This window comes from Paramacrobiotus metropolitanus, unplaced genomic scaffold (assembly GCF_019649055.1).
Source record: "Paramacrobiotus metropolitanus isolate TYO unplaced genomic scaffold, Prichtersi_v1.0 Parri_scaffold0000220, whole genome shotgun sequence".
NCBI lineage: Eukaryota > Metazoa > Tardigrada > Eutardigrada > Parachela > Macrobiotidae > Paramacrobiotus > Paramacrobiotus metropolitanus.
Genome location: NW_026570440.1, coordinates 1 through 126,943, shown reverse-complemented (window position 1 = coordinate 126,943; position 126,943 = coordinate 1). Strand labels below are relative to the sequence as shown.

At 46.4% G+C, this 126,943-nt stretch overlaps 13 protein-coding genes across 23 annotated transcripts; 4 read left to right on the top strand and 9 right to left on the bottom strand.

Annotated features, from left to right (window-relative positions):
* Positions 1-11,019: 11,019 nt before the first annotated feature.
* Positions 11,020-12,130, bottom strand: LOC129601228 (uncharacterized; the record flags this gene model as incomplete). The annotated part of the gene is made up of 2 exons (XM_055499982.1): positions 11,457-12,130; positions 11,020-11,309 (listed from the first exon to the last, which is right to left on the bottom strand). Coding segments are annotated over exons 1-2 (783 nt in total), but the record flags the coding sequence as incomplete, so codon positions are not given.
* Positions 12,131-14,854: 2,724 nt separating this feature from the next.
* Positions 14,855-18,288, bottom strand: LOC129601215 (uncharacterized). Its single transcript, XM_055499957.1, has 4 exons — positions 17,669-18,288; positions 16,575-17,583; positions 16,307-16,500; positions 14,855-15,592 (listed from the first exon to the last, which is right to left on the bottom strand). The coding sequence occupies exons 1-4, from the start codon at positions 18,036-18,038 to the stop codon at positions 15,240-15,242; spliced, it is 1,926 nt and encodes a 641-aa protein (XP_055355932.1). The 5' UTR covers positions 18,039-18,288; the 3' UTR covers positions 14,855-15,239.
* Positions 18,289-23,465: 5,177 nt separating this feature from the next.
* On the bottom strand, positions 23,466-26,015 carry LOC129601219 (uncharacterized). 2 transcript variants are annotated; one of them, XM_055499968.1, is made up of 3 exons: positions 25,510-26,015; positions 24,455-25,435; positions 23,466-24,384 (listed from the first exon to the last, which is right to left on the bottom strand). In XM_055499968.1, the coding sequence occupies exons 2-3, from the start codon at positions 25,162-25,164 to the stop codon at positions 23,844-23,846; spliced, it is 1,251 nt and encodes a 416-aa protein (XP_055355943.1). In that variant the 5' UTR covers positions 25,165-25,435; positions 25,510-26,015; the 3' UTR covers positions 23,466-23,843. The 2 variants fall into 2 exon arrangements, with proteins under 2 accessions (XP_055355943.1, XP_055355944.1); XM_055499969.1 differs by having other exon boundaries at positions 24,455-26,015.
* Positions 26,016-31,364: 5,349 nt separating this feature from the next.
* Positions 31,365-33,967, bottom strand: LOC129601220 (uncharacterized). 3 transcript variants are annotated; one of them, XM_055499971.1, is made up of 4 exons: positions 33,833-33,967; positions 33,388-33,738; positions 32,316-33,318; positions 31,365-32,244 (listed from the first exon to the last, which is right to left on the bottom strand). In XM_055499971.1, exons 2-4 carry the CDS (start codon positions 33,734-33,736, stop codon positions 31,701-31,703), a joined length of 1,896 nt encoding a protein of 631 aa, XP_055355946.1. In that variant the 5' UTR covers positions 33,737-33,738; positions 33,833-33,967; the 3' UTR covers positions 31,365-31,700. The 3 variants fall into 3 exon arrangements, with proteins under 3 accessions (XP_055355946.1, XP_055355947.1, XP_055355948.1); XM_055499972.1 differs by having other exon boundaries at positions 33,388-33,744; positions 33,833-33,925; XM_055499973.1 differs by having other exon boundaries at positions 32,028-32,227; positions 33,388-33,954.
* A 10,240-nt stretch (positions 33,968-44,207) lies between these two features.
* On the bottom strand, positions 44,208-46,334 carry LOC129601227 (uncharacterized). Its single transcript, XM_055499981.1, has one exon. The coding sequence runs from the start codon at positions 46,332-46,334 to the stop codon at positions 44,208-44,210; it is 2,127 nt and encodes a 708-aa protein (XP_055355956.1).
* A 10,315-nt stretch (positions 46,335-56,649) lies between these two features.
* LOC129601218 (uncharacterized) lies at positions 56,650-59,382 on the bottom strand. Of its 5 annotated transcripts, none has more exons than XM_055499966.1 (4): positions 59,251-59,382; positions 58,394-58,883; positions 57,307-58,297; positions 56,650-57,239 (listed from the first exon to the last, which is right to left on the bottom strand). In XM_055499966.1, exons 2-4 carry the CDS (start codon positions 58,740-58,742, stop codon positions 56,699-56,701), a joined length of 1,881 nt encoding a protein of 626 aa, XP_055355941.1. In that variant the 5' UTR covers positions 58,743-58,883; positions 59,251-59,382; the 3' UTR covers positions 56,650-56,698. The 5 variants fall into 5 exon arrangements, with proteins under 5 accessions (XP_055355941.1, XP_055355942.1, XP_055355938.1 ...); XM_055499967.1 differs by having other exon boundaries at positions 59,242-59,371; XM_055499963.1 differs by having other exon boundaries at positions 58,394-58,968; positions 59,251-59,346.
* A 2,596-nt stretch (positions 59,383-61,978) lies between these two features.
* Positions 61,979-64,828, bottom strand: LOC129601221 (mitogen-activated protein kinase 3-like). 3 transcript variants are annotated; one of them, XM_055499976.1, is made up of 4 exons: positions 64,244-64,828; positions 63,172-64,174; positions 62,846-63,100; positions 61,979-62,784 (listed from the first exon to the last, which is right to left on the bottom strand). In XM_055499976.1, exons 1-4 carry the CDS (start codon positions 64,590-64,592, stop codon positions 62,727-62,729), a joined length of 1,665 nt encoding a protein of 554 aa, XP_055355951.1. In that variant the 5' UTR covers positions 64,593-64,828; the 3' UTR covers positions 61,979-62,726. The 3 variants fall into 3 exon arrangements, with proteins under 3 accessions (XP_055355951.1, XP_055355950.1, XP_055355949.1); XM_055499975.1 differs by having other exon boundaries at positions 61,979-63,100; positions 64,244-64,594; positions 64,687-64,828; XM_055499974.1 differs by having other exon boundaries at positions 61,979-63,100.
* A 1,218-nt stretch (positions 64,829-66,046) lies between these two features.
* LOC129601222 (uncharacterized) lies at positions 66,047-66,987 on the bottom strand. Its single transcript, XM_055499977.1, has 2 exons — positions 66,415-66,987; positions 66,047-66,328 (listed from the first exon to the last, which is right to left on the bottom strand). Exons 1-2 carry the CDS (start codon positions 66,936-66,938, stop codon positions 66,193-66,195), a joined length of 660 nt encoding a protein of 219 aa, XP_055355952.1. The 5' UTR covers positions 66,939-66,987; the 3' UTR covers positions 66,047-66,192.
* An 8,614-nt stretch (positions 66,988-75,601) lies between these two features.
* LOC129601216 (RNA-binding protein 25-like) lies at positions 75,602-91,939 on the top strand. Its single transcript, XM_055499958.1, has 2 exons — positions 75,602-75,614; positions 90,581-91,939. Exon 2 carries the CDS (start codon positions 90,595-90,597, stop codon positions 91,702-91,704), a length of 1,110 nt encoding a protein of 369 aa, XP_055355933.1. The 5' UTR covers positions 75,602-75,614; positions 90,581-90,594; the 3' UTR covers positions 91,705-91,939.
* Positions 91,940-106,866: 14,927 nt separating this feature from the next.
* LOC129601226 (uncharacterized protein K02A2.6-like) lies at positions 106,867-108,858 on the top strand. The gene has a single exon (XM_055499980.1). It carries the CDS (start codon positions 106,867-106,869, stop codon positions 108,856-108,858), a length of 1,992 nt encoding a protein of 663 aa, XP_055355955.1.
* Positions 108,859-108,948: 90 nt separating this feature from the next.
* On the top strand, positions 108,949-110,898 carry LOC129601224 (uncharacterized protein K02A2.6-like). Its single transcript, XM_055499979.1, has one exon. The coding sequence runs from the start codon at positions 108,949-108,951 to the stop codon at positions 110,896-110,898; it is 1,950 nt and encodes a 649-aa protein (XP_055355954.1).
* Positions 110,899-117,640: 6,742 nt separating this feature from the next.
* LOC129601223 (uncharacterized protein K02A2.6-like) lies at positions 117,641-120,987 on the top strand. Its single transcript, XM_055499978.1, has 4 exons — positions 117,641-118,157; positions 118,520-119,058; positions 119,125-120,306; positions 120,370-120,987. The coding sequence occupies exons 1-4, from the start codon at positions 117,641-117,643 to the stop codon at positions 120,985-120,987; spliced, it is 2,856 nt and encodes a 951-aa protein (XP_055355953.1).
* A 1,102-nt stretch (positions 120,988-122,089) lies between these two features.
* LOC129601217 (uncharacterized) lies at positions 122,090-125,788 on the bottom strand. Of its 2 annotated transcripts, none has more exons than XM_055499959.1 (5): positions 125,192-125,788; positions 124,086-125,085; positions 123,911-124,001; positions 122,967-123,747; positions 122,090-122,769 (listed from the first exon to the last, which is right to left on the bottom strand). In XM_055499959.1, the coding sequence occupies exons 2-4, from the start codon at positions 124,963-124,965 to the stop codon at positions 123,210-123,212; spliced, it is 1,509 nt and encodes a 502-aa protein (XP_055355934.1). In that variant the 5' UTR covers positions 124,966-125,085; positions 125,192-125,788; the 3' UTR covers positions 122,090-122,769; positions 122,967-123,209. The 2 variants fall into 2 exon arrangements, with proteins under 2 accessions (XP_055355934.1, XP_055355937.1); XM_055499962.1 differs by having other exon boundaries at positions 124,086-124,983.
* Between the last annotated feature and the right edge of the window lie 1,155 nt (positions 125,789-126,943).

Genomic DNA, 126,943 nt, shown 5'->3' with positions numbered 1-126,943 from the left:
GACCTCATGGAAAAGGTTTTGTGCTATTAATGCACGTAAAAGATCCCTTCAGACAGATTGTTGACAATTTACTGAAGAAAATATCATAAAAATGCAGCACTTTCCACACTGAGGGGACAGTTTTTGTGCGACTCATGCACAGCAGATTCGCTTTTAGACATATTAATGATATTATTGACAAGACATCGATATAAAACTTCAGACATTAGCATGAGCAGAGTATAGTTTTATGGCGAATTATACAAAGAAGGATCACTTATGCACATGCTCTTGACAATTTATTGAAAATACAGTATGAAAATTTAGCAATTTGCGGACTCCAGAGTATCACTTTTGCGCATTTCGTGCATAAAAGAAGCTTACTTTTCGACGGATCTTTTGCACAGTTCTGAAGATTTACTTCAAACTTTGACACTTAGCACACTCTGAGTATGGCTTTTGCACGATTTTTGGCAGTTTATTTGTTTTATCAGAGTGAAATTCTGGCAATTTTAGTAATCTTATCTTATTCAATAAGAAAACTCCGGAAACACACTTACGAAAAAGAACCAGCTTTTTCCTAAAAACTATGCTAAGTCTATGGTAAACAGAAAACGAAAAACTCCAAAATTTGAATTCAGAAAACTGCCAAAGTTTTGTTACAAAAGCGCACAATTCAGAGATTTCGAGAAAACCGTACTCGTAAAATTGGTAGAAAAATGTGTTTTTGCTTCACTACGTGTGTAAATGCCGACCTTGCGCAATATCTTGTGAATGTTTTAAGCATTTGCGACTCATATAACGATTTTGTGCGCGAATTGTTTCATTTTCCTCTGGTTATTTTTAAATCAAACCCCAATCTCGCGCAATTTTCTAAAGTTTTGGGCACTTTCGCATCAGATGACAAATGTGTGCGGCAATTCTGAAATAACTGCAAATTTTACAGACAGTTCTTGATTACTCAAAATTTGCTAAACTTCTGTAGGCAGTTTTACCTCAGATAACGATCCTAAGCAAAATTTGTCAGTTTTTTGTGGTCACTTACGAATCAAATGCCGATTGCGTGAAAATTTTCTTTATTGATTGTTATTACTTACTGATTAAACGAATATCGGTCTTATGTAAGAGTTGCTTAATTTGTGTTGTTACCTATGATTCAATTCTGATTGCGTGAAAGTTTTCTGAATTTACTGCTGTTACTCATAAGACGAATACCGATCTTATGCAAAATTTGCTAACTTTTTCTGGTCACTTACGAATAAATGCTGATCGCGTGAAATTATAAAAATGTTAGGTAGGTATCTCTGCAATAAATGCCAAACTTGGTAAATTTTTGTGTTCCCTTGCTACTCGAATATTAATCTTATCCGAAATCTGCAAAATTTTTGTGGTCACCTGCAGCTCAAACAACGATCTTTTAGAAAATGTTTGAATGATGTGTGCTCGTGTCTGAGTCAATGTCGATCTTGTGCACAAGTCTCCTAAGTTTTGTAGGAACTTTTGACTAAAAGATTATCAAGCGCAAGATTCGCCAAATTTTGTGTTCACTTACAAATCAAATGCCGATCATGTGCGAAATTGCATAAATTTTTGTAGGCACTGATGAATTACACGCCGATTTTGTGATCGCTAATGAATCGAACACCGATCTCGTGTAAAATTTGTTTACGTTTTGGTCGCCGCTTATTAATATACCGATTTTATGCAACAATTGTTGAATTTTGTAGGTACTTGTGAATTAAAGGCATATCTTTGTTGAAATTTGTTGATCGTTGATCGGTAGGCATCGTGAACTAGATGAGCATGTTGTGTGAAATTCTATGATCCCATGTAATTTAAATTCTGATGGTGTGCGAAATTTTCTATATTTCTTTTGGTCACCTATAAGTTATGAGTTTGAATTGAATGTGGCATTTGTGAACTGGAAGCTAATTTTTTGTTTGCTTTGCTTATATAAAATTTTTAAAGAAACAATAACAGTAACATTTTGAGATGAACGTCTCGGTTGAAAAGCGCTGATGCCTTTGAATTATTCGAAATTTCATCCATAAGATCATCCAGAATTAATAATGTTGGTAGGTTGGGGTTAAAGAAGTGCTCATCGAATATCTTGCTTAGATCTGAAACTAACTCAATGGAAGGATGAAATCTTTTAAACGATTCTTGCCATACACCATAGACATAAGCAATTCGCGATGGTGCTGGACAGAAAAACTTTTGTTTTGCAAAAAGTTCATGCTCAGAGTTGACTTTCCAGACATGGTTGGTCCAGAAATATAGACACTGCATGGTGTTTTAAAACGAAAATCAAAAGAAATGCGGTCCATTTTTGGCAATTGGTTGTTAAATTTGGTGTTTGCAGCTATACCCTAAATAGATTATGCGAAACAAATCCTCTTTTTTGGCAATTTATTGGTTTCTCCACTGTGAAAATTCGGCACATTTCATGATGCAAGTTAACTCGATAAAAAACTCCAAAATCATGAACAAATGACAGGCCTATTTTTAACCCAAACACTATGCTAAGTCTATGGAAAACACAAAACGAAAAACTCCCAAATTTGAAATCAGAAAACTCCCGTTTTTACATTACAAAAGCACAGAATTAAGAGTTTCTTAGAAAACACAACTTGTAAAACTGGTAGAAAAGCGTATTTTGGTCTACGATTGCACAGCTTTGTCCAAATCGGCAAACCAAGCGTTCCACTCCTCAGTGTCTAGTTCGTCATCTATTGCGTCTTCCATCCCCGATGACAATAATTCTTTCAGGCGATTCAGACTTTCATTTAGAATGCGCTCGATTTTGCTCCAAGAATAACGCACTTTCCGGTGTGGAAAACATTTATTGTAACCTGAGATCGGCATGACGGATCCACAGCAGTTCTGGCTCGTAAAATAGGTTGTATGCTTTGGCAAATTGTGTAGATTGATGACTCGTCCATGCAAGTACGTTGCCATAATATTCACAATTTTCGTTCGGTGATGTGGACGTTTATTCCAAGTCGACGAAGCCTCGCCTGGTATTTTCTTAAAATAAGAAAATACAACGCGAGGCTTCGTCGACTTGGAATAAACGTCCACATCACCGAACGGAAAATTGTGAATATTATGGCAACGTACTTGCATGGACAAGTCATCAATCTACACAAATTTGCCAAAGCATACAACCTATTTTACGAGCCAGAACTTTTTCCTGCTGTCCGGATCCGTCATGCCGATCTCAAGGTTGCAATAAATGTTTTCCACACCGGAAAGTGCGTTATTCTTGGAGCAAAATCGGAGCGCGTTCTAAATGAAAGTCTGAATCGCCTGAAAGAATTATTGTCATCGGGGATGGAAGACGCAATAGATGACGAACTAGACACTGAGGAGTGGAACGCTTGGTTTGCCGATTTGGACAAAGCTGTGCAATCGTAGACCAAAATACGCTTTTCTACCAGTTTTACAAGTTGTGTTTTCTAAGAAACTCTCAATTCTGTGCTTTTGTAATGTAAAAACGGGAGTTTTCTGATTTCAAATTTGGGAGTTTTTCGTTTTGTGTTTTCCATAGACTTAGCATAGTGTTTGGGTTAAAAATAGGCCTGTCATTTGTTCATGATTTTGGAGTTTTTTATCGAGCTAACTTGCATCATGAAACGTGCCAAATTTTCACTGTGAAGAAACCAATAAATTGCCAAAAAAGAAGATTTGTTTCGCATAATCTATTTAGGTTATAGCTGCAAACACCAAATTTAACAAACAGTTGCCAAAAATGGACCGCATTTCTTTTGATTTTCGGTTTAAAACACCGTGCAGTGTCTATATTTCTGGACCAACCATGTCCGGAAAGTCAACACTGACTATGCAGTTTCTGCAAAATCCACAAAAGTTTTTCTACCCAGCACCATTACGAATTGTTTATGTCTATGGTGTATGGCAGACATCGCTTACAAAACTGCATCCTTCTGTAGAGTTAGTTTCGGATCTGAACAAAATATTCGATGAGCACTTTTTTAATCCAAATGTACCAACATTATTAATTTTGGACGATCTTATGGATGCAATTTCGAATAATTCAAAAGCATCAGCGCTTTTTACCCGAGACGTTCATCACAAAAATGTCACTGTTATTTTTCTTTCACAAAATTTATATAAGCAAGGCAAAAGTATGCGCGATATTGCACTAAATGCTCAATATTTAATCATTTTCAAAGCCGTTCGAGATGTTCAAGAGATAAAAGTTCTATCAAGGCAGCTGGGAATGAAATTTCTGGAGCAAGCTTACAGAAAAGCTATTAAGGAGCCTTTTGGATACCTGTTACTTAACTTGCGCCCTGAAACACCAGACCAATTGCGTGTACAATCTCACATTTTATCACACCGTCGAATATATACAGAATGAGTCCTAAAGAAATTTTCGAAGTTGTACGTTCTCTACAGCAAATGAAACCTATCCAACGACGTCATTTTTTCACTCATGCTTCTAAAAAACAGATTCGAGGAATCGAAGAGGCTTGTCTGAACTTACTTAAAAATCCTGTTGGAGTATCTAAAGTTGATTTAGCCCGCGTGAAGCAGTATTCAAAACCTATTAAGCGTCTAGCCAATCGCCAAACACAACAGAAAGATAAAACAACGAATTCTCACACAAAGAGGAGGAATTCTCGGAGTTTTACTACCAGTTCTCGCTACACTTTTAACTTCTTTTATTAAATAATGAAAACATTTGTGATAGTTCCCGAAACCGAGTATGCACGCCTTACTAAGCCATGTCCAAGTGTGTGGACAAAAGCTGCGAATGTCGAGGGTGCTATTGGTAAAAATTTGCAGCAAAACGCAATGCCTGACCCCGTCACGGAAGCTCAACTGGCCAATCGTAATGTACCGCCTGCTATATCACACCCCCCTCTGATACCCCCTCCAATGATAAAAGACACAACGAACACTTATGCATACGTCACGGTTGTTAGAAACATAGAATAAAGCGGGACAATCCCACAAATTAGTCAAAGCTTGTGTGTTGATGCCTATATATTTTGACACTAGTTCTATTTTGGACAGTCATTCTTATGACTCGCTAATTTCTGCACTGTAAATACACGTACAAAAACTAAAAAATTTTGCCAATTGGGCCTAAGATCCACGTTTGATTCACAATTGTCCTCAAAGATTTAAAAAAGTTTGCACTGAATCAGCACTCGAATTTTAGGTGATCGCAAAACAATTTAGCAAAAAACGCTTACGATCGTCATATAAGTCGCACGCGCTTCCAAAAAGTCACAAAATCTTGCGCAAAGTCGGTATTTACTGGTGTAGTGAGGTAAAACTACATTTTTCTACCAATTGTACGAGTGCTATTTTACCAAAATCTCCGATTTCTGCACTTCCATAACGAACATTTGGCAGTTTTCTGAATTCAAATGTCAGAGTTTTTCGTTTTCTGTTTCCCATTGACAAAGCATAGTTTTCAAGAAAAAACTGGCACTTTTTGAAAGTGTAATCTAGGAGTTTTTTGTAAATTAAGCTTGGTCTCAGAAAACTGCCGAAATTTCGCATCTAAAAAACCAATAAAGTGCCAAAAATCTGACCTGTGTTGTGATTTTCTCTAAAATTTGGTTAGTAAAGCACGCAAAAAATTTTAAACAGACTGCACGAGGTCGGATTCTATTTTGCAAGTGTAAAGCTTTAGCACATTTTGATAATACGGTTTCAGTAAAGTGTCAGAAATGTGAGCTCTGTTGTGTATTTCCTGCGTTTGATATGGAGCATTAGCGATTTAGGGTTGGTGAACTTGCGCATTTCAGAATTCTTAATTGTGACTGGAGCTGTTGTGCAAGAAAAATTGGTGAAAATAAAGCCGATACTAGTGACAGTGATGCTATTAGATACATATGCACAAATGTATGGAAGTAATGAAATGTTTTGTATTAGAAAATTGCGGTGGAACTTCCTACGGATTGCCTTGAGAATTACAATGATAAATAAAAATGATGATCTGCAAGCAGTTTTATGTAATATTATGGTGTGGGTATATGTCATATTTCGAGCGGTTACTGTACTGTCCAGTTTTCAAAATAAGCTGGTCTATGGAAATAGGTACTTTTCCGATTGTATGTGTGTACTTGTACGTATGAACTATCAGTACAAGTATACATAAGTTTACAAAACTTAATGTATACACAGTCATAAGCATGCAGAGTATTAAAAATATTTCATGTTTAAACAGCATTGTGTGTGTCGGACGTTACAGTATGAGTACGTACAAAATCACACATTACTTTATATATTTTGGTAACCTGTATGAGACTGCACACATACAACACAGCCGCACTTACTTTTATTTCAACGGTTTTGCAGTCTAGCTGTGGGATTCTAATGGCTCTGTGCATGCAGAGGTATGAATTTGCATATCAATGATCCATCAGGAGTATGTCTGAAAGTGAATCTTCTGTGCAAGAAACGCACAGAAGCTATACCCTGAATGTGCAAATTGCTGAATTTTATAGTATCATTTTTCAGTGAAGTGTCAGAAAGCTGCCTGAAAGCGAACCTTAGGTGCACGAACCGCACAAAAGCTATTGCACATTTTGGTAGCACCGTTTCAGTAAAGTGCCAAAAATCTGACTTGTGCTGCTTTTTTCGTAAATTGATTGGTAATGCACGCGAAAAAAAATTTAAAACAGATTGCACGAGATCAAGTTTTATTTTGCAAATGCTTACAAAATACCAAACACTTCAGAAAAACAGCGGCTATTAATTCATTAACATGATCAATAATTCAGGATAGTTTGCACAAATTTGTATTTAGTTTACGATTGTCATCAGTAATCCAGAATTACCTGTAGTCTGTACAATATTTCGAAGTTGGCGCACAAGTTTGTCGCACGCACGCACGAGTCGCAAGTGCTTCCGAAAATTCAAGGAATCTTGCACAAGATCGGCATTTAGAGGTATAGTAAAATAAAAATAAATTTTTCTACCAATTGTACGAGTACTATTTTAACAAAATCTCACATTTTTGCACTTTTGTAACGAACATCTGGTCGTTTTCTAAACTCAAACTTTGGAGTTTTTCGTTTTTGGTTTCCCATAGACTTAGCATAGTTTTTTAAAAAAAACTGACACTTTTTGTAAGTGTAATCTGGGAGATTTTTATCGGTTAAGCTTAGATTAAGAAAACTGCCAAAATTTCACTCTTTAAAAAATTATAAAGTGCCCATAATCTGACCTTTGGCGAGCGTTTTCTGAAATTTGATTAGTAGTGCATTCAAAAAATTCAGGACAGACTACACGAGATCGGGTTTTATTTTGCAAATGCCCACAAAATTCTAAACTCTCACTAAGAGACTTCGGCTTTTGGTTCAATAGTACCGAAGATATTTCAGGTTAGTTTGCACAAAATTTGTCTTTAATTTACGATTGTCATCGATAATTCAGAATAGTCTGTACGACATGCATTTATTTCGCGGTTGGCGCAGACGTTTATCATTTGATTCAAAAGTGCGCTAAAAAATTTAAAGATGGCGCTCAAAACCGGCGTTTGATTTATAAGTGACCACAAAAAAATGGAGCAAAGCGCGTATAAGATTGTTGGTATATGAATCATAGCGCTTATAAAAATTTACAAAATCTCGCGCGTGATCGGCATCTACAGACGTTGTAGAGTAAATGTAAATTTTTCTACCAGTTTTACAAGTACTGTTTTAACAAAATTCCCGAATTCTGATCTTTTGTAACGGCCATTTAGCAGTTTTTTGAATTCAAATTATCGTGTCTTCTCTTCTGTTTCCTATAAACAGCATAGCTTTAGGAAAACAACTGGCACTTTTCAAGTGTGATTTTGGAGTTACTTATCGAGTTAACTCTTTACACGGAAAATGGCGATTTTTGATAGTATAAAACCGAATAAAGCATAAAAAACTTTACCAAAAAGTGAAATTTTTTTACTGTGTATCAGCTCCGCTTATAGTTATCACAAAATTTTTGAATCACAATAACCGAAACTGTTCTTTAACCCGGTTTCACGAGTTGTGTTTTACGAAAATTAGTTTTTAATTTTTTTTAATGTCAAAACTTTGTTCTCAAGTAAATTTTGTTGCACGTTATTCGTGCAAGGACCATACCCCGAGTGCGGTTTTGAAAAGGTTTTGTACTGTCAGGTTTTGAAAACAGTACATTTTCAATAAGTTGATAAAAACCCGTACGAGGTGAATTTTTGTTTTGTGCACGGATTGCAAAAGCAATACTCTGAGAGTGCAAAATGTCGAATTTTGATAGTTTGATAAAGAATGAAAAATCTGACTAAAGTCAAGTCCTTCCTGTGCATGAATATCACAAAAACTATACTCTGAGTGTCAAGACGCAAAATTCTGATAGCCTTGTCTCAATAAAGTGTCAAAAGATTGTCTAAAAATGAGTCTTTGCTGCATGAACCGCACAAAAGCTATAACACATTTTGATAGTACGTTTTTATTAGAGTGTCAGAAATGTAAATTCCGTTGTAAATTTCCTGCTTTGACTATGGAGCAATAGCGAACAGTTGACTTTGTACATTCAAAATTCACAATAATTGCCCAGTACGGGGTTTCGCTTTACAACTACTATAAAAATCTGAAAATAGTTTAACGAGATCCCTTTTGTTTCACAAAATCAAGTAAATTCTGAATAAATGGCAGTTGTTCAGCTTTTTCTTTGAGCGTTTCGCAAAACCTAAAACTCTACTCTGTTAATGTTTGGAAGTATGCTTGTTCAATTAACTCTGAGCATAAAAAATGTCAAAAAAAAAATTTGAAAGCTGATAATCTGATAGTGTCCAAACCTTCGATTAACAATAAGTTTTGTGGAAATGGTCAGTTCACGTATTGTTTGCCCTAATCGCAACTGACCGATCAAATCATAAAATTTAAATTTGCTCAACGTGTCTATTTCTCTAAACTTTATGTGAGGTCCTGTAGTGTAGTAAGAATAAGAAGTTATCAACAACTGCTTCATGGTCGCACAGATCCAAACTGGATGCATTTTGCGCCTTTTACGCCTTCAGCCTGCATTATTTTTTCCGAATGTGGCTTTGCTAGTTATCAAAAACTTCGGTTAAAGAAAAACTCAGCTTTAAACTGGTGCATAGAAACCTTATACTAAAAAATTTTCTGAAAATTATCTTTATCTAAGTACGGAAAAATCCAGTTGTAACCAAGGTAGTTGGAGTTATAAATGCCAATGATCAATGCTCAAAACTTTCAAGGCGGTTCTGTGAAATGCGCATATCAATTTCATCGTCATCGGAGGCGGATCAAATCAGACTTGTCGAAAGTGACAATACCATTATCTATTTCCAATTTTAAAGATGTAATGCAAGAAGTGGGTTGATTCTGTTGTGAAATAGAATACCTGTAATGATTTAACTCTTTGCAATTAGCCAATGACCGCGAACAGAAAGTTTCGTGCCGTACGTTTATATACAGTACAATAATAACTAGATTTTCAAGCGAATGAATAGATAGATCGAATAAACGTGTCCGAAATTGTGCGCGGCTTTAATCTGTAAGTGGTCAATCGCGCAGGTGAATTGCCTGATGGACACAGGCACTATACTGTATGTGTATTTGGTGACACTAATACATAAAATGCCAATAGTATTTTTCAAGCAGATGCACAGGTGAATCAAATGAGCTTGTACGATATTGTTTGCGTGTATCTTGTATGAGTGTAAATTATCGCCCAGTGTTAGAAACATGTTGCTCGATAGATATAAGCAATTTACCAGTTTATATATTATGTGTACTTGGTAGCTCATACGTACAATAACATATAAGAGCCGTACTGATAACGCCTGACTGTGCAAGGTTTAAAAGCGGAAAACCAATTGAAAGAAGGAACTATACTGGAAATATTCTCGGACGATGGAGTTATCACCATTAAAAGCCCAAGATATACTACGCTTGTAAAGATGTATTATGATGACTTTACAACATTAATGTATCGCGTTATGTCTACCAGATGGGGGCAGAGCCTCCCTTTGAATGCAGACCCCGATCATTGGGATTACATTGTCTAGCTATTTATCTTGTAATTTTCAGTTCATTTATGTTGTTCAGCATATTGCATAATGATACTTCTGTGTGTGTTTATGTGTGTGCTTTGTCTAATAAAAACAAAAATCAAACCAAAACTCTCCCGCTGATTATTTTATTCATACTTAATAACATATGCGCTCAAACGTGCAATAATAATACACATCAAACGAAATAGTCAACAAGTGAAACAGTAACATATTCTTTGTAAGCATGCCGTAGATAATATAAGTAAAACAAATAACGGACGATGAACAAAATACCCTTCACCTATAAGACCCATATACTACTTGCATAAAACATGAACGCTTAAAAATGATTACATCCCACGCCGCGCAGAACAAGTTTACGCACACCATGCATCTTGGTTTGGTCCTCAACGACCCCCCAGATCTTCTGCTGAATTTGATGGCATGCGCTTATTGCCGCCTCCATAGGGTCCCTGCCTGTGCCAACCTGAAACATAAATTATTTTCCATCACAATTTTGTTTATGAATATTGAGAATACCTTCTAATGATTGAATTATATTATATATATAATTTAATGTAACAGTATATAATATTTGTTATAAAATATCATTTTTTAATTTGATATAATATAATATAATTTATTCTAATATAATATTATGTTATATAATGTATGATACATAATGCAATAATACAGGATAACATAACATAGATTATAACAGATTATGAATGCGTAATATAATAATTCATAATTTACAATTTCAATTTATAATCTTATATTATAATAAATCTAATTTACAATATAATATTATATAATATAATAAACACATAATATAATATATAATATATAATATAATAATATATAATATGTAATATAATAATTTATAATATAATAATACATAATATAATAATAAAATAATATTTAATATAACAATATAATAATATGATAATATTTAATATAATAATATATAATGTAATAATATAATAATATATAATATAATATCATAATGAGATTATATTTACCATTTTATGGAATTCATGAATGTACCATCGTGTAAAGACAGAACACGATCCTTTCAGCATGTTGTGCCCCATTTGCAGATTCAGGCTGTGGAGGGAGCATAGAATGGCTCGATCGAGGGCCCATCCGGCTCTCCACTTCTCGTACAATTGCAGGTCCACAACGCTGGTCGTGTATCGGCGCACTCGCTCAATAAGGTTGAGAATGGCCGTATAGCACACGTTGGTCCAATCGGGATTAATCGACAGGCGTGTGCCGTTACTGCAGAAGTGGCAGAAGTACGTAGCATCCCCTGAAATTATCTAACTTTTATATAAAATATATAATTCGTGCAACGTATATAATTCTTTTTGTAAAGAAAAAAACTGATAATAATATAATACTGTATTAATATGTAAAATAATAATAGTAACAGTGATAATAATGATTTTATGCATACCGCGATTGATGACGATCAATACGGATAGGTGTCCGTATTCTTTATGCGTCTGCGGTTGAGTAGTCTTCAGCGGGATAACACATACAGGCGAGTCCAGAAGCAGCGAGACTACTTCCTTGTCGGTTGACAATCCAAAGCTGTGTGCCAGAGATGGCAAATCCCAGTCGTTAACCCAGAAGTTGTCACGGGCAATATTGTACTTATGACAATACAACACTTTTGCCGTAGGAATGTTGTTCAATCCGGCAATAGCATCGGTAACGGTATCTTGGAGGTTTGTCACAACGGCTCCCGGATACGTAAGTTGGCGCAGTAAACTGAGGCCCTCGACAAAATGCTCCTTCGTGTTCTTGTCCACGCGGGCTTTCTTACACGCAACTCGAAACAGTTCACATTTCGATTCGAAGTGTGTGAACATACTTCCTCTAACACGTCTTTTACATTGAGTACACTGTGAAAATACACGCTTGGTGCTAATGCACTTACGCCCCATTGTATACGCTTTTTTTGAAAATAACGGCTTAAAGTGAAACGATTGTAAGAATAATAATAATAATGAGCGTATCGCACAATGGAATTACTGTAATGAGTGTATCGGAATTTTGTGAAGTGATGCCGCGTGTGTTAATTCAGGTCACTTGGGCACGAGCCAATGTCCAGCCGAACTATAGAAATCGGCGGGCAATAAAACCCACCGCGCTAAACAGCTCAGGCAACCAGCCGTTAGCTTGTTTAAATTTTAAACATGTGCAATTATTACACGCACAAGCAGCGTGTGTGTAAGTGTGTGTGTGCTAGCGCGGCAGGCGATTGACCAGTTTATTGTTTACACTGGTCACTTGTCAGTGTTTAGACTGGCCAGCGCCTGTGCAGTTTTTGCTGGCTATAAGTGACCAGCGGTGTTGCCGGCTAATGCCAGTGTTGCCGGCCAGCGTGGTTGTGCACAGAGGCAGTGTGGTGACTCAGCCGGTCAGCCGTTGTATTGTGCAAACTGGTTGCTTCCACATGAGCCGGTGTGTATATGTGCGTGTATGAGTCACTCGGTATGGCAGATGGTGTGTACTGATAAGATTAATATTAGTTAATATTAATAATTAGGTTTCGCAGCCGAAAGGATGCCGCTCAACCAGGTTCGCAGTCAACAGGATGTTATTCTTCTCCTCATACATCGACCGCATGTCCGTGAACGTCGGCGCAGCAGCCGAACTCGCGGAAAGGGGAAAGTTAGCGAAACATGCCAGGCTGCAACCCAGATACGATTTCGTTGCTGCAGCCTTCGAAATTTTTTTACCTCATGGAGTCGGAACTAAAAAGCTAGTGGAAATGGTTGGAAACGGTATAGTGACTTTAACTTGGCACAAACGGGCGAAAGAGTTTTTTAAGCAGCGAGTATCTATGCAAATACAACGGGAAACGAGATTTGTGTAATGGTACGATCCCCGATCAAGACAGCATAGAGGAAGTATTTCTGTTATAAATCCTGTTATGTTTTGGTGCATAGTTTGTACTCGTATCATGATACTTATTAAAGTAACCTCTGCATTACCCGTGCGTGTTCTTGAGTTCGATGAACCACATGCATCCTTTTGCGTCGGTGCAAGCCTGTTTCATGCGCATCGCCTTGGCGGACTCCTACGGCGCGCCGTGCATGCGGATGGATCTGACTGGCTGCTGGAAGAAGCGCTGCTTAGACGTCAACTAGGGCGCCGAGGATAACGCCGGCTGTATTAACACACCGGGATCGTATCACTACGAATGCAGCGACGGCTACCCTTGTTCTGTTTTCTCTCAACGGCACCATTGCATATTCAGGTTACCTACATGAAAAGAAAACAGTGTTGGAAAAAATAAAAGAATGTTCAAGATAAATTGGTCGAAACGCATTATTATAGTGTTAACGAATCCATGTCCGCCGGTTCTGCGAGTACGAACGGGCTAGCAATTCTAATGCTTTCCTCAAGCAGCATTTTATTTTAGCTGTCGTCAAAGGAAATGCTACGGCTGTTTTGAGTGCATGGCCTTTTAACCCGAGATAGGATACGGATCTTGGCGGTTTTTTTTCATATTTAATTATTAACTAGAAGTAGTGAACCAGCGCTTGCAGTTTATGTTATTTGGTGGCTAGTGCCAATAAAGTCTTTCTTAATTGAGGTCGTAGTCCAGCGACTGGGTGGAGCTCTGAAAAGCACGTCAAGCCTTCTAACACCACTAACTGAGCGCTGATTTTCTTGCGGTATGGATTTTAGTTTTTCATGTACAAGCCGTTTACTTTTTTACAACTAAAGATAACCCGATTACGGAGGTTTCATGCGAGTCGGTGCGCCAGGCAACAAGAATAAACAAATAAACAATAATCAAAAGACGATGAGGGCGAAAGGGTGATACGAAGTATTTAAACGGCGTTTCCGGCGTTTTGTTCACGCAGAGATCCTCCTTGCGGTTGTCCACCATCGCGCTGCAGTCGGCGCCCGTCCAGCCCGGCTGGCACACGCAGACGCTATGATTTGATAGAAACGTCCAGTAATTCCCGAATTAAAAATAAAATAATCCAATATATAAATTCATTAGTGTGCTTCCAAGAGGTCAATGATACCCCTGGCACTTTAATAAATCTGGTACTTAATTACAGTTATCATTTGCCGGTGAGTACAGCCTGTAATAATTATAAACTACTCTTATAATTACTGTATTGGTACTTTACTATTTAATAATAACAATTTATTATTATTATATTATTATATTATTATTATATTATGTTATCATATTATTTCTATTAATATATGATATTATTATTATTTCTATTTCTATTATTAGTATTACTATAAGGATGCATAATTTCTGGGATAGCTGAAGAAGCTCTAGGACAGGAATTTCAGTCCCAAACCTGAATAGCAGAATAAATTCATTTAAATTAAACTGAATCAAGTTGCCAGCGCGCAGCCGATTAGTAGAAATTGGAGAGGAAATAACATAAAAAAATATTAGTCGAGATCTCAGTTATTATGATTACAAATATACGTAGTTCCAAGTTGTTGCCGCGAAGCATGTTAATCGTACAATTTTGTGGCTAATAACTGAAAACGAAAATATCGCGTGTAGAGGACATGTGCGACATTTACTGCTTCATCACCGGCAGATGCAGTAAAGACCGCGGCGGTTAGCCGGTGTGCAGTTGCAGGACGGTCCTAGCCAAGCCACCGGCCGCAATGTAGACCACCTCCGACTAGGACTTATGTCCGTGACTTGCGAGTTATGGCTGTTAGCGTTGTGGACATGGTTGATAACTTTCGTAGCTCAAATGTTTTGGACGACAACTGTTTTTCGAATGCTGAAACGTTTTCGGTCTGGAAGATGGTTAGCACTGCTAAAATGAATAGAAAGGTCGTCGTTACTTGGTCACTAGAACAGGGAAGAGCGCACTGATAACGGACGGGCACCTGGCGAGCATCGTGCAGTCGAAGAGCACGTAGAGGGCTTTTACGTACTTCCAGTGCGAAAACGACGAGGCGCTGGCGATCAAAAGCGAGGGAGCGCATGCTTCTGCATACCGTTTCCGTTTGGTCAGCATCAGTAATCAAACAACCAGCAGTGCGATTAAACCGATTAAAAGGCTGGACAAAGTTTACTTCAGGTTAAATTGGTTGCAATTTGCGTCTTTTTTGTAATTTGCGGTACTCCAACTAGAGTAATCAAATCAATTTAATTTTTTATCAATTAGTACTTTGTTTCGTAAGCTTTAATTATGCAAGTCGATGCACAAGGACGCATGATGCTAAACGCCGTTTAAGCGGTTATATCTGGAAAGATGTCAATATACTGACTGACGGAAACCGTGGTTGCAGGTGTATACCACAAATTACTGTATCCAGCCAGCCAGGCTGCAAACTGTTCGTTATCCTTCGGCGGCAAATTGACAGTCGACCATCCTGCGCCGCCTCTGGTATCGTAAACCTCTATCGTAACGTCTTTCTTGTACCTTGACTGCATGCCGCCGCAGATGTATATTCGATCCTTGATGACGTAAGCAGTATGCCGCCATCTGGGCTGATGAAGTGGTTCAATCTTTTCCCACGTTGTACTACCCAGTCTCAAACGAATACAGTCAGCTGTTGCAGTAAAGTCAACCCTTGCGTCGTCTAAAAGGGGTCGGCCTACTTTACCTTTGCCCGCCCTTTACCTTTGCCTTTTAAGTTTGCCCTTTTCTACTTTACCTTTACCTTTGCCATTGCCGCCGTGATTGCCTTCACCGTCGAAAAATTATCCTTAAAAACAATTTAAAATTGTATCGATCGTTAACTAACCTTTTAAAAATAATTATCGTCGCCATCAGCCGTTTCAAAAATGAGACTTTTTGTGATAATTGATGCATTAAACTTAAGCATGTATTTTTGTGCCGCCCGTCTGGATAATGTTTATCCAGATGGGCGGCAGAAAATCACAAGTTTTCTAGAAAAGTAAACCACTCACAGATCATACTGTCCCAGCCGCCAGCGGAAATATACGGCCTTGTTTCGCTAACCATTTCCACTAATTTTAATTATCGCATTTGTTTGTATAGAAAATTATTGCAGGAATGGACAAAAAATTTGCGCTTATGGTTTACATGTTGTGAACCCTACAAAAAAAGGTAAGTTCTACTGGTGTCACATTTTTGCAGCAGTATGTTACTCCAAGAAATGCAATCGAAGTACAGAGTACTTAATACTTACGCGCGACGTCAAAATCGGAAAACTGACAGGGGGATGGCAATCATGGCGGCAAAGGCAAAGGTAAAGGCAAAGTAAAGGGCGGGCAAAGTGGAAAAAGGCAAAGTGGACAGGCAAAGGCGGGCAAAGGTAAAGTAGGCCGACCCTCTGAAAGCTCTCCGCCCATAATGTATATGTGTCCGCTGACCACGGCCATTGCAAAACCAAAGCGGCTTTCCAGCCGATCTGGTAAGTACTTCCATTCCTTGATCACCGTGTCATACTGGAAGAGGCGGCTCTCAGTAGCATAAAATATCTGCTCACGGCATTTGGCCACCGCTCGTACAAACGTATCAGGGCTATAAAACATAAAAAGCTAGAATCGTTTGATACAAAGACTGCAATGTATGCTGCCCCAACAAAAAGGTCATACCATTGATTTGGTTGAGTTGAAGGTGCAATTTCGCCTGTAGAAATGTTCATTTCTGTGAAGATTCCGGTATCGTCAACGAAATAAGACTTGTCCTCTACCGCAGCCACCATTGTGTACGCATTTTCTCGTTTATCCAAAGAAGGAAATGGGTCGTGTTGATCCCATGTTCCCTCGTCGACATTCCACAAATGGAATTTCACCTTTTTGATGTCATTATGACGTACCAGCTCCCTAATTACAATTTTGTTGCCTGCTACCGCTAACCTGCCATACGGATACCCCTCAAATTTTGGTGCGCCCCGCACCTCTTGAACATTGACAGAGTTAGTCAACGGATCGAATATCATGACGCAGAGATCTTTAGAATCCCTGAGCCCAATAAATACTATGACGTCTTTCTTCGGTAGCTTCTGCAGTAATTCTCTGGCGGATAATCGGTTTGCGCTCCTTGTATCCAAACACTGTCGAATAATGCACGCTAAATCGTCTTCAATGTCGTCGCTCACAGAAGGAATGTAACCGTCGATTATCAGGCGTGCAAACTGGTAATTTTCAAGAGCGCTTCCCGCATCGACGATATTCCCATCCTTTACGAGCTGTTTCTTGGGTACACGTGCATAGATTTCGGCCATCTCCAGAATGATGCATCCCAGGCTCCACATATCTGTTTTTCGTCCTGGTCGCTCCGCTTCTTGTTGGGAGAATTTCCTCAGCATTTCCGGTGACATATAGCGCATTGTGCCACGTAACTGGGCTATATCTGCAGAACAGGTGGCACTCTCTTTCATCTGCACAAGATCGTCTAAATCGCCAATCACCAGTTTCTCGCTCCCACTTGGCCCAATGCTTAAGAGTACATTTTCAGGCTTCAAATCACCATGAATGATGCCCTTTTGATGAAGGAATTCGAGTCCCTTGCCCATGTCCCTTGCGAATTGAAACACTTGCTCCCAGTTATTCAAAACGGTCGCGTTTTTCTTAGCTTCCTTTAAAACCTGAGCAAGATCACCTACAATAATACAACATAAATAAAGTATATAATATACAAAAAACAGAAAACAATTTTTGTAAAAGCAGTTAATAATCCATTTCACTTTTATAATAATCCATTGCCAGCTCCACTGTCACTCCGCCGGAAGAGTTGGTGATGGAGACCTTGTGATAGACAACGAGATGTTTGTGCTTCAGTTCCGTGAGTTGTCGCAATCTTTTCACAGCTGTCTTCCAGTTTTCCTGATCGGCAGCAATTTCAAAATTATTTGCGAGATGCATCACTTTGACGGCTACAAAATCTGGCTCGGAAGGAGTGCGAAATCGAAAGAGCGCTTTTCTGACTTTGGCTTTGTAAACTATTCCAAACGCCCCCCTTCCAATAAAGTCCTTTGTGGTGTAGCGGTACTGAATACGGCTGCCGGTTTCTTCGACTACCCGAGAATCGCTGATACCGTTATCCGCCATTTCCATCAGAATACACAATCGATTTCCGTTTAAGCCAAGGTAAACTTTCCTTAGAAAAATTCTGCTGAACCGCGCTTGCAGCACTCGCACGATTCAGGATTTGAAAGCAGAGAAGATCATCCGCTTAACGTATTGTCTATAGAGTAAAAACTTCAAGTGTCTGTACGGCCTTCTAAAGCCCACTAACTGCTGTAACGAAAATGCAGATCATCATTCGAAGGACGAACTAAACAACTGTAACATTAAACAAAACATCCTTTAGTTCAGCAATTTTGCTGGGTAAGCACATGGCAGAGAAAGTTTACGACTATTGAATTGTCATGATACTATTGATACGCGATGCTGTTTGATAACGCGGCTGATAAGATATCAATGTGATGAGTTTTGCTGCATGTGCTAAGTGACACTGTTTCTTCCACTGATACGAAGATAAGATAATTGCGGAACTTGACAAGTTGTATTAAGTTTTGGGCGTTCGATGGAAAGCTGCCCAAGCCCCTAAACATTTGATCGGTAGTGCCGGAGTTCTGTGTGCAATTGTACATCCAGTGCGGAGAAGTTCTGTTTCATGTCACGGCGTGAGCGTTGTGTGTAACCGTCCAAAACGTCCGGACATCTGAGACTTCCAGCGGACGTTCTGGTGCTTATACGGTTCAAAAACACCACACCCAGATTTTTTAGTTTTTTACCCTTCGCAAAAGGGGTGAGTGTAAATGCTTATCCGCTCGTTTGGGCCTGGCCTTCCATTTGTATCCGGAAGTTTCTGTCAGAGTGTATCAGTACTTCGATGTTTCTTACATTTTGTTCATTTTGCGTATTATGTTTTCACATTTTACTTTTCGGTCTCCGGTATCATCCCTCATGTGCAATGTGCATGGCGCACGTACATTTAGCAAGCGGCGAATCTTCGTTCCCTGGCAGGGATGCGCCAACCTGAACGTACATGCTTATGCACCGCCGTTATTTTATCCCATGTCCGCGTCGTAACCGTCATATTGTGCATTGCCAGTGTCAGCTGCCGATTTACGACAGCGTTCTCAGTTCGTTATTATTCTGTAACTAGCGTTTTCCGAGCTATTTTTGGCTAGTATTTGACACAAACCATTGAAATTCGAAAAAATAAATTTCTATCAGAGTTCGGCGATAACATAAAAAACGAAAACAAAAGCATGATAAAAAATTTTATTGGCAATAGCCGCCCAAATGGCAATAAACGCGAGCGCTGGTACACTACTTAATAGTTAAAAATTAAACATTAAAAAAACAACCAAAATCCTTATCCTCTCTCGGATTAAAAGGCAATGTACTCAAAACAGCCGTAGCATTTCCTTTAACAACAGCTAAACTAAAACGCTGCTTGAGGAAAGCAGTAGAACGCGCTTCGCCCGTTATGTCCCGAATCTTCCGGCCCATGAAATGCAGCATTTCACTGAAAGCAGGGCCAAAAACTCCCAGTGTCTCAATAACCAGCGGATAAAAGAGGTAACCGTATTCCAAAAAGGAATACGTCCGGCGCTTGGAATTTTCTGCCATTTGGGACACACTTCCGGATTTCTTCGCGCTTGCAGCGACGTGGGAATCTGCTACAGTACACCAGCTTGTTACATCCCAAACAAGCGGCCTGCCTTGGCGAACAGGTATCAGCGTCATTCCGTCGGGTCTTTTCCCGTCTGTGCTGGATAGTCCAGTCGGTTCCAGTTGACAAGGGTAACCAGCGCTTTCGCAACAATTTTTTGCGATGCTGTTCATTTCTTTATGCCGCGCCCATCGTCCTTTGGTTGATTTATTGCATGATAGCCCGTGATGACCATTGGTTTCGACTTGTGTACCGCACGCGATGCAATGGTGTGCCACTATAATTATGTGATATAATAAAAGTAAAAAGCAGACTAAACTCTACTGAAAAATAAAATAATTGGATTGTAAGAGACTGGGATTAATATTTCCCGTTACCTCAACATGGTCATTTCTTTCCTCCAGGTTACGACAGCCTATAATTGGCCCCTGCCAAAAGGTCACCGGCCCCGCTCCCTCTTGGCCAGTTAACCTAAACCTTAAATTCCCCGCCACCCTCCGCCTTGTCCCTCGCCCTCGCGAGGCACTCCCTCTTCTTCGTAGATTACGCGCCCGCTTCCGCTCTAACCAGTCACCTAGTTTACGAAAATGGTCTTTGTTTTCAGTGGTTGGGTACAAAGTACAATCTTTCTGGCGACGTACACGAGCCGCAATCCTTGCGGCTCGGCGTCGCGCCCTTCGGAGGGTACGTAGAAGGCGGGCATATATTGCTGGTCGGTGCCTAATGTATAAGACAGGCACCAATCAAGTAAACCCGTCGATCCAATTTCGATTTCGGCTTCAGGCTTTCATCGATGAATCTTTCGTCGTCTTCGACATCCCTTATCGTTGGTCCTCTTGAGTGGTGCTACAGCAGCCTGCCATAGCCAAGAACAACGCTACTGTGCTGCAGCTGCACGGCGCCGATACCGATGTGCATTTTGCCGACACCTACCGCTTGATCGGGATAGGAGAGAAAAATTATCTTGTGTCTGACAGCCATTTTCACTAAACCCTGTGTTTTTGACACTAATTTTTTCCGCTTTCAAAAATTGCCGGGAAATCGCAAACCCCGGGACGTATCAATCTGAAATCGATATTTCGCTGGATTCGTAGTCAATACTAAGTGCACAATTTGCCACTTTGCCTCTGCATGGCGCATTGTAGGTTTTTTCCAGGCTAATCTGAGCGGAACACCTCGTTTTAACGAGTGAATCGTAGTGCTGTAGCATTTTACAAACGGTTTCTCTGTGCGTTGATGCTTTCTAAATGCAAAATCAAATATCATTCGTCTGAATTACAGACGAAACTGACTACTGAGCGAGCGAATAAGTGCATTTTTTCCTATAACATACTCTAAATTTTAGCGAAATACAATGCACAACGGTAATGCGACCGAGATGCAAGCATTATGAAAATCAAAAAGTTATTCCACTCTCTTCGATACACTTCCTCGGTGATTCAAACAGAGGGGTTTTATCAAGATTCTGTGAGATTACAGCGAAACTAAAAAACAACTTTAGCGAAATAAATTAACAAAAGTGAAAACACTACTTAACAAAGTACCTGACGCATGAAAATAATATGATTTGGATTTTGTGCAGATTCGAATTACCTATGCCATAATATAGTGTCATCATCTTCCACCATTGCGAAATGTCTTTGTTGGCCCCTACAAGTACCCAAAAGTGGACCGCCCCGCGCCCTTCTCGCTAGCACCCAGCCGCCCGCTGCTCTCTATCTTGTGTTCAGAGCACACAAAGAAATTGTGTGCTTTAATTGAAATCATCGTCAAGAAGTTGTTGCAGTTGCAGCTGGAGTGTTTCGCAATATAGTTCTCTCGTTATGTACCACCTGTGCAGGTCGCCGATGACCTTTGCGAGCCTACTTATGCGTACATGTAACGACTACGTAGGTAACGCACCCGTATTACAGTGACTTTTATTCAGCAAACACACCCACATTAACAATGTTAATAGGTAATTTAATCCAGGTGCAGGCTGGGAGTCATATGGTAGACTGCGGGACTGCCACTGCCCGACTACTGACTGGTACAGAATGGAGCGGGTCGTTATACATGGGACTAGTCAGGATGGTCAAAGCTGACATGGATGGGGTTGGTGTAGCGAAAAACCACTGCCAGAATGTTTGACGACATTATGATGTAATAGGCCGTCAGCGCGATGTCATATGACCGGGCTGGTATTTGCGTGATTGCACGCCGGTTTCCGGTGAGGTGAGGTGACCAATGCTGCCGTCACAACAGGCCGTTGCGTGTAGTGGCAGATCAAGTCCTGGACTGAGCGCAACCATCACGTTTGCGGAAAGCGATAACGGTCAAGGAGGCAGACTGGTGGGAACGGCGAGGTTAAGGTGGCTATGACCTTTCCGGTATCAACCAACCGGTAAGCAGTGAAGGAAGCGATACCCGTGCGGAGGGTGCTGGAGCGGATGTTGTACACCACCAACAGGCCGGCGATCCCCTTTAATTTGACAATCACTGATCAACAACGGGACGATTCTGCATCGACTACTTGGATTTTACGATGTGTTTTAGTGTAATAAAGCCGACGTCCTGACGATCCGTATCAGGAAAACTGCCATTGCCCGCCAGGGGCGGTAAAGTGCCGGTGTAGTGCGCAGTATATCGGCACCACAGCGCAGTGTGTGGGAACGCAGCTTTCTGTTAAGGGGCGCGACATGCTGGGACTCGGTAGCCGCCTCTGACGTGCACGTTATGTCGTTGAAAACCGGGAGTGTGGCGCAGCTTTGCCGAAAACAGTAACCGACGGAAGTACACTTTTGTCGAGGAACCTTCCCTATCCACTGGCAGTCGAGTTGCTAGGAACATTTAGTACGGTCTCGAGATGATTCATTCTATCGGCTGGAAAACTCACAGAGCTACTGGAGAACCTCTCTACAGTGTATGGCGCTTTTGCCACAGCGGTGAACAGCGGCTGAATTAGCAATTTGTAACTTACGAATACAGTATTTTCCTTCCGTTTTTTTGCAGATTAGTACTGCCCAAAAAGTTTCCGCATGCCGTCTAACTTTGCAGTGCAGATCATACACAGTATCTATAATATTATGCCCTACGGGAAGCAGTTTAAAACAATAATTTTCTATATTATGGATTTTTCTGACGTAAGCACGGGAGGAGAGGGGTGCTGATTGCAGCGATTCTTCACTTTGAAGCAAAGCGATATTAATCGGCACGGAGAGAGAATTGTCACATTGCCGAACTTGTGTTTGACGCTCAGTTTCGATAAATTAATGTGTACAAGTGCTACTCGTACCTGTCTGATAAGGATACTGCCGTAACATTGATTTGTCGCGGATTTTCGTTCTAAAGTAGTTCGTTCCAAAGTCAGTTTTGCAGGGTTGATTGCGGCTCATACAATTACACTTATATGCCTTGCCTTTAAAGTATCCTGCTGGTCTGTATATATACTGTATTCTCTGGACCTCTGTACAGATTCCACTTCACTCCACCATAGAAATTAAAATGTGTAAAGCTGGAATCACGAAATTATTTTTATAATGACTTGAAGGTGCAGTTGAATATATCTCCAGAATACTACTGGCGGCGTTTTACCTAGTCTTCGTAAGCCCGGTTGCGGCTGAAAGTGCAGATATATTCCGGCTAGCGGTTTTAATAGTGAAAAGTATGACTATTGTTTCTATCGGTGCTGCACGTCTTTCTGTCCATGACTACAACCGAACGAGATCAGTTGGTCCGCGCTTCCTGTTTGGTAATCATTAATACCACCATGGTCCACCAAGTCGATTACACCGAATAAAAGGCTTCGAATTTACTTCTTGTGATTGATTTATTCGGGCAATAGCCTATTAACAGAACAGCAAGCCTGCGCTGGTAGATACTAATTAAAGATTCCGAATTTACACATTGAAGAAACAACCAAAATCATTGCTGTCATTTCCAACTTTCGATCGTGCATTTAATGTACCCAAGACAGCGAGACTGAAACGTTGTCTTAGGAAGGCAGTGGATCGAGATTCGCCGGTTAAATCGCGGATTTTCCAACTGACGAAGCGCATCATCTCAGCAAAGGCAGGCCCAAAAGTTCCATACGTTTCTATTGTTGAACTGATTGTGCAATTTGCACACGTAATCTTTTTGGTAATGTTGTAAGTACTTACCATTAGGAAATATACCTTACTTGTCATTTGACACTTAGCTTCATAAGCTTTAATTGTACAAGTTGATGCACAAGAACGCATGGTGGTGAACGCCGTTCAACCACTTATATCAGGAAAGATAGCAATATCCGGATTGACGGAAACCGTGGTTACTGCATACCACGAATTTTGGTATGCAGCCATCCAGGCGGAAAACTGTCCGTAGTATTTTGATGGCAAATTGACAGAAGACCATCCTGCACCGCTTTTGGTATCGTAAAACTCTATCGTTACGGCGTTTTCATCTTCAGAATGGCTACCTCCGCAGATGTATATTCGATCTTTGATAACACAAGCAATATGATTAAGTCTAGGCTGATGAAGCGGTTTAATCTTTTCCCACGTTGTGCTACCCAGTTTCAAACGAATACAGTCAGCTGTTGCAGTATAGTTCAGCGCAGCGTCGTTCCAAAGCTTTCCACCCATAATGTATACGTGTCCGCTGACCACAGTCATTGCAAAATCGAAGCGCTCTTGTAGCCGGCGTTTTAAATATTTCCACTCCTTGATCAACGTATTATACTGGAACAGTCTGTCTTCAGTAGCGTAAAATATTTGCTCACGGAATTTAGTCACGGCATCTCCATCGAGGTAAGGGCTATAAAGTGTCAAAGCTTGAACTGCTTGGTGTTATGACTGCAATTTATGCCCAAAAAAAATGGTCGTACCTTTTATTGGCTGTGATGTTGCCAGTAAAGATGTTTATTTCCAATAGCATATCGTCTAGTCCCCATAAATAAAGCGTGTCTTCTACCGCGATCATCGTTGCACCCGGATTTATATAATAAGGGGAAATAAACTCCTGTTGAACCCATATTCCTTCGTCGACAGACCAGCAATGTACTTTCACCTTTTGGACGCCAATATGACGTATCCGTTCTCTGAATATGATTTTGTTGCTTGTTACCGCCAACTGCCACTTTGTTGCCAAATCCATTTCTGGTGCACCCTGCACCTTTTGGACAATGACAGAGTTAGTTAACGGATCGAATATCATGACGCAGAGGTATTTAGAATCCTTGAACCCTAAAAATACGATGATGTCCTTTTTCTGTAGTTTCTGCAGTAATTCCCTGGCCGATAATCGATTTGCGCTAGTTGTATCCAAACACTGTCGAACAATGCATGCTAAATTATCTTCAATATCGCCGCTTACAAATGGAACGAAACCGTCGATTATCAAGCGTGCATACTGGTAATTTTCAAGAGCGCTTCCGGCATCGACAATATTCCCATCCTTTATTAGTTGTTTGTTGGGAGCACCTGCACAGCTTTCGGCCATTTCCAGAATAATGCATCCCAGACTCCACATATCTGTTTTTCGTCCTGGTCGCTCTGCCTGTTCTAGGGAAAATTTTCTCAACATTTCCGGTGACATATAACGGGTTGTGCCTCGTAAATGAGATAGCAAGTAGCACTCTCATTCATTTGCACCAGATCATCCAAATCGCCAATCACCAGTTTCTCGCTGCCCCTTAAAACAAAGCTCACAAGTATATTTTCAGGCTTTAAATCGCCGTGAATGATGCCTTTTTGATGGAGGAACTGAAGTCCCTGCGCCATGTCCTTTGCAAACTGGAACACTTTTTCCCATTTATTCAAAAGAGCCCCGTTTTTCTTAGCTTGTCTCAAAAACAAAGCAAGATCCCCTGCAAAATCGTTTGCGTAATAACGAAAGCAGTACAACTTGGCAAAAGAACTTGGCAAAAGCTCTTTAGATCACCTTTACGATAATCCATTGCCAGCTCCACTGTCGCTCCGCCTGACGATTTGGTGATGGAGACTTTGTGATAGACTAAGAGATGTTTGTGCTTCAGTTCAGTAAGTCGTCTCAATCTTTTCGCAGCTGTCATCCAGTTCTCCTGGTCGGCATCGCTTTCGGAATTAATTGCAACGTGTATCACTTTGACGGCTATAAAATCTGGCTCCCAGGTGCGTGCCTTCATGATTTTGGCTTTGTAAACTACTCCAAACGTTCCCCTCGCAATAAAGTCCGTGCTATTGTAGCGGTATTGTATACTGCTGCCAATTTCCTCGACTGCACCGAAATCGCGGATGCCTACACCTTCCATTTCCGCAATTACGGGATTATATCAACTGTTACCAAAATAAAAAGCAGGTATGCACGTTGTTCAAAGGACGAATTACAGATGACTATGAACACACTGTTTTAACGTAGTTCAGCAAGAATGCTAAACCCAGTAGACTGTACGAAGCAGTTCTGTACGAAGCAAACTGCTTCGAACTGCTTCGTATAGTTTGGCATTCTTGCTGAACTACGCTTTACGATTTGCTGTACGGCAAAGAAGCTTGCTATTGATGAGTTGTACACCGCGCCGGGCAAGATACGCGACAGTGATAGCGCGAACTGATAAGATACCGTCAACGTGATAAGTTTTACTGCTTGTGCTAAGTAATATTATTGTTGCTTCTGTAGCGAAAGTAGGATAAGATTACAGTAATGTAACCCACACTTGACAGGCGTGAAGTTCTGACTTGTGTTCCGTTTTCTCCATTCGATCGATGCTTCCCAGTCCTATACCCAAGCAAATGGTCAGAACCAGAAATTTGTGAAATTTACGTGAGCCTATTTGATGTTGCATAAAGGGGGGTACGGGCAATACGTTGCGTGTAGAAGCCGAGCAACAAATTAAGCATAAGCTATTACAGCGAGAATAACAAATTTGCGCCCAACATCGACTGGTTACAACGGCGCTCCACGCTGCACTATTTAAACACGTTTCATGCATTTGGCGTGGGGGTGTGCTGCAAATACGAGAAATATGCAAGACACCAGATATTTAAGGGAGTGGCCCGGTACACGGCACCAATATTCGTGTTCATGCACGAAAACTTGTGCTTTCGCGCACTCCCAAACAAATTCTTGTTTCGGTTTATGACATTCTGTAGCCAGAAGATTTGTATACACTGACGTGAAAACCGTTTGTGGCGCAACATTCGGTTCGGGAGTTATGGCTGTTAGAAAATACCAAAAAGTTTAAATGCGTTCCGGTGTACCAAAAGTCTCATTATGGACCGATCTCCCTCAAATTTTGCCCATAAATGCACATAACCACGAAGAACGTTTTTACACCGATCCACTGTTCTAGCATGTTTTTCAAATTTTAAAATGAATTTCAAAAATTTTAAAATTTATTTTAAAATCTAACTGCGGAGCGCAACTTGTTGTTGCGATAAATGTAATGCCGGTGCAATCATTTAGAGCTTGTACTCGCTTGTACTCTGCACCGGCGTGCATTGTACCGGCGTAAATACCACCAATCCGATTACACCTAATAAAAGGCTTGAAGCAGTTTACTTCGTGTTGAACTGACTTTGTGATTTGTGTTGTAGGGAATCTTTTGGTAATGCTGTAATTAGAGCAAACGTTGTAACTAGAGTAAATGTACCTAGAGCAACTAGGTAACTAGAGTAGAGTTAAAGTTATAATGTTTTAAATTTGTAATAAGACTAAATTCTGCTTGCTGTTAGACGCATAATTCACAAGCTCTGACTCTACAAGCTGATGTAAAACAACGCATGATGCTAAACGCCACTTTGCCTTTGTCGCCGTAATTGAAAGACCTTGCACAGTGTGGAAGCGACAACCACATAACGACCACGACACAATCTGTAAGAGCACTCTTTACCTCAAAACCTGTTATGGAGGAACAGTGGATGGAAAGACTAGATGGCCTAACTACGAAAAAGTCTGGAACCTGGAATCCATGCTGCAAATACGAGAAATATGCAAGAAGATACGTTTATGCGTTACCTGTCTTCACGCTGATGGTAGCAACGCGACAGAGAGATCCATCAAGGTGGTACTGCGCATGAAGATCGAAGAAATGACGAAAGGTCATGGAAACTACTGAGAGTTAAAGTTCACCCCGTCTCAAAGCCAGACTATACAAAAGATAATAGTGGAAGCCCTTGAAGTAAGGGAGAACCGGAGACTTAGGTAAAAAGGTCACCAAGAGGTCTTATAGCAAATCCTCATTCAAAAAAGGATACCAGAGCAAACCGTGAAGTCAGGCGCTCCGTAGTCAGGCGCCTGGACACACGCACTTCCATCGTTCCCAATCGGAAACCTTTTGGATGATGAGGCTTTTCGCTTTGCCGTCGCAATTCGGCTGGGCGCACCCGCTTCATCTGATCACCAGTGTAAATGCGGAAGCGACGTTGCTGCCGACGGTCACCATGGCTTGAGCTGCAAATTTTCAGCCGGAAGACGCCCTAGACACGACTGCATTAACGACATCTTGCGACGGGCTCCTGGAGCAGCAGGCATACCCGCAAGGACTGAGCCCAGAGGCATGCAACATGAGTACGAAACACGTCCCGATGGCATCACCACTTCCCATGGACAAGGGGACTATGTTTGGCATGGGTTGTCACCTGTGTTGACACTGTCGCCCGTCTGAGTTTTAAAGATATGGATTCTGTCGTTTCTGAACAACGGTACGCTAATAAAGAGAATCACTATAGGCAATTCTCTACACCCTCGTCAATATAGGCACCCATTTCCGCACCCAGTATTTTACAGACACCTTTTTCTACTCGTATTTATTAACCCGGCAGCGTCTTCTAGGTGCAAAAAGCACCACTAAAGTTCCTCAATTTTTACCAAACCAGAATAGTCGATATTATTGCAACGATGTATGCATTCGATAGAGCAAAGATTGCTCTTTTCACACAGTATTTTTGTTTTTTGTTGAAACGCACTAGAAAACAGCCACAGTGCTTAAAAAACACTGCAAAATTTAAGAAAAGTTCTACGAAGTGTATATAAATCAGCGATTATGCCAGAAGACTGATATTAAATCAGTATCAACTTCATAATAATATCTCGAAGCTCCAGTTATCCAAAAAAGTTTACAGCTCCGATGTAAAAAACAATGCATTTTCAAAAACGGCTGGTGCAAATTGCACCACTTGGCCATTGCCGGGTAGCAGTAACATGCTGCCTGAACAGGCAGAGTGATCAGAGCCGCATACTCATATGATGCAGCCGTTGCTCACTTATGAATAGTCGAGCATAACTCTGGCAGTTAGCTGATCGATTAACAAAGCAAATGAGGACACCTGATTGATTCTATAATTCAAAGAGCAGTAGAAAATCGTTTTCCTGATTATATTATAATGTTTTCTTCGAGTGATATAGGAACAATAACAATAAAAAGACGTTGTGATTGAACAGCCAGTCAACAATATGGCTGACCGTGCACAGTTTCGTGCACAAGTGAACTGGCGCAGCCCATACCGACCCTGTTACATACCGACCGGAAGTTGCAAATGTTTCAGTTTTAAATTCAGCCGTGAACCTGTGGACGATGAATTAATGCGCACAAGCTAACTATTACCAGGACCTATCAAATGCAAACAATTTCGAGTAAATCGGACTGTCACAAAGTTGTGTACGAAGTAATTTGTTCCATGTCGCACAGGCAACCACCTTGCCCACACCATAGAAAAGCGCTGCTGTCATGCCCAAGTGGTGCAATTTGCACCTAGCCTTTAAATTTTAAACTACTGCAGCAAAAATTTTGAAAAAATTAATTTTAGTTCATTATATTATTGTTATTCGATGGTATGAATTTCAACTTCGACAAAAAACTCCTTGATACCCCGGGCACTGCCAGGTTAAAAAGAAACACCCGATTAATGTAATTCTTCATTTTAAACGCTCAAGAAACTTCACTTATTACACAGCATCAACTGACTCATGCGGCCTAATCACAGAGAACATTTGATCTAAATTTGCCCCCATCGGTGCCGTTCCCAAGATAGATGCCGCATTGCCTCGTTGGATTTCGATGCTGATACGCTGGCGCAGGAATTCTGTGGCCCGCTTTTCGCCGGTTTCCTGTTGAATCTTCTGTCCAACTACTGTCATCATACGAGTTGCTTCCGGTTCGGGCGGTCAAACCGTCTCGAAGCCCAAGGCGCTGAAAAGGTAGTTCGGAGTGATGTCCCGGTATTTTTCCGCCTTGCTTTGCTCGGCCTGTGCTGCCGCCGCTCCCGCACGTGTAGACGTTGCCACGATGTGCGAAATGGCCATGGTGTTAACACACGTGGCGTCCCATGCCAACATTCGCCCTCTTTCCCATGGTGTCAGCGTAACACCGTCAGGGCGCTTGTTACTTGTTGGGCAGATACCTTGTGGCTCCAATTCGCTTTCGAAGCCGGCGGAGGCGAGACTGCGCTTCCAGATAGCATTCAGACATGTAATTTGTAGGCAACCTCTTCAATTCGTTTTTGTACATACATACTTCGATTACAGAATTTGATTATAATTTCATGTGCGTGCGTTGTCTTAAAACAGTGCACTTGCATACAATCATGTATTCCATCCGATTACCGAGCGGTGACGTTGATCTGCTGATTTAGATCCAGTGAGAATGGCTTTGTCAGCAGTAATTTTGATGTTTCGTTTCGAAATCATAATTTCGTTTGCCGTTTCTTTTTATACGCCGGCCGCGAATGACCTCCTCGTTGTTCAGCGCTTTTGCTAACCATTATTTACATAACGCTTTTAGCTTTGAAATGTCTGATAAAAAGTTACGAGAACGCTACGTTACACAATACTTAAAAGAACATAATAATATTATTACTATTAAAGTTACTGTATTGTAGTGTATGTGTGTACACGTACAAATGTTGTACGAGTATTTCGTGAATCTGGATGATGTCCTACGGATAAGGCGCCGTAGGAACGGGATAGCAATATCCAGTGTTGTTGTTAAGTTTGGAGTTTAGTTGTATAATTGGCTGGGTAGCGAGCAGTCTAATGAACTAATGAATACACCGCTGCTATATATATATATCTCACGTACCTAGGTTCTGAAGCTATAGTTATAAGCTAAAGCTGCAAGGGGTGCCCATAAAGAACAGGGTGTACGAAAGAAGTTAATTAATAAGATAAGAGCGCCTTTAGTTAACGGGGTGCGGACAAGGGATGCCTATGCAAAAAAAGGGGTTTTCGGAGAGCCTACAGTGTCACCCAATATAAAAAAACCAAATTTGATTTCTTAACAAAAAGAGACCTTCCGTTTCATGTTCTCAGGTAATGCATTTCAGACTGCCTTAGTGCTCTACTTGTCAGGTGCTAAGGCTAGCAGCTAGTCTTGCTTAGGTCGTGAATGACGGATGGGTTAGTGCACGACCGACGGACAGAAAAGATTGCAGTTAGCCTTAACACACGGCGCCTTGGCTTCGATACTAAACCTTCGTAGGTAAAGCCTTAGTAGGTACAAAGGCTTAGTAGGTACTAATCTTTAGTATGTAATAAGACATAAGCAGCTTTAGTACCTAATAAGGCTGAGTGGGTAGCGTAACTTAGTGTGTGACCGACGGACAGATTAGTGCGTGACAGACGGACAGACAAAAGTCCTAATTTCCTGAACACAGAGGACCTCCGCTTCGCTTCGGTCGATTATCACGCTATTGAAATAAAGTACATGCGCTCGAACCGTGAAGTTAATCACATCGAGATCAAGTCTGTAGTATATTGGGATTACAATTCTTGATGTTATACTGGGCGCCGCTGAGCTTATATACACTCTCGGCGCCGCTGAGCTTATATACACACTCGATGTACTCGCAGATACCGGACAACAACAGAGAATTCTAGAACAGGGACCGGAACACTAATTATCAGCAACAGCTACACACGTGAACGAATCCTAACCTTGGGTCACTTCGTACAAGAGAACAATAGGTAGAGCCCCTGAGGTAGGTCGATGTGCAGTGGTGGCTTAAAGTCGCGGTCAAAGTTCTTAGTTCCTTGCTGGGGATTTTTCGGAATGCGTGAGTCGGGGTCGGGGCCATGCCTCGGAGTAGTAGAATTACGTAAAAGTATAAGTATTAGTATAGTACATAGGTTGTGGACGGATACACGGGCACCCGTACACGTCAGCTTATATCTGGCACGATGTCAATATCCTGATTGACGGAAACCGTGGTTATTGCGATTCCATACCACGGCTTGTGGTATTCAGCCACCCAGGCTGCAAACCGTTTGTTATCCTTTGGTAACAAGTTGACAGTCGACCATCCTGCGTCGCGTTTGGTATCATAGAGCTCTATCGTAATGGCGCCCTTCTCTTCGGGGTGGCTACCGCCGCAGATGTATATTCGATCCTTAATAACACAAGCAGTATGTTCAAATCTGGGCTGACGAAGTGGTTCAATCTTTTCCCACGTTGTGCTACCCAGTTTCAAACGAATACAGTCAGCTGTTGTAGTATAATTCAGCGCAGCGTCGTTCCAAAGCTTTCCGCCCATAATATATATGTGTCCGCAGACCACAGCCATTGCAAAATCATCGCGCAGTTCCAGCGGACGTGGTAAGTGTTTCCATTTTTTGATAACCGTATCATACTGGTACACTGTGTCCTGAGTAGCGTAAAATATCTGCTCCCGGCATTTTGTCACTGCATCTGCATCGAGGTAAGGGCTAAAAAATACTAAAGCTTGAATCGTTTGATTTCAAGACTGCACCGTACGCTCCAGTAAAAATGACCATACCTTTCATTCAGATTAGTTAACGCTGTGACGTTGCCAGAAGAAATGTTCATTTCCGTGAAGGTTCTGCCTGCGCCCCAAAAATAAAGCTTCTCCTCTACCGCGATCACCCTTGTATCCCATTGTATATCCAAAGAAGGAACTGGCTCTTGCTGTCCCCATGTTCCCTCGCCGACATTCCGGAAATGGAATTTCACCTTTTGAACGCCACTGTGACGTATCCGTTCTCTGAATATAATTTTGTTGTGTGTTGCAGTCAACTGTTGATCCGGCAACCAATCAAATTCTGGTGCGCCCTGCACGTCTTGGACATTGACAGAATTAGTTAACGGATCGAACATCATAACGAAGAGGTATCTGGAATGCTTGAGCCCTAAAAATACTATGATGTCTTTTTTCGGCAGCTTCTGCAGTAATTCTCTGGCGGATAATCGGTGTGCGCTAGAAATATCCAAACAGTGTCGAATAATGCATGCTAAAGTGTCTTCAATGTCCTCGCATACAAACGGAACGTAACCGTCGATTATGAAACCTGCATACTGGTAATTTTCAAGAGCGCTTCCAGCATCGATAATATTCCCAGCCTTTATGAGTCGCTTCTTGGGTACACCTGCACAGCTTTCGGCCATCTCCAGAATAATGCAGCCCAGACTCCACACATCTGTTTTACGTCCTGGCCGCTCTGCTTCTTGCTGGACAAATTTCCTCAGCATTTCCGGTGACATATAGCGCGTTGTGCCACGTAACTGGGATATATCTGCAGAGCAGGTAGCACTTCCCTTCATTTGCACCAGATCATCTAAATCGCCAATCGCCAGTTTCTCGCTCCCACTCGGCCAAATGCTTAAGAGTAGATTTTCAGGCTTCAAATCGCCGTGAATGATGCCCTTTTGATGAAGGAATGCTAATCCCTTGGTTATGTCCGTTGTGAATCGAAGCACTTTCTCCCAGTTGTTTAAAAGCGTCTGGCTTTTCCTGGCTCGTCTCAAAAACAGAGCAAGATCACCTGCAAAGCCTTTTGCGTAAAACTGAAAACAATGTGATAGTCATTTGGCAAAGAAGCTGCTTGCGTCACCTTTATGGTAGTCCATTGCTAGCTCAACTGTCGCTCCCCCTGAACACCGGACGATGGAGACCTTGTGATAGACAACAAGATGTCTGTGCTTCAGTTCCGTGAGTTGCCGCAGTCTTTTTACAGCTGTCATCCAACTTTTCTGGGCGGCATCACTTTCGGAATTAATTGCAACGTGTATCACTTTGACGGCTACAAAGTCTGGCTCCGAATGGGTGACTGCTTTTATGATTTCGGCTTTATAAACTACTCCAAATGCTCCCCTCGCAATAAAGTCCGCGTTACTGTAGCGGTATTGTAAATTACCGATTTCCTCAACTACACCGGAATCGCTGGAACCGATATCTTCCATTTCTGTAACTTCCAGAATAACACACAAATGGTTTCCGCTGATGTAAATTGAATAGGAGGAACTCCATTGAATTGGCTTTACAGTACAAGTACTCACATCTGGAATTTTAAAGCGCAGATAACTAACCGCATCAGGTATGGAGCGATGATTTTTCAGTTTGTGTGTGTAGCCTTATAAAGTTGAGTAATTGTTGTTACCAAAATAAAACGCATCAAAAGACGAACTATGTCCGTATGAACATTGCTACGTATTTTGTAGTTCAGCATTCTTGCTGAGTTGCGACTTGCACTCCTTAATGGCAGAGCAAGTTTGCCATTGTTGAGTACACAGCGCCGGTCAAGATACGCGTATTGTTTGACAGCGATATGATAAGATAGCTTAAATGTGATGAATTTTACTGCTGGCGCTAATAATATTGCTGCTTCTGTATGTACGGATAAAATAATGTGGCCCTATGGTGACAAGTGGTAGTGTTAAATTCCGGATGCGCTACTGCCCAATTTCGATCACTTGGCCAGTATAGTTCCATAGCTTTTGATCCATTCCAGTTACCCGTAGTGCTCAGAAAACAAACACTTGTGACAGCTGGCGAACAAAGGCTCACGAGTGTGAGAACAAAGGCTTTATTGAGGAATCAATAAGCGAAGAACCAAAACACAAAGCACGTGAAGGCTCGATATCGCATATGCTAGTGTACAGCACAGCGTGAGAATGATTACTAATCATGAACAAGCGGCATATCGAGCCGTAACATAGAAAAGCCTAATGCGGCACTGGGCAGATCCAACACGAGCGAATGGCGAACGCTGATTGGCCGAGACGTCAAGCCGTAGGTGTGGCAAGGCGGAGTCGAGGCCAGTGATTCGGCGTCGACTGAGCGAGTGCGTGCAGGCGTGAGTGTGTGCGATATTGTGCACCACTGAGCCATGCACCGGAAGCGGGGCTATCGCTAGCTGCCATACTCGTAGGCTGCCATAGCGACTGGCCCAACATGCCTCTGGGCGGGAGTCCGAGCCCCTGCGAAGGACCCGACTCCTACCGTCCCAGTGCCCGCTCCGCACACGACCCTATTGGGGTCGGTGACATCGCCTCGAGGGTGTCCGGTGTGGGTGTTTCCGGCACCGCGCTCTCCTCCGGACCCGTGGTGGCGGAACAACTCACGGCAGAAATCCGGAGGTCGGTCGGTGTTGTAGTTGGACCGGTGTAGGCTTCTGTTGATGATGGTCCGTAACGGCAAAAAGTAAAAAAATAGTGTTAATCAATCCTCTCTCTCTCTTCTCTCGTTAAAGTAAAAAAACATCACAATTCCTGGTGAGCAGGTTAATAAAAGAGATCTGTTACAGATCTAAAAATAAGAACATCATTCCGAGTAAAAAAAAAATAGACTCAAAGTCTTTGGTCCGGGACTTTAGTCCGGGTGCTCATTCTGACTAGAGCTAATCCACGCACGGGGGCTCCAGTCCACTGGGTGTCCGGCCATCCGGGTTCGAGGCATCGGTTCTCGAGGTACCCGATGGTACCGGTTTAATTCACCGAGGGTCGGGTAAGAAACGGGCTCGAAACTTACTTCCGACCAAATGACTTCGGGTTAGTCATGGATCTCCATAGGCCGGGTGAGAAACGGGCATGAAACTCACATTCCGACCGGGGATCCTCCGGTTAAAGTTGGATGGAACCACCGTTGCCGGGGTTCGTACGGTAAGGTGAATAGAGAGGCACCGTCGCGATCCGCGAAAGCCGTAAGGCATCCTCTCTAGGTTAGGAACAAGACCTATTGGGTCTTCTTACAGGGGAATCTTCCGGTGAAGTACCGGTTTTCCAGGGTTTCGTCCGGACAAAAACCGTAATTTCGTGTCCTGTCGCCTATTGGGCAACTTGGACCGGTTAATGTCAGGCTTTAAGGGTCTGAGCCGGGGTAGCCTCGGTATATGAGGGTTAGCCTCGGTCAGAAAGTTAAAGTCCTTTCGCAGCCTCGGTTGCTGAGGTAGAGTCCGATGGAACCCTTGGCTGCTTCGGCAGGTCGTGGCTACGCGATATGCTGGATATCCGGTCCGGGCAAAAACCCTATTAAGGTCCTCTGTCACCTATTGGGCGACGTCGGGAGGATTTGTGCCGGACTTCAAGGGTCCAATCCAAGGTTCATCCTCGGTGAAAAAGTTAAAGTCCGACAAAATGTTCGGCTGCCATGGTAAAGTCATGATGGGAGGTCCTGTCCGGACAAAAACCCTGTAATGATCCGCTGTCGCCTATTGGGCGACATTGGAAGGGTTGATGCCGGACCTTGACGTCGAATCCAGGGTCCAAGGGGTTAAACCCGAGGGTAGCCCTGGTTAAAAAGTTAGAGTCCTTTGGCAGCCTCGGATGCTGATTCTAAGTCCAAGAGCAGCCTTGGTTGACGGTCTGATAGGGGATCCATCCGGGCAAAACCCTCTAAGTAGCCCTCTAGCACCTATTGGGCGCTGAGAATAGGGTTACTGCTGGGCTCTGATGTCAAATCCAGGGTTCAAGGGTTGAATCCGAGGGTAGCCCCGGTTTTGAAGGGAAAAATTCTAAGTCCACTGGCAGCCTCGGGTACAAGTTCTAAGTCCGATGGCAAGCCTTAGTTGATGGTCTGTCGAAGGTTCCATCCGGGCAAAACCCTCTAAGTGACCCTCTAGCACCTATTGGGCGCTGAGGATAGGGTTGCTACCGGGATGTAAGGCCTCTGGGCAGGATCCGAGCCCTGTTGATCCGGTAAAAGATGTTTCTGGGCGGGGGTTCAAGCCCCTGTGGGTTTAATGATGAGCCTCTGGGCTGTGGGAACCCGATTCTGGCCCCTGTTGGTTCGGGGGTTCCTATTGGGAACCGACTGAAACTGGCCCAACATGCTCTGGTGGGAGTCCGACCTCCATGGTCGGTGATGCCGGGAGTCTTCACCGGGCGACTAGCAAAAAGCATGCAGAAAGAGGCTTTCCTGCGGCTGTATCAGACCTAATTGGGTCTAAGCCGCGAGGTAGGCACTCTAAGGTTGTAAAGACGGGGTCCATTCTGGTCCGCCCTTCTGGTGTACCGCGGGCTGCTAAGCTGTGCTAGAGACCTATTGGGTCTCTGCAAGCAGCCTCGAGGTAGAGATCGTGGTTGGCGCGATCTGCGAGGTGGTTGAGGGTTGCCGGCGATCTGCGGGGCCTCTAGCTGTATCCCTTATTGAGGGTCCAGCTCGTAGCAAGATCGTGGTTACTCGCGGTCTGCGTACTACTGTATCCCTTATTGAGGGTCCAGCTAGTAGCCAGATCGTGGTTAGGGGCTGCGATCTGCAGTTCCTTCGCTGAGATATCCACGGACAGCCGTGCTTATGGCTGACTCTGTGACTTTCTTCGGTAGCAGAAGTGGTTAGATGCCGCGGACTTAGGCTGCGGGCTTAGGCTGAAGGCTCCATTCTGGGCCGGTGGCAGTGGCTGATAGCCGTGGTCACGTACTGCGATCCGCGGTAATGATGGTAGCAGATCATGGTTAGGCACACAGTCTGTGGCTCCAAAGCAGAACGTGGTTAGGGGCACGATCCGTGCCGGGGGTTAAAGGTAGCAGAATGTGGTTCGATCTGGTGCGATCTGCTCCATTAAAGGGTTAGTGCCGGAGGATCCGAGCCTTTTGACGGATTCTGTCCGGGGGAAACCTCGGAAGACATACCGGTACGGTGCATCCACTGAAATTCTGACGGGTGCACCCGTGATTACCGGGTCAATCCGGGGGATCCGTTCCGTAGGGTTCGTTTGAACTTAGTACAGGGGTGGGCTGACCCTACGTATCCCTTATTGAGGGTCCGTATGGGTAGCAGATGTGGTTACCCTGCGATCTGTGGGATTCTTCAGGTTTTTTTGTCCGGGTAAAGTTCGTCAACATCCCTATTGGGGACGTCGTCATGTCCACTAGACCGGTTTTAACGGTAAGCCTAACCCTATTGGGGTCTGGCTACCGGTCTTTTTCATTCTAAGTCCCCGACGACCGGGGCTCCACCACCGAAGTGGGATCCTTCCGAGTCGTCATCCTTGTCCGGGCCGCGTTGATTCGGCTGGTTTGAGGATTCAGCCTCCTGGGTGCAGGTCGATTGGGGATCCGGGGTCTCCGGACCCGGTTTTCCGGCCTTCACACGGCGTGCTTCCCGACGACGGCGATTTCGGCCGGATGATGATGATCCGGGCCACATGTCATACCGATAGTATGACTTGCCTTCGGGCATCGGTGGTGATGTGAACCCGGGTGGCAAGTGGCGATTGCATCTGCACCATTCCAAGAGGGTCGATGCCTCAACGACGTCGATCTGGTCGTCCGGAAAATACTAGTACTCCTTCTGCCAGCGTTCCGCCGTCATCAGGAAGTCCCGAAGCTACAATCCCATTACTGCGTCTCGCATCGGTGTGCTGAGGCGGGCTACCGTGGTCCGTAGCCGGGGTGGAATGTTGTTATTCCGGTACGCGCAGTACAAGGTGTAGTGGCTATGATGGTGGCCAAGCCGGGCCGCGAAAATCAGTCGTTGAGCCGTCAGGAAGGCCATCGGAGCATCTCCTTGAGCCTGTGGTTCCGCTGCTCCAAGGTACTCGGGGATATCCCGGGATGCTCTGGCTGCGGTGACTACCATGGCTGCTTGTGCCTCTGGCAGTACAAACTGCGCAACCCATTCCGTATGATCTACGATCTCGCGTCCATCCGGGTAGATCGGAAGTTGACTTAGCTGAGACCAATCGGGTCGATCCAATGGTGTGGCCAAGATGGCCGGGTCTGTGGCACTAGGCAGGCCATTGTTCCGGAAGTGTGGGAAGCCAATGCCATAGGCCAAGCGGTCATTCATTTGGAAGTCCTCTGACCACTGTCGATGCTCGAACATCTGCTGATAACCGGAGTTGTTGAGGAATTGCCGTAGCCCATTCATCATGTCCCAGATTTGGGTCCGACGGTCCTCCCGGTATCGCATGGTGGCCATGACGTAATCAGTCCGTTCCCTCGGGTGTGGAGTTTCCACCGCGATGCCCTGTCGGCGTGCGTGGTCGTACCGAGGATCATGTTGGCCTGGTACCTCCACCTCCACTATCGGGTACTGAGGCTCCGGTAACTCGTCCGGGGCCATCACTTGTGGGTCCGGTCTCGAGGTCGGTGCTGGGTGTCGGGTCGCAGGTTGGGTGAAACTCCGGCGGGATTTGGTGTTCGAGTTTACCACTAACCCTCCGTTATCCTCTGATCCGGATCGTTTGCCGGGTGAAGGTCGGGTTCGATCCTTCAAAGCTCGGTCGGCCGGGGCTCGGTCGGTGGAAGCCCTGTTCTGACTCTCCAACTTCCGACGCAGGTCGCCTTCCAGCCGGTGACGTAAGTCACCAGGGGCCAAGTCCGCTATGCTCTGACTTCTTCGGTTGGACGGGGTGGACCCTGTTGGGGTCACTGCCACCGTCCCTGGCTGATCGGCCGAGCGAATTACCGGTTGAGCCGGGGGTTGAGGTAAGCCACTCAATTGCGGGGCTACCGGCTGCTGTTCCGGTTGAGCCTGCGGTATTGCCGCAGAGGCTTGGGGTTGTGGTGGGTGGATGATCTGGGCCATGTATTGCCGGCCGTCTGGTCCAATGGGTGCCACGGTGGCTCCCTGAAGGGGGATAGAGTTCGCGACGAGCGCGTCAGCTACCACCGACATATCCATGCCTCCTTCCGCGTTCAGTACGTTCGACAGTGCGGTGAAGGGTGCGGTGGGCTCGTCCGGGAACCTTTTGGGTTCCACTGCGAGCCTACCAGGCGGGACCGTTGGGGGTGGGATATTCTCCCGGTTCATCCGCTCCTCATGCTCGCGCTGTCTGCGGGCGATCTCCCGGTCAGCTGCCGCTATTTCCCGTCGCTCTTCTTCGCGCTCAGTTTCTCGGCGTGCTTCAGGAGCTTCGACCAGCCGAGGGTTCTCCGGGACCGGTGGGGTATTGCGCCACCCAGGTTCCCGTCGGACCCGGCGGTGACGCTGCATGTCCCACAGGTGGAGTATTTCCTGTGAACGCAGCTGGTCCAGGAGTCGGCTAGAGCTGACCAAGTGAAGGTACGCGCTTAGGTTTCCAGTCACGACTTGAAGGTATAAGGCCACAGCCTGTTCTCGTCGGTCGGCCCTGTTATCCGGGGATTGCTTGTCCAGGTTCCGCAGCAAGCAGTCCGCACATGGTAAGCGGGTCCGTGGTGAGTCGTTATTGGCTCGGCACGTCTGGCATCCCGGATTATAGGCTTCCGGCCGAGGCTGTGGCCGGGGCTGTAGTCAAACTTAAATTTTATTAAGTTATTTTAAGCCTTTTGGGCCTTACGTAAACCTATTGGGTTCTACGTTTTACGGTTAAACGAGTACAACGGTCGGGTACGGTCGGTTCTCTCCCGTCCAAAGTTGTTCTTTCGAGCCTATTGGGCTCAAAAACGTTCCGTTGTAGAGGCTATCAACTCTCGCCTATTGGGCAAGGAGCCTCGAATGACTTCACTTTTAGGTTGCTTTCCGGGTTCCATCCGGCAAATCGGCCGGGTTAATGGATTTCGCCCGTGCTAACCGTTTCTTGGACTCTTCTGCCCGGGCAGCCGGGGTAAGAGCCTTACTTGGGCTCTCCGAGCTTGACCGGGTCTTAGGCAAGTGTTGGCCAAAGTCCGAAGGTAGGTGGAAGACGGAGAAGCGCTGCGTAGGTGTCTTGTAGGCTTCACTCATTCCGAGGGCTTTCTGCTTGCAGGCCTGTACCAGGACATACTCCAATTCGTCCGCAAGGTGGTACAGGTTGCTCTCCTTCCTTCGGATCGGTCGATACCGATCATCCTCCAATTGGGGTTGAGCGGACATCAGGATGAACTCGAACCGACCAATTAGGTGGCTCAAGATCTCTCGGCGGGTTAGTCCGTCCGGGTGTCGATCCGTCCGCAGGCAGGCGATGACCGCATCGCGCCATCCAAGGTAAGTCCGGGGTGCAGGGTCTTGCTCCTCCCTCGGGAAGACGTAGTACGGCCTCCCGGTATGAGTGTAGACTCGCAGGATGGCTCCGGTCTCGTAAGCCAGCCGACAATATTCCGTGACCCTGTCGAGGTCGAGATCGAACCAGCTTCCGTCCTTGTCGACGCGCCAGTGCTTCAGCAGCTGGTAAGCCAAGTCCGGGGTTGCGTACAGTGGGCCGGACCAAGACAGCGCCTTGAGTGCAGCGTGTACGTGCACCCAGCCTTCATCAGTGTCGGAGATCCTGGGCTTAAACTTCGGTTTAGCCGCGCGCATCGTCGCCGGCTGCTTTGGCCGCGGTGGAACCCGTATTATGGGTCTCGACGGGATCTCCCGCGGTAACACCTGCGCTGTGTCTTCATGCCACACCATGAGAAGTTGGTCTCTCGGTGGGCTAGGTGTCCGTTCCCATAGGCCTTGCTGATGAGTTGGACCCGAGGCTCGCTGGTGGGAAGAAGGGGCATCCTGGCCGACGTCTTCACCATCCATCGGGTCATCTTGATTTTCCGCCGGAGGGTCCTCGGGTTGGTCCGGGTCCTCCGGGTTGGGATCCTGGGGTGCCGCTGTTGGCGGCTTCCCCTGATCTTCGTCATCATCATCATCTTCGTCGTCTGATTTGCCGGATTTGTCGGAGTCTTGTTCCGACTCGGCATCCTCAGGATCTTCTTCCTCTTCCGGGGAAGGGTCTTCTTCCTCCTCCAAGGAATGCGCATTCCGGGATGTCCGACCCTTGTCCTTGGACTTCTTAGGTGCAGACTGGCCCCTTTTTGAGGTTCCTAGCTGCGAAGTCGACAAATCCATCGGGGAAGTTGGCTGCGACGCTGGGGGGGCTGACTGTGTCCTTGATGAACTTGCCCCTGTTGTCCCGCACCGCATGCTTGAATACTTTGTTGGCTAACTCCCGGGTCGAGGGTTCCATCATTTCATAGACCCTCGAATCCCCGGGTGCCCTGGGTCGGTCATGGGGGAATCTGCTGCCCGCCGAGGCCGCTGTTGATCTGGCGAGTTCAAGCCAGACATTTGCCTGGGCCGGCCGTGATCCTGGTGCCTTAGGTTGAGGGTCGACTCCGGCCGCGTCCCTGTTCTTGTTGTGGACGTACGAGATCCGGAGCTTCAATTCCTTTCGTTTCGACAGGGGATGAATTCGGGGACAGTGTACCGTAGGTTCTGTCCGCGCTGCGCATTGGTGGTTTGCAGCTCCCTATCTCTGACCATCTGGTGTAAAATTGGGGCAATCTCCGTCTGGATCGTTTCAATCTCGGCTTCACCTTTAGGCTTGTCCCGTAAGTGTACATCACGTTGAGGAACCGAGCGATCTGAAGTCGGGTCGAGCCTCTCGGGTTACGGTAGTATCCGATGGCTCTGACGATCCTTTCGGGTATGGATTCTTCCTGACGGAGCTTATTCGGTGGTTTGGGGAAGATCAGCTCTCCCATGGTGTCCCATGACCGGTGGAGTATGAGAGCCAAGGCTTCGTCCTGTATCCAGGCGATGATCTTCGGCATGAACTGTTTGGTTAGGAAGTGTCCCTTCTTCACCTGGTACATCTCCGTCAACTTGGTTACCAGTTCCTGGTAGACGTCCCTTCTCTGCATGTCAGCAGTGGTGATCATGCGCCGGACGTCTTCCTTAAAAGGGGCTTTAGGGAAGGAAGGCTCGGGCTCCGAAAGCTGTCTGTCCGGCAGCCTATCTCGGATATTGTCCGGGGCTGGTAGGTCGGACTGATCGGTGTCCGCGTCGTAGTCCCAGAGTTCTTCGTCGGAACCCTCGGCTAGATGTTCTGTGGACGCCGCATCCATCCGGTCAGACTCGTCTAGAGCCTTCGGTGGGGTTTCCGGTGAAGGTGTTCTCATCTCCACCTCCTGGGGTTCTGATTCTTCCTTCGGTCCCGCCCTCTTGGCTTCCTTTCGACCCTCTCTACGGTTAGAGTTGTTGATCATTCTCTGAAGTAGCGGAGTGCTTACGTCCAAGGGCTTTGCTTTGGCCTTGAGTGCCTCTATTGGAGGCTTCCCATCGGCCCATCGGCGAATCTCGTCGACCCAAGCGTCAACACTCTGACCAGGCTTAAATTTCGGCTTAGGCCCCAGTTCTTGTCGGGTTCCTGCCGGCCTGATTCGGTGTCGGATTCGCTGTCCGAGGATGACATCTGGGGTTTGACCCTTCTTCGAGCCCTGTCCCGGCGTCCTTCCGCATCGGAGACATCAGTGTCGTTTCCTCCACGAGCCTTCTTGGGTAAACGGCTCGGTGATTCCTTCTTCGGGGCTGACTTCTTTGCCTCCCGCTTCTTCGGTACCGTGGCCGAGTGGATTATCACTCCGCTGAGTCCTGGTGCAGGCTCGTCGCAGATCTGAACAGAGGGTTCTCGGGTCGGCTGAATCATCCGTTTTGACGATACCACGGACACCTTATGGGTTCTCGTGGGTTTAAGGGTTTCTTGTCCGGTGACCGGTGAAGGTGCGATGGCGTGAGGCGCCGGAATTTGTCCGCGGCTCGCTTCCTTCGATAGTCAACGCCCATCTGCTGTACGATTTCCTTCATTCTTTCGGTCAGGTTGTGGTATTCCCGGATGACTTCATTGGAGTCGTTATCCGGCAGGTTGCCTCGGCGATCCTTGAGAGCGTTAAAGTAGGTACGCTCGGCGCTGGCGGCTCGGTTAATACAATCATCACGTTCGGTGATTGTAAGGTCCTTGATAGGGTCCATAGCCGGGTCGTTATGGTACTGTCGGTACCCTTCGTTACGAACCAGGGGCCCTAATTGGGGCTGCACAACTGGTTGTACCTGGCTTTCGACCGTGACTTCAGCGGCTGTGTCCGGTATCGAGGCCATGCTGCCGGGCTCCTTTGCCGTGGGCTCCGGTTTCGCCGGGGACAAAGTGTCCATTCGTTCCGGTGAAGCCTCCCGAGGGTTCCGTCTTGGGGAAAACCTCGGTGGCGGGGGTTGAATAGGGTTCATGCTCGGCATCCGGTTAGGCTGAGACAGGGCTCTAGTTGGAGACACCTGTTTAACCGGGGATCTACTCCGTCTACCAGTCGGTGTTGCCGACATGGCTTCCGATGACAACCGGGATGTTGTCCGAGCATCCGCTAACAGGGCTAACTGCCACTGTTTTTCTTCATCCATGTCGCTGTCCGGGTCTGTGTGGACGTGCTCAGGGTCTTCATCACCCGAGTGGTCCGACATGGTCTCCTTGATGAAGTCCGATTTAGGTTGGCCGGGCTCCAAGGGTGGCTCGCTTATGTATACGGCCGGATTGATCCTTGGATTCCGAAGCAGCTGTGCATACTCCAGCACTACCCTCGGCAACTTCTGCTGGCGAAGTACCTGCATGCCGCTCCTGAGTGCCAGGAGTCTGCGTAAGAGGGTGTCTCGGTCGGCTGCCCGGTCGGCTATCTTCTGGGTGATGCGGATCTGGTCCCTCGAAGACATTGGCCCGAAAAGTTGTCCACCAGTGAGCTCGCCTTCTTGAAGGACTCGGTAGAATTCAGCCTGTTTGATCTGCTCTACCAGTTAGTTATGGTAGGCCAAGGCTTCCCGTTCTGTGGGTTCCAGCTCTGGTTTAACCCTTCTGGGCTGATGGACCGCCTTGTGGCCATCTCCCGGGGGTGGTGGTGCTGGGACCTGCATCATGAACTCTCGAAGTTGCTCGAGGGTCCGGACAGGTGGGGGTGGTGTCCCGAAGAGGCGCCTTCTTGGGCCGCTCTCTTCTTCCTTGTCCTTTGATCTGGGTTTCCGCGTAAACTTGGGTGAGTCAGGGCCTCCGGGTTGGTGAGTAGCCCTTCCTTCCGGGGTTCTCTCCGGGTCATCTGGCTGGGTTGATGGTCGCCGAATGACTAACACCTGTTCCGTTCGTTTTGGCCGGGCCGAACCGCCTATTGGGGGTATCGGCAATGTTGTGGGCCGAAGTGTCTTGCTGGTACTCGGTCTCTCCGGGGTTAAGTCCCGTGTCCGTGCGTAAGCCTCACGTTCGATGGTCGAAGGCTCGAGGTTCTCTTCTTCACCCTCCAGGGGTGGGACGTCCATGGGTTCATCGGGTTGGGTGACGGGTCCGGTAGGCTCCGACGTTTTAGCCGGGGCTGCGGACGTCGCAGCCTGTTGGGCGGTTCGTTCCGCAGCTCGACGCCTTTTATTCCGGTAGTGTTCTTCGGTGACCCGTTTGATGTCCTGAAGAGCCTGTGTCAAGGCATCCTCCGTCTCTGGGGTTCTGATGGTGGTCGGGCTGAAGAGCTTCGCGATGGTTCTCCGGGCCTCGTCCAAGGTATTGACATCGACGTCAAGTCTTGCGGCTCGAGGATCCCACGCATTTATAGAGTGCAAAAGTTCATGCATCTCATGGCTGGCATCCTCGGCCCTTTGAAGTGCCCGTCGGATGGTGTCCTCCATTCCGGGTATCATTAGCGGCCAGTCTGCCATCGTTGGGGAGGCTGTGGCCGGTGGCTTAAGGGTTGGAATCCGGGTTAATGGGGCAGATGTACCCTGCATTGGGGGTTCGATCTGCCTAATCCGGGGCTGCTGAGCCTTAGGGGCGCGTTCTGCTTCCCGCTGCTCCTTCCTCTGCCGTTCTTCTTCGTAGTCCCGAATGAAGGTTGACAACCAAATCACGGACGACTGAAGTTGTGCCGTGCTTAGCTGATCCTTCGGGGCGTCTGGGTGTAGGAATATCCGGACGGACCTGGTGTAACTTTCCACCGTGATGTCACCGTCCAGCCGAAAAAATTCTTCGCTGTGCCGGTCACAAAAGCCTCGGCGAGTCCGCATCTCAGTCAGGATGTTGTTCGCCCGGGTCATTGCCTCAACGATGTAGGGTTGAGTGCCGGGTGGAAGGACTCCCAAGTCTGCTATGGCTTCCATCCTTCGAACCCTCGACCGAGGTGATTCTCGTTCAGTCGGTGCAACCTGTTGGGTCGCTATCGGCTGGGTCGACGGGTTTTCCGGAGGTTGGGTCGGCAACTTGATGAAGGGTTCGGTCGGCTGATTAGCCGGGGCTTGGCTCGGCTGGTTAGCCGAGGCTTGGCTCGGCTGGTTAGCCGAGGCTTGGCTCGGCTGGTTAGCCGAGGCTTGGCTCGGCTGGTTAGCCGAGGCTTGAGGTGGAACCGTATTGCGGCTCTCTTCCTCGTGCCTCTTCTGAGCCATCGCTACTTCCAAGTCAGACTTCAGGTACCCGATGTCCCTGAGTGCTGCCTTATACTGTTCGTGAATCTTCTCCCGCAGCCTCTTTGGGCCGGGGTCAGGTCTAAAGGGTTGGCTAGTTGACCCTGCAAGTCCCGGGCATAGCCTTCGTTCACGGCTAATTCCTCCTGGAGAGCCTGGATTTCTCTCCGGGGAACTTAGCCTAGCTTGTTCTGGTTGGGTTGGTCGAGATGGTCCGGGCAAGTCGACCTGTTCCGGTGCGGCAGGCTGAGGCTGGGCCTCCTTGTGGCTCCGAGCCTCAATCTTCCGCCGCATTTTGTCCGCATGTCCCTGGACGATATCACGTTGTTCCGTGATAATCCTCCGGGTGACTTCTTCGTCCGGTTGAAGTGTACTTATTCGCCGGGTGAGGAGGTCCGCCGTCTGTTGGGTTTCGGCTAACTCCCGGTTAAGTTCTTCCGTGGTTATGGCCGAGCCGAAATCTATCGGTGGCGGGTCATCGAGCATCTCGATGTCTGGGGAAGAGATCGGCGATGAGGGTTCTTCCATCGGTTCCGCCGGTGGTGGGGTGGCGATAAGTTGTATCGACGCCTCGGGAGATGGGCTTAGCTCTGACTGGGCTCTGGGGTGCTGGTCGATCAGCTTCCGGATGTTTCGGAAGGCTGCCCGAAATTGCTGAAGTTGGCCAGCGGTCGGGTTATTTACGTCGTCGGACCTCTGTAAGATGTACAGGTCGTGAACCAGGCTGTTAATGGCCAATTCTTGGTCCAGGTACCGTGGTTCGTCCTGGGGCGTTTCTCGTTGTTGTTGGCACAGGTACGCTGACAACCGGTCCGCCTATGCCAACGTATTGTAAAGTTGGAGATGGGAAGGGTCATTTCTTCGGTCTTCCGCCATGTCAGCCGGTGCCGAAGGTTCCGGTCGGTTTCGACTGCTTCCTTGGCCAAATGTCCCGGACACCTCGCCCCTATTTGGGGGCTCCGGTCCGGGGGCCGATACTGTCGGTTGCAGCAAAGGGTTGACTGGTCCGGCTGAAGCCCCCGTTCTTGCGGTTGCTACAGCCGATCTTGGATCCGCTCCTAACGGGAAGGACGTTCGGGCCTCCTCCAGTTGAAGCTTCAAGGTTCGACAGTGACCATAAAGTAGCTGGCGTTGCCTTTCTGTCTTGGGGTCCTGTGACAACTTCCGGAGTACTTCGGCTCCGAGGGTCAGGGTACCAATCCATGTCTCTCTGTCCCGATTTCGCTCGGGTAAGTTCCTCGAGCTCCCCTCGAACCCTCGGTTCCGCATTTGTTGTGCTAGGGTTTCCGTCTCCGCAAGTAACGCTTGTACTTCGGTCATCGAGGGGTTGGTTGATCCGGCCAAAGCCCCCGTGATTGCGGTTGCTGAGGCCGGCCCTCTTTCTGAGGCTGGAGTTTCCTCAGGCTAACGTCGTTTCCCCGCATTTTGTCGCCGCCTTTGTTTTGATGGTGCAGTTATCGGCGTTGCGCAGGTTGTATGGTTTCCGTTTGTCGTCAATCACGACCATGTCCAAGATGTACGTCGGTACGTTGAACGGCACAGGATGTTTAATCTTGTACAGCCAAATAGCTTCCTGCTGCTGCCAACGGGTGAAAAGGGGAACGATTCCGAAGCGGTCCATCAACAATTTCACTGGCGTCGTCGGATAGTTCGCAATTGCCCGAATCGCATTGCGCTGTGCAACGTTTAACTTCTCTCGCAGGGACACAGACGCTCTGCTCCACACAGTGGAACAATAGTCCAGATGAGACTGGACAAACGCGTAGAAAAGTCCCACACGCTGAGAATCGCACAGGCCGTCTTTCGCACGATTTATGAGAGCAATTCCATGACTCACACTTTTTTGGACTTTATTAAAATGTTCTGTCCATTTTAAGTGCTGGTCAATTATCACCCCCAAGTGCTTAACGGATGTTTCTGGTTCTAGTCGATGACCATTCAACACAACTGTAGGTTCGTTTTTTTCACGATTACGAGCAGAGGACACAAACAATAATTTAGATTTTTTTTCATTGATTACAAGGTGGTTGGCCTTAAACCACTCTGTGATAGTCGGTAGTGCACTTTCTAGCATAGCCGCTGCAGCCGTCTTGGTGTCCGCCGTCACATACCCGATGGTATCGTCGGCAAAGAATACATCACCTTCCCGTCGGCACCTTCCCACATCAAAAATACAGCAACTCACGCACGTGCGGCTGCGGTGGAAGCAGAACAGAAGAAGTCTCGGTTGTATTCGTACTTAAACGGCAGATACATTTTTTCTCCAATTGCTTTCGAAACAATGGGCCCATGGGGACCGTCATCTATTGCCATCATTAAAGAATTGGGCAAACGACTGGAGCAACACACAGGTGAAAGGCATTCCCATGAATTTCTGCGTCAGACTGTCACTAGTGATACAACGGGGAAACGCTGCATCAGTTTTGTGAACGATGGAAGGAGCAGAAAAGTTAAATGAAATTTTCATGTTGTAAAGTTGTGTTGTTTTAAGCTGTTGCATAACGGTTGTACCACAGGTAATAAAGAGAGAGAAGCTTAAGAAGAGTATAACCGTATTACAAATCACTGACAATCACGCAGGACTCCAGCTGTCAAGGCCATGATGCTGGAGGGACTGCAGCGTTCTTCGAGCCACAAGTAGGTTGTATCGGACAGCGTCTGGAAAGTGGATGCATCCACGTGGTGGTAGTATGTTTCGAAAAGCTGATCAATCATTCGCTCAAACTGCAACATATTGTAGCGATAGTATTTGTACAACCGATAAGACCACCCCGTTATGATTCGTCTTCCGTCGCGTTATGAATTTCTGTGCACTTTACCGGTTAGTTTCCCTTCTCGTGAATTTCTAAAATTTCAGTCTTGCACTCAGCTTGCTACAGCTTGCATCAACTGCATAAACCTTGTCCTAAACTCTTGCCCTAAACCTTGCTCCGTTTCTTGAACGCCGTTGTCATTAAACATGCCTTGAGTACGTTGTTGCGTTTGACCGCTTGAGATGAACCTGTATCATCCCAATCGGAGCCACCTGTGTAATTGAGCTACAGCAGTAAGAACGTCCTCGGCCAGCATCGTTGCCGGCCGTGCCACCTTTCATCATAACAGCCGACAGATCGTGGTAAGGTGGACTAACCAACTGACGTGTACTGGCGTCCCTTAGTACACATCTTTACTACTTCTACCCCAAGGCTTAGGCTTAGTCCTTACTACAACGCCTACTTGAGTCATGACCCCGAGTTCGAGTCGATGCTTCTGAGAAATGTCCAGCAGAGAACTTTGACCGCGACTTGCCATTTCGACGTGACCGCGTGTCAATGACGTAGCTTTACCTATTGTTCTAGTGTACGAGCTGACCCTTTTCTTTGATTAGTTAATGCTGTGTTGATGCGACCTTTGATTAGTCCACGTGTCAGTGATCGTAGAGTATTGGCTAGTTTCTAAATCCCTATTGTTCTCTGAACCGTACCTGCGCGTACGAAGAGTCGCACCTGCGCGTGCCCAGACTATATAAGGCGCTCGTCGCCCACTCAAATGTTAAGAGTTCTTTCAACAAGAAGTAGTGCTTGTTCACGACCTGATTAACTTCAGACTTCTTGCCCTGGGATCTCTTTCCAAGTGAGGACTTTTGCTAACTGACCTCTTAGTGACCTTTCACTTATGTCAGGGGTTTTCCCTCTACTTCGTCGACGTGCATTATCATTCTCGGATAGTCTCGTGGCGTAACAAGTTACCCACTAGCTCCCACTTGCATCCCGTGACCTTTGGTCTCTTCTTCTTCTTCGATCTTCATGCCCAGTTATCACCTGGTTGATGGATCTTGCTCTTACCGCTTCTGCTAACATCTAGCGTGAGGTCAGGTAAGTATTCTCTTCTTCTTGCATATTTCTTCGTGTTTGCAGCAGGGATTCCTGAGTTCCAGCAGTTCCTGACTTGTTCCTGATCTTCGACTTCTACTTCTACCATCCTACTACTTCTTCCCAACAGTTTGAGATAAGAGTCGCTCTATTCCCGATTGTGTCGTGGTCTGGGAAGTGGTTCAACAAGTTGGACAACGTCTTTAACTTTGAATTACACGACACAACCCACTAGAACAGCAGCCAGATAGGCTGTTGTTACAATATACTCAAAACTCCATCGGAACAGTTGAACATATCACCAAGTGTTTACCGACCAAAAGAAATCTAATGTCATCCGCATTTGGCTGAGCAGTTGTGCTAGCGTAAATATCCAGCTTCTCTGCCGCTGTTTCTTGATTTCTAAAACTGTAAGCCGGAAGTACCGAAGCTTTAACGGGATTTGCCAGTCACGAGCGGCTAACCCTAATAAGCGTGTGGACAGAAGCGTTTTATTTTGTTACATGCATGTTGCGAATGCGACAAGGCGTTACTTCAAGTCGGATAATTTTTGTTCTCTTACGCTTTAATGATCTCCATTTCAGCCAAGGTTTGTCTCAGTCTTTGCATTTCTCCCTTCTGCTCTTGGGTGACCTCCTCCAGAGCCTTTATAATTTTCACTACTGTTAACACCAGATGCGCCACGGTTATTTCCAAAGTAACGCAGCAGCTCAATAACGCAAAGCCTGGTGAAGGCATACCTTCCTCTAAAATTTTTGTCCCTGTGAAACCTCGCAGCTCTGTGGCGTCATCACTGGGCACCGCGCATGGTCGACTGTACGATTGAATGGTAATGCCCATCTTACGCCGATAACATGGGTGATAAACGAAAGCACAGATGACGAAGGCAGCGCAACGACATCACCCTCTGCTGCAGTCTTGATGTTCGGCAGTGAAACCTGTGGTGTATCTGGCATCCAAGAAATGTCATGAATGAAGCTGTTATGGAAGCTGGAAGTTCCACCTGTAAATTAGCGTGATATATACATGTATGTACGCTATATAATCAACGGACCAAGTATTAATCACGGCCCACGGGCAATGCTGGATTTTTTGTCGCCGTTGAATATACACCATAAAGCCGTCCACAACGGTCACACCGGCGACTCTCGCAGCGGAACCTTCTGTCTCAGTACTGCGATGCTCGAGAGCGGCGGTTACCGCCTGTGAGGAAGTGTATTCCGGCAACTGCATGCACAGCCTGACAAAAGTACTCTGCGCAATCCCTCACACATTCCGGCAGTTTCCCATGCGCCTCGTCGTATCACAAGTAATGGATTCTTACTGATTGAGGAAGCGCGCATTTTGTTTACACATTCCGTCATCTAATGTTGAAAGGAGTAAACAGAGCCGAAAAGATCATATAATAAAATCACAGAGGCCGCTGTCTTGCTCGTTTCCGGACAGGTATTAATGGAGCTGGCACTAACAAGATACAGTGTAGGAAAAATTATTGTGGAGACTATTCAAAACGAAACGAGGGCTCAAATACGCACACAAAACTACGTGTTATACGGCGCAGTTAGAGTCGACATGCAGAAGTTGCCACATGCAGCCGCCTCCCGTGTGATACTATCGTTAAGGTAAACTGCATCGTTAATTTTGCCTGCTGCTGAATTTGTCCTGAATTAAAGTGCTGGAATCTGACAACCTGCGTTGATCTAGCGTCGATTCGTGGTAACTTCCCCTGCGCATTGTGGGACTTAATAGAAGCTGTGTTGCCGGTGCCATGTGATCTCGAACTCCAGAAGCTCACCCGCGGGATGAAACATGTTACAAACGATCGGATGCCGGATAATTGTTTGCGGTGTAAGATTCGCCGTTATGAGAACATACCGTGTTTCTGGTTTTCCACCGTTCAAAGGTTTTGTGCAGATGTTATTTTTAACACATAATGCAGTACACATAACGCTATTTTGTGCAGATGCTGCACGGGCTGCAGTCGGCGGATTCGTGGCCAGCATCCCATTTTCGCGCGAAGCATTGGAGTGTGGAATGTCTGCAAGGTGCACAGCTGGAGAAACTTTCCCGTATCACCCGACATATCCTCCTTCAGCTGCTCACCAACCGAAAGTCAAGGACCCAGAACTCCCGCTACTGAGCGGGCTCGAACAGGATTTATCGTGGGTTTGATGCTGTGTTCTGCGGTAAAACGTGCAGCAGCTGTTATGTGTATTGATCGGTATCTGGCACTTTTGGTTGTACTGCAAAGTGCAGAACCTCCATTAATCATTATATTAAAGCAGAGCTGTCTGTGCGTCACACTCCCGCCTCCAAATGGTTCTGATTGGCCAGAACCAATCTTACATTTCCGATTGGCCAAAACTAGCCTTACGGCCTTCTCAACCTTACGGCCTTCTCACCTCCTTAGTGTCCATACGAAATTTTACCTGATCAGCCAGAACAACCAGTCCTGCCGTCAGCCTTAGCCCTTACAAAGATTTCAAAACCTTATTGCCGCACGAACGTTTGCTTGATTAGCAAGAACCAACGGAACTACCAGATCTGCCAGAACCACCCGATCCGCCAGAACCGCCAGATCTATAAGATCATCCAGAACTACCAGATCAGCCAGATTAGCCAGAATTAGCAGATCAACTAGAACTAGCAGATCAGTCAAAAAAACCAAATCTGCCAGATCAGCGAGAGTACCGGAACAGACAGACTTACTAAATCTACCAGATCAGACCGAGCTACCAGTTCATCCAGAACCATCCAGAAGTGCCGTGTTGAAACTAAGCTTCGAAAATCTATCCTTTTAAACTTTTGTCAACGAAAGATGTGTGTGCGGGATCCCACGTTTTAGCCTTCTGTAACCGGAAGATGCCTGAGCGGGATCCACATTTTAAATTTTTTTGTAACCAGAAGGTGCGTGCTGGATCAAATTTTACCATTTTTTAACCGAAAGGTGCGTGTGCAGGATCGGCCCTTTTAGCTTATTGTAACCGAAGGGCACGCGTGCGGAACCCGCATTTGTCAGCCTTGGGTCCCCGAGTGCCTTTTAGGCCTTTGTCACCGAAAGGCCTTTTAAGCCTTTTGTTACCGAAGGCCGCGCGTGCGGTACCCGCCTTTTCAAGCCTTTGGTTGCCGAAGGTCTTTTGGACCTTAAACCACCGAATGCTTTTTAGGCCTTTGGCCATTTGGTAACCGAAGGCTTTCTAAGCCTTTGGTAGCCGAAGGCCTTTTGAGCTTTTGGTTACCGATGAAAGGGCTGGGCTAGGCTCGCAAAGACACTCGCAAAAAATCTGCCGATTGAGGGAATCGAACCCACAACCTCCATACTCTAAGGCCGAGAGAGGCACCACTAGGCAAAGCATACAAAATGTATCGAAATGTTCTACCGAACGATCCTATAGAGAGCGGATGCCGCTCTGACACCGATGTCCTTTTTGGCCTTTGGTGACCGAAAGCCACGCGTGCAGTACCCACACTTTTAAGCCGCTGGAAACCGTCGGCCGCATCAGCGGGGCGCGTAAGCGCCGCGCGTCCTGCTTGTCGATATTACAGCAAGAGATTGATGTTCTTCCTGGCAAACTGTTCAAGCATCATCAATCTGAAAAACTACCCAAAAACCGGTAAATTCTAGCAGAAATACAATATTGGGAAACGTCTACGTAATCAAACTGGAGAGGCTCGCTCCCATGAATTTCTCCGACAGCGACTGTCCCTGGAGATTCAGCGGGGAAATGCGGCTTCGGTTTTTGGAACAATGGACGGAGTTAAAACGTTTACTGAGCTCTTTCTGTTGTGATGATAAAATCTTCTTTCACCGTTTGGTTAACTTATTAATGTTTTTTTTATTTGTATGCTGCATTCGTTTATAAATAAACGCCAGTATATTGGGATGTCAAGAATGATTTTATATCAGAGCGCTAGGTGTGGTGGGCATCTATTAGCCGAAACTTCTACCCGGAAACACGTAACTTAACCTAGCGCCCGGGCGGGCGGAGATCAAGACGTCAGAGTCGGTCAGACGGACGTAGTCATCGCATACTGACGTCGTAGCCGGTTTTGGACGGATGCAGTCCGGCTTTGCTCATTGGTCAAGAAAGCGGCGTACAATGTACGAGTGTTGTAAAAATGCACTAAAGGTTTTCAGTGTTAGTGCATTGCAGTAACCTGCTCGTATTTCGGGAACCATTTCTCCTTTTAATTCTTGATAAAGTGCTGCAACAACACCCATCTTCAGGTTATCAATTCCTATTTTCGGTACTCCACTCTGAAATTTTGTTTTTCGCTTTTTTACACCAACAATTTTTCGTTTCTTTTAATTCGTTTTCGTATCCGCTTCCGAGCTGTGTTTTGCATTACAGATTTGAATTAGGAGGTACCTTCTACGGTATACAGTACGCCGTAGTCCGCGTTGCTCATCTTCGGCAGTAACAGAACCACGTTACCAATTCACACCAACTCAATGGACCGCTTTAACGCCGTGTACGTCCTGGGCAGCGATCAGCGGCTGCGTTACGGGCTCGTCGTGGATCTGGCAAAGGATGGTCTCTTCGTCGATCTGTTCTGTCCCCATCGGCGACGCGAATACGTGCCATTTGGCAGCATCTTTTTGAAGCGCAAAATGGAAGAACATGATCTCTGCCGATTTACTGCTCGGAAGCAGTCCATCGTTCCCGTGGAGATTCTGGTGCGGGAGACCGTATCAGGTCCGTGGATCTGGCACAATGGTGAAATGAGCCTTGGACCGCGACGAAAATTCGGCGGGGCCGTTGTTCACTGGCAGAGTCCGGACACGGGAATGCCATGCACCGATTTCGTCTCCATCGAACGCGTTCGTCCTCGCCTGGATGTATCAACCTGGCGAAAACAAGCAGAGCGTTTCAAAGCGTTCCCGGAAACAGACTCGCACCAGCACGGGAGGCGGGCAGATGATGGCGACCCATTCCTGGACCATTTCGTCCGTCCTAGCACCTTTACCATGCACCGGGTTCAGTTGGACCCGAAACTTCGCTCGCAGTCCACGGAGGAAACGAAAGCGCTCGTCAAGCGACTGAATGGCAGCAAGCATGGTAACCGCTTCATCTTTATGGTGGACCTCGTGGGCGGCGAACTGAGATACATCTGTTTATCGGTACGGTGTGTTAAGGAATTTCAATTCTTTAATACAAAGAGCTCGTTCAGTTGAGGCAAGTGTTGTACTTCGTTTGAATTTACTTACTTAAATGCTTTCCATGCGCTTTGCAGAATTCCCACGATGGGGATCTAATTCGCCCGGATTTGCTCAGGACGCTGAAAGGCTACCATAACGCAGAACAGGCAAAGACTCCGATCCAGGCGGCGCTCCCGGTGGAATTGTGGCAAGAGGTCTTCTCCAACTTGAGCACCGTGGACCAGACGAAGCTACGCGCGGTGTGCGCAACGTGGAACCGCATCATGGATGCGCCGGCACTGCAGTCCACGATTGTCATCCGCAATGATCCTGAGGGTTTTCTTGAGCTGTACAGTGTGTACAAATGTTTACGCCCCAGCACACGCCGCCTTGCCGTCAGCGCCGACGGAACACCGTGGTGGTTCACGGACGCCGGGCGGCATTTAAGCGACTTAATCCAGTATCTGGCGGCTCGCAGCACCGGAATCCGATTGAGCACCATCTATCTGCACCGCGTCCTGGTCTGCTCTGTGACCACCTGCCGGTCAGATAAATTTGACACCACCGAATGCGACCAGCATCCGTCTCCATTGCAGTCACAGCATGATGCGGAATTCGGTCGTGGCTGGCTGCAGGATGCGATTGCCGTGTGCCACCGGTTCCCCTGCGATGTGATCCTGATAACGAATGGCCTCGTCCGTTTGATTGGCTCGTTTTATGTCGGATTGATTGATAAGGCGATAACCGCCGCGACCGAGATCCGCGTTCGCCAGGCCCGTTTAGAACTTGGTGGGGACTTCCCTTGCGCATTGTGGGACGCGTTGGAGGCGGCGCTGCCCAAGGGGAGTGGGGAGAATCTCCCGATTCTACTCAAGCAGTTGAAAATGGGCGGGGATTCCAAGTATGAGAAAGTGCTGAGGAAGCTCTTTTGCAAGGTAGGAACACTGACGCTACAGCGCCATTCGGTCGACCGCTATTTCCAAGAAAACTTTAGCGGAGATTTCGTATTATAGACACTGTGCGGAGTGCAGTCGGCTGATCCGCGTTCCTCGGCGCACCACCGCTGGAAGAAATGGTGCGTGGACGGACTGGAAGAACTCGAGGTGGAGAAGTTGTCGCGTCTTACCCGGCACTTTAGGGTAGAAGTGCTCAAGAAGCCGGCCACGATCCTTGGATCGTAGGATAAGGCAGCAGCCTGTGCGATCGTTTTCCTCGGAATCATTAACGAAGACGCGTAGTTTTGTGTCCGGATGTTGTCAGATAGGAAGTAGTGCTCGCATGTTTGCCCTTTTATTCCTACGACGTCTTTATTATTCTATTTATGTTGGTCGGTTCGGTTGACCAAATGTTTGGGTGGGTCTGCTAGTACAGGTATATTCCTTGTCTTTAAAGTATTCTGCTGCTCTGTACAGATACTGTAGTCTCTGGACCTCTGTACACTTTGCATTGCACTCCACCATAAAATGTGAAAAGTAGGAATCGCGAAATTATTTTCATAATGGCTTGAAGTTGCAGCTGAGTATATTTCCAGAAAACTACTGACAGCGTCTTAATAGTCTTCGTAAGCCCGGCTGCGGCCGAAAGTACAGAAATATTTTCCGGCTAGTTGTTCCATTAGTGAGAAGTATGACTATTGTTACTACAGGCGCTGCATGCCTTCATGTCCATGACTAACACCGAAGGAGATCAGTAGGTCCCCGCTTCCTGTTTGGTAAACAGGAAAACCATAATTGTCCACCAGGTAATGGTAATGTTTTAATTAGAATGACGAAATATAGTTTACTTGTCATTTAACACCTAGTTTCTTAAGCTTTAATTGTACAAGTTGATGCACAACGACGCATGATTATGAACGCCGTTCAACCACTTATATCTGGAAAGATAGCAGTATCCGGATTGACGGAAACCGTCGTTACTGCATACCACGAATTTTGGTATGCCGCCATCCAGGCGGCAAACTGTCCGCTATCTTTTGGTGACAAACTGACAGAAGACCATCCTGCACCGCTTTTCGTATCGTAAAACTCTATCGTAGCGGCGTTTTCATCGTTAGAATAACTACCGCCGCAGATATATAATCGATCCTTGACAATACAAGCAGTATGACGAAATCTGGGCTGATGAAGCGGTTTAATCTTTTCCCACGTTGTGCTACCCAGTTTCAAACGAATACAGTCAGCTGTTGCAGTATAGTTCAGCGCAGCGTCGTTCCAAAACTTTCCACCCATAATGTATACGTGTCCGCTGACCACAGTCATTGCAAAATCGAAGCGCTCTTGTAGCCGGCGTTTTAAATATTTCCACTCCTTGATCAACGTATTATACTGGAACAGTCTGTCTTCAGTAGCGTAAAATATTTGCTCACGGAATTTAGTCACGGCATCTCCATCGAGGTAAGGGCTATAAAGTGTCAAAGCTTGAACTGCTTGGTGTTAAGACTGCAATTTATACCAAAAAATGGCCATACCTTTTATTGGCTGTGATGTTGCCAGTGAAGATGTTTGTTTCCAATAGCATATCGTCTAGTCCCCATAAATAAAGCGTGTCTTCTACCGCGATCATCGTTGCACCCGGATGCACATAATAAGGGGAAGTAAACTCCTGTTGAATCCATATTCCTTCGTCGACAGTCCAGCAATGTACTTTCAGCTTTTGGACGCCACTATCACGTATCCGTTCTCTGAATATAATTTTGTTGCTTGTTACCGCCAACTGCCACTTTGTTGCCAAATCCAGTTCTGGTGCACCATGCACCTTTTGGACACTGACAGAGTTAGTTAACGGATCGAATATCATGACGCAGAGGTATTTAGAATCCTTGAACCCTAAAAATACGATGATGTCCTTTTTCTGTAGCTTCTGCAGTAATTCCCTGGCCGATAATCGATTTGCGCTTGTTGTATCCAAACACTGCCGAGCAATGCATGCTAAATTGTCTTCAATATCGTCGCTAACAAATGGAACATAACCGTCGATAATTAAGCTTGCATACTGGTAATTTTCAAGAGCGTTTCCAGCATCGATAATATTCCGATCCTTTATGAGTCGCTTCTTGGGAACACTTGCACAGCTTTCGGCCATCTCCAAAATGATGCATCCCAGACTCCACACATCCGTTTTTCGTCCTGGTCGCTCTGCTTGTTTTAGGGAAAATTTTTTCAACATTTCCGGTGACATATAACGGGTTGTACCACGCAAATGTGATAAATCTGCCGAGCAAGTGGCACTCTCTTTCATTTGCACTAAATCATCTAAATCGCCAATCACCAATTTCGCGCTGCCACTTGATATAAAGCTCACAAGTATATTTTCAGGCTTCAAATCGCCGTGAATGATGCCTTTCTGATGGAGGAACTGAACTCCCTGCGCCATGTCCTTTGCAAACTGGAACACTTTTTCCCATTTATTCGAAAGCGTCCCGTTTTTCTTAGCTTGTCTCAAAAACAAAGCAAGGTCACCTGCAAAATCGTTTGTGTAATAATGAAAGCAATACGAGAAGCACGTACAAATGAGCTTGTACGAAAATAACTTGGCAAAAAAACTGTTTAGATCACCTTTATGATAATCCATTGCCAGCTCCACTGTCACTCCACCGGAAGATTTGGTGATGGAGACTTTGTGATAGACAACGAGATGTTTGTGCTTCAGTTCAGTAAGCCGTCTTAATCTCTTCACAGCTGTCATCCAGTTCTCCTGGTCGGCATCACTTTCGGAATTAATTGCGACGTGTATCACTTTGACGGCTACGAAATCTGACTTCGAGTAAGTGCCAGCTTTCGAGATGTTGGCTTTGTAAACTACTCCAAACGTTCCCCTCGCAATAAAGTCCGTGCTATTGTAGCGGTATTGTATACTGCTGCCAATTTCCTCTGCACCGAAATCGCGGAAACCCATACCTTCCATTTCCGTAATTACCGGATAATACCAGCTGGTTCCCACTTAAGCTGCTGTAAGTTTTGCCGAGAATACCTCCACTGAATCGCGTTTCACTTCTCACAAGTTTTGGGATTTGAAAGAACCCATAATGTATGGATTGAAAATTTTCTAGTGTCTGAAGCCTTCTAAAGCTGAGTACGAGGCAAGCGACAACTCTTTCCCATCGCTTCAGTAAATTTTATCACTTTCCCTGCTGCATCTTACCCGTGTGCAGGCGCTCACGTGATACTTGATTTCAGCCGTTTCACGTCGGTTTGCAGCTATAGCTGATTGTGCAAACTGATAAAGAATACAGAGAAGAGCACGGCAGGCGAGATTTTATCGCCGGCTCAGTAAGCGCTGATTACAATGGATACGATATCTAGTATCACGTGAGGGCCTGCACACGGGTAAGATGCAGCAGGGAAAGTGATAAAATTTACTAAAGCGATGGGAAAGAGTTGTCGCGTTGTCGCTTGCCTCGTACTGTTGTTACCAAAATGAAAAGCAAGCATGCGCATTGTTCAAAGGACGAGCTATACTAGAAATGAACACTATTTTAACGTAGTTCAGCAAGAATACCAAACTCAGTAAACTGTATGAAGCAAACTGCTTCGTATAATTTTGCACTGTACTAACGGCAGAAAAGGCTTGCTGTTGCTGAGTTGTACCTCGCGCCGGGCAAGATACACGACAGTGATAGCGCGAACTGGTAACTGATAACGCCAATAACATGATAAATTTTGTTACTGGTACTAGTAATGCTGCTGCTTTTGTAGAAGAAGTGAAAGCGGGATAAGATTAATGTCACCCGAACTTGACAGGTGTGCACTTTTGTGCTGTGTTCCGTTTTCTCCATTCGGTGCGGTGCTTCCCAGTCACCATACGTTATCAGATTCTCACAGCCAAAGATTTGTGGAGCCCATTAATTTTTGGAGAAAGGGGGATACGGGCTATCTGTTGCGTGTACAAGCCGGGCAACAAATTAAGCATCAGCTAATACAGCGAGAATAACAAATTTACCGGTTGCGCCTAACTTCATACTGGGTACACCACGCTGCACTATTTTAACACATAACATGCATTGGCGTGGGGTTTGCCAGTGCAAAAACCAAATAATATAATTAGACTGATCGTTAGTCGATGCAGTAAGGGGCGATCTGACCGCGGAGTGGACCTTGTTATTGCGGTAAATGTAGTGCCGTTCTAAGCACGATTTTCGCTTTACCTGTACGTTTATATGACCAGTTTGTATCCCGGTTTGTATACTCTGCAGCGGCGGCGCGCTCCGGCAATACCGTTTGCCTCCGAATACACGCTCCGGCAATACCGTTTGCCTCCGGATACACGCTCTGGCAATACCGTCCACCCCCGAATAGAGCAGAAACATCTGGGTGGGAAAAATTCACGGCGGACGTTTTCTTGGACCGCCGGACGGTTCATGCGTCGGGACGATTTTGCCGGTTACAGGCGTGCATTATACGGTTACATAAGGGCAGTTCAGCGAATGTAACGTGAATCGCTTCTTACGCTTAGACTTGACCTAAAAGGGCGTAAAACCATGAGAGCTCCAACCAGCCAAGCCAACTGAGAAGTTTTTGCAAGAACTGCTACGGTCGAGAGTTCAAGAAACCAACAAAGATGCTTGACTCGATTCAGCCAACTGAGAAGTTATTGCAAGAACTGCTACGGTTGAGAGTTCAAGAAACTAACAAAGATGCTTGAGTTCGTTTTTTAATAGGCCAAAGTGCAAGTGCGAAGTATTATTTCAGACCTGACTTGGCTTGTGTTTTCGCTGGCAAAAGCGCGAAGTTAGCGAATAATTTACAACATAAACGGCCAGAAATCATTAAAAAAAGCATTAATTACCATTGAGTTTGTAGTGGCATTGAAAGTAAGGACCAAACGCAGGCTTATTGTCAAGCTTGTATTTAGCCATTTTATATTTGAGGTTTATGAGGTTTAACTTTTGCCGCTTCGCGCGAACGGCGAAACCAGCGCTCAGTATAAAAGCTGCAAGCATCTTCAGAAATTTGTAAGAAAACAGGTGGTAAGCCAGATGCAGAGAGAATGGTAATACGTTCTCTCTGCCAGATGGTTAATTTGTTATTTACGGTACTACGATCCCGCTCGCAAATTAGCCACTTGCACTTTACGGTTCAGGAAACGGGTCACCCCACAAATGACATCAGATCGACAAATACGTTTTAGAATGCATGTTGAATCGCAAACGTCTGGAAAAGGTTTCGGCTGATCGGTTTTGAACGTTTACGGACTTGCGAACTTGCAATTTAAAAACTGCCATGTTTAAGTCTGTGCGATATCGTCGGCCGGCAAAGATATAAATATTGTTTTTCTCGCGTGTTAGTACAGTCTTAGTTTTCTCACGTGTTGTTAATTACGGATCTCCGGTTTCGCTTGAGCGCCATTTTGAAAACTGCTAGATAGTGCTAAAAATGTGCTAGAAATGTGTTAAGTCAACCGCCCAAATGCAGCGATGAAAATACGGTTTCGGCTGATACAGTATTTTCATACGGTATTTCATCGCTGCATTTGGGCGGTTGACTCTTTCTCTACACATTTTACTATCTACATTCTCAAAAAGTCGCTCAAGCGAAACCGGAGATCAGTCGAAGCAGAGGACTGGCGCCTTCCCTAGAGATGTGCTTGCTGTCTACCTGTTTAGAATTCTCTTACTCTGATTCGGTTGAACGTCTTGCTCTGCCCGAGCCGGTTAGCGCCATTGCGCGTTAAAATAAAGCTGGCGCTCGCGTTTGCGAGCTGCTGCATACGTTCTGTCTGTTGCAGTGTTACAGCCTCCACTGCAACTCTGCGTGAATGAATTACCGCACTTTGCACAGAATGTTCTGTCTGTCTCCTTATTAATGCATTGCTGAACATGTAAACCGAGCCGTTTTCGAAACAACTAGCCGAATAAAGCAATAGCAAAGTACGGCTGTGTTTTTCAACGTAACAGCGAAATGCAAAATAGTTAGATCGAACTAGCCGCTTGTGGTGGAAAATATTTAGCTTGATAATCCAAAGGGAACATCAGCTGTGTGCTAGTGCAGTGTTGTGTGCTAGTGCAGTGGCCGGAACTTTAAAAAAACAACTGGTGTACGAATACCCCTAGTGTGACCCTAACCTAGCTGTGCGTAACGATGCTCACGGGACTCCCTAGCGCAACTTTCGTTTTAACGAACCAAAACCAGGTGATACTGGGCATGAAGATCGAAGAAGTGACCAAAGTCATGAAAAAAATTGGGAGCTAAAGGTCACCACGTCTCACTGCCAGGCTATCAGAAGATAAATGTGCTTGCCCGTGAAGTAACGGAGAACCGAAGACTTGAGTGGCAAGGCCACCAAGAAATCTTATAGCAAAATCCTCATTCGAAAGAGAATACCAGAACAAACCGTGAAGTTGATCACCTTTTGATGAAGTCCCTAATGCGTCGGGATAACAGCTCGACACTCTCAGGTGCTTGCTCATTGCACTCGCAGGTACCGGACATCAACAGAGGATTTCAGAAGAGGGACTGGCTAACCAATTATCAACGATAGCTACACACGCTGACGTGGACGAATCATAATCTCGGGTCACTTGAACAAGAGAACAATAGGTAGAGCCTGTAAGGTAAGTCGAGGTACGAGCGGAGGTTACAAGTCGCGGTCAAAGTTCCTTGCTGGGGGTTTCTCGGAATGCGTGAGTCGAGGTCAGGGCCATGACTCGGAGTAGTAGAATTAAGTAGGAGTAGAAGCAGTAGTAAAGTACATGCGATGTGGACGGATACACCCGAATACATCAGATTATATCCGGAACGATGTCAATATTCTGACTGACGGCAACCGTGGTTATTGCAATTCCATACCATGGCTTATAGTATTCAGCAACCCAGGCTGCAAACCTTTTGTTATACTTTGGTAATAAGTTGACAGTGGACCATCCTGCGTCGCGTTTGACATCGTAGAGTTCTATCGTAATGGCGTCCTTCTCTTCAGAATGGCTACCTCCGCAGATGTATATTCGATCCTTGATAACACAAGCAGTATGATCAAATCTGGGCTGACGAAGCGGTTCAATCTTTTCCCACCTTGTACTACCCAGTTTTAAACGAACACAATCAGCTGTTGCAGTATAGATAAGCGTAGCGTCGTCCCAAAGCTTTCCGCCCATAATATATATGTGTCCGCAGACCACAGCCATTGCAAAATCGTCGCGCAGTTCCAGTGGACGTGGTAAGTATTTCCATTTTTTTATAACCGTATCATACTGGTACACTGTGTCCTGTGTAGCGTAAAATATCTGCTCACGGCATTTAGCCACTGCATCTGCATCGAGGTAAGGGCTAAAAAATACCATGTCTTGAATCGTTTGATATCAAGGCTGCAACGTACGCTCTAACAAAAATGGCCATACCTTTCATTCAAATTAGTTAACGCTGTGACGCTGCCAGTAGAAATGTTCATTTCCGTAAAGGTTCTGGCTGTGTCCCAAAAATAAAGTTTCTCTCCCACTGCGATCATCCTTGCATCCCATTGTATATCCAAAGAAGGAACTGGTCCTTGCTGTTCCCATGTTCCCTCGCCGACATTCCAGAAATGAAATTTGACCTTTTGCGCGCCACCATGACGTATCCGTTCTCTGAATATAATTTTGTTGCGTGTTGCAGCCAACTGTTGTTCCGGAAGCCACTCAAATTCTGGTGCGCCCTGCACGTCTTGGACATTGACAGAATTAGTTAACGGATCGAACATCATAACGAAGAGGTATCTGGAATGCTTGAGCCCTAAAAATACTATGATGTCTTTTTTCGGCAGCTTCTGCAGTAATTCTCTGGCGGATAATCGGTGTGCGCTAGAAATATCCAAACAGTGTCGAATAATGCATGCTAAAGTGTCTTCAATGTCCTCGCATACAAACGGAACGTAACCGTCGATTATGAAACCTGCATACTGGTAATTTTCAAGAGCGCTTCCAGCATCGATAATATTCCCAGCCTTTATGAGTCGCTTCTTGGGTACACCTGCACAGCTTTCGGCCATCTCCAGAATAATGCAGCCCAGACTCCACACATCTGTTTTACGTCCTGGCCGCTCTGCTTCTTGCTGGACAAATTTCCTCAGCATTTCCGGTGACATATAGCGCGTTGTGCCACGTAACTGGGATATATCTGCAGAGCAGGTAGCACTTCCCTTCATTTGCACCAGATCATCTAAATCGCCAATCGCCAGTTTCTCGCTCCCACTCGGCCAAATGCTTAAGAGTAGATTTTCAGGCTTCAAATCGCCGTGAATGATGCCCTTTTGATGAAGGAATGCTAATCCCTTGGTTATGTCCGTTGTGAATCGAAGCACTTTCTCCCAGTTGTTTAAAAGCGTCTTGCTTTTCCTGGCTTGTCTCAAAAACAAAGCAAGATCACCTGCAAAGCCGTTTGCGTAAAACTGAAAACAATGTGATAGTCATTTGGCGAAGAAGCTGCTTGGGTCACCTTTATGGTAGTCCATTGCTAGCTCCACAGTCGCTCCCCCTGAACATCGGACGATGGAGACCTTGTGATAGACAACAAGATGTCTGTGCTTCAGTTCCGTGAGTTGCCGCAGTCTTTTTACAGCTGTCATCCAACTTTTCTGGGCGGCATCACTTTCGGAATTAATTGCAACATGTATCACTTTGACGGCTACAAAGTCTGGCTCCGAATGGGTGACTGCTTTTATGATTTCGGCTTTATAAACTACTCCAAATGCTCCCCTCGCAATAAAGTCCGTGTTACTGTAGCGGTATTGTAAATTACCGATTTCCTCAACTACACCGGAATCGTTGGAACCGATATCTTCCATTTCTGTAACTTTCAGAATAACACAAATGGTTTCCACTGATGTAAATTGAATAGGAGGAACTCCATTGAATTGCCTTTACAGTACAAGTACTCACATCTGGAATTTGAAAGCGCAGATAACTAACCGCATCAAGTATGGAGCGATGATTTTTCAGTGTGTGTGTGTGTAGCCTTATAAAGCTGAGTAATTGTTGTCACCAAAATAAAACGCATCAAAAAACGAACTATATCCGTATGAACATTGCTACGTATTTTGTAGTTCAGCATTCTTGCTGAGCTGCGTCTTGCACTATTTAATGGCAGAGCAGGTTTGCCATTGTTGAGTACACCGCGCCGGTCAAGATACGCGATATTGTTAGACAGCGATATGATAAGATAGCTTAAATGTGATGAATTTTACTGTTGCCGCTAAGTAATACTGCTGCTTCTGTAAATACTGATAAAATATTGTACCCCCATATTGACAAGTATTCCGTTTTCTCCATTCCATGCGATAGTGATCGTTACTGCCTAGTCTTATAATCAATTGGCCTGTATTGTTTCTGAGTTTTTGATCCGTTCCCATTACCCGCAGTGCTCGGAAGATAAATATTAAATTATCGCGCAGAATGTTTAGAAAAAAACCTTCAATCGTACTGCGTACAAAGCCGTAAAGGAAATGGCCCGGTACACAGTGCCAGTTTTGTTTTACAGACACACTGAAACTTTCGCGCACTCTGAAACGTTTTTTCATACCTTTGACCTATGTCCTTCTGTAAAGAACATTCTTCCCGTCACACCCGCTTGCCAGGATGTTGCGAAGAAAACTGGGCAGGTTTGTGCGGAAGGCACGCGATGACCCACTGGTAGTTTCTTTTTTATCGGTATAGCAGACAGCTGCACTGCCCATCCTGCTCCCGTTTGCGATTCAATCGCCGCACGCTATCTTGTACCACCAGCGCCTCCGCGCGCGTGCTTCTTGGAGCGTTCGGGGCGTTCATACAACGCGCAGATTTTATAGGCAGTAACGGCTTAAGTTTCATTTGAAACCAAGATGCAATGAGCGAGTAGCTCGGAAAGATAATGTGCCGGTAAACAAAACCGAACACTTGATGTCACCGTTCTGTAGCCTGATCGTTTATTTGTTGCAAGCCAAAAGCCGTTTCAACCGTGGTCTGTAGGGGCCCAGTCATGCTCCTTGTTGTGCTCATAAGTGAAGGATGCATGAAAAGCGGTAGTGATCTCAAGGTCGGAGCAAGACCGGACGGAAAAATCGCCGGTTGAACAATTTTAGGCTGACACAAACGTTGGCATTTTTGTCTGTTCCATCATTTCTTCAGCGCAGAGTCAGCAAGTTATCGCGATAATGTCAACAAAAGACTCACAAATAACCTGGAGATTACGAAACAGAAGTGCCGTACAACAACAGTCCAGAGCGGCGTTTCAGAGCTCAGGCAATACGATAAAAACAGCTGGAGTTAAATCTTGAAAGTATGAAAACCGCTAGCAAAAGTACTCAGAAAAGCAAGACGAAAAGCGTTCATTATCTCGGCGAGGCAAGCCATTATAAGAGGCGTAGGTAAACTGCTAGAAAAACAAATTAGGCACAAAGTTTTTTGGCGTCAGCGCTGCTTCCGGTCTGTCAGACATGCGTGCAGTGCTGCGAATGTCACGTGGCTCAAAGTGTCAGTGTCCAGTTGGCGAAGATCCATGGAATCCCAATGCAGTGGATCATCAGCGGAAGCCAAAGAGTTGAACCTAATTAAACGTTTGTGTAAAACTTTGCAGAACTTCCGAATAACGCTGTCAGGTATAACTAACAGGTGTAACGTGCTTTTACTTACATTTGAAGGAAAACCCGAATACCTGCCCACTTTTCAGGATAGACAAACTTGCGGATCCATCGCGCATATATCGCTCTGATTTTTTGTCGTACACGCCGAGTAGGAGCCGGACAATTGTCGTTGGCGGCGGCGAGAAAGTGTCGGCACTGTGCAGCAGCTGTATCCGTGCGACGAAAGCGTAGAAACGGAATAGTCACATTCGGCCAACCGTCTAGATCGCATCGGATGTATTTCCTTTCACGCTCCCAGAAAGATGATTTGTCATTGAAGAATAAAATTTCATCAGTTGATTTAGGGATGGCATCAGACGCATTATAATTGATCAGTATCAGTGCCTCACTAACAGACAACAATGTCGATTTCGCCGGGCATTCAAAGTCCGTGCTGGGTTCAGTGCCGCTGATTTCCAAGACGGAACACCATGGACTATGCACGATTTCGTCTCCGTTCACTAAAACAATCAACCGCAGACTAATGCCTTTGGTGCCTAGCAGCATTTTGATAACCGCCGTTATATATTCCATATCAAAGCGGTCCCAATGCACGGCTCATCGACACCTGTAGAATAGTCAGAAAGTGAATAGCTAGGGTATTTACTAGTATTGACGCAAATACACATTCAGTTTATTCACTAGCTATGGTATACGTGAACGATTCAGGTGTAACGTAGGTTCTTACTAACTGTAACTCAAACCTGGCTAGATGGTATAAGTCTTTATTGATCTAAGACTGACTAAAACTATCAACGATTTTTAGTATTGAAAACATAGGACTTATATATGAGAACAGATGGACAAGCCAACGTCCAGTTACACAACGTTATTGGCGTATAGTGAATAGAAGTTATGACATTCAAACGGATGCACTTCCGTGTTGCGTAATATGCCTTTGTTGGCCAGTGCGTTATACAGCAACGCACTGTGGCTCGAACGCCAACCGGCACTTATGCATTGTGTAACAACTCTGTTGGCCAGTGAGTTGTGTAACAACTCACTGTTACTGTTATGCCAACGACCAGTACATACGTTGTGCATGTACACATGATAAATCATGTTACACTCCTTCTAAAGAAAAAATAATTGAAAATTATTTATAAACTGGTCTTGTTTTTCTTTCACGTAAATTGTATCTTGGCTCATTGTTGTCCCTGTGTGGTGTTTTGGTGTTGCTTCCAATGTCTCTGTTCTCTGTTGTATGTTGTTCTTTTGGAGTCGTTTTAGCGAGTTGGATATTCTCCTCTTCATCTAATTTGTCGTACCACGGTTTCAGTTGGGAAACGTGGACAACGTCCTTCTTGCGTTTTCCGTTTATGTTCTCAATTTCGTAGTTAACGTTGTTCAACTGTCGGATTACGCGATACGGTCCGTGCCAATGTTTAAGCAGTTTGATGGTAAGCCGAGTGTCGGCTGGGATAATTTTGCCATCTTTGTTAACAAGCCGAGGTACGTTCCAGCGGTACACAAGGTCATTTGGCTCGTACTGCGCAGCTACTCTCCTCTCGTTATACGGTACTTGATTTCTTTCGTTTCCATCGATACATCGTAGTTTGGCTAGTTCCTGTGCATCTTTTATATACTCCGTAGTTTCTTTTACGTAATGGTCAAGGTCGTAAATGGCTTCCGGTTGGTGTAATGCTGTGTCGAGGGCAGATGTTGCTTGGCGTCCATGTAGGAGTTCGTATGGAGAGTATTTTGTAGTGGCGTTGACGGTTGTGTTAATGCAGTGTGTTACGAAGGGCAAGTAGTTATCCCATTTGTTGTGGTCGTCGCAGTATTTTGACAGACATTCGGCAATAGTCTTGTTTGCTCGCTCTGTCATTCCATTACTTTGTGGATGATATGAAGTCGTAAACCGTTGTTTGCAGTTTAGAAGCTTCGTCAACTGTGACAAAAGATCATTGCAACAAATGTCTCCCTCGATCGGATACGATGTATTTTGGTACCCCATGACGTAGGATGATTTGCTCCATTATAAATTTAGCGGCGTTCTCTGCTGTGGCATTTCTTACGGCTTTTGTTTCTATCCACTTGGACAGGTGGTCGATTGCAACTATAACGTATTGGTTCCCCTTTGAGGATGTTGTATACGGGCCTTGATAGTCTATTCCGATGGTGTGCCAAGGTCCTTCCACGGGAAACGGTTGCATCAAACCTGATGGTTTGCCTGGTGGAGGCTTTTTAACATTACAGGAAATACATTGTTTAATATATGCAGATATGGAGTCCGTCATGCCGGGCCAGTAATATTTGTCGTGAAGTTGGTGATACATTTTCTCAGTTCCAAAATGTCCATTTGCGTCGTGTGCATTATGCAAAACTTCTCTCTGCATTGATCTTGGGATGACTAACAGGGTAACCATTTTATCGTTCCGGTATGCTATGCGATACAGTAAGTCAGCTATCAACGTGAATCGTGTACGCCGGTATTTATAGGCTTCGATGTGCGTCGGGCCTTTAAGGATACTGGAAATTCGCCTGCAGAAGTTGTCTGTCTGTTGCTCTTGTTTTAGGTTGGAAGTCGTTATGTGAAATAAGGGGTTGGCAAATTTCAGATTTTAGGCGTGTTGGAATTGTCGAAAGGATATCTTGACAGGCAATCGGCGACAACGTTCTCTTTTCCGGCTCTGTATCCGATATTAAAATTATACTGCCGTAACCTTAAAATCCAACGTGCGTGACGTCCTGTAAGATTCTTTGCGTTTATAAGTCCTCGCAGAGCATTGTGGTCCGTTATAACTTCAAAAGTTCTATTTGGATCGCCTATATATGGGCGAAACTTGTCGAGTGCCCACACTACTGCTAATAATTCCTGTTCCGTGGCGCTGTAGTTCCGTTCGGATTTTGATAAAGCTTTACTCGCGTAGGTGATGACCGTTTTCCTTCCGTCGTTTTCGACTTGGTGTAGAACAGCACCGAGTCCAACACCACTGGCGTCCGTCTCCACTATGTGCCGTAAATTCCGGTCGAAATGTGCCTGAATGGGTTTCGTTGTTAATGCTCGCTTCAATGTTTCAAAAGCTTTCTGCTGTGTTTCTGTCCACTGGAAAGGTGTGTCTTTGCAGGTCAGTTGATGTAAGGGTGCCGATATTGTAGCGAGGTTCGGGATAAACTTGCTGTAATATCCGACCATCCCGATAAATCCTCGAAGTTGTTTCCTGGTTGTCGGGGCTTGGTAGTTTTGTATGGCTTCTACTTTTTTGGGATTGGGAAATATGCCGTCTGGATTGACAAGATGTCCCAAAATTCTACTTCACGGTGTCCAAAGTTGCACTTTGATGGTTTAAGTTTTAGTCCTGCTGCCGTTAATCTTTGTAAAACTGTTTCTAAATGCTCAAGGTGTTCCTGAAATGTCCGGCTATGGATGTTTATATCATCCAGGTAAATAACGATGTATTGGCCAATTAATCCGGTAAAAATTTTATTCATCATGCGCTGGAATGTCGCGGGGCATTGGTAAGGCCAAAAGGCATCACCTCGAATTGGTACTGGTTTGTCGAAGTAAGGAAAGCTGTTTTCACCTTGGATGATTCTTCAATCGGAATTTGCAGGTATCCTTGAACTAGATCTAGACTAGTAAAATATTTACTACCTCTAAGCGATTCTAAGCAGTCATCGATCCTTGGAATCGGGTATTTATCTTTGACAGTAATTTTGTTGAGGTCCCGATAATCCACACATATACGAATTTTATCTTTTTGTTGTATTGGAACTAAATTAGCTGCATACTGGGATTGGCAAGGTGATATTATTCCTAGGTGTATCCATTCATCTATTTGCTTATCAATTGCCTCACGTTACCACTGAGAAAATCGTCTCAGGTGCCTTGATGTTGGTTCGTTATTACCGGTGTCGATGTAACACTTCGCACAATTTGCACGTCCCATTGGTGATTGCTTCGTTGGAAAAATCTCGCGGTATTTAAACAGTAATTTCAGGAGCATTTTCTTCTCTTCACCGGTGAGTTCCGGTCCTAGCTTGACCATATCTTCAATGTCGGCCATTGACAGCTGGTCCTCTATAAATTTTGATGAGTCCCCCAGGAGGTCTTTCGGGCTTAATTGCCCATTCTCTTCTGCGTACGCCTTCTCCTCCTCTTCTCTTTCTTTATCTCTCTCTTCTTCAATCTTTTCTCTTCTCTCTTCTTTCTTCTCTTCTCTCTCTACTTCTTTCTTCTCCGGAGACTTCTTTGTTAACATCATGCCTTCAGTGATTCCTAGGTTCTTCACTGATGAACAGTGCTGCTCCACCCTCTCATCGCGCGTTTGATTGGGTGTTCGTACATCTCCAACCCTCCGACCAAATCGGCCAAACTTGGGCAAAGGTTGTGCTGAGGATGTCCGGTTGCGGAGTAGCGTATTCGTGGATGGTACTGGCATGGTGTTCTTTAAATCGGCCATTAGACGTGCCCTGAGATTGAAGACTTTATTTTGTTTGAAATCAATCACAAAGGGTGTTGACCGAAGATAGTCGGTCCCAAGCAGCATGGCATATGGGAACCCCTCTAGTATGGCTGCTTTTACCCATACTCTCTCTTTCAATAAATCTATGGGGACTCTGCATGATCCTGAAATGTTGAGTTTATCACCTGATGCGGACGTTGCGATGGTACCGTTCCATGGTTGTTTAGTCAAATTCTTTTTCTCAAAAAATTTCTGATTTATTATTGAAATTCCTGATCCGGTATCTACGATGGCTTCTATTGGCTCATTGTCAACTCGTACTTTGCAGGTTATTGCGCCGGATGTCGAATTTGTACAGACCAGTTGATTGTTTACCGTAGCAAAAGAGCCTTATCTGCCATGGCCTTTAGTTTAACTCAGGTATTTCCAGTGTGTCGTCGTGTTCTTCGTAGCTGAAGTACGACGGTTGCCTGTTGTTATTATTACTGTCGCGGTTAGAATTTCCTCCCCTGGAAAAATTGTTCGGGTTTCTTCTGTAATTCTGGTCCGTATTTCGTCCCTGGCTTCTGCATTCGCGAGCGACATGACCTTTTCTTCCACATTTATTGCATTTTGTCCAACAGTCCTTCTGCATATGACCTTTATTACCACAGCGGTGACATATTGCATCTGAACGAGTGTTGCGTCCGTTAAATCGGCTTTCGTTACGCCGGAAGTTGGGCTGGGATCCTCGTGCCATGTTTTCCACAATGTTGACTACTTGATCCAGGCGTTTAGACAAATCAGTTATTTCGCTGTTCCGTGTTTCCGTAAAGAAAACCTTTGCTTTTGAGTCATCAGCCTCTGATTCCCTTTGGGCCTTTTCCTTGTACTGCTCCTTAGTTGCCTCGGTCTTCAGCTTGTCCAGGAACTGGGCTACGGTTGTCGGTCGATTGGTGACAAAGTTCGATTTCATGCGTGTCGGGAGTTCACGAAATAATTCGTTCGCCTTTTCGTGCTCAGTGGCTGTAGGGTTGATGACATCAAACATTTTCAGGACTTTCGTGACGTATGATGGAGGATCCGACTTCGCTAGGTTCTGGTATTCTTCCTTCTTCAGGTCGTAGTCCAGGTCAGTAGGGCCAAAATTTTAAGCAGGGCGTTCTTCGCGCTGATCCAGGTTACATGTTTGGTTTGCTCCGATTCCCACCATCTTAAGGCATTGTTGATGAAGCACAAGTTAAGATTCGTCAGTTTTGTCGCTTCCGTCCATCCATAAACTCGGGTAAAACTTTCGTAGCGTTCGGTAAACTCGCGTACATCTTCGTGTGACTCACCGCCAAATTTCGGGAAATCTTTAGGAGAAAGTTGCATTCCGGACGTTTGAAGAATGGTAGTAATGGGAGTTGATCCAGTTTGTTGCTGTTGTTGTTGGTGTTGTTGTTGCTGCTGTTGTTGTTGCTGCTGTTGTTGTTGCTGTTGTTGTTGCTGTTGTTGTTGTTTAAGTGAGGTCATTTCTTGAAGAAGTTGGTCGATCTTTCTTCCGTACACATTGTTTGTGTTGATTAATGACTGGAAGGCCCTATCCTTTGTTGTTAGATACAATGCTTTAAGGTCAGCCTTGGACATCTTGAATGGAAAAGTTCCATTTTGGAGTTGGGATAGTGCGTCAGCTTCGTCAGTAACAGTGATCACGTTGTAAAGGTCAATTAGGATTGGGATGTCGTTTAGGCTAAACCGTCTGAGGATGTCGTGTTTTGAAATCAGTGGTTGTAGTCCTGTATGGATTGCTTGCACTTGGGTATCCTCAAATGTGATAGTGGTCATTGTTGCTGGATTTGGCGTTGATGTTGTGGAAAGGTCACTGTCTGTGTCTGTCGCTCTATTGTCAGTATTGCGTGTCTTACCTGCCTGGTTGGCAAGGCGCAGCTCGATGTCGGTTTGCTCAAAATTCTTATCCGGTATGTCGGTGTTACTACGAGTGTTCGGCATCAACTGATAAGAGGTCACAGAGTAATCCGTTCAGTACATATGGTGGACAAATATGGAAAGGTCAGGGTTATAGCAGAAACAAGAATCGGACTGAAATGTCAGATGTAGACAGCTGGATCGGAACCGATAGTTCACTTATGTTGTAAGCTGTATGGAACTATGATGTCAGTTTAGTACATAAAGGTCAAATGTAATCCATTGTAATCCATAAAGATCGGTAGATACAGTGGGATCAGTGTGGAAAGGTCAATGGAGGTTGATAGTAAACACTTTAAAGACCACTGGAGCCACCATTTGTAACGTAGGTTCTTACTAACTGTAACTCAAAGCTGGCTAGATGGTATAAGTCTTTATTGATCTAAGACTGACTAAAACTATCAACGATTTTTAGTATTGAAAACATAGGACTTATATATGAGAACAGATGGACAAGCCAACGTCCAGTTACACAACGTTATTGGCGTATAGTGAATAGAAGTTATGACATTCAAACGGATGCACTTCCGTGTTGCGTAATATGCCTTTGTTGGCCAGTGCGTTATACAGCAACGCACTGTGGCTCGAACGCCAACCGGCACTTATGCATTGTGTAACAACTCTGTTGGCCAGTGAGTTGTGTAACAACTCACTGTTGCTGTTATGCCAACGACCAGTACATACGTTGTGCATGTACACATGATAAATCATGTTACACAGGCAGTCAGTGAAACCGACGGCGCTATCATTTCCCCAGCAGAAACAGACTCCACCTAGCCGGTATCACTGTAAAACATTCTAAAACCGGGGATGTTTGTCTTACGAGCAGGGCAGTCGCCTTTTGGCGGGGAACTAAACACGCTACAGGTGTCACTAAACAAGGCACGGTCAAAATGCCGAAAAACTCATTTTCTGCAGAAGATAAAATATCTAAGCAGTATGCTTAAAAGTTAAAGTGAGCTACTCAAAGGAGAGCTAATTCAGTGCTTATTAACACCAAAACGAATTAAAACAATTCATGCTGTTACCCAGAAACAATGGCCAATTTTTGATTGTGTGATTAATTTTTTATTCTGACTTTACTGGAATCGCACCAGCTGTGGACCTATTCTACCTTTCTGCAAAAAACTTGATGAAAGTACAGTAAAACCTGCGTACTTTGAAGTCTAGAGGTGGGCGCAGGACAGGGGTCAGGGATCCTGTCCTGAACCTGCAGGATCCTGTCCCTGCAGGACAGGTTCAGGGTAAAATGCTGACCTGAAATTTGATTCAGGTTCAGGCTCAGGGCGGTTAAACTCCCTGACAGTTCAGGGACAGGGCGCAACTCATTCCTGCAGGAATCCTGAATTATTTTAAAAACTAAGCTTACCGAAACTCCACAAAGTTACCAGTAACAATCATGGTGCCCGTAAGTTAAAACTCGGGGGTCAAGACCCCCGAAAAGTACAATAAGCGCCTTAAGGTGAAAACGCACACGCTACCTCGTTACGCTAAACCCACAAATGCGCGGTAGCTTGTTACGTTACCAGCAATTTTTCGTCTTACAGTTTCGCAAATGCGTAAAAAATCCAAAAAACTATATCTAATTTTTAATGCGTTCAGGGTCTCAGGTCAGGCTCAGGGTGAGTATTACCAGGCTCAGGACAGGTTCAGGTTGGTCAACACGGTAAATTTCAGGGACAGGACAGGTTCAGGGAGGAGAAAAATCGAAAAAGTACAGGTTCAGGGCAAGATAGCCGTCCTGTTCCCACCTCTACTTTGAACACCTGCGATTCCAAATTTTTTGACGCCTGTTCAATGCGGGCGCCCGTGGAGCCAACGCTTCTGCGTTTTAAAGCTGCCCCTGAAAGCGAACAGGCGCCGCCTCAAGGGGGACAGTCCCGTTAGCAGGCCTTTTTTACGCTATTTTCGCGCATAAAAATCAAAAATCATGTGGATGTGAGACCGGGATCACTAGCGTTCACGTCAGTGGCGCTACGCCTGTGGCGCTACGCCTTAGGATTACGTGTCTGTGTTGTGTCTCTTCTGGTTGGCTTGCATTTTGATAGTGGGCGCGGCATAGCACGTGCTGCACGGTGTTGCACACTGTTGAACGGGCTCTACGTGTTACGATCGAGCTGTGCCGATCACTTGTTGATTTCTGTTGTGCAGACCTTCAATATTATTAAAAGTCAGCGATTTACGGTGCGACGTTTGTGTTTCCGCATAGCTCGCGATCCATATCGTATCGCTCGCTTCCACGGGATAGATTCCGTTTCTGTCTCCGTCTCTGGATCCATTCTGGATCTAGCTTTAGATGGTAGCAGAGCCGACAGCGGTTCTCTGATTTGATTTGATTTGTGTCAGGCAAAGTTGGCCTGTTATCCGACGTGTTTTCTGTTACCAGTAAGGCACAGGTCTGCATAGACAGCAAAGCGCACACCACAAGCGGTGCAATTTCCTCAACCGAACGCGGATTCCACCAGCTTTGGTTTTCGGTACAGTGTCTTCAGCGAAGACCCGTGCTGTTTCCTTAGCTGTGCAAGAGTGCAAGATCTCAGTCGTCAGTGTTCTTCGGTGTAGAGTCTTCAGCGAAGACCTACACTGGTGTCACTGATACTCGGCAAGGCTTCAGCGAAGCCTAAGCCGTGGGCCACAAGCGGCGAAGCGCCAAAAGGGGCGCACGGAAAAGACCAGATCAGACTCCTCCAAACTGGAGTAGAGCACCACTACTGTTGCTAAGGCAGTCAGCCGGCACAGTAGCATACAAAAAGCGGGCGGCACAACCGCTACGGAAAAGCGGCAGCGCGGGAACGGACGGTGGAGAAGAATTGGATCATCTGGATCACTTTTCCGTGGAACGGACGGTTAACAGGTAGAAAAACCGTTATTAATTACGGGATTGGCTAGTTGGTAAAATTGACAATTTCTATTGGTCCGTACTGAGCTGAGCGTAGAAGTAGGCGGAGTTTTGCACGCGGCGCGCATGTCTGGCCGTTGACCGTGACGTCAGGCTAATATAAAATTTAAATGGTTCAGTGTGATTGGTCAGTTATCTGAGCCGTGATTGGCCGAAATTTGAACTGAATATTTTGAGCTAGCGGACCAATCAGAACGAAGTAAACAACCCGAATGGGGATTTTCCGTTGAACTCGAGTCGTAAGGGGAAACTTGATTTAAGATGAGATAATTGAGCGGGAAACTGACCTTTAAACTTGAATTGAGTCGAGAAGTGACCTTTTACGTTCAGACAAAGGAAAAGTGACCTTTGATCGAAACCGAGCTAGAAAGTGACCTTTGATAGAATTGAGCTGGAAATAGACCTTTAACTTGAAAACTGAGCTGGAAAGTGACCTTTGAGACCAGAAGTTGACTTTTGACTTTGAAAAGTGACCTTTACCAAAAAGTTGGAATTGATCAAATTGACCCATTTTAGTGACCTTTACGATCTGAAAGTGATCGACAGTGACCTTTGAAAGTGTTGAAAGTGATCAACAGTGGCAATCACCAAACACAAGGATGCAAGTTCGCCAACACACCACCGGACCAGAACCCGAACCTGTTCGCCTTCAACGAGTGGCAACGACTGCGCGGGCTTGGTGCTTGGCGCCTAGCGGTGAATAACGGATATGACCTCATCACCCAATGGTATCAGCACAAAGCAAACTTCCAAAACCAACAAGGGAATGGAAACGGGAACTACGGAAATGGAAATGGCGGTGGCCAGAATGGCGGCTACGGCCGTGGTGGCTTTGGGCGCGGCGGCTTCAGAGGAAGGGGCAGAGGCTTCGGCCGCGGAAATTTCAGAGGAGGCCAGAACAATGGAGGCGGCCAAGGTAACTACCAACAGGGTGGTGGCCAATACAACAATGGCAACGGACAGAATCCTAACCCGGCAAACGATATTGGACAACAACAAGGAAATGTGCAAGGAAATGTGCAAGGCGTGCAACAAGGTGGGGCGCCGGTTCAGGGAAACGGGCAAGATCAGTAGGCACCGGTGAGCCTACTGATCGTCCCGACCCTAAACCACCGGATAAAAGGGAAAGGTCACCACTGCAGAATGGTACTGCAGTGAATGTGACCACTGCAACGGCTATATGGATGCCGTCAGCGCAAAAGGAAACAGCTAGATGGATGCCGCCACAGCAAAGAGAAACGGCTATATGGATGTCGTCTTCGCAAAAAGGAAATGGAACGGTTATAGGGATACCGTCACAGAATCAAAGGTCACCGCAGAATGGTACTGCGAGTGGAAACGTTCAAGTGGACAAAAGGTCACCGCAGAATGGTACTGCGAGTGGAAACGCGCAACGGGACCAAAGGTCACCGCAGAATGGTACTGCGAGTGGAAATTGTCGTGACGGTAGCGCGACACTGCAAAAAGTGCAGCAAAATGAAAGGTCACCGTATTGCAGCGAAGAAGTGTTAGCGCAACGACGCGCACAACGGAACGCAAAGATTAAACAGGCGCTGCTGAATCAGAAGAAACCGCAGAACGATACTGCGCAAGAAGAAAACGAGCAGCATGCGAAATTTTGGAAATTTTTGGCAGAAAACGATAAGGCGAATGAGCCAAGTTGCGATTGTTACGGGGAGCCAAAGCCAAAGTTTTGGAATTGTTCAGAAGACGAAGCAGAGAAGCTGGCAAGGCAAGAATGGATTAAGCAGAATATCACCGTTAGTAGTAAAGATGAAAGGTCACCTTCCGTTGGAAAAGTCCAAGTGAAAGGTCAAGGAGCGAGTGTGAATGCTAAAGGTCACGGCGACAGCGTCCTGTTAAAAGGTCAAGAAACAGACTTGACACTGCGAACAGCGCAGCAAAAGAATAATGAAATGGCACAGAACTCCGACGACTCACTTGTGGACGCAGTAACACTGCAACAGAAGGAAAGGTGGCAAAAAGTGGCCTACAGACCAAATGGGAATCACGGAATGTGGATACCCGTGACGCCAAAAGCAAAACAGAAAGCGCGAATGTCACAAGAAGATTACTGGGACATGCAAGAATTGCGAACGCAACACGAGAGGAAAAGATTAGAAGAGTTGGTTACCGGGAAACCAGCCCAAGGGTCACCGAACCCAGTCCCAGCATTCAATGCAGAGGAATATAAGAAGACATTCGCCGATTGGATTTACTCACGTAACGCTCCGCCACAGGATAAACCGCCGAATTATGGAGAAAAAGTCCCCATACAAAAGTTGACGGGCGGCGGATTTGTCATGAAGCGCAACGAAAGGTCACAGGACTTAGCGGAAAACGAACAAAAAGAACGATCAAACGAGATGGCGCAAACGCAACAGAGTAACGCAGTCGAAAGGTCACGGGACTTATCGCAAGCACTACAGAAGGACGCTAACGACAAGTCACCAGCCCGAACAGACGGGATGTCTTCGCAAATTGACCCAACGAAAACGAATAATGAAGTATCTGCAAAAGTGATGCAATGGATGACCGAAAAAGGATATGACATGGTTACATACGAAAGGTCACCAGATGAGATGAAAAACAGTGAAGCAGATGAACTGAAACAAGCCGACCAAATAACAACCGAAGTCATCGAGAAGCTGCGAGATAAGCGAAATGAAAACCGTAAAGAGGAACTGATCCATCAAACGGTAAACAAAGTGACTAAAGGTCACGTGCACAGCACAAAAGCAAATGAGCAAGTGCAGAATGTGGAAAAGGCCACCGGTGGTAAAATGACGACAGAGAAGCGAACAAATAAAGAAAAGCCACTTTTCTTCTCCGGTACCAGAGGCACCGGAGAAGAAAAGTGGAAGTGGAAAGGTCAAAAATGTCAACGACAGGAAAAAGGAACCGCTTGCGCCAGACATGGATGAGGCGATCATATTTCTCCCGGACGGGAGAAGTATGATCGCAGATGACTGTAAACAAGGAGCCACAGAAAAAGAATGTGTTGAAGAAGTTACCCCAGCACCAGAGGCACTGGGAAAGGAAGACGAAAGGTCACCAGCGACAGTTGAGAACTTGGAACCAGAGCGTACTTCGAACCTTTTCGAACCACGTCCTGCTACCGAAAGGTCACCAACGCTTGAAGAGATAATTGCAACACAGAAAGAAGCGGCAGTTGCAGCGAAACAATCGCTTGTGCCAGACATGGAGTGGGCAAAGCCTATCCCAGTACCAGAGGCACTGGGAATAAAGACGGCTAAAGTGTGGAAGGATAAAAAGAGTGAAAGGTTACGGGTATTGAAACGAATTGCCGAAGAGGAGCAGATGTTCACAAGTGAAATTCGTAACAAGGCGCTCGAACAGTTGAAAGGTCACCGAACACAAAAAGAACCAGAGGTCATCGACATATCCTCTGAGGACAAAAGCGTGACCCAAACTGAATGTGAGGAAGATACTAAAGCACAGGAAGAAGTTAAACCGCGAGCGAGTGAAAGGACACTAACTCCAGATGAGCGAGCTAGGGGTTGTCATCACGGCTACTTTGAAGACCCGTGCAGAATACAACCACAATGGGAATGTGCAGAATGTTGTGAAAATGCATCTCGAGATGACCTTTCAGAATGACCGAAATGTAACGCCGCATTAGCAGACCTTAAAGGTCATGCCCAAAAGGAAGAGAAAAGCATCATGCGGACAAACGAAATGTGGAAACCACACATCGAACGGTATCATTGGAATAGATATCGAACGTGGTTGTCATGCGTGGAAAGTTTTATAATCGGAAGAGGCAGATGGCTAAACCATTGGTTGCAACGGGTCGAGAAAGGAATCCAAGATCCTCTCGATCCGGTAGCAACAGAAAGAAGATTTGAACGAGAGATAGAAGAGATGACCGAAGAAGGAGAAATGTGGGAAGAAGCGAGAGTTGACCTTTTCTGGGACTTCCGTGTGAACCACATGTATAAAGGTGAAGGAAGGACGATTATCTTCCCGGCAGGACTTGGTACACCTGTCTACGAATCACTTGAAGTATACTACAACGCGTTAAAAGAGGGAAACGAAAAAGCATTCGAGAAATACTGGAAGAAATTCGAGGAAGAAATCCCCAAATTCGACGTAAAAGAGATGCGAGAACTACAAGTAACCCGGAAAAGAAGGCTACCGGGATTAATGCAAAAGAAAAAGGTGACCTTTGCACCAGATCCAGATGGAGTGGACTACCCCGAACGAGGCGGTGATACATGGTGCATGTATGAAACGATTCCAAATGATGAATGGGTCACCGAAGAGCTGATGGCAAACTGCATCTTTGTTGGTCCTAAACGACCTAAAGGTTACGAAACAGTTCAACAGGATGAAGTTGATAAGGGGACAGCAAAAGAAACAGGGAAAGAGAACCAGTTGAAGAGATAGTCGAAGGAGGATCGAACGAAACGGAAGAAAGTTCAAAGTCGGCTTTCGACATCGCACGGATGTTAACAGATAGAGGACAAATGTGGAAGAAGTTCAAAGAGGAAGTTGAGAGGATATCGAATGAACAACAAAACCCAGTAACGGAGGCAAAAAACGGGGAAAGGTCACTCGATAACGGTGAGGAATGTCCGCCGGTCGAGTTGACCGAAAAGCCATTAACGAGCCTTGAAGAAATAAATGAATGGGAAAAGTCAAAATCGGACGAAGAAAGGGCAAACTCCGAACAATCAGAAAGGTCACCAACGAAAATCCGGGTAGCAAGGAGTCACCCAAGAGTTGCCGCACAAAACGGACGAAAGGCAAAAGAAGGGGACAAACCTCTGCTCAAAAATTCGAAAGCGAAAAAACTTAGCGATTCGCGGGAAAACGAAAGTGATCTTTCATCAGAAGACGAAGGAGTTGACGAACGCCCACTCGAAAAAGCTAACAAAGGTCAAGCTACTGTACAAGAATATGAGAGCAGTAACTCAGATTCAGAGTGGATGAGTTCAAGTGATAACTCAACAACTTCGGAAGATTCAGGTGTAAGTGACCTTTCGGAGCAAGAGGATTTAATGGACTTGGATGAGGATGACGAAGTAGATGAGGAAAAAGAAAAGGATATTAAAGTCAGAAGGTTGAAAGTGGAAAAAGACAGAATGTCGAAAGATGTGATTAAAGTCTACAGTGATCAAAGAATTAAATTGAAACCGTCAAACTGCACAAGGGTAAAGGTCAAGATGGGAAAATATGCACCAGCCCAAAACAAGCTGATGTTTACACCGGTCCCACAAGTGGAAACTGAAGTGCAACCGTTGGCAGGAGTGACTGACCACAGAGGAAAATACTTCGAAATCGTCATTGCGAATCATAGTAGCAAATACCGGATTGTGAAGAAAAATCAGCTTCTCGGCTACGTTGAGCTGTATGAACATATGGAAAATGTAAAGGTCAACGCAGGGACAGTAAAGAACGTACTCGAGGACCCTGAGGTGGATGATACAACGAAAGCTGAACTTACACAGATAATCGAAAATTTGAAATTAGGACCTGACCTTACCCAAGAACAGAAGAATGATGTGTATAACGCGTTCTGGGAATTCTGGAAGGTCTTACCCACATCAAAGAAACCGTATGGAGATGTGAAAGGGGTCACCCACGTAATCGATACGGGAGATGCGAAACCAGTTAAATGCAACCCGGCCAGAACGAGTTGGACAGGCCGCGAGTTTATAACGAAGCATATCGAAGAGATGTTGGCACAAGATGTAACTGAGCCGTCAGACGCCGAGTGGAGTTTCCCAGTCGTATTTGCGATAAAGAAAAATGGCGACGGAACAATGGGAACCAGATTTTGTGTCAATTACATCATGCTTAATAAGCTGACGAGAAAGAATAACTACCCGCTACCGAACCCAGATGAGTTGCTCGACGCGTGCGCAGGCAACAAATATTACGGAAAAATGGATCTACAAAGTGGATTCTGGCAGGTTCCAATGGACCCAGCGTCAATCAATAAGACGACCTTTGTAACACAAGATGGAATGTACCGGTTTAAAAGAATGCCATTTGGAGTTTGCAATGGACCAGCAACATTTCAATTGTGTATGGATAAAGTTCTCTCGAAAGCAAAAAGAAAGGGTTGCGTTTTCGGGTACATTGATGACGTTATCTTCCCCGGAAAGACTTGGGCGATCTTCATGCAGAACCTGAGAAACGTCCTAATGAGCCTGGTCGAAGCGGGATTCACAATAAAACCAACGAAATGCGAATTCGGAATGAGACAAATGGGATTTCTGGGTCACATACTCAGTGAAGATGGAATCAGAATGGACCCCGAAAAGGTCACTCACCGCGGTCTCAGAATTTAAACGGCCTCAAACAGAAAGGCAGTTAAGGTCATTCCTTGGACTGGCGAATTATTATCGCAAGTTCATAATGGGATACGCACAGAAGACTTGCCACTTGTATGAGTTGCTGAGACAAGATAAACACGTGAAAAAGGACTGGACTCCAGTACATGAAGAAGAGTTCAATAGTTTGAAGAAGTTGTTGTGTGAAGGTCCAGTACTGGCAAAGTTTGACCCCGCAAAACCGACCGTCATTGAATGCGACGCGAGCAAAGAAGGAATCGGAGCCGTACTGTCACAAGATGGACATCCGATCGCGTACGCCAGTCGCGTCCTACATAGAGCGGAGAAAAATTACGGTGTAACGGAATGGGAGTTTCTGGCAGTAGTGTTCGCTGTCAGGAAATTTAAGCCGTATATCGATTACGCAGAATTCACCGTAAGGACGGATCATCAGGCGCTGACGAACTTGCTGAGGTCAGAAACGAATAAAGTAGGAATGAACCCGCGTTTGACACGATGGGCAATGGCATTACAAGGTCATCAGTTTAAAATTGAATACAAACCGGGAAAGTACTGTGACAATGCGGACGCGTTATCGAGAGCGCCGATTGAAGGGCCAACATGCCAAGAGGAGGAATTTGATGAGATTCCAAATTTCGAGGACTACAAGAAGGAATTTGACACGAAAGAACCAGCAATTGAAATTGGACAGCTGTTCCTGCAGATGGTGGAACAGAGAGAGAGACGATTAAAGGTCACTTCAGTTACGGCGAATGAGTCGGCTGAAAACGAAGCGAAAGTGAACCGAGTGAAAAGCTGGTTGCCCACGGTCAGTGACTTAAAGGTCACCGGACTTGACGCGGAATCTAAAATGCAGAATGGAAAGGTCACAGGACTTGATGATAGAGCGGAGAATAGAGATGACCTTTGGGAAACGGATAAAGTGGCACAAGCGTTGAACGAATGTCCGATCAAACTGCTGAGATTCCCAAAACAGACGAAAAAGAGGTACAAACCGTTACCACGCTGCAAGGTCATCAAAGGATTGGAATGAACTCAGTACAGCGACAGTCCGCATTGTTAACCTGCAAGGTGATGAAGAAGAAGTGGATGACTCGAACTTGCAATTGCGCAATAAACAGTTGAAAGATCCTCATCTGGCAATGATCATAGACGAATTGGAACATCTACCAGACGCGGAAACAAGATCGAAATTCGAAGTGCATTACCAGTTGTGGAACGGCATATTGTACCGAGTAAAAGATAAAAATGGGAAACTTGAAAGGTCATATGTCGTACCGTTGTCAATGCGAAGAGCGATAATCCACGCATTGCACGACGAGAAAGCAGCAGGACATCTGGGATTTGAAAGACATTATCTGCAATCCGACTACGATATTACTGGGACAGGATGAGTACAGACGTGAAGAATTACATACTCGCGTGCCAAGGTTGCCAGTTCCGCAAAACACCGAGGAAATGCCCACCCGGAAAATTGCAAGAGATTAAAGTTGGACATCCGTTCTTCCGAGTGTACGCTGATCTGAAAGGACCGCTGTTACCAACGAAGAAACGCGGATACAAGTACATAGCGGTGTTTATCGACCAACTGACGAAATATGTGATTGCGGTACCGATGAAGACAGCAACGGCTAAAGAATTCGCTAAAGTGTTCGTGAAGCACGTGATATTGGTACACGGAGCACCGCACATCCTGCATACGGATCGCGGACGACACTTTACAGCTGAAGTATTGGCAAAGGTCACCAATGTGTTTAAGATTAAACACACATTCGGAACCGCATATCACCCAGAAGGTCAAGGCCAAGTTGAAAGGCAGATGCAGACAATTGCGGACGGCTTGGCGCAATACCTGAAAGCGGGAAACGAAAGAAAGTTCAATAAGTACCTTCCATATGTTATTTCGGCAATGAACAGAGTTGTGCACGCCACAACTGGATATTCAGCATACTATATGCTACACGGCAGAGAAATGACAATGCCGGAGGATGTGGTCACAAAAACGAATATACCGGATGACTATGGCACTCCAGATGAATGGGTTGAGACCATGAAAAAAAACTTGACCTTTGCTGAAGAAGTTGCGAGATGTAACATCAAAGACGCTTATGAGAAAAACGCGGAAATTTACAATAAGAAGAAATCGGAACCGAACTTCAAAATGGGAGATTTTGTATTGATACGATTACCAAAGGATACGAAACAAGGGAAGAAAGAAAACCAATCGGACTTTAAATCGAAGTACGATAAAGTTTGGAAGATTCTCAGTTTCCCGCGACCAAACGAAGCCGAGGTCATTGAACAGAACCCGAAGAAAGAAGCAGACTTAAAAGTAGTTTCCATTGATCGCTTGAAACCATGGCATCCGCCATTACCCGACGAGAAAAATTCGCAACGAACGTTGAACGAAAAAGAAACGGAAGAAGCCGAGCATGCTTCGAAAAATGGTACCAATCAATTTTTCGAACCACCTCTGCTACCTGAAATGGAGAATGTTAGCGGAAAAGAAGACGAATCAGAGCGGAGTCCGAAAAATGACTCAGTTACACAACAGAAGCCATTTTTCGAACCACCTCCGCTACCCGAAATGGGAGAAGGCCAAACGAATACGTTAAACGGAGATAAACCGAGAAACAAAAGAGGAAGAAAAAAGAAAGAGGATAAGGATTTCGAAACGGCAGTTACGATAAAGCTGAACGCAGAAGCTGGAAACTTAGCAGAAAGGTCACTGGAAAAAGATACCGAACCGAGTTTCAAAGTACCAGAGCGTACTTCCGAAAAGGACTTGCAACAATCCTTTTTCGAACCACGCACTGCTACCGGAGATAAGGATGACCTTCCGAAACAGCGAACTGGCGCTGAGATATCAGAGCGCGATTCGAATTTTTTCGAACCACGCACTGCTACCGGCAATGAGAACGACCTCATAAGAAAGAGAGAAGAGGAAATAGAGGCGGTCAAATCAAAAGCTGAACAATTGGGCCGCGATATAGCGAAAGCAATCAATGAGCGAAAGGTCAAGCAGAAGAAGAAGAAACCAACTCCTACGGAACTACTGACCCAAAAAGGCGAACCTGAGGATGCAACCGAGAAGGAACTTCTTGATCGGATAACTAAAGGACGCGAGAACAAATAACCACATAGACATAAATAAGGGGTCACATTAGATTAAAAATAGGAGTTGGGAAGGCAAAAAGAAAGGTCACCACTGTGCAAAAAAGTTAACCTTTATTGTTTCATTTTTATAGAAGCTAAGCACAGTTAATGGAAAGACTGGAACGGCAAAACTCGGATAATTCTGATTCGGAAAGTATTGGAAACCCATTAAAAGCATCGACACCTATAAGAATGGAAGGTGAATACGGTTACGACACCTCATACGGTGAGGGATCGACGTCGTCAGCGGGAACGGCTCAGAATGAACCTGGAACAGTTCAAGGAGGTTACTACGGCGACCAAGGGTATTACGTGTATCACGATCCAGGACAGCAGATGAATTACCAGGACACGGTTAGCTGGGTGCACCACGGCTCACCTGCCGGAACCCAGTATTCGGGACAAGTAACGGGCACCCCTTATGAACCGTACCCGGGATCGTATACTCCACCGTCGGGACCCTCACAGGTGATAATGGGACCGGCAAGAATGTTGATGCCGCCACCGCAACAGACTACACCGAGCCGATTTACGGGACAGGGAGGATTCGGCGGAATGATGGTAACTCCAGCGCGATCACAAAGGTCATCCCCGATATTACCACCTTTTCCGGAGACGGGAGGCTTGTCACTGTCGGACATCGGAGCGCCTCGCATGAGAACACCGCAGCAACTTGGAGCGCAGCGCCCTCATCGTAATTCGCCACACAGAGGAGGAAGGCGACCGAGAGGCATTTTACCGTCACTGGGTCCCAATTTGGATCAGACTGGACCAGATGGTTTACGGCTTACGCCCACAGGCGAACCCTCAATACATGAATACGCACCGAAGCTTCCTTTGGACTTGAGAGATGATGACCCGAACCTGAATTTAATAGTGGATAAAAGGAAAAACTGACGGAAGCCGACTTAGAAGCCATCCGCGACTTCAATCGGAAATGCCGTGACCTTTACAGAATCCACATGCGAGTTGAAGACGAACACGCATGGTATGGAAAGTTAATCAGCTTGGAAGCTGTTATCAAACCATGCCACATTGCCATGAAAGATAAGACGAAACAGGTTGAAGCAAAGCGCAAGGAATACGCAATCCAAGTTGCATCGATGTGGCAATATCATCCGACAATAAAAGGTAGAAGGTGGCCGGAGACTGTCGAAAAGATCCTTAGATATCTCAAGGTGTTCCCAGAAACAAGACAGACGCCGACTACCAGCGTCGCGGGACCATCCAAACCAATAGCTGAAAAGGACGCCCCGGTCGATGAAATGACGGACGAGGACCTGTTGGCAACAAAGAGAAAGATTGATGCCGAATTAACTGAACGAGCAGAAAGGTCACGGGCCAGCTCGACTGCAGGATCAACACGAGGACGGACCAGTTCGGTTACGGAACCGTCTAGCGGGACAGCGAAAAGTGGAAAAAGAGTACGACCACCGACGACAAGCCCAAAAGAAACTGACAAAAAGGAGCAGCGTACCAAAAAGGTCACGACGACTAAAGCACCGCCGGTTAAGCCACAAGGACCAGTCCCAGTGGGTAGAAAGAGTGTACCACCCACGCCGTCCGGAACAGAAGGTCAGATCCGATTCCCGAAGTGCAGAAGTTTTACGGCCAAATACACTGGGGAAGACCATAAAGAACGAAAGGTTACGGCACGAATAGTCGATAAGAAAACGAACAAAGAGATCGACTCGTATAATCCCCTCGCGGATAGGTCAGTCAAGGATGCCATTGGGGAAGAGTCAAAAACGGTAGTCAACGAGGCGCTACAGTTTATTCCCCCAGAAGAACGTCATAATCCAAGGGTTCTCATTCAGATGCTGAAACACGTGGTATCTAAAGTTGCGACTGAAGAAGATGCATGGATCCGTATCAAAGTGGGCACAAATGACGACCACTTGGCATATACATACACAACGGACGGCAAATTGTTGACCAAAGAGAGAACTCGCTCAAAACCGACGGCGGATCCAGATCCGAAGAAACGATCGTCAGATGATTATGAGTCGGTCCTGAGATATACAGAGGCGACAAGTAGAAAGGTCACCCTCAGACTTTTTGCTGGTAACGGAGAAGCTCAGGAAACCATAACTGCAGTGATAGTTGATCCGATAACAGGAGACCCGATTCCATATGCTCCATGGGATGTATCAGAGGAAAGCGCCCGAACCGCGAATCAGGCAGCCATTGAGCAGCTATGGGATCTGATACCTGAAAGTGACCGAACAGATGCCGTAGTTCAAGCGAGTACATTGATCAGCATGATGAGGCATCGAGCGGAGATCGACGAAGCGCATTTCCGACTCACAAGACGAATGGAAGATGGATCGTACAAAACGGTGTTTTATGACGCCAAGAAAAACCCTTTGTGGGAGGTCGTCTCACAGGGACAGCTGAAAGAGACAGCGCACTTGGAAATTCAGCCCCCGGCACAAGAAGGCGGAGCCGGAGAGACGGAAGAGGCGCAGGGCACATCGGCAAACGTAACTGAAACCGGAGGGGCCAGACGTTCGCTACAAAGAGTACTCGAGATTGCCCAAGGAAGCCATGATCACCTTCAGTGTGACGAACCAAACTGCGCCCATTTAATCCACCTGGTGATGTTGAACCAGAGTCGGAAGATGAGGACTCAGCTGAAGAAGAAGACTCAGATGAGGAAATGGCGGAGAAACACAAAAAGCCCTCAAAAGCAGTCAAGACCGAGGAAAGCGCCAAAACTGGAAGAAGCTATGAACCGCGAGAAGGTTAAGAAAGGCGATTTCCTCAAAAAACGAAGGGAAGAAGAAGAGAAGAAGAAACGACAGGAGGAAGAAGATAAGAAGAAAAAGAGCGGTGATGAAAGCGATAGCACAAGCACCGGAATGAAGAAAAGGGAAGGATCAAAGAAAAGAGATGAACCAGCGTCTCATGATGTTGAGATATTGGACGAGTCAGTCGGCGAAGTTGAAGAAAGGTCATCGACACCTACGAATTCAAAGAAAGTTATCCAATCGGCTACAGCAGAGCCGTCAAAACCCAAAGGAAAGGTCATAGCAGTGAAACAAGTTGTCCCCATCGTCATCTCTGCATTCACGCCAAAAGAGCGTAAGGACAAACAGATCCGCGAAAAAGCGAAACGGTAGACTTCGCGTGAATCGGAGGCATCGGAAGTGAGCCTTCCAAGCACTTCGACGGTTAGTGCGAGGTCACATACGGATTCGAAAACGACACGATCAAGGACTACTGAACCAAGAAGTCTAGCGGAGGCTTTGGATAAAGGGAAAAAAGCAAAGAGCGAACCCGTTAAAACCAAAGGAAAGGGCAAGACAGTTACGAAAATCGATGCATTGGCGCTGGTTAATTATACTGAACCAGATGGAGAGAGCGAACTGGACTTCACCTCGGATGAAGAATTTGATGGTCCAGATGATGATAATTTGACCACGGTCGATGAAATCATCAACGCGTATAACGGAGCTGAGAAAAATTTCACACGAATAAGAACAGCATCGGTGACATCCAAATTCAAAGCGGGCCTGAAGACATATTTGAAGAAACAACGTCGTAGCTTCACTAAACGAAAGTTCGACGTCGTATTGGAATTCGCGCGGAACGCAGGAAAACTTATACAGAAGCACCGGAGTTTTTCGTATGAGGCCAAGTTGTTCAGACCAGCTAGTTCGGATAAAGCGCTGACAACGCCGAACGAAGCCGTCCCAATGCGAGTAGAAAGGGCAATCGCAGGGATGACAAGCCCGTTAGGGTCAACGAGTCACCGGATCAGCCAATACATCAACGCAGTTCGGAACGATGGAATCGGAATGATAAAAGAAATCGATACGGCAACTGAGCGTGTACTGCCGAGACTGATTAAACAGAATGTCCTTGCTACAACAAACGCAAATAAAGGATATCCAATCCGATACACGAGAGTTGGTTTGATACCACCGGAAAGACAGATCCACTGTCATATGTCTGACAGTCAGGACACGGAAAAGGTCACAGTTCCATTGAGCGGAGACCCGTCAACTCCGATATTGGATCAGATTGCACGGAAAACGGCTGAAGAAGAAGCGGCGAGGCTGAAATCACAAGTCCCGAAAGTGTCGAGGAAAAAAGGACCAATGGACTCGGAATCGGGAAGCGATGACGATACTACAGTAACGGCTCCTTCTGGAACTGTGACAGAAAAAGACGAACAGTCAAAAGGTCAGAAAACATCTGGAACCGCCGCAGAAGTTCAACCGAAAGGTCACGAGACTTCGGGAGAAAAGCGGGAGAAAGAAAAGGTCATGCTCCCGATGGACAAAGCAGCGGCAGAAGCAGAAGCGGCCTCTGCGCGCCAGGTGTTTCAGAAATCATTGTTCATACCACTAAAGGAAGTCTTCGAGAAAAAGCGATCGAAGTCAGCAGGTGAAGTGGGAGGTCATGAGACTTTGCCACAAGAGGAAAAGAAGACAGCAGAACCGAAATCGGCGGGGTCATCATCAGGATCATTGGCAAAGCTGAGGATTGACGAAACAGCGACAACTGACCCAACGGATTCGGCATCCTCACAGAAGAGTAGCGGTACGCCAAGAAAGGAGGCTACAGATTACACGCTAGGACCAGCATTGGACGTGAACAATCGTACATGGAACGAAGTCCAGGCTGCGCTCCAGATCATTCGAGAAAAAGAAATGCTCGGTACAGACTTGAAAAGACAAGTGGCAATAAATACGAACGGAAGGTCGTCACTCAACATGACTGAACGAGCCCTGAAACGAGCATATAAGGAAGGAAAGTTGGGATGTAAATACAACAAGGACATAAAAGTCGTCTACTACCTTCCGAACCAGGGTCAGGAACGAACGCCCAGACTGAAAATGGAACTGGAGGCCTGGAAGATAGCCATCACAGACGTGGCTTTGGACGCCATTGGCGGTACCAATGGAGCGTCATGGAATGACCTTTCGAACTTCATGGCCGTCAATTATGAATTGGGAGAGTTGAATATTGAAAGTGATAAAGAGTGGATTAAGAACGCCGTCGAAGCCTTGATCGCAGACGAAGTGCTTCATATTAATCCAGATGGTCGAATCGACTTCAAGCCGTACAAACCACCGGCGAAGGAATCCGAGTAAACGGGACGAGTGTAATATGCAGCGAGTAATGAACCCTGCATATTACAGAAAAAGCATAAAACAGTACAAAAACGAAAGAGAAAGTGTTACGGGAATGGAACGTGAAGAGTTTAATTTGAACAGTGATAAGACTAATAGAAAAGGTCACAGTAGTCAGAAAGTGCTGATAACGTGAGAAAGGTCACCACGTTACAGTGATAGAAAGGGGCAGCAGGAGCTAGGAAAGTCTCAGCTCAGTAGCGGAATAGGCGTAAAAATGATAGAAAAGCCATGATATGGATAGGAATGGAAAAGATTGACGTGGAAAAGGTTACTATGACGGATTGTTTTATAATTGCAGGTTGAAGCGAAAAGATGGCACAGAAAGGTCAAGCCACTTCTAAACGTCCAGGAACGACGGCAGATATCGATCGGTCTACGGGCTATAACCCAAAGTGTCCGAACTGTTTACGGAATAACAAAAAGGTTGATAAGAAATTCCCGTGCTATACATGCATTCACAAACTGGAGGACCCACATATTGTTTCACTCGTTGGGATCTCGGAAGCCAAACCTGGGAACCTGGACGTCTTCCGCAACTTGATAAGCGCAAGAAATTACGGCAGCATCCCAGTAGAAGAGCGAATGCTATTCGAAGATCGTTATCGAGAAGCGATCCGGAACAATGAACCTGGTTGGGATGACACCTTGGAGCCGTTGAAATGTCCACAAACAGACGCATATCGGAAGAAGTTTGAAGAAGATCAAGAGAAGATGCGAGTTCAGCAAATGGAGGATGAAATCCGCGCGAAAATTAATGCGGAAAATAAGAGAGCAAGTGAACAGGCTGCACGAGAGGCGCTGCCCAGTTCATCGAGTTCAGCTGTACCCCCTACAGCCAGCCTTAATGAAGAAGAAGTGCATCTGACACGTCAGTCCCTAATCATTCAAATCGAAACGTTAACGAAAGATCCAGCCGCTATGCCAGACGAGTTATTAAAAGTGCTGTTGCGGGAGAAAAAACGACTGCAAGACGGATTCGCGCCGGCACCATACATAAAGAAGGAAGTGGAAAGACGTATGGACGAATTACGAAAATCTCGCCAAACTGAAAGCGATGTGCTGCAGGCGCTCAGAAGTTTCAAACGGGACGAAGGTTTTATTCGACCTCGATCGCCTCCGCATAGAGAAAGGTCACGCGGACATTCACGCGAACATGAATGGACTTCGGAACGACGGAGTGAAAGGTCACGTGAACACTCTCGTGAAAGGACACGTGAGTACCGTACTGAAAGGTTACGCGAACGCTCTCGCGACCGGGATTACCGCGGCGGAAGAGGATGGGTGCGCCACGGAGATGAAATAACAGAAATGACCATCCAGCGGAAGATTGATACAGCCAAGATTCTGGCAGCGACAAGGGAAAGAGAAGAAAAACGGCGTGCGGAGACATTCCGTACGGAACCTGAAAAGCAAGGGCATTAGGTGCCGATGGGAGTTGCATTCCGTAACCGCAATGTCAGAATGTCAACACCTGAAAGGTCATGGGATAAAAGACGCGAACATACGCGAAACCGAACACCAGACCCACACGATAAGAGATGGCAAGAACGAACCAAGTATTATGCGAGTTTCGAATCTGGCGCGAGTAAAAGGTCATCGAGCGCGGAAAGGGAAGATTCACCCCCAAAGTATCAGCGGGTGGAGTCAATGGTTCATGTAGTGGATCCAATTGTGAGTGTCGTACAAGAAGATGACTTGATGGAAGGACCAGCTCGATTGCGGAAACGTCTCAAGAAACGTGACCCATCGACGAAATGTGATTCTGGATAGTGACCTTCAACCGGCTACACCGGCGAGTAACGAACCGTCGCAGCCCGAATCAGGAGATCGACGTGAATCAGAAGGTCCTCGTGAACCGGATAATCGTCGCCAGGCTGAACAGCGACAGAACTCCAGATTCAATAACCGACAACCGGATATCATCGATATGGAATATAATATGAATGATATTGACGAGCAAACAGTTGAAATTTGTCGATACTTCGGAATAGAGTCGGATTCGGCCGAAGCTAACAAGATCGGTATGATACTGAATCAGCTGCGCCAATTCTTACTTGACTCAGGATATGCGAGAGAGATTAAACAGGAAGTGGAAGAAGGAAAATTCCATCGACTATACATCCCTCGCGACTCTGCGCGAGATTGTTATCTCCCTATCCACCGGAATGGGCTACACAGTTTAGTGGATTTGAGTCTATTGGATGTGCCGCTGGATACGACTGACCCAATTGGGATGACACAATTTTATTACACAGATTATCCCGAACGACAAGAATATGTGGCTCAGTACGTTTTACGACATGTGAATCCAGCCTTCAAGTTGCATGCAGCAAGAGCATCGATAGGACTACAGGTGGATCCTAAGGACTATGCCGCAAAAAGGATGGGGCAAAAGGTCTTTGCCGCGAGACTGGCACATTACAAGACACAGAATCAATTGGTGTCTAATACTATGAAGGACGACATTCCACCGTTCTTCCGAGCTCATGTCGCTAAATTGGGACAACCGATGGAACATATCAGCATAGCGCATACAGCTCGAAAGGCGCTGAAAAAGTGTAAGACACGAATGGAAAGGGCAACTTGATACAGCGCCATGCCTCCCAAGTTGAAGAAAGGGTCAATAAGATCAAAGATTCCTGGGAAGTGACTACGTCGAACCAGTGGACGGAGTTGAAACGTACATCGATGAATTCCTGGTGAAGAAAAGCGACCGCTCGGAACGCGCTCCTAACCAGATGGGACGACGCGGTATACGGAACCAGCAGCTTCGGGATAATCTCGCTGATGTGCAACGTCGATTGGCCAGCGACCCTGATAACCGAAATTACGACTGGAAGAAAATGACGCACGCCATCGACTTGAGGCGGTTAAGCGGAGCCGTCAAGGAAAAGGTCGTGGCCAGCGAGAAGTTGACCCGTCAAAGGTCATGGAAGTTGATTCAACTGAACCAATTGATCGAACATCTGACCGTAATCAACCCGAAAGTGCCAAGAAACGCCCGCCAAGAGATGGCGAGGGCGATTCAAATGAAATGGAATAGTGCTGATCGTTAGGATCACACTATTGAAAGGACGTCTACGGCATTTTGTCGGTACGTCACAAAGATGAAAAATGGTGTTGTATAAAGGGCGTGATATGTGACATGTTAACATTAATTGTATTTGTGTATTTGTTGTTTGCAGCGTTTATAGCACAGAATTGCCTAAAAGAAATCATGTGGAGTGTTATTGGGGTTGAAATTGATTCGGTCTATAAAGCCGGCCCCAAGGGAGTAGTTACGGCAGTTAGCCGGCTCTCCTCCTTAAGCGATTCAGTGTTATAAATTGACAAGAGAAACGACGGTAATCAAGCCGGATCTCTTGAAGACGAAAGGGCCACAAGCGGCGAAAAGAGAAAGACAACAGGTGGAATATTGATGAGGTTAACTTAATGCGGCAACCAGCCGGCCTCATTAGAGTTGTTACGGTAAACTATGCCGGCACTCTTTTAAGCGATTCAGTGACAAAATTAAAACGAGAAAACTACGGTAACCAAGCCGGATTTCGTAATAACGTAAGCCACAAGCGGCACAAGCGGCGAACAAGACTTGCCGGCACTCTGGCCGCTCGAGGCATGTTGAAGTTGGATGTGCGACGGAAAGGTCAAATCAAGTCTTTACCAGAGAGGCAAGCAAAGAAGTGCTTGAAAGCCGCAGAAAATTGGCTAAGTCCCTCCATGACCTTTAATGGAAGTTTGAAGAAAAGTCGGATGACCTTTGGGATCATCAATTGCCCAACAGAGTCACCGTATCGGAATCTAAGTCGCATGACCTTTTGGGACCATTAACCCAGATGAGTCGCACAGCTCAACGGATCATCTCAATAAAGGATGACCTTTACCAGGGAGGAAGCGAACTACGCTTGTCTACACGACGTCCCTCCATGACCTTTTATGGATCTCATTTGAAGTCGTACAATTGATACGCACCTTATTCCAAAGATTGAAGCAGTATTCCTAAGTCGTACTTGATACGCACCCGATTCTCAAGCTGATTGTGATGAAGTCGCATTATGGATGCGCAGGATTGCTCAACAGAGCGGAATGGGCCAAAGTGCGGAAAACGGTGGACAGGACCTGTGACCTTTACGAGTCAGAAATGGAGGATCCTAGTCTACATTTGATTAATACTTTTGTTGATCTGTTCCTAATGATTTGATAGTATTTTTATAATTGGATCTCTTTATTTTACATTGTATTAAATGGAATTGTGCCTTTATGGAATTGATGTGATAAAATGGAATAAGGAATTTGATGTTTTCTTTTGAGCACACACAGACACTGGCGACCGTCGTCTTCTCGTGGATTCGGGAGTGTGTCCAGCCTCACAGGAGCTCGGCATCCCCCCAGAGGCATGTGAGACCGGGATCACTAGCGTTCACGTCAGTGGCGCTACGCCTGTGGCGCTACGCCTTAGGATTACGTGTCTGTGTTGTGTCTCTTCTGATTGGCTTGCGTTTTGATAGTGGGCGCGGCATAGCACGTGCTGCACGGTGTTGCACACTGTTGAACGGGCTCTACGTGTTACGATCGAGTTGTGCCGATCACTTGTTGATTTCTGTTGTGCAGACTTTCAATATTATTAAAAGTCAGCGATTTACGGTGCGACGTTTGTGTTTCCGCATAGCTCGCGATCCATATCGTATCGCTCGCTTCCATGGGATAGATGCCGTTTCTGTCTCCGTCTCTGGATCCATTCTGGATCTAGCTTTAGATGGAGTTAATGTTGTAACCAGCGAATGTCTAATAAACTCTGGTCCGTTACGCGCTTTTTTCGTGCTTTTTTCGCTCTCGAAACCAGATTCCGACGCTTTGTTCCTTCTCAAAGGTCTAAATATTAGTAAATAGTTAGATCCGTTCCAGCTAATTTGTTCAATGTTCACTTTAGGGAGTTGTTCAGTATACGCGAGGGCCCCCCTGTGTTATAGTCTATAGTGTTGCTTTACTTAGTAAAAGTAAATAGTAAACCGTACTTAGTAAGCCATTTTTGCCTCTTACTAATTAAGTAAAAAGTAAGTAAGCAGCAAAACGGAAAAGTAAAAGTAAAGTAAAAGTAAGAGCAGCCGAGGCTTGAAAAGTAAATAGTAAGTAAAAGTAAGAGGCGCGAAAAGGGAATAGTTTAATTAGTAAAACATTCTTTTTACTAAGCGTCCGCAACAGATAAAAGTGACGAGCGTCATCAGAATTCTGCTGAACATGATTTTTTCCATGGCAGTTACATTTGGCAGTACAGGTTTTCTTCTGAATCACCAAAAATTTCGCTGCACTGCAGACGCGCTTTGAACCGCTTAGGTGGGCGAGTTACGTGACTGCCAGGCATACTAGCTAGTGCCGCTTCACTGCAATGCTTACCTTTACACCCGATACGGTGTAATGACTTTTGCTAATTTTTGTCAAAACATAAGTACTGTAATTTTACACGGAACCAAATCGCTTCATTGAAACAAATTTCTGAGCACAAATTAAAATTAATCGGTGTACACACTGTCCCAGAGTAGTACAAGCAGTTATTTTTGTTTTAGGTACGTAATATGCTTCAGAAACGAATATGGCAAAACTGAAAACTTTTGTTGCGTACTGCGATTTGTCGCAAAACACGAATAGTAAATACTATTTTACTACTGATTACTAAGTTAGTAAAAGTAAGTAAGGTTACGATAAAAAAAGTAAAAAGTAAGTAAAAGTAAAGAAGGAAGATTATGAAAAGTAAATAGCAAAGTAAATAGTAAAATCAATGGCCAGACGAAAAGGAAAAAGTAAGTAAGGTTTTGGGGCAATAGTAAATACAACACTGATTATTAGTCTACGAGACGCGTCGGTTCCGTAATAACCGTTCAATGTACACCAGTGTTCAATTTACGCGAGTGTTCAAAGTCACAGGTTTTACTGTACTCTTAATGTAGTTAGACTCACAAAACCTCATACTGATACATCATAGAGTCAAAACACTCACCATGGTCAAGAAAGTCCTGTAAAGGCACCTGGACGATATTAGGCTGTTCGGCTAGTTGCACACTGAGATAGTTTTCGCAGGCTTCCCTTAGTGAATCTACGCTCCAGAACATACTGCAAGCTGCATGACTGTACAGCCATGAACTACGCCGGCAGACGTACTTGTGAACTTCGGCGCAAACCAGAGTGATGGTATCGATATTCGCTCGCACAAACACTCGGCAGCCGACAATGAATCCATAATCCTCTCCGAAAGGCGGCATATGTGTTGTGGTGCAACTAAAAGTAAACTCATCCGTACGCTCTTCTTGTGTATGCCGACAGCTGGAGTAGCACATCGCACCCACATCCAACCCTAGCTGGCAGGTTTTGACCAGAAAGCTGGGCATGAAATCCATATCGCGAAGCAAATGAGCTTTGGGAAAGCTGAGGACGTGTTTCTTGTACACAATCCCTGTGCATTCCCCAGACAAGCTGTCGCTGGCTCTCGGCCTACGGGTAAACTGAGTGAAGTGCACAAGATAGGTTGCCTGCTGCGCACTTGGCCTCTCAGTACCCTGACCATCCACACGCACGACGTAGAAACTTAAACTCAGCATGTGGATTATGGTGGCCGGGTGTAGCACCATGGGGCCTCCTTCCACAATACGCAGCGCCACCATTTCCGAGCGATCGCGGTTCCTCATCAAAGTGAAGTGATGATGGAGCAGACTGTGTGAGTGAATCCATTCTGCATTGACTGTACTGGCGTCAAAGTCAATTAAGAAGCGTTCGCCATCAATATCCTGAACGTATCCCAGCCACCATTGGCCGGGGCCCCGGCACACCAGCACCGTGTTACCATAATTCACTTGACGTGCACCGGAATATAGTTGCCGAAAGTATCGGGGCGTCGCGTTCATGGTTCCGTAGTACGAATCGCAGATGTCAAACTGCAGGAATACTGTAGGAAAGATCTAAGCCCTAGTGGGAGGATCTGACACTATAGGGAGTTTATTGTCAGTTCACTGCCAAATCTACCATGTAAATTCTGTAGGGATTCTGAACTAGTAAGCCGTTTGGACGGGTTGGACAATTACATACACGCCGTGCTCAAACATGTAATTACGGACGATGTTACGATTTTGTACAATCGCTTGGTGAATACAGATATACAGTAATCGAGCGGTAGATAAAAAACTATAAAGTTAAGAACAAGTGAAGATAGCTTGAAAAAAAGGCTTGGCGATCTGACGCTGTTTACTTGTCAGAAGAGAAATCAATTTGCAGAATATGGCTTTCGCTCTCAGAGAGCGAAGTAGTATGAATTAATTATCTAGGTTAGCTTGAAAATGCAACGACACCAGTCGTGCTTATAAAGAAGCAATAACAGACGTCAGACAGCTCTCTCCCTCTAGCTTTTGCACTGCGAATCGTGAGTTAATCAGCTCTGATGAAGGCTGTGCTGGCCCCCAGATTTGACTGCTGAGCCGAATAAACTATATTGTCCAGTATACTAACGAGTCAACGACCATTCTGTTTATTCTTGACCAGACACCGAAATAACAACAAGTGCATAAGCATTGATAATACTAGGCACAGAGTATTATTTTCATGATTAACAAAAACCGATACACTGAAAAGCAATAAAAACTCTGCCATAGGTGTTCCTTATTAAGTCCCGTGCGGCTTAATAAGTATCTACTGTATACTGATCTTACGAGTACGGCGGAACATGAAAGCGGTATAACATACTGGAATGTTTTTATTGGAAAATATTGCCGGTTGCCCCGACTGGTTCTTTTGCCGGCTGAGCCGAGCTTAAAGAGTACCGGTTGCACCGCATAATACATCAGTCATCAGTGTATACCGGCTGTACCGTATACGAACATGCGATGACATCAATACATGTACAGAGTACGCTTAAAATAACAAAGTCTCTGGAAATCCTACCATCCTTCCCATTAATACAGCCGGCTGAGCCCGCAACGCTTCCCGTAACAACGGTAAACGACCAAGCGTTTTCTGGGGTTTTTGTTGATTTTGCGATAATAGTACGAACGGCGCAAACTATTCTTTCAGAATGGTGTAGAAGTCTAACGTTAAAATAATAAGGATGCGGTCTTTCGATTATACTCTTACGGTATTCAAATTTATACTGCAAATTCAAAGTTTCAGTGTTAAACAAAGCATAGTATGTTCACATAGATAGGTTAACATGCCACAAAGTAAGTAACCGCAAAATAAGTACGTACTTAAGGGATGGCTATGATGGCTTTAATTCTAAAATGCCATTTTGCAAAAAGAAGCCGCTATACAGATCGGAGACCGCTTTGTTAGATGGCAGGAACACCGAAGTGACAGGATTGCGGGGTTATGAAATATGAATTTTTAAGTCAACCAAATAAACGAAGTAACGGTGGAAGCAGTGACTTGCTCGGCTCACCATTACGTACGCATATACGAGTTTGCGCATATTCAATGAAAGCAATGGGAAGCAAAGATCGGAGATCTACATCTTTTGTTTTAATGACAGCCATAAATCGAGCACTGGTCAGTAGAATGAAAGCAAACACCGAAAGACAATAGATTTTGGTCACACATACGTGTGGTAGGAAGCGGACAATCGCCTGTCTGGATAGTCTCCTTGGTTTGATACATTTGGTGGGCTGTAACAGTCAGCATGCACATGACTGATGTAAACTTGCATGAACTTTCAAAGGCACCCGTTTAAAAAGCGGTCGATAAGCTTTGAAACGTAACTAGTCATTTACGGAGCACATTTTTTATTACAAAAATCACACAGTCGGTGGGTGAACATCTCAAAAGTTTAACTGCGAGAGCGATTTTGAAAAAACTAAGTTTTACCGAAGTTATTGCTGTAAGAAGCAACTAGAAAAGTGTTTATCGCTATTTACAACTTTAAAATTTAGTTTTTTCAAAAAAGCTCTCGCAAGGTGCTGGGGTTTTTATTGTCCACATTGTGACTAGACTTCCCCAAATCTCCCCTGAGTGTGTTCGGACTAGTTAGTTTTTTTGGGGTGGTAACTTTGAGGCCGATTTTAAAGTGACTCGCTCGATTTATGTCTCGGTTTGTTAGTACTGAATTTTTCTCGGATTTAACTATGTAAACAGGCAGATCGAGAAGCTGTTTAAGTTTTCGAATAACTATGAATGTTGCATTTTCTAAACGAATTAAGTCGACATAGCCATGGCCTTAAGTAAACGCAAAATTACTAAGTGCATCTGACCACAAACTCCAAAATCTGCGCTAAATAGGGGTTGAACAAATTACGACCAAGGAGATATTAATTGTTGTGAAACCAACGGAGAAACTAACTGCTGTCAAATAGTTCTCTCCGAAACTCTACGATAACTTTAAGTTCTTAAAGTGAAATGTATTGTCAACTTGTTTTGCGACTCTGCGTTCATGTGATGATACGTGACTTATCAGTAGGAGTAGGGCGTGTGCCTTTTTTACAGAATGCAGTGAAATCAGAAGCAGCGGCAGACTGGGTAAGAAAGTTTGCATAATTATGTGGGCATGGGTTATTCCTCATTCACTCATTTCAGTGAAGCACCATGGTGTAGTCTCACGCTCCGATAGGAAACTCGTGGGTCCTGTCTGGTTCTAAACAAATTCTGGCAAATACCAATTAATGTGACTAATTAATGTGACGAAACTACAACTAAGAATAAGTATGGAGCCTTCTGCTCACGATGATGATGTTGAGTATATACGAATCTGCCATTGTGACTATAACAAACGGACACCGGCACCTCGACCGGCTATTTTATATGTGCCATTATTTCATAAGTGCTGTGCAAGTGCGAACTATGCTACTGTAAAAAAGGACCAAACCGCTCCAGAACATGGTAAAATTTCTCAGCCCGCATAATAGTATTCACATCGGGGTTGCAGGCTACTCGATAGGAACAGTTGGTAATGCATGTTAGCAGGAAAACAGTCGCAACCGCTTCTTGAAAAAGAAGAACGACGAGCAAGCAGCATTATCTTTTCGAAAAGATCCAAAGCAGTTTATCCAGAGCATGGTTCAAAGCTGCCACAGAACAACACAGCGCAATGCTTACTGCCTCAACGTAAGCTCTACCAAAAATCCGTACAATGCAGCGAATGTCACATTGGTCAATGTGTCCGTGTCCAGTTGACGGAGATCCATCACATCCCATCGCTGTGGATTGTCGCCGGGAGTGAAGCCGTTAAACCTGCTTGAACAAAAAGCGGTCATTCAGTATAAATCTAGCAAAATTTACCCTGAAAGCAAAACGTGGTGGTCACTCACAGTTGCAGGAACTGACGAATGGCGGTCCACGCGTCCGGATAGCACACCGTCCGCACCCAGCGTGCATGTAGCGCGGTGAAGCTTGCACGCACATGTTGAGCGACAGCAAGGCAGTTCTCGTTGGCGGCGGTTAGAAAGCGTCGACACTGTTCCGCAGCCGTTTCCGTGGAGCGGAAAGCGCAGGATAGGAATAACAACGTTCGACTGAATGCCGTCGTGGCGACGTAGTAAACCCTTTTCGCGTTGCGACAAGGCTGATTCATCGTGGTACAGTATGTCCAGAGCGGTTCCCGTGATGGCTGCGGATGCGTTGTAATTGGATCAGCAGTATTTCCTGACACACCGACATCAGATAGGACAAAGTCCAGCATTCGTAGTCCCCGCTGTGTTTACTGCGCGTAAAGGTCAAGAGGGCACACGAGGATGTATCCGCGTCATGCCAACCGTTCACAGCAATGATTCGCGGCAGACGAATGCCTTTGGCTAGCAGCAGCATTTTGATGGCTAACGAGTTTATCTTTGACGTTAAAGCGGGCGGTTAATTTCGAGCTAGACTTATCGTTGTCAATCAGCACCAGCGTTCGGGTCTGCTTATTCAGTGTGTGGTTCAGAATGGTCACCAATTTCCAGATGCGGAAATACTTTTCACCCATGAAATCCTGATTATACGGTTGCCTTTGGCACTTTTGCCGGCTGTCGAAGATGATGTCCCGACGGTTTATCGGTTCCACCAGGAGAAGCCTCCACAGTGCGCACACTCTATGGAGCAATTATTAATGCCTTTGTTTGAAAAACGGAAAGCTGTGTATCTGTACACGTACAGCAAAGCTGATAATGAGTATTGAGTAGTGCATTATTCCAGTGCAAATTAGTGCAAACGCGTGGTTAGTCGACAGAAGTGACCCGGTACACGGTGCCAGGCTGGTGAAAATGTAAAAATGTTGAAATGAAGTGGAAAAGTTTAAAATTTGATTTACAATTTAGAAGAAATGACAGAACCTGGATGGGTGTAAAATGATACACATTTTAATACGCTTTTAAGTGCAAAAATTCAAGAAGATCAGTTACTAATAAAAGCGAACGCACCCTCTGTTTGCATTCAAACGCTTTGGAATTTTATTTCATCGACAACCCCCAAAAACGATTTTGACGGCAATACAAATAGGTCATTTGGCTGCGAAATATCAGTGCAAAAACTTTGGGGACGAAAGCGAAAATTCGCGCATAAACATGAATTTGATGCCATATACTGGGTCACATTCGTTAAACCTTATTTTAACTATTGCACGTTGACATACCGATGCGTCCTTAGCTGTGTTTCGATATCCATATTAAGCAGACTATCACACAGGACTGGGTGTAGGAGATCGGTGATGCACGGCTCATCCAAAACTGCAAATATATTTAGGTGAAATGAAACATCGACAAAATGAAGGTACTTGCTGGATCACTGACCATGTTTAAGAAATCCCTGTAGAGGAACGAGAACAACAGTAGACCGTTCCGCTAGTTGTTCGCTGAGATAGCTTTCGCAGGCATTCCTCAGAGATGCTCCGTCCCAAACATACCGTTTGCAGTGGCGTGTTCGTTATGCCAGAAAAGGTACCAGCGTGTATCCTTTGAAATTCAAGGCACACCAGTGTGACCGTATCGGCATCCACTCGCACAAACATCCGGCAGCCGACATTAACCTCATGCTCCCTCCAACCAAACGTCCGATGGGTTTTTTTGCAAATGAATAAAAGACGATCGCGCGATTCCATCCGTTCATATTCACACGCGGAATTGCACAGTGCGCCCGGCTGCAACTCCAACTGACATGTATCCGCCAGAAAAGGGGCACGAAACCCAGATCGCGCAGCAGGTGGGCGTTGGGGAATTTGATCACATGCTTTTTGTACAGAATCCCGGTAGTTCTCCCGAAAAAGCAGTCGCCCGGCAGTGGCGATCCACTGGCGAACCGATTATGGTGTACAAGGTGGCAGGTCCGCGCATTTTGATCCGAACTTTTTCATCTTCACACGTACGATGTAGAACATTCGAAACAGAGAGCGGAGGACGGTGGCTGGGCGGAACACCAGAGGGCCACCTGGCTCGTCGCGCAGCGCCGCCGACACCGAACGGTTACTTAGCGGGTCCGTGAGTTCATGGTGGAACAGATGGCGGGAGTGAATCCATTCTGCGTCGATTGCGCTGGCATCGAAGTCGACGAAGAAATTGTCGCCGCCATATCCTGAACGTATCCCAGCCACCACTGGCCGTTATCCCGTTGCACGAGCACCGTGTTCCCGTAGTTGACTTGGCGTGCGCCGGAATACAACCGGCGAAAGTATCGGGGCGTTGCGTTCATGATGATGCCGAGGTACGTGTCAAAAGTTGTTATTCTACTCACGAGGCTAGTTTTGATTGAGGTGCAAGGAGGACCTTCGAAATTCTTTACGGATTGGGGGTTTCAGAACAACCGACCCGCTTCGGCGTGAGCCATGTATTTAAATATCGTTGTGGGTGATTGGTGTCCACCTGCAGCGTTACACAGCTGCAGAATGACAGATACGGCATGGCGTTCTCTACCTGCTCCAAAGAGAGTTCAGAGACGAATGTCGCCTATCGGTATCGCTTCATTTTATCTAGGTCAGCTAGGTATGAAAGAGACGATACGATTTGTGGTACACAAGGAGCTGAGTGGAGTCTGGGCCCTACTTGCCTACTCGTAAGTATCTGCAGTTCTGTAGTCTCATTTTTTTTGTATCTTTCGGTCTGCCTCAACCGGTTCCTATAGAAATTCAGCGCGGGAGACTTCAAGCTGTTGTGCGCGATCTCTTTAGTGCAGAATTGACAATCGTACGGGTTTTTTTCACTGTGACTATGCTGGATTAAAATGCCGCACGTTGCGATTATTTTGTAACTATTACATATTTTACAACCGCTACGGAACCTACGACGCTAAATTTAAGTAGCCAAACCGTACAAAATCATTCCACAATGGCATTCTAAGCTACGTCAAGAAAACTTCACCAGAACTGCACGTCGACGGAAACGGAAAGCATTTCTCTCAAAAGCAGAACGAATGAATATGAATACGGTGAGAAGATCCCAAGTGAAGAAAACTGATATAGCACGAAGAAAACTGATATAGCAAATTAGCACGAAGCTCAATTGATGTACTCTTGCTGTTTCATTTACTCCAGCATTCATTCACTGCGACAAAAGTCGCGCGGCTCAGCATGCCAATGTCCAGTTGACGAAGATCCATCGCATCCCACCGCTGAGGATTGTCATCGCGAGCCACACTGTTAAACCTGCGGACTCAACAAGCGTTTAACGTTGGGTTAACGTTAAACAAAGTCCACGTGTACCCCACTCACCGCTTCAAGAAGTATCGAATGCCGCTCCACTCGTCGGGATAGGCCAACGTCCGCCGCCAGCGCGCAATTATCGCGGTGACCTTTTCACGTACACTCTGCGTAACCGCCGGACAGATGTCACTGGCGGCGGTTATAAAGCGTTGCCACTGTTCATCGGTCGTTTCCGTGGAGCGGAAGCGTAGAAACGGGATGACAGCATGCGGCTGAAAGTATTCGGGAGGCCAGTCACCACTGGGTGTGAAACCCAACTCGCGTACCAGCGACGTTGATTCATCATGATACAATATGTTCTCCGCGGTTTTTGTGATGGCTTTTACGGCCTTGTAGTTGATCACCAGCAGTTCCTCATACACCGATAACACATTCGACAGCGTCCAGCATTCATATTCCCGCTCTGCCTGTTGTAGTTATAGGTCAAGAAGGAACCTGCATACGATGGTGCATCTACCCTGTTCCTGACAATGATTCGCGGCACATGAAGACCTTTGGTTTGCAATAATATTGAACTAACTGACAGTTCAGCGTCGACATTAATGCGGCCGGTGGAACGGAAGGGGCTGTCGGCGTCAGTCAGCGCCAGCGTTCGTGTCTGTGGAGTCAGCATGCGGTTTAGAATGGTCGCGAATTTCCAGGTGCAGAAGGATCCTTCAAGCATGGAATCCTGGTCGTAAGGGTTCTTTTGGCACAGTCGACGACAGTCAAGGAAAGATGTCACGACGGTTTATCGGTTCCACCAGGAGAAGCCTCCATAGAGTACACGCCCTAAGGAGCAAAGCTTTTTGAAAAAAACATACAAGATTCTGTATCGGCAAAACCGTCCGCACAGTATAAATACACGTCCCCTTCGTCCCAAAATTATTTTACGTACAGTCCTGTGAAACCATCCCCTAAACCTTCCGAAAAGTTTACGGTAAAGTTTTTTAGACCTGTTGACGGTTTTGCCGACAAAAGCGTCCTTACTGGCCAGTGCATCCGGCGGTCACCTTTGCCGGTCAACTTTCGCATTACACTTTTGTGGCGCGAATGGCTCTAAAATTGTTCCACGTCAACATACCGGTGTATCCGGAGCTGTGCATCAATGTCCAGATTAAGAAAAATATCAGATAAAATCGGGAGTGCAAGATCGCTGATGCACGGGTCATACATGCCTGTAGAACATTTAGTGAGTCAAGACTGTCAACATCTCGAAAAAAAAACATGGAAGCGTGGAACAGATTATTCACTGAATTAGTTCAGTCTGAATTAGAAAGTACGTAAAACAGCAGGAGTTTCTAAACACAGCACACTAACCATGCCCATGCTCAAGCGAGATCTTTGAAGAAATGTCGATGAGGGTGGAACGTTCTGCCAGTTGTTTGCTGAGATAGTCTTCGCAGGCTTCCATCAGGGATTCTCCGTCCCAGAACATACTGTTCTCGGCGGCACGTTCGTTACGCCGATATATAGGATTTCGGCATGCCGCCTTGTGCACTTCAGCGCAAACCAACGTGACGGTATCGGTATCCACTCGCACAAACACCCGACAGCCGACATCGAATTCATGTTCATTAAGAGGAAACGACCCCTTATGTACTGCTCTAGTGCAAGTGAAAACAAAATGGTCAAGCGCGTCGCTGCGCATATACTCACAGGTAGGGCTGCACAAAGCCCCTGGCTGCAAACCCAGCTGGCATTTCCTGACCAGAAAGGTGGGGAAAAAATCTACATCACGATACAGATGGGCTTGGGGGAACTTGATCACATGCTTTTTGTAGAGAATCCCTGTAGATCTCCCGAAAAAGCAGTCGCCCGGCGGTGGCGATCTTTTGGCGAATAGAGTATGGTGTACCAGCTGGCAGGTCCGGGGGTTTTGCGGGGGAGCACTTTCTTCATCCACATGCACGACGAAGAATGTGGAGTACAGGTTGTGGAGGATGACAGCCGGGCGGAGCACCATAGGGCCATCTGGCCCTTCGCGAAGCGCCGCCGAAAACGAACGGTCGCCAGCAAAAGGGCGCGTGAACCGATGGTGGAACAGATACCGAGAATGAATCCATTCTGGATTGACCGTCACGGCATCGAAGTCCACAAAAAAAGTTGTCGCCGTCAATATCCTGCACGTATCCCAGCCACCACTGGCCGCTGTCGCGCTGCACCAGCACCGTGTTCCCGTAGTTGACTTCTCGCTCACCGGAACATAACCGGCGAAGGTATAGGGGAGTTGCTGCATTCATGGGGATGCAGAGTTATGGAAAAATGCTTTTTGTGAAATCTATTACGGGAATTATTTTCAATCACTGCAAAGTTTAGGTTAAAAAAATTTATAGGAGTATAAGGCAGAATATTGAACAGATTCCTCTCAAACCCGATCTGCTTCAGACTTCAACTTAAATGATATCCTGCGTTACTCCAGTATTACATGGGAAGATTGAAGAACGAGTTATTCCACTTGCAACACAGTAGAATTCCGAATAAATGAAGGGCGCAATTGTCTGACTGTGCTTAAAAGAGTTTCCAGTTGGCCTTGCCTGTCGCAGTATTTACGTTTGTTACGGTATGTACAATCTAGGTCAATTTGAAAAAGTGACGACAGATGTGATGCCGTGCAGTATTGCATGACCTTTTACCTAGCAACGACTACCATGCTGTGAGATATTGTTGATTGATTCAGTCAGTAGAGCAGCGCGCGCGTACCAGATAAATATTACTCTTTATTCCCTACTTCGTGACAAACTGGCGTGAAGTATTTCGAACTCACGCACGGTCATACTCCCTTCTCCCTTATAAATGACGCCATCAGTACCCGCCTCAACCACCAACACCACCGTCGCCGCGAGTGCAGCGAAAGAAAAGGACGCCTCCGGCCTGATTAAATTTGAACCTTCCAAAATGACCTGGCGCTGGTGGCAATTCCAGTATAGGAATTACGTCAAACTACACAAAATCACGGATGGCGAAGACCAGAAATGTCTACTTTTCGATTCCGTCGGCGTCGAGGCTGGAGAAATGCTTTTCTCTATGTGTTTGCCGGGAACCCGGACGATTTCACCACAGCGCAAATTGTAGACAAACTTGAACACGCCTTCGTGAAGAAGACCAACGTTGCCACCGAGTGGGCCAATTATTTTAAGCTCAAACAAGAACAGGGTGAATCCCTGTTGGATTATTCCAATAAGCTCCGCCGCAAGGCCTTTCCGTGTGGTTTTCCAGCCGATGTTCTTGAAAAGAACATGTCGGCGACCTTTCTTAATGGTCTCGCCAGCGACGCTGTACGGGAGCATCCCCAGTCAAAAACGTACTCCACGTTGGAGGAAGCGCTGGATATTGCGGAGAAGTACGAGCTCCGGCGTAGCACCAGAAAGGGTCAAACCACTGTCGATGTGGCGCGCGTGGAAAGCGGGAAGCGAAACCCAGCGGGTAATGGCTACAGAAGGCGTGACGGCGCTCGTGGCGGACAACGAGGCCGTGACCTTGGTGGTGCACGCAAGCCTGCTGGCGCAGAAGGTGGCAAGGGTGCAGCCTGTGACGGCTGCGGATCCACGCAGCACGCACAAAGCGACTGCTGGGCGAAAGATGCGGAGTGCAGAAAGTGCAAAAAGCGCGGCCATATAGCGAAGGTCTGCCGGAGCGCACAGAGCTCCAGCGGCCGACAGGGACGCGATGGGCGCCGAACGTTTTTGGTGGAGGAAGAGTATGAAGTGCTCTCTGTCGATGCCACCAGCGGGCGCGCCAATCACGTACCGGTGAAAATAAATGCTGTACCGGTGTCACCAGTGCTGGATACTGGCTCTGGCGTCACCATTGTCGCCTCGGAAACCTGGAGATCGATCGGCTCTCCAAAATTATCACCGTACACCAATCCACTGAAGATTTTTACTGGCCATACCTTAAAGGTCATCGGCACAGCGATGGTGGAAGTGGCCCACGCGAGAACGCGGAAGACGCTGCCGGTGATTGTGGTAGCAACGCGTGGAAATGTACCTGGACGAGATTGGATACACGCGTTGAATTTAAGTCAGCTGAGTTTGCGTGACCTCCAAATCCCAGCGGTGTGTGCTGTCTCGGGAAACGTCCAGCTGAAACAGATCTTTGCCAAGCACAGTGCTGTCTTTCGCGAGGAACTGGGCCAGTGCAAGCACTATAAAGCCCATCTGCACCTAAAGCCAAGTGCCACGCCGGTATTCCGCAAGGCGCGACCGGTTCCGTTCGCCTTCCGGGAGGCCGTGGGACGCGACATTGACCGACTGGTAGAGAAGGGGATTCTCTCACCAGTGGAGCATGCAAAGTGGGCAGCACCGATCGTCGCAGCGCTGAAGCGTGCTGAGGACATCCGGACGTGCGCGGATTTGAGCACGGGGCTTAATGACGCACTGGATGTGCAACAGTATCCCCTTCCGACGCCCGACGAGCTGTTTGCAAAGCTCAACGGCGGTCAGAAGTTTAGCACGCTCGACCTGGCGGAGGCCTATGCGCAAGTGGAGCTTGACGAAGAAAGCAAGGCGCTGGTGGTGATCAACACCCACTTCCAGTACAACCGCATGCCGTTTGGTGTAGCCAGCGGCCCGAGCATCTTCCAACAAATCATGGAACGGATCCTCCAGGGGTGCGAAGGCGTCGCCATCTATATGGACGACATCATCGTCACAGGTGCGACTGATGAAGAGCACCTCCGGAACCTGGAGCGGGTCCTACAACGCCTCGAGGAATACGGACTCAGGCTGAAGCGCTCCAAGTGTCAGTTCCTCCAGGACTCGGTAGAATACCTCGGGTTCGTGGTGGACAGCCGAGGCCGACACATCTCACGCGACCAAGTGAAGGCGCTCTTGGACATGGACCGCCCGGCCAACGTAAGTCAGTTACGTGCATTCCTCGGGCTGGTTAACCACTACGGCAAGTACGTGCGTGACCTTTCGACGAAATGCTGTCCATTTCACCAGCTGCTGAAAGCGGGAGTTTAGTGGTCATGGTCCAAAGAATGCGAGTCACAGTTTCTGGCCATCAAAGAAGAAATAGTACGGGCAACGCTTTTGGTGCATTATGATCCCGAAATGCCTCTTGTCCTGGCAGCGGACGCCTCGCAGTACGGTGTGGGCGCCGTGCTGTGTCATCGGTTCCCGGACGGCACGGAACGACCGATTGCGCACGCATCAAGAACACTCACCGCAGCTGAGAAGAACTACGGGCAAATAGAGAAGGAGGCACTTGCCCTGGTTTTTGGCTGCCGCAAATTCCGCCAGTATATTGCTGGTCGCGAATTCACGTTGTGCACGGACCACAAGCCGCTGCTGAGTGTCTTCGGAAGCAACAAAGGAGTTCCGGTCGTGACAGCCAACCGACTCCAGCGATGGGCACTACTTCTCATGGGCTACTCCTTCTCAATCGAGTACCGGCGCACCGAGGATTTCGGCCAAGCCGACGGCCTGAGTAGCCTGCCACTCCATTCGACCGAACTGGATGGACTGAGCGGGCTGGGAATGGACAAAGTGGTGAATGCGGTACACGAAGACAACGTGTCACGCTTGCCTGTCAAAGCAGAAGCCATTGCCAAAGCAACCGCCGAAGACCAGGATCTGTCCACGGTCCACGGTTACATCCTGCATGGATGGCCGGCCACGGTTGATGAGCGGTTGCGTCCCTACAAACGACTAGAGAATGAATTGGTGCTGACCAACAACTGCATTTGCTGGGGATCGCGCACGGTAATTCCGGTCAAGCAGCGTCGGCAGATACTGGACTACCTGCATGAAGCGCACATGGGAGCCGGTAAGATGAAAGGCGAGGCACGAGCCTATTGCTGGTGGCCACAGATGGATAAAGACATCGAGCACATGTCTCGTGAGTGCCGGATCTGCTCGGAACGCGCTAAGGAAACGGCCAAAGCACCACTCTCGCAGTGGGAAGTGCCCGAAAGCCCATGGATGAGGCTGCACATGGATTTTGCCGGTCCATACCACGGCACAATGCTGCTGCTGGTGGTCGATGCCATGTCCAAATGGCCGGAAGTGGCGCAAATGAAACACGCTACATCCGGTGGCGTGTTGGAAACTTTGCGCAACCTGTTCAGTCGGTACGGCGCTTGTACCGAAATCGTTACGGACAACGGCACCCCGTTTACGTCACAGGAGTTCGCAAACTTCTGTGCGGAACACGGAATAAAGCATCTCAGGACACCACCGGGACACCCACAATCGAATGGACAGGCGGAGCGGTATGTCCAGACCATCAAGGACGGAGTTGCGAAACTCATGGCTGACCGGAAGAACCTGTCCGAAGCACTGCGGCAGTTCCTCTGGAGATACCGAGGCGCGCCGCATGCAACAACCGGAAAGTCGCCAGCGGAGTTGTTCCTGGGTAGAAAATTCCGTACTCAGCTCGACCTGTTGTCTCCTGTTATGTTCACACATACGGAGAGAAACCGCCAACGATACCAGCACAATTTCGACAAGCGCACCAAGCGGAAGAGTTTTACGCCTGGCGACTTGGTAATGGTTCGCGATTACCGTCTCAACCGAACCGTCGACTGGACCAGCGGCCGGCTGGTCAGACGTGAAGGCACCCGGATATGGGAAGTGTCTGTCGAAGGCGCCATCTGGCGCAGACACCTGAACCAGATCCGACCGAGATACTGGCTGCAGCCGGATAAGCGGCAGGTGGCGGATTCCTCACTGCCCGCACCGGTTGCATTGCCAGTGAATACCGGAAACAACATACCCCGCGGCAACAGTGTGGTTCCCGACGCAACGCAACAGACGGAGCAACTGCCTGCAACAGCCACAACCGAACAACCGGCTGTGACACCGAAAACGGAGCTCACTGTCGAACCGGCCGCCACCGAGGTGAAGTTACCGCCGAGTAAACCACCGCAGAAGCGCGCAATACCACCCCCTAAACAACCGGAACCAGAGCTGCGTAAAACTGCCAGAAGCAACGCAGGCCAACGATTAACGCCGAGATTAATAGAAGATCCGAATTTTGGCAAACAGTTACTGTTGTTTTGAGTGGGTTTCCCCACTGGGGGAGGTGTGATGCCGTGCAGTATTGCATGACCTTTTACCTAGCAACGACTACCATGCTGTGAGATATTGTTGATTGATCCAGTCAGTAGAGCAGCGCGCGCGTACCAAATAAATATTACTATTTATTCCCTACTTCGTGACAAGCGACGACAGAATTCGTGGTTAACAAGGAGTGCATCAGTCAAAAATTCTCGTAGAATTATTCTCTAGGCTTTTCTACAGTGCGCTTTACAGATAGTATGTCTCGCTGGTACTTATAATTTCGAGTCTGTTAACAGTACGAAAAGTCGAAACCAGTCGTCGGCTTGCCTGCGGCATTGGCCGCAGAATGACCGATATAAGTTTAGCCTATTATACCTGCTTTCCTCCAGAACGACTCAAGGCGCCGCCGGGTGAGCTGATATAAAGCACCACAGTTGGAACGACCAAGATAAAAATTCTTTACTACTATAAAACTTTCTATGCAAGTACACTGCTTACGTGCCTGGTAATCTGCAAAAGATTCTACTTACTGTGAAACGCGCATTGAATTCTGCGTACTGTAATAGGGGCATGTGTGCCAGTGCCGCATGTATGTAAAACTGACCATTGGTGGGAACGTAGAACGTGACTGTCATGTATTGAACGAACGGCATAATCTTTTATTATGTCCGCTCGAGACAGCAACAAACAACCAACCAAACACTACACATGGCCACAATAACGGACAACAACAATACCGTTGCTACGGCACATTAGCCATAGGCCATTATCCATTTCACGAGATACTCGTACACAACCTTTGTACGAGTGCTTATATACACTACAGCCTTTTGTGTTCTGTCACCACTCATCTGTGGATAACTGACATAACTGCAAAATTGGTTTTTGATTATTGCAATCGCAATCCAGATGGCCCGTGACCGTGTACGCCACCATGCGATACTTTCGAGAACTACCCACTGGTATACGCGAGGTCAACTTTGGGAACACGGTGGTGGAGCAGCGCAATACCGGTCAGTGGATGGCTGGGATACGTGCAGGACTTCGACGGCGGCCACGTCTTCCTTCATCTTTACCATCCGCACACAGAGCATCGAGGCGCCGACGCCGTGGGGATTTGGTGTCAGCGGAACATGAAGCCGTCACTGTCTACAAACTGACCGCTCTGCTCGGACAAATCGTATCCTGTCGCACGCGCGTGGTAGCTATGGGGAGCGAAAGAGCATACTGCGACCGGTCACAGAAGGACTTCGTGAAGGAAATGCACATAGTGTGCCGTGTCGTGGTCTGCCGCTCTTGATTGCCCAGAACCGCTATGAGGCCGCCCATGCCACCTGCGCAATCTTCCTCAACCTCGGTCCCGGTGAATGCCGTGCGGCTGGATGTGGTCATTCCGTACGCACGCCACCATCACGCGCACTCTGGCGCTTCATCGCAGCGGTTAACGATTGTAGCTCGGCCATTACACCGTAGGTCCTGTTCAAGGTCCGGCGGTGTATGCGCATTGGGTGCGGACGTTATCATAACCCGAGCAGTGGAACGAGATTCCTGGAGATGTAAGTGTAACGTGTACAAGTTGGTCCGGTAATTTCTGTCGATGTTATGGAAGAATTTTCGTGCAACACGAAAAGCCAAATAACGTATGTTTTCCTATACTTCCGTTTGTACAATTAATAATATTACTTGTGGGTCATCTTTCGGTCGGTTTTTACACGCAAACAGTTATGCCGTTAAACTGCAGACATCGTGCAATTTATTGAGAACACTTGCGTAATAACAATTCTTGCAAAATGCAAGGGCATGGCGCAAAGCAGATAACTGGAAATATAAAATGCATCGCGGCACAATATGGCAGACGTACTTGGAAGCGTGCTAAGGCAAATATAATAAATAAATAATAAATAAATAAAATATGTGGCATGTTAAAACGTTTGATCAGGAAATCTTAATGTAAAATTAAAAGAGGAAACGAATTAAAGAAATGGAGGTTCAGCCACTGCTCAGTAATAACAGTAAGCATTAAGCATCCAGTGTCAGTATTTACACGGTTGTTTGACGTGCGCGTCAGTCCACGTAGTACACATCGAGAGCAGCAAAGGTTAACTTGTTCAGCTTCCACAAATCCAGCTGTCGCAAGTCGACGTCATCCCAGCGCTGTGGAATTCCGTCCGGACCAACCCCGTTGAACCTAAACAGCAAGAATTTGCCATTTTAACCCTTGTATTACCGACCGACTTTGGCTGTTTCAAATACCACGCGGGCAAGTTTTAGTATGTAGCTCACAACCGCCTCACGGAAAGAGCCACGTTAGCAGCTATTTAATCGCTACCGCACGCAGAAGCGGTTTCAGTGCCAGTTTTTCGCTCTGAAAGTGCGTTCTAAACGCTCCCGAGTAATTCCGTGATATCTTGGCTGTCGTTTATTGTACTTTGCTGCCAACCATTTTATTTTGTAGCAGAAACATTATTGCGAGAAACGATTTTTTTGTTTAATTTTTTATGCACGGGTTCTTAAGTACTGGCGGTTATAGCTGAGGCGGCCAGAACTCGCCTAAAAGTTGCCCCCATGCTCACAGCCCTGACCACTGGTCAAATTACTTTCAACATTAGATGAAAAACATAGAGCAAAAAATTTCACAATCAAACATTAAGGTTTGACTAAGCGAAATATTTTTGTAACAATTCTTTAGGAATTTATAAAACTGTTTTGCCTAAAAGTCACCCCATCGGTATTAGAACGGTTAATAGATTAGCTACGCTAAGCTCAACACTGTCACTGCCCTACTCACATCTGGAAGAAGCTGCGAATTCCCGCCCACTGTTCGGGATAGGCCAACGTCCGCACCCAGCGCCCATGCACCCCGGTGACCTTTTCCCACACCCGTTGCGTAACGGCCGGGCAACTGTCGTTCAGCGTGGCTACGAGGCGTTGGCGCTGCTCCGGGGCAGTCTCCAGCGAGCGAAAGCGCAGCAAAGGAATAACCACAACCAGGTCCCAACCCGTGTCAGTCCGCATAAAAGCAGTGTCGCTGTCCGGCCATGCCAATCCGTCACTGTCAAATAGCATCCGCAATAGACAACTGCCGCCGAAACGATCGGCTGCGTTGTGGTTGATAAGCAGCATTTCCTCGCACTGGGGCACCCAACACCACACGCTCTGGTAATCTAACCGCCCATGGTGATCGGTTCCGAAGGGGCAGTCCAGCGCTGACACCGTTTCGTTGCCGTACTTGATAATGAACAGCGGCAGAATACGGCCCATGTTTGCCAGTGCGCCGCGTATCGTGAACAGTTTCTCTTTGAATTCGCACCCACTTTCGGCATGCCTGCGGTCAGCCGCCGTCCTTCCGTCCACCAGTGCCAGGGCACGCGTCTTGTGGGAAACGGTTCGCTCCAGCATCCTAGCGATTTTGTATTCTGTAATGCTGTCCAAAACCAGAAAGATCGAGCCATCCCAGTCAGGCGTTACGCACAGAGAAGGGACGACAAAAATTATGTGGCGGTTGTGGACGTAGTCGCGCGAAATCAGCCTCTACAACGCGCCCACTCTGCAACCAAAAAACAAGATGCTAATGAGGGAAGCGCACCATAGGCTAGCAATATAAGACCGAAGCGAAGCACGGAACAGCTCAGGTCGCCGACCCATACGGACAGCTAGGTGGATTAATTATTCGTAACTATGGCTTTATGTTTGGGTTGCTTGGCGTCGGAAGATACAGTTGTCAGATAGGACACAGAAGCAGGAAGAAAATGGGGGCAAAATATGCCTTTATTGTGTAAGCAATAAAGCAACAACAACACCAAACCAACAGAAAACCCGATAGGGATAAAGCTGTGGAAAAAGTGCCTGCCAGCGCGCTAGCTAGAATCGTGATAATGATTCAGCGTGCTGCGGGTATGCAACAGCTGATGCCGCAAAGCATGGAATCGCTCGTAAGCGCTGGGCTACGCCCCCAAGAGTGCTGAAATGCGCTGATTGGTCAGCGTAGACAAAGTATACGCTGAGTGAGCAGCGTAATATAGCGGCACGAATGGCGGTGCCATGTGCGGGCAGGCGACAGAGAAAGCCACAAGAGGTGTCTACCGCCTCGAGTGAGCGGTCTCTGACACAGTCATGCAAGACTACTTCTATAGACAACCAAACATCAAGGGAACACAAGAAAGCACAACACAGTAACGATACAAATAAATAAGAAAAGAACGTGCTAAATCACCGCGGCCTTGTGGATTATGAGCGACTTCTGGGCCTGAGGCCCTGAGCGTGTTTAGATACGTATTCGCTGCTTTGCGTAACAAAAAGTGCAGCTGACTTACTGACTCAGTCGTAGCTGGGAGATTACATCTATGCCGATAAAGACACCGGTAAGGATCCCAGCCGTAACGCCGGAAATGGACATTTCTTCCACTTCTGAAAAATGAGTTAACGGGAGTTCTAGTTTCACTTCAACCGAGGCATTCAGCGTCCGGTGGACCGATACTACGCCCATGGTACTCTTACCAGGTGAAAAAGATGTCGTTGGCAAGTTTCCGGCCACAATCGGTCCGGCATACTCTAACTCCCTTGACAGTTGTTCGGCGAGATAGCTTTGGCAAGCCCCTTAGAGAATCTTGAGTCCAGAACATACTGCGTCCCGCTGCATCACCATGCACTTCGGCGCAAACGAAGGTGACCGTATCGATTCCCGCTCGCACAAACACACGGCAACCGACATTGAATTCATACCTACCATTCGTCCAGTGTGGCCTTTCATTACAACGGAAAACAAAGCGCACCGTGTAGTTGCTCCTGTCTAGCCGACAGCGCATGTTGCAGGGGCCATCCCGGTTCAGTATTACTTGGCAAGCAGGAACCAGAAACTTCGGCATAAATTTCACATGATTCAACAGATGCGCCTTGTCGAAGGCCACAACATGCTTCCGGTAGAAGAGGCCGCTGGCTTGATGAGCGAAACTTGGCTCAGTATTTGTTGGCGCTAGCTGTGTGGTTAGCTGAAACCAAGGCACGATGCGCTGTTCATCTGAACCGTTTTGGCTTGACTGATGCAGACTAACAGCGTAGAACATGTAGCACCTGTAGAAGCGCTTAAAAATGATGGCGGGCCGGAAAACCATAGGTCCGCCTGGTTCGCCACGTGCACCGAATGGCTTGGCATGCCACAGAAATAGCGTAGATGATGCGGCCACAGATGTTTAAAATGTATCCATTCTGCGCTGACAGTGCTGGCGTCGAAGTCAACAAAGAAATAGTCGCCGTCTATGTCCTGAACGTATCCCAGCCACCACTGGCCGTTATCGCGGCGCACCAGTACCGTATTGCCATAATTAACTTCGCGTGCACTGGAGCGCAGCTCTCGAAAGTAGCGTAGCGTGTTTGACATCTTAATGCTGTGAAGAAAAGGGGATCTGGAAAAGAATTCAGTAGACGATTTCGTGCAGTCGATGTTTTGATTATGCGGTGCAGTCAGGCTCATAGAGCTTTCGCAAAAAAATGCATAAGAAGTGAACGCCTCATCCGTTCTCCGATATCTCACTTGTTTCAAATACAGGAATGTTTTGTGAGCGGAGAAGCGGCTCACGTACAGCGACAAAATCTTTCAAAGGATATCAACGTATTGCGCCGTGGTGCAGTAGTACTGCCTACGCGGATCTAACGTGGTAGCCGGTGTTCGATTCCCCCATCGGCGCCTTTTTCAGCCGTTCCTCGGTTCCCTCGGATTGCGCCCTGCTTAGAGTTTGTTTAAAAAAGATAAACTCGGTTTAGAAAATCGTTTTAGAAATAAACTCAAAGTCTGGTCAGTAGGAGAACACTTAAGTAAAACAAAGGCACTGTAATACTGTATGTACAAGGAAGTTAAAAAAAATTGAATCGCTGCAGAATATTTTAAGCTTCAGTAAGAAAAAAGTGCGCTGGAATGACTGAACACGACAGCTCACAAACTGGCGCCAAAATTCCAAAATGAATTAGCTCTTCCCAGGCAGCCGAGACAGGTAATACTGTACGTAGAACTAGACTAAGATAATAAAAATAAGTCATTCTTCAGAGGTTGACAATAAAACCTCTCTGAGAAACTGGTCAGTCGTCTGCTGCGACTGATCTCCCTGGCTTCTTCCAACGTGGTGCAGCGCTGTAAACATGACAGTTATTCAGTGTTCACCTTCAAGCTGGAGTTGGCAAACTGACCGAGTAGTACTGCTAATTTCTGAAAAAGCAGCCGTACTAAGCAGGAGGTTTAGTTGTTATCATTTATCTTTGTATCCATAATTCCATCCCTAGCACCTTTCATTCAACTCTGTCTAATTTAACAGAAGTCTAATGCACCAGGAAAATTTCTGGCGCACAGCAGTTACGTTTGTGTAGTTTGATTTCGCCTTAAAGCAGGTAACCCATTTCCGGCCAGGGAAGCAGTACAGCTACGATAGCATGGGATTTCAAACCTGACCGGAAAAAATAGCATCAAACTGAACAAAACGAGCAAGCTGTACCTAACTGGTCCTAACAAGCAGTTTTAAGATCCTATAAGTCTGCAGCATGGGGAAACATGGGGCGTCCTGTGATAGTGCATGACCTTTACATAGCAACCAATACAGCTGCGACTGTAAGATCATGTAAACATTCAGTGTACATCGTGGCGCGCCTAATAAATATATTATGTATGATAACATAATATGACATAACTGGCGTGAAGGAAGTTCTTACTCATACGGACTAATTTGATCTGGATCCTAACCAGCCAACCTCCAGCATGCCTCCCAAGGAAGAGAGCGTTTCGGGCCTTTTGCGATTCGAGCCATCATCCATGACGTGGCGATCATGGCAATTTCGATATCGTAATTATGTTAAGCTAAAGAAGGTCACCGACAGTGATGAGCAGAAAGCTCTGCTCCTGGATTCTCTTGGTGTTGAAGCAATGGAGATGGTGCACTCCATGTGCTTGCCCAAGGATCCAGACGAGTACACGACTGCGCAAATTGTTGACAAGCTCGAAGCAGCGTATGTGAAGAAGACCAATGCCACCACAGAGTGGGCGAATTATTTTCGCATCTCTCAAGAGCCAGGAGAAACCCTATTGGACTTCTCAAACAAGCTCCGCAGGAAAGCGATCCACTGTTCTTTTCCAGCAGACGTGCTGGAAAAGAATATGTCTTCGACCTTCCTGAATGGACTGGCGAATGACACCACGCGCCAACATTTAATGTCCAAAGATTTCACCACCCTGGAGAAGGCATTGGAACTAGCTCAACAGTACGAGCTAACGCGGAGTACGAAACGCGGTCAAGCAACGGTGGAAGTTGCGCGTGTAGACGGAGGTCAACGACGGGGCGGTGGTGCGAATCGAAATCGCGGGAACCGCCGCGGAGGAATGAGAGGGCGTGGAAACCCGTCTAGCCAAAGCACGGCAGCTGGCTCGGCAGCGTGCTCGGGATGTGGTTCTGCTACGCATGCCCGCGGAGACTGTTGGGCAAAGGATCTTGTGTGCAGAAACTGCAACAAGAAAGGTCACATCGCGAAAGTATGCCGCAGTCCGAAGCAGCAACAGCCACGAGGCCAGGACGGACGACGCACCTGGGCAGTCGAGCAGGAATTTGACGTCCTGTCAGTGAATGCGGTGATGTCCTGTCAGTGAATGCGGTGGTTGGTGGATCGATCCACGTGCCACTGAAGCTGAACGGGACAGCCGTGTCACCTGTGCTGGATACCGGATCTGCGGTGACGATTATCACGGCAGACACATGGAGAAGTATCGGAGCGCCCAGATTGAGCCCGTACTCCCATCCCCTGCGAAGTTTTACAGGACATCCGCTGAGTGTCATCGGAACGGCAACACTGGAGGTTGTGCATGGCCGTACACAGAAGGCGCTGCCGGTGGTGGTAGTCGGCCGCGGTGGAAATGTCCTCGGGCGCGACTGGATTGCCGCTCTGGATCTCAGTCACCTGAGTCTACGCGACCTTCAGGACACTTCCGTGTGCGCTGTGAGCAGCAACCCAAAGTTGAAGGAGATCCTGGAGCGCCACAAGGCAGTGTTCCGAGACGAGCTAGGACTCTGCAAGCATTACAAGGCTCGTTTGTATTTGAAGCCTGGCGCCCGTCCGGTGTTCTGCAAAGCAAGGACGGTGCCGTTTGCGTTCCGTGACGCCGTGGAGAAGGACCTGGACCGGTTGGTGCAGTGAGGCATCCTAACGCCGGTCGACCACGCGGATTGGGCAGCTCCCACGGTGTCGGTGCAGAAGCGCGCCGGTGATATCCGGACCTGCGCAGATTTAAGTACCGGTTTAAATGACTCCTTGGACGCGCAGCAGTACCCGCTTCCTACTCCAGATGAGCTGTTTGCCAAATTGAATGGAGGGCAAACGTTTAGCACACTGGACTTAGCGGAAGCATACGCACAAGTGGAGCTTGAGGAAGACAGCAAGCAACTCGTCGTTATCAATACGCATAAAGGTCTCTTCCGTTACAACCGGTTACCATTCGGTGTATCCAGTGGCCCAAGCATTTTCCAGCAGATCATGGAGAAGATCCTGCAGGGATGCGAGGGAGTGGCCGTGTACCTGGATGACATCATCATCACAGGCCGAACCGAAGAAGAACATCTCCATAACTTGGAGAAGGTGTTACAATGGTTGGAAGAACACGGGCTTACTCTTAAACAAGCCAAGTGTCGTTTCATGCAGAATTCCGTAGAATACCTTGGGTTTGTCGTTGACAAACGAGGCCGCCACATTTCGCGCGATCGCGTCAAAGCCTTGTTGGACATGAACAGGCCGACGAACGTGAGTGAGCTCCGAGCGTTTCTCGGACTTGTGAACCACTACGGCAAATTCCTGCCGGACCTATCTTCAAAGTGCAATGAATTCCACAGCCTGCTGAAGGCGGGTGTTACGTGGGAATGGTCGAAAGTGTGCGAAGCCAATTTCAACGGGCTGAAGGAGGAAATCGCCCGGGCCACGTTCCTTGTCCATTTCGATCCGGACATGCCGCTGGTGTTAGCGGCGGACGCCTCACAGTATGGTGTCGGGGCGGTATTGTGTCACCGTTTCCCCGATGGCACCGAACGTCCCATCGCGCACGCATCCAAGACGCTCAGCCCGGCGGAGAAGAACTATGGGCAAATTGAGAAAGAGGCGTTGGCACTTGTATTTGGATGTCGCAAATTTCATCAGTACATTGCCGGCCGAGAATTCACGTTGCTGACTGACCACAAACCACTTCTTAGTGTGTTTGGAAGCTGGAAAGGCATCCCAGTCATCACCGCAAACCGGCTACAGAGATGGGCACTGTTGTTAATGGGTTACACGTTTTCCATACAGTACTGCCGCACTGAGGAGTTTGGTCAAGCCGACGGTCTCAGCAGACTGCCCATGCACTCCACACAGCTGAGTGGACTCCCTGACCTGGGGATGGACAACATCGTCAGTGATGTGCACACTGAGAGTCTGCGAAACACTCCAGTATCAGCAGGTGACTGACTGAAGCCGTACAAGCGGCTGGAGCGGGAGTTAGTACTGGTCAACGGATGCATTTGTTGGGGAATGCGGACAGTCATCCCTGAAAAGCTCCGTCCCGCCATCCTGGCGCACTTGCATGACGCGCACATGGGCGCCAGCAAGATGAAAGCGGAAGCGCGCGGCTATTGCTGGTGGCCGCTGATGGACAGAGACATCGAGCGACTGGCAGGTGGTTGCCGGATCTGCTCGGAACGCGCCAAGGAGACGGCGAAAGTTCCTTTGTCACAGTGGACCATACCGGAAGCGCCGTGGAAGCGCATTCATATCGACTTTGCGGGGCCGTATCAGGGCACGATGCTGTTCATCGTGGTGGACGCCCTGTCAAAGTGGCCAGAGGTCATCCCCATGAAACACGCCACGACGGACGGGGTGATCGAATCGTTTCTGAATCTGTTCAGTCGATACGGGATATGTGCCGAAATTGTGTCTGACAACGGGACGCAATTCACATCGGAACCGTTTGCCCAGTTTTGTGCACAGTTCGGAATCAAGCACATACGGACGCCGCCTGGACACCCACAGTCCAACGGACAAGCGGAACGGTTCGTGCAAACCGTGAAGGACGGTATCGCAAAGCTGCGATAAGACGGAAAGTCACTTCCGGTCGCTCTCCGACAGTTCCTATGGCGTTACCGGAGCGTACCGCACGCGACAACAGGAGTATCGCCAGCGGAGAAGTTCATCGGTCGCAAAATGCGTTCCACCATGGATTTGCTAGTGCCAGTCATGCTCACCACGACTGAGAAAAATCGACAGCGATACCAGCGTAATTTTGACGAAAACACCAAGCCAAAGAATTTCTAGCCTGGTCAGATGGTGCTGACGCGCGACTACCGGCTAAACCGACTGGTAGACTGGGTCAGTGGGAAATTGCTGAAGCGAGAAGGCACGCGAATATGGCAGGTGCTGGTAAACGGTATAACCTGGCGCAGACACGAGAATCAACTGCGACCGCGTCACTGGCTAACCGCTGGTGAACATGTGGATCTGGACGTACCAGATGAGCCGAAGGGAAATTCACCGCTGGCCGTAGAACCTAACCAGAATGTACCCGCCGGCGAAGTGAAGGCGGAAGCGCCAGTGGAAAGCGGCACAACGCAGGCCGATGCGGCCGACGGAAGTCAGAATACCGCGGTAGAACACAGTGCACAGTTAAACGCTGAAAGCAAGAATGAACCAACGCAGCCGCCAACGAAAGAGACGAAGAAGAACAAACCGAAGAAGCACGTACCAGAGAAAATGCCAGCGGAAGCCGTCCCGGAGCTATGAAGGACGGCGCGTGCAAATTTTGGAGTAAATCCGAAGCGGTTAATTCAAGACCCCAATTTCGGTTAATTATGTTTGTTGTTGTTTGAGTGGGTTTTTCCCACTGGGGGAGGTGTGATAGTGCATGACCTTTACATAGCAACCAATACAGCTGCGACTGTAAGATCATGTAAACATTCAGTGTACATCGTGGCACGCCTAATAAATATATTATGTATGATAATATACGACACGTCCCTACAATTAATAATGGATTTTCTTCATGAAAAGGTAAGAAGGGATAATGGAGAAAAGATACATCAAAATGGTAAATCAAGATCAGAGACTAAGATATTCCAGCCTAAAGTCGATTAACAGGAGTCCTAATTCCACATCCGATAGGCGTTGCAGGCGCTTAAAGTATGCACAGGCTGCACAGCTGCAACACTATTGCTCAACAAACAATAGCCACAACAATCAGGACGCATGCCATCCATTAAAGAAAACAAGCCGAGTATAAAACAACAATAAAACAGCCAAGAGAACGTAACTCATGTGCATTGCTTCTGAAAAGGCGAATACTATTATGTAACTGACAACCAATGTTCCCATTACCATTCACGCAAAAACAGACCGAAGTGAAGGGCAATACCGTGAATCAACAAAATTCCCGCTGACAGTAAATCGTCCTTTGATGAATGACGATCGAAATTTGTCCACACTCAAAATAAGAGGTACAAAGTAATGAAATTATTATAATATCAGACAGGTACAGTAGGAAAGAAAAATACATGATGGAAGAGCCAGATTACAGAACACAGCACGTACTACCGAACATCCTTGGGGGCAAACAACCACTCATGAATTAATCTCTTCCTCCAACGCAACATATCAGACAACAAAAAGCAAACAGCAAAACATAACTGAGAACTAGCCCACTATAAATCCCCCTACAACACAATCATGCCCTTTTGGAATGACGCAAGATAGAACCCTGCTCAGTCTTTGTAATAAGCGTCTAGAGCGGCGAAGGTCAAGCTGCTCAACCGCGACAAGTCCAGCACGCGCAAATCGACTTCATCCCAGGATTGCGGGATGTCGTCGGCGTGGAAACTGTTGAACCTACTCAACACAAAAATCGCCATCGGAACCGAACGTTTACATAAATTCTACTTATGACTTAGTCGACCAAAAATGTACAAGTAAAATTCCCGCCAAAAATTATACGGGCAGTTTTTACGGAACACGTTTACAAAAGACACCACCTGCGCAGTTTTCGCCAGTTTTTTAGGCAGCACGCAATGATCAACCATACTTACATCCGGAAAAGATTGCGGATCGCCGCCCACTCTTCGGGATAGGCCAACGTCCGCACCCACCGCTGCTGCATCGCCGTGACCTTTTTCAGCACTCGCGGCGAAACGACTGGGCAGGCGTTGTTGGCCGCTGCGATGAAGCCTCGGCAATGCTCCGCGGCGGTCTCCGTGCCACGGAAGCGCACGAACGGGATCACCACGTCCAGCTGTCCTCTATCGCCAAATCGTTTCCAGACAATCTTCCTCTCAGTATCCGGCCATGGCGTCCCTGGTTTGCCACTGCATCCCCAAAGACGAGAATTCGACTCCGTCGCAGACGGTGTAGTTTATCAGCCGCAGTTCGTCACACATGGACATCCATCCGCGTTCTGACGACAGCTCCCGGCATTCGTAATTCCCCGTCTGAGCATTGAGACCTAGTCTCAAGAACGCAGCACACTCACGCGCCGGATTCTCGATGAAGTTTTTGGCGATGAAAAGCGGCACACGAAGGGATTTCTTTTCTAATAACTCGATGATGCTCTGCATTCGTGATGCGAACAAGTCATCCTGGAAATCGTAGCTGCGCTTTTTGAATGTTCTTCCATCTACCAACGCTACCGCTCGCGTGTTCGGAGAAATGCTGCGTTCCATTATCGCAGAGAATTTGTAGCGTTCATTGACGCTCAGTTCCGCAGTAATGTGGTAGTCACCCGGTTCCCGAATGGACACCGGACGGAGGACGTACATCACGCAACGCTCGCTGTTAGATTTCGGCAGCACAAGTCTCCATAACGCACACACCCTGCAAGCGACAATTAGACGGAAACCGACTCATGAACAAATTCTGTTTCCGCTACATATTATCAATTCATATGATTCCAGCGCAACCGAATGATTCTATGTCCATTGCGAAGTTCAGCTTTAATGTTTCGTTTAACATAAGCAAACGAGTTCTGCTAACTTACTGGCTGACCCGGAATTCAGTAACAACATCCGTATTCCCCAAAACACACTCAAGAACAGTAGCCGATAGATCGGTGATGCACATTTCTGACTCTGCAACAACACCACGTTATAAGTGGAATCTTTCCCGAAAGAGCCCAATTTCGGCAGGAGTACTACGGATGCCGTTACACTTACCATGTTGCAACGGAACTTTTGGGGAGTCGGCAGACGTGAACAGTTTGCGACCAGCCGCTGCAAAGCCACCACCAATCTGAGCAAAAAATTTAGCGCTCGTGCTCGGCTCTAGCTTCCGTTGCAAGGACTGCTGTTGGGAGAGATACGTCTGGCAGGCTTTCTTCAGAGAGTCCACGGTCCAGAAAGCACTGTACCCGGCGGAATCACCGTGCACTTCGGCGCAGATGAACGTCACCGTGTCCGTTGCCGCCCGCACAAACACGCGTACACCAAACTCATACTGCCCAGAATGCCCACTCCAACAGTGAAAGTAAAACCTATCCATTCCATGCGGAAGGATGCTAAAGCGACAGCTGGCACTGCAGTGGCGATTACCAGTGGCCCACTCTAACTGGCACGCCTCAACCATGAGCTGGGGGAAGAACTTTAGGTGACGCAAAAGGTGGGCCTTGCCGAACTGGACGACATGCTTCCGGTAGACGAGTCCGTTATGCTTTCCGAAGAAACTTGGCGGACTACCCGCGGGCTGCAGTTGGGTTGTCAGCTGACGCACCGGCACGATGCGGCGGTCGCGGGAATCACCCAGGTGTACAGCGCAGAACTTGCAGTGGAGATTCTCCATGATAGTGGCCGGTTGGAAGACCAGCGGACCGTTGTCCTCGTTTCGCAGCGCCACATGCGCGGATAAGCCCGGAAGCGGAAGACGGTCCAGGTCACCGATGAAGTAATGAGGGCACACATCTTTAGCATGAATCCACTCGGCGCTGACTGTGCTGGCATCGAAGTCGATGAAGAACTGATCGCTGTCAATATCCTGAACGTATCCCAGCCACCATTGGTCGTTGTCGCGCCGCACTAGCACCGTGTTCCCGTAGTTCATCTCGCGCGCATCCGAGCACTGTTCCCAAAGTAACGCATTGTGGTGGGCATGTTCGGTGGCAGACGGGTCGTGTAGTTATTCGGAATGTTGCAATAAGTATATCGCGTATTTACATAATTCCTGGGAAAGCGTTGGCCAAGGTTAGTAATGTTTACGAAAGGCCGAATGTTATATCACGTAGGCAAATTATCGAGCTTAAGGATATACTTCAACTTTTCATACGTACCGCAAGCAGAATGTTACCAGTCTTTTCGATAAATCTTTACTGTGCTTTGACTGCTTTCAAAAGCATAAACGTCTTCGATTTTCGCTACAAATCCGTAAAATAAAACCGTGTGCAAAATGCAACATCGGCAACAGTCGGGTAACAGCGAAATTGGAAATGTACGGATATACGTCATTCCATTTCCATTCGTGGAATGGAATTTCCAGATTTGCGCTCTAGACACTCATGAACAGGCTGGCTTGGATTCCGAAATGGAATGCAGGAAGTCCTTGGTTTCAGCTTGATGAAAAGTGTCGCACAGCATTGGATAAGTGACTGTGCAACCTCGACGAATAACCCAAAACATCGATTTAATGTGCGACGTTTTCGAAGATAAATCTGGTTTTTAAAAAGTAATTCGAACACATTTCTGTCGGAATTATCGCTAAAACGCGATAGGTACAATGCGGGCAAATGAAGAGGCTACGGTTAATGTTAAAAAGCGAGAGAACAGCCTGTTTTGCCCGCTGTGGCGGGTTGATCACTGCAGCTTCTCGTGAGACTATAAAATTAAATAGAGTATTGAATGACATATATATAGAGTATAGACCGAAGACAGCGGATTCCAGTGCTGCCCTAAAGCACAAGCTGAATGCTGGCATGCTGTATCGATCGATCGGCACAATTGTCATGTGTTTGCGAGTGATTTAATCCGCTCGCACTTTACACACGTACGATTGTGGCTGTGCGCGCACTAGCTGTACAGACCGGTTTTCGCTGTCTTCGCTAAGTGCATACCCTATTAAACCCGTAGCTTTTAATAATATTAGTCGCATTGTATGTCTCAGACAATCGCTAGTGCTTTCTCTTTATTATTTACTAGTTGCTGGTTGATAACCACATCGTGCACCGAGCGCGAGCGATATGCCAGACTGGTCGCTGCTGACTACATAACTCGCAAAAAATCTGCCGATTGCGGGAATCGAACCCGCGTCCTCTATACTCTAAAGCCGAGAGAGGCACCACTAGGCTATCGGCGTACAGCAGAATATCGTAAGATATTCTCCGTACAGCCGGCAACCTAACGAACAGAGCCACGCTCGATATCTCACCGAAAAATGTTAACTAAAGGCAAGTACTTACTCTTACTATAGTGTGAGGAGGACTGGTAACCTACCGTTTGACGTCATCACTCTCGCATACACGGGAGGGCGGCTGCCATGGTGACAGATGCGCGTTTTTTACGGTTTTTGTCAGTTTTCTCAGCATATTTCTTTTCTCTTCTATTTCTAGCCCCTCATGTTTGGGTTTCTAAATTCAATATCTTCTGTTAAAATATCAGAAGCTTTAGAGGAGAAAGGAACTGAGAATATCTTTAAAAAGGGACAGTAAAATCTGTGGGCCTATGGTAAGCAATAGCACACCAGTGCATTCTGTATGCGGCAGTGATGACGTAGTCGACCGTTGCAGAGTCGCTTCTCAGTCCTCTACCTATAGTAAGTTCTTGCTACAGTATATAGTATAAGGTTTCATACGCCCTTAGGGCAAGCGGGCGGCGGTTTTTAATTCTGAATGTTTTATAAGGCAGCGAATGTATAAAGTACTGTCTTATAAACCGAGAAACACATGTATCAACTACACTTATATTGTCTCACTACTTCCCTGTGCGAATACAAAAACAACTGGACAACTACAAAAGAAAAAATCACATTGTAAATTTAACAAGCAGCGGAAACATGCGGCCGAATTACAGAGAACATTTGATCTAAATTA

Bases quoted from the DNA above. Each gene is read 5' to 3' on its own strand.
- LOC129601215 (XM_055499957.1), bottom strand. From the start codon at position 18,038: ATGGAAATGGCGGATAACGGTATCAGCGATTCTCGGGTAGTCGAAGAA. The intron at 17,584-17,668 runs GTGAAATGGATT...GTATTATTGTAG, and splicing joins GGCAATGGATTATTATAAAA to GTGATCTTGCTCAGGTTTTA. The intron at 15,593-16,306 runs GTCGGCCTACTT...GACCCCTTTTAG, and splicing joins GGGCGGAGAGCTTTCAGAGG to ACGACGCAAGGGTTGACTTT.
- LOC129601219 (XM_055499969.1), bottom strand. From the start codon at position 25,164: ATGTCACCGGAAATGTTGAGAAAATTTTCCCTAGAACAGGCAGAGCGA. The intron at 24,385-24,454 runs GTACGACCATTT...GACACTTTATAG, and splicing joins AACATCACAGCCAATAAAAG to CCCTTACCTCGATGGAGATG.
- LOC129601220 (XM_055499971.1), bottom strand. From the start codon at position 33,736: ATGGAAGATATCGGTTCCAGCGATTCCGGTGTAGTTGAGGAAATCGGT. The intron at 33,319-33,387 runs GTGACGCAAGCA...AAGGCTTTGCAG, and splicing joins AGCAATGGACTACCATAAAG to GTGATCTTGCTCTGTTTTTG. The intron at 32,245-32,315 runs GTATGGTCATTT...AGTATTTTTTAG, and splicing joins TTAACTAATCTGAATGAAAG to CCCTTACCTCGATGCAGATG.
- LOC129601227 (XM_055499981.1), bottom strand. From the start codon at position 46,334: ATGCTCGATGACCCGCCACCGATAGATTTCGGCTCGGCCATAACCACG.
- LOC129601218 (XM_055499966.1), bottom strand. From the start codon at position 58,742: ATGGAAGGTATGGGTTTCCGCGATTTCGGTGCAGAGGAAATTGGCAGC. The intron at 58,298-58,393 runs GTGATCTAAACA...ACGATTTTGCAG, and splicing joins GGCAATGGATTATCATAAAG to GTGACCTTGCTTTGTTTTTG. The intron at 57,240-57,306 runs GTATGGCCATTT...GACACTTTATAG, and splicing joins AACATCACAGCCAATAAAAG to CCCTTACCTCGATGGAGATG.
- LOC129601221 (XM_055499974.1), bottom strand. From the start codon at position 64,592: ATGGAAGATATCGGTTCCAACGATTCCGGTGTAGTTGAGGAAATCGGT. The intron at 64,175-64,243 runs GTGACCCAAGCA...ACGGCTTTGCAG, and splicing joins AGCAATGGACTACCATAAAG to GTGATCTTGCTTTGTTTTTG. The intron at 63,101-63,171 runs GTATGGCCATTT...GGTATTTTTTAG, and splicing joins TTAACTAATTTGAATGAAAG to CCCTTACCTCGATGCAGATG.
- LOC129601222 (XM_055499977.1), bottom strand. From the start codon at position 66,938: ATGGAATATATAACGGCGGTTATCAAAATGCTGCTAGGCACCAAAGGC. The intron at 66,329-66,414 runs GTAAGTAAAAGC...ACGTTTAATTAG, and splicing joins ATTCGGGTTTTCCTTCAAAT to GTTCAACTCTTTGGCTTCCG.
- LOC129601216 (XM_055499958.1), top strand. From the start codon at position 90,595: ATGGCACAGAAAGGTCAAGCCACTTCTAAACGTCCAGGAACGACGGCA.
- LOC129601226 (XM_055499980.1), top strand. From the start codon at position 106,867: ATGTCTACTTTTCGATTCCGTCGGCGTCGAGGCTGGAGAAATGCTTTT.
- LOC129601224 (XM_055499979.1), top strand. From the start codon at position 108,949: ATGCCTCTTGTCCTGGCAGCGGACGCCTCGCAGTACGGTGTGGGCGCC.
- LOC129601223 (XM_055499978.1), top strand. From the start codon at position 117,641: ATGCCTCCCAAGGAAGAGAGCGTTTCGGGCCTTTTGCGATTCGAGCCA. The intron at 118,158-118,519 runs GTACGAAACGCG...ATGTCCTGTCAG, and splicing joins ACAGTACGAGCTAACGCGGA to TGAATGCGGTGGTTGGTGGA. The intron at 120,307-120,369 runs GTCAGTGATGTG...GACTGACTGAAG, and splicing joins ACCTGGGGATGGACAACATC to CCGTACAAGCGGCTGGAGCG.
- LOC129601217 (XM_055499959.1), bottom strand. From the start codon at position 124,965: ATGAACTACGGGAACACGGTGCTAGTGCGGCGCGACAACGACCAATGG. The intron at 124,002-124,085 runs GTAAGTGTAACG...GTGTTGTTGCAG, and splicing joins AAAAGTTCCGTTGCAACATG to AGTCAGAAATGTGCATCACC. The intron at 123,748-123,910 runs GTAAGTTAGCAG...TGTCGCTTGCAG, and splicing joins ACTGAATTCCGGGTCAGCCA to GGTGTGTGCGTTATGGAGAC.